The sequence below is a fragment of the Aptenodytes patagonicus genome, chromosome 3 (genome assembly GCF_965638725.1).
Source record: "Aptenodytes patagonicus chromosome 3, bAptPat1.pri.cur, whole genome shotgun sequence".
NCBI lineage: Eukaryota > Metazoa > Chordata > Aves > Sphenisciformes > Spheniscidae > Aptenodytes > Aptenodytes patagonicus.
Window position 1 is genome coordinate 72,780,448 of NC_134951.1, and position 134,238 is coordinate 72,914,685.

Consider the following 134,238-nt stretch of genomic DNA (forward strand, 5'->3'; position numbering starts at 1 on the left):
AGGTTTCAAAGGTCAGGGATGCTCTGTTGACATGAACTCAGATGTTTGCTATAAGCTAACTAACTGTAGTGTCAGCGGGACAAAACCCTGCCTATAATGCAGCATGGCTACGGTAGCCTTGTCAGGACCACGTTAATTTTTGAAATGCAATGTGCAGTCTTTGCTCACACAAACTTAATTGCTACATGAAGAACATTTTTATAGTTTAAAATTTTGTCTTCGAAGAAGAAAATAAGAAGGGGGAAGGAAAAAGAGTCTAACTGGTTTTTAAACTCTGATGTACGTATGTTCAGCACAGTCTATCAATCACACACACAGCGAATCAAAGCCAGCTTAGACTCAGCTTTTCTGCAGCTTTTTCCTCCCATACCTTTCCAGGATTACTAATTAATAGAGACCAGATGTCAAATACTTTAGTATGGCCTTAAATCCAGGATGCAAAGAGCCTAATCTTATTGCCCTGGGGCCTCGTGTGCAAATTGAATTTAAGCATCACTATTGATTTGCTAACATTTTGTATCCCTCTGCCCTTTAACCTGTTGTAAATAATGATACGAAGGAGAACAAGGTCCAACCATATAAATACCTTCCTCTCTAACATTTTTTGCCAAATCTTCTTCTAAACAGCGATCAGCAATAAGCAGGATTCCAATCAAAGACTTGCAAATACAACATGAAAGTAGAGAAAATGATGAGAAACAAAATTTTGAATTTAGATCTTTATTATACAGGCCCAAAGCTGTGGTCACCATGCAGTTACACCGTAATGGGAATGATCTTGCTGAAAGGATCTCACTAAACAAACGTAAAGAGACCACAGACTACAGCATTCCAAATAACTGGCACTTTAATTTTTGAAAGAGCAAAAATAAATAGAGGAATGGCAAGTATGTCCTTTTCACATATGGTGGGGCATATACATATTCCTTCTTTTCTGCAGCTAGTCAAGAGACAAAATTAGCAAATACTGCCTGAAAACGCAGACCTTTCATGTGAGGGCTCAGCTAACTTAGCTGTTTCTCTCCCCTTGGCTATTAGATCAAACACACATTCGGATAGGTGCATATGCCAAAAAAGAAATGCAATGTATTTTTTTGTATTTCATTTCTACTTCCTGCCCTTTCCTCCTCCTTTCAGGACACTAACAGGAAGTAATTGGAGACGTCTAGTCAAATAAAAGCCCTGGGACTTTTCCCTTCTAGTTTTTCATGATACTCTCGTAATTTAAGGATTCATCACAAATCTAAAAAGGTTCAGGTGTCTCAGAAGGAATTCATCATCTCTGGAATATAGATAGCCACAGTGAAGGGCTGCACATAGACTGCACACATAGTGTTATGTAAAAGTGGTTATCTTTAAAAAAACAAAACATTTTTTAAAATTTGTAGATCAAAACAAAGCATGTCTTACTCCCTACAGGATTTTCTCGCAACCTGTTCTTCAATTATTTGCACTAGGAGATGCTACAAATGGTATTAGTTACAATATACAGTCCACTGTCATCTTCTGGTCCAGCAGAAGAACCTGTCTCTCCGATGGACGCAAAACTGTTCATCTGAGCAGATCATCCTCAACAGCACAAATATGGTCTAGAAACTCATAGAGTTTATGGTTTTAATTTATAAAATTAAACCTGCCCCAGACAGGTAATACTGGTATGTAAGTTTGCCATCCCTGGGTTCTGTCAGAAACGGGGTACTGAGGTGCTCAGAGCCGTCTCAGTCTGCAGCGCTGGGATCCTTCTGGCACTTCAGACCCAAGATGCGATGTGATGCACGCTCGAACATGGGCGCACTTCTCACTTAACTCTGCAGAGCCCGGGACATGGTAAGCTGCCAGAACCTCCTTCATCTTGCCTGTTGACAAAAGGAACAATAACTAGTCATCACTGGTTGCTGGAGCGTAATTCCAATTTTTAAAAAGCCCTATAAATGAGACTTTTTTTTTTTACCAGGCAATAGCAAATGTTTCATAAATAACAGATTTGGGATAAAGTTTACAGCCTCTCTGTTAGCCACAGGATGCTTATGAGGGAGAAAGGTGTCTTATACTGCACGGTTCCTAAAATATTATCCAGGATTAAACATACCGTTATTTTAAAAATAGTTAATTTTCCCTTTCAGTGTCCAGTAGCTTAGTACTTTAAAATCTTCATTAAAATATTATCTCGGTAAAGAATAATTTCTTATAGCAGATTTTCTTGCTAGAAGTGCTGTATTGTCTCTCACACACACTGTACACAAGATACAGTGTAAACAATTTAAAGGATTAATAAACAATTAACGAGTAAGAATTCAACAGATTAATAAGTGGCTTATGTAAGTTTGGTGTAGAACTATCTCTAACACATATTGGTCATGTCCATTATGTACTGATAAGAACTATTAATCATAACAACTAAAAATCCTTCATAAATTACTCCTTGAACAGGCTTCACAGGACCGAGGGTCAGAAAAGACCACTAGATTATCTACTCTGATTTCCTGCCAATTATAATTTTTCCAGATAGTCCTCTGTGAAGTCCAGGCACTTCGGTTCTCAGAAAACCAAACTTTTAGTATCGCAGACCGAGAAAAGGAAAGACCAAGAATATGCCTCCAATATATATTTGCTGCAGAATAGGTAGAAGGAGAGGTTGAGGTACCTCTGCAGGGCGATTCACCCACTCCTTAGGTAATCTCTAAAATGTGTCCATCTTTTTTCCATGGACTATAAGCAGACTAAAGACCAAACTTTCTTATGGCTAGAATTGAGTGCTTGGTACCCTACCACAGGTATCTGACTATGTTCACCTATTTATTTCACAAAGACCATTCACAAAGCCATCAGACCCTAGTAATTTTCAATCAATACTGACATGGGCAAAATTAGAAAAAGTGTAATTGCTTCAATCTAATGTAAATATAGGTCATGCAATAAATTCCAGAACTAATATTAAGTTTTTGTTACATACCCTGAAATTTTGTGGAGATATCCAAAGTACTTTTTGCATGTCTAATTATTATCCTTATCATTATCACATAGATAGAAATCACTAAAGGAATAGGGCTAGCAGGTAATTTGAGAGATCGCTTCGCCCATCCCTGACCTATGCCATGCCTGCTGATGTTAGTCTACCCTATTTTTAAACATCTGCAAGGCTGAAGTTTCCATGAATTCCCCCTAAACAACGTATTCCAGGGCTCCACTTTTCCTTGCTACTTACATTTCTTTCCTGATACTTATACTAAATCATCCTTGTTGAGATCTAAGCCTATTATTGCTTTCCTGTACCGACAGCATATGTGGCAGCTGAATCCCTTCCTCTTTAGAGTCACCCATAGCTATATGAAGGCTGCTATCGTCTTCCTTTCCTCCTCTCATGTCTAGACTAAACAACCCTTCAACCTTTCCTTGAAGGCCCAAGTGTTTTAGATCTCTGAGCCCAGTTTGCTCTCTCGTTGGAGAGAGAGCTCAGCTACCTGAGCTGCCGTTCCCACAAGTGGGTAAAGCTCTTCCGCTGGGGCCTTATCAGTGCTGAGTAGAGCAAAATAATTACATTTTATGCTTTATTACTCCCCTTCCTATAGCACACAATAGCTCTGGCCTTGTTTGCAGTAGCACAACATCACTGGTGCACGTTCAGCTTGGGATCATTATGACAGCAGGTCTTTTCTGCAGAACTGCTGCTTGGCCAGTTGTTTCCCATTTGTATTTACATGCAGCTCATTATGTCGAGCTATATGTACAGTTCTGCATTTGCTCTAATTTAACTGCTGGAAAGCTGATATTTTCTAGGCTACTCCGCTACTTTATCAAGGTAATTTTCAATTGCTTTGCCTCCAACACGCTTGTTTTGCTCTATGAATTTATTAAGCGTACTTTCTAAACTTTCATCCAAGCTGTCAGTGAGAATACTGAATAGTACCAGAACAAGGAAAAACACTTACAGAACTGCACTTAATGGTGTATCATCGAGAACTACTCTTTGTGTATGGTTTCCAAATCATTTAGGCACTCACATAATAATAGAATCATAGAATTGTTTGGGTTGGAAAAGACCTTTAAGATCATCAAGTCCAACTGTTAACCTAGCACTGCCAAGTCCACCACTAAACCATGTCCCTAAGCACCACGTCTACATGTCTTTTAAATACCTCCAGGGATGGGGACTCAACCACTTCCCTGGGCAGCCTGTTCCAATGTTTCACCACTCTTTCAGTAAAGAAATTTTTCCTCACGTCCAATCTAAACCTCCCCTGGCGCAACTTGAGGCCGTTTCCTCTTGTCCTATCACTTGTTACTTGGGAGAAGAGACCGACACCCACCTCGCTACAACCTCCTTTCAGGTAGTTGTAGAGAGCGATGAGGTCTCCCCTCAGCCTCCTTTTCTCCAGGCTAAACAACCCCAGTTCCCTCAGCCGCTCCTCAGAAGACTTGTTCTCCAGACCCCTCACCAGCTTCGTTGCCCTTCTTTGGACACACTCCAGCACCTCAATATCTTTCTTGTAGTGAGGGGCCCAAAACTGAACACAGTATTCGAGGTGCAGCCTCACCAGGGCCGAGTACAGGGGCACGATCACTTCCCTACTCCTGCTGGCCACACTATTTCTGATACAGGCCAGGATGCCATTGGCCTTCTTGGCCGCCTGGGCACACTGCCGGCTCATGTTCAGCCGGCTGTCGACCAACACCCCCAGGTCCTTTTCCGCTGGGCAGCCTTCCAGCCACTCTTCCCCAAGCCTGTAGCACTGCATGGGGTTGTTGTGACCCAAGTGCGGGTCCCGACACTTGGCCTTGTTGAACCTCATCCAGTTGGCCTCGGCCCATCGATCCAGCCTGTCCAGATCCCTCTGTAGGGCCTTCCTACCCTCAACACATCAACACTCCCACCCAACTTGGTGTCGTCTGCAAACTTACTGAGGGTGCACTCGATCCCCTCATCCAGATCATTGATAAAGATATTAAACAGAACTGGCCCCAATACTGAGCCTTGGGGAACACCGCTCGTGACTGGCTGCCAACTGGATGTAACTCCATTCACCACAACTCTCTGGGCCTGGCCATCCAGCCAGTTTTTTACCCAGCGAAGAGCACGCCCGTCCAAGCCATGAGCAGCCAGTTTCTCCAGGAGAATGCTGTGGGGAATGGTGTCAAAGGCTTTACTAAAGTCTAGGTAGACAATATCCACAGCCTTTCCCTCATCCACTAAGCGGGTCACCTTGTCACAGAAGGAGATCAGGCTAGTCAAGCAGGACCTATTCTAGCCCAGTTTCCCTAGCACACATGAGAATAATAACAATTGAAATATTTTGCCATACAGTCTTGTTCAAATAAAGCAGACAATACTAGTAAATATCTTTTAAAATGAAGTATTGTATACACTTTGAAAATGAAAGCATTATGGAGAAAAGATTTCAAGTGAGAATAGAGTCTTGCTGACAACTGATTTTACATCCATATAACTACTTTTATGAAGTATGTGCTCTACTGGAATATTGTTCGATTTAGGCTTAATGGAAGTCTTTCATAGCCTCTTAAAATTGAGTTTTGTTCAATGGAAACCTCCACTGAGAAAGCAACAAAGACATACCACTACAATACCTCCTTTGGAAATAAATCAGTTGCACAGCTTCACAAAACTCCAAGCTGCAAAATTACTGTTTGCTATTTATCTTGCATAAGTTCTTGATCGGAAACATACTGAACGAGGACTGCTAACACCAACAGGACTGATCCTACTGAGCCTTTCAAAGAAAGGATTACCATTTACATTAATCTTTATGGAGATACAAGCCAATTCCACAAATACAGGAGGCACAGATCACTCTTCTTACCTAACTTGGGTTATTTGGCAGACCTTTTCTGCTTCTCACTCTATGATATATTCTGTTTATGCTACCTGAGCTATTCACAAAAGTGAGATAACTTGCTTCCTGAGCCAGAGCCAGAGCCCCCAGTTTCTTCCCAGTGATGTACAATATTGTATATTCAGTTCTGGACTAGAAGAATTGGAGGCCAGCAGAAGTTGAAATACAAACTAGTCAGTAAATACAACACAAAGCCCACCTTCAATTAACAAGAAATTTGATCTGATATTTAGGGATATATCCCATTGGATTTCCAGTGAAAAGAAGAGAGAGACTGACTTTCCTCTGAAAAATCCATGATTACAGAGGGACAGCAGCATAAACAGTACACACAAATACTTTTTACTTTCTCCAGTAGAAAAGAAGGAAACAGGAGAAGGACGGACGGGCGAGCCAGCCTGACCCAGGACTGCTCATGACGTACAGCCCGCTGTCTGACTGCCGAGGCAGAGAAGGATTCCCACAAAAAACTCGCTTGTTATGGGAAGTCAAAAGTCCTGAGGCTGAGATAAACCAGATGTCTGCACCTCTCTGAGAACAGCTCTAGGGATTTTAAATTATAAGGATTTAAGAGACTTCACCGAGAACTGTAGACATCCAGATATGAAAATTACCTTCGTCTTTTTGTCAGAGTCAGGGCTAGGGTTTCCGACCTTTCCTGGGATCAAGACTTTTGCTAACAGTGAAAGGGAAACACAGAAAAACTGCTCAGTCAGTAACACAGCTGAGGGAAAACCCAGGCAGCAGCTCACTCAGGAGCAGAAGAGCTGATACCCTCTTGACATGGAAAGATGTACGTGTCATGGTGACTTCTCTCTTAAAAGATCATCATTGTTCTCTTTGCGATTCAGAAATGAAATCTGCTCAGCTTGTCTGATTTGCAGGCAAGGAAAGGTGAGCTGCTAAGGGGTGAACCCTGCTTTCTGTGCACCGGCATCCTGACACCGTCATCTCCTGGCAGAGAAAGGAGGACAAGGGGGACTGCACTGTCCCGCTCGGTGGTTGAACTGTCCCCTCTCTGTGTGGATGTGCAGATCTTGCCTATGATACAGGAATGGGCTGCATGTGCTTTGAAGAGCCCTGAGCTCTAACACGTGGATAGCAAGCTGCTCCGTTCCTCCAAGGCCAATGAAACCTGCATATGAGATCACCTGAGTGAGTTTCCCAACCCAGAAACACAGATCTGATGATACCTCTCTGGGGAAAAGGGAGGAAGAAGAGAGGCACGTGCCTGTTGGCAGCGGGTGGGTCCTGCCACCACAGCAGGATGTGTCTCACAGGCCCATGGGCAGGCCAGGCTGAGTGCAGCCAAAGCCTGCAATGCATGAGGCGAAGCTGGACACATGATATCAGAGGTGCACCCCATCCACGGGCAAAAGAGACAAAGAGGATGGGTTGATATTACTGTGACCTGAAACCATTTAGGCTGGAAATAAAGACAATTCTTCTGCAGTAGTTCTACAGTGGTCCAAACCCCTTGTACAATACTGCTGCATGTTTTTGAAACATCCAGTGCATTTTTTTCCTGAGTGCCTGCTGCTTTTCCACGGTGGCTGAAGTTGCACACAGAGATGCAGTTCCAATGCACACAAAATCTCTTCTTATGCCTCAAACAACATGTAGGGGAGCCGCTCCAGTCATGTGGAACGGGGTAGGGGGCCACTCACCTCACCTGGGTTGGGTACCCAAGGATGGGACTCAGTCACCTACGCTTAGGTGTCTTAGTGCCTTTTCAGATGCCCTAAAGGTTTCCTGCCTCATTAGCATGGGAACCATCAGGACATCTTTAATGGCACTAGACACTACTGTTTAGGCAAGCAAACCCATGCTAAATGTCATGTACCCAGCCAGAGTTATCTAGAGCCAGTCAATGACGGGAGGAGAATTTGTCCCACGCTTGCCTAAGTGTCTGACACACGCGGCAGGAGCAGCCGTGAGAGGTGTGTGGGTGTCCCACCCCCACTATTTAGCGCTCGCTCTATACTACAGAGACAAAACAGTCAGCTTTGCAGTGTAAATGTTTTGCAAGGGTAAAGTTAAGTGAGATGAGTCCCACGCATTTTTTTCAAAAGCAGAAATAGGAGTCTGTATATAAAAGAGTGTAACGCTAGCGTGTTGATTGACAGAGGGAAAATTAGTAACGTTCAGTGTAATTAAGACTGAAGTTACCGAATAGAGATGAATAGCAAATGCAAAACTTTTCCTGATGTTAGCAAGCAGCATAAAACCTACATAATTTAACTGACTTTAAATTTCAGTGTAAGTTTATGGGTAGAGAGTAGACTACTGATAATGAAATACCTCGATCTCTTTGCTCCTTGAAGTCAAATGTCTTAGCCTTTACAGTAAGGAAATGCTGATGATTGTATACACTTGAATTAAATTATGAAGCCCCTGTCCCTGATGTTAGAGAAGACTCTATCAAGGTAATGATAATATTTGGAACATCATGTGATGTTGTATATTTTGATGTCATATCTAAACAGGCAGTAGGAAACTTGAAAATTATGGTGTTTTACATGACTCAATCTAAGGGGTTTTTTTTTGAAAAAAATGAGTAGTGATGTTCAATATCTGAATTGCTGCATTATTTCTGTACCTGTATTACAAAAATATTCTCATAGTTGATTTTTTTTAACAAATTAACAGGCAAACATTAAGCAGAAGTATTAGTATATATATCTAAGAGTCTTGATATCATAAGGGGAAGCTACAATGTGCTAAATTCAAATTACACTTAATTACAATGGATAACAAAATCTGTAAGCTTTTAAAGAATTTATTTAGATAGGTATTTTAAAACTAACAAGAATCTGCCAGTTTAACAATCTCACAAAACAGTTTAAAATACGAGAAAATTCTCACCTAGACAGAAATAGTAGTATATACCATTCTTTAAAACAATTTAAAATCATTAGAAAGAATCCTATATAACATGTTAAAAAAAACTGTTTAATTTTAAAAGCTTTTCTGCATTGAATGTGGTGGTGTATGTGATATCAGTTAGAAATGAACAGAATGCAGTGGCATACTGCATTCTGTAGTCCAGAGCCGATTAGGGGACCAAGAGATAATGCAGTTGCCAGTCCTCGAAAATACAGCCTGGGACCCAGTAACGTTTTATGGGAGTGGGTGAGTTCTGCGCTGGAGGGGGAATTTCACAGCCTTGCAGCTTGGTGTGTGACTGAAAATGCATGTACTGCACTGCACAAGCCAACAACTGTAGCCACCTCTGACCTCTTCACTTTCTTCCCCTCCTTTCAGGCAATCTATGCCTGTTTTTTTTCACCCCATACGTATCTTCCTTCAGCAATAACTCTGTAATCCAAACTATATCCTCATTGCAGCTGTGCAAACTCTGGCCAAACTCAGTCCTTGGCTTTATCAAATCCAGTGTTGTCAACTCTGGACAATTTCTTGTGAGCTCCATGACGTGATGTTTTTCTGTAAAGCTTCTCCTTCTGAAGAGAGCTGCTCATGTCGCAATGTGAGTTTTCATCTTTTAGTTTATTTTTGTATGCTCATAGATGCAAAGAAAAGGTGCAAAATGTGATTTTAAGTGCCGATAGGCTCAGAAGAGGCTGAGAAAAACAGAAGGCAAAATAAAAGCGATTTCCAGAGCCTTAATTCTAAGATTTCAAGATTTTAAAGCCAGTCTCATAATTTTTGAAACCACGATTTTTGAGTGTTTGACATTTGCAAGATAAGAAACATCCAAATCTGCTGTCTGCCAGCTTTGCAGGCTGAAGCAGTTACCCTGCTCTGCATTGCCATGAGGGAGACAGAGATTTATGTTCGTTTGGGGGTATGTCTACACAGTTACGTGACTGAATCTTGACCACGAGCCAACTCTTGACATACTTGCTAGAACACTCTATCTACATTCAAGCCAAACAGTGCTCATCGGGGTGGCTGCAGTACGGCAGAGGGTGTGAGCTGGAAACTGCAAACACCACTTCAAGGTGTTAATGAAGAGCAGCCTTAATCTCCCCTCGGCTGGGCTTGACTGCAGGAATGCTTCTGGTTGGCTTCAAGCAAAGGCATATCCATGAACACAGCAGGGGCAGTTCAAGTGAACCCTTTTGTGCTGTGCTGAAGCAGTGAGGACAGGCTCATAGAGTCTGGCAGCGCCGAGAGCCGGTACACATGGCGAGAGCATCCCCACCACACAGTCACATGTCCCATGGGAAAGCTGGGAGCCGACAGCATGACTGCTCCCGTGCTGCGTCAGTCCTGCGGGATAAACCTTAAACTAACCTGGACCTCTTCGCCTCACAGGAGCTGGGGCAGCCTACGGATGGCTGTGACTGATTTAGGGAGCTCTTTGCTGCCAGGGTCCAGGTGAATGTAATTTGTCCCAAATTGCTGCTTTCCCCTGGCGTGAACCAGCAGGGAGGGGGAGCACTCACCGCCGGCACCTCTCTCGCCCGACAGGGAGGTCGGGTGCCGCTGCCTCCCACTAGTGGGGCTGTTGCGTGCCCATAACTGGTCGCACTGGGACAAAGTAGATAAAAAGTCATCGCACAATCACTGAGTATCAGCTGGAATCAGCTAACAAATTGCTTGCCAGCAGCACAGAGCAGCTCCTTGTACTCTCTCAAAGCAGTAACTGATGGTTGGGCTTCCAACAATGTCGAGGAAGCAGGCTGAAACCCAAATCAGCATCCCTACCCTGAAATGGACTTGAAGCTCTTACACCTCTCTGAGCGTTTGTCAGGGCTGTATCACACCGATGGCTCGCGGAGATCCCGAGACAACCAACAAACCTAGATTGTTCTTCTCTCTCACAGCTGAAGTGTCGTCTTGCTTTTTTCCTCCTGCGTCCCACCTCACTGAATACCTGCGAGCGTCTGGTTCCTGAAGGCAATCTCAGGAGCATACAGAACTGTCCATAGTCCTTTGCTATGTGGAATAGGAGGGGTACAAAGTAGGGGAACAGGAGACAGAAAGGTCTCAATGTGCAGGCTCCTCCTATTAATTTCCATTAACTGGCCAAGCTTTATCTTAAAAGTTGGGGGTTTTTTTCTGTTTTAACATCTTTTTGCTTACTGTTCCAGAAATTCATTGCTCTGACGGCTAGAATCTTTTTTTCTAATTTGCAGCTTACATTTATTCACAACCAATTTATATCCCTGAGGTTTGTGTCTACAATAAGCAGATTTTCTGTTTTTTCGGTGTGCACTACTTGAAGGCAGTTAGGGAGACTGTGATCACAGTTTCTTTCCCAGGCTTCCTTTTACTAGGTGAAGTCAACATCTGTTAGCATCCTCTTGCCTCTTAGTTTTCCTATTCTTTCCCTAGCTTGCCTCTGAGTCTCTTCCAGTTCGATTTAATCTTTCCTGAACATCGGTGATGAGACTTAGATACTGTATACTACAAAGGCCTTCTACAAAGGCACTGATAACTTCACTATCTCTACTGGAGGATACCTTGCTTGGTATGTCCTAAGATAGCATTTTACCTTCTTTTTTTACACAGCTGTATTACACCAATGGCTCAGAGACATCTCACAACTAATAAACATACTTTGTTTTTCCCTCGTTTTACTGTCTCCAAAAAGTAATTGCAGAAACTGTGTTTATTTCTTTAAATGCCTGACTTTATATTTGTACTATTAAATTTCATCCCAGTCTTTCAGCATCTCCTTTGGATGAAAGGTACCCATCTGCACTTTTCCGCTAGGGTTCTACCAGTCTGCAGGATGAATGTGTTTGCTGTGTCTGCATGCTCCTCTGCTGCCTAAGAATTGTGTCTTCCCCCTGGCTTTAGCCACGCAGTGGAGACCATCAGCTTCCTTCCCACGTGCCCTTCGCAGTTCCACTCTGCAGTGGAAATACCATTTCCAATAGCTGCAGTGCAGGAATTGTCTCCCTGGTGAATTAGAAAAGTAAGAATAGCCATGAAAGGTGAACCTTGCAACCTAGAGCTTCTCTTAAAGATCCTGAAAATTGCTTGAAAATATCAGTCTACACCTAAATGTATTTATTTATGTTTAGCTTTAATTAATGCCTTAAATAACTTTATTTTAGGTATAAGTTATCTGTCATTACTTGTGGTTTCTCTGTGACCTTAGCTGCTATTGATCAGAAAGCCAATAATTCCAGTGCTGATTCTGTCTTGTCGGGCCTAGCACTAAAAATATTTTGGCACCTTTAATTCAAATTTATAAATTATGTAAACAGAATGCCTCTTACTCCCATACTCTTGTTATTCTATAAATGTCTCTGTATTGATAGTAGATCTGTCCAGCATTAAATAAGCAGAAGATACTCTTCCTGTAGGTCATTTTCTTTCAGATCATTAACTCCATTTTCTAGTCAGCTCTCTCTCTGCAAATTCTAAAATATTGATTGAATCTATATTGGTGTGACCACGCATCCATTTCAGTTATTCCAATCAAATACCACAACATATAAAAAATGCTTCAGATAATCATTATGGGATGACAGAGCTTCAGGGGATAGGCAAAGCTCTTGCACCTATTGAAGACTATTGGCCGCTATTATGCCAGCTATGGTCTCTGAGCGACTTACTATTAAACCCACACTGGAGGTTTAACTGGATGAACTGTTCAATAGATTTTGTTTCTACATTCACTCATAATACATTTTAGAATGCCTAAATCTAGCTCTTTACAAAAAAAAAAAAAAAAAAAAGAGTAATCCTTAATATCCTTCTTAATAAAAAACAACTGAAATAGTTCTGTATAAATAATTATGATAATTAGCAAAATACTTAAGTAAGCAGTGTTATTCACACTACTGCAAGAACCAAAAGAAATCTTAATGGAGAAGACAAGGGAATTTATCATTTTACCAGCTACTGAGCCCACCTTTCTCTTCTAAAATACAGACCCAGGCACTCTTCATGTCAACACAGAAACATCTCCATCACCGCTATTCTTCTCCATTAAGTCTGACAAACAGACACTCGATCTGTTTTTAAACAATGGTAGTTGCATTTGCTTGATACCACTGCTTTTAAAATGATCCCTTTTGCACATGCCCACTTCTAAAATCTTGTGGAGTTTCAAGTTGTTGGGCATTCAACATTAGATGCTTATAGCTTTTTCAAACATACTATTGTCAGTAGACATCATTTTTTTCAGAAATGGGAAAATTAAAGTCAAATTCAACTTCAGTTGTGCAGAGACAATAATTTTTTTCTAAAAAACTCTCACTAGAACTACAGTCTTTGTTCCTCAGCTCCATTACAGACCACCCAATCTACAGAAAGTTGTCCATTAGCTCCAGTCAGCGCAGGAACGCAGCCTGCTATAGACGCCAAGGGTCTCCTGAGAGCAACATAGCCAAATTCATGTCATTCCTGTTCACCAAAGGACTTAAACCAGAAATATTCTTGCTAATTACTATAATCTTTTCCTACTGTAACTACCACCAGCATTTCTGAAGAGATGTGACATTATGCAAAGCACGAAAATATATTAACAAGTTGTTTGAGGCAGAGAAAGATAAAGAAACTTCAGAGGATAGTTGGTTTCCAATCAGAGTAATATGTCAAGAATACTAAATTAAAAAATGATCCGAAGACCCTTATATTACCTTGAAGACATATTCTGTTTCTTCTTTTGAACAAAAATGCAGCACAAATGAAAATTCCTTTACTGTAAGCAAAGCTTTTAGTAAATAAAACAAGGCAGTGCAATAGAAGGTGTTTAAGATGTACTAAAAAGAACAATCTATCTCAATGCCAAAATAGCATTTTTTTAAAAAAACAGAAGTAAAAAAATGGTAATTAACTTATTAACTGTTAGGTCATGCTCTTCAGCTCATATCACTAATAGAAAAATCTTGCTATCAGTATTTCATTAGTAATTCTGCTATTATAAAATGATCCAGTATATATTTTTTCTTTAATTGTAAAACATGCTTCTGCAGTGACATAAATAGTTTGAAAAACATAGGTACTGCAGAGAAAAAACACATCTGACCAGAAGTAAATACGTACAATATAGTGGAGATAATTGAGTGAGAAGGCTGAATAAATCCAAAGAAAACTTTATCACCATAGCTACTTTCATTATTGAATTCCTACATATGTGGGCATAAGATTGGTGAAATATAACATTCACCTAAAAGATATACTACTTATATTTCTTGAACAGTTTCAGCCTAGTAAAATTGAGTCTGGTGCCTTTAAATACAACTTCTTTGGAGATTCCTAAGAATGTAGAGGACTTTCCAAAAATGTCATTTCTAAAGGTTTTTTTTGCAAGTACAGTGCTGCCAAATATTTTTCCCACTAAAGAAATGCTATTTCAGCTGCATTTGAGCAGAGTAATAGTGGTAGCTAATGGCCTATTCAGTTAATCATAGTTATTCACTCTCTGGAAATGCCTCAGAATATAATAAATGTTTTGTTTTCTTTGTGGACTCTTAAATTACAGGCATTATATAATACACATGATATATAACCTATCAGTACGAATACAAACTGAATCCAAAACCACTCCCCTAAAATAATTCTAATATTTGGAGCCTCTGAAGAAAGAAAAATGCTGCTGTTACCCACAGAGCTACTGAAATAGCACTGATAGCAGGGTAAGAAATGGCTATAAAGAAAGTTCTGGTTTAACTAAAATGCAGCTATTTGTCATCCATTTACAGAGGTCTGAAATAACTATTACAGAACATTTTTTAAACAAAGAAAACAAGAAACATGCTCAAATAGCTGAACCGCATACATCCTTTCCTAAAGGAAAAAAAGGCTGCAGATGTAGGGTTGCAGTTGGCCCATAAGAGACAGATCAACCATAAAGTTTCCACTCCGAGACCAATACTCTCATTGGGTGTTCTACCAATATAGGATTTATCTTGTTCACCTCTTATTTTACATTCATATAGGTTGTAGAAGTCCCTGTCAGACTTAGCTCTGTTTTATTCTCTGCTCGGGGAAGATTATCTTTATTATGCTGCGTGTCGACTACCTGTCACAAGGGTAAGGCCGTAGCTGGTTATGCTTCATCTCCTTGTGGTTGCCGTTATACTGATGAGGCACAGCACCCCTCGTAGTTTCTTCAGGAAGTTTCTTCCAGACATATTTTAAAAAGCTGCAGAATACGCTTTAAAACAACCTTTGGCTTCCGAGGTCAGAGCAGGCTGTGTTTTTTAGTTGCAATTGCTTTGCAGAAAGGATTAAATTAGTAGCTCATAAAAATATTCCCCTGGCTCCTTCAAGGAGTGAAGACAACCTCCAAAACAGTCTTCCATTGGCTCCCTGGATGGAAGAACTCCTCCATGAAAGCATGCAAAAACTCAAAAGGCTTTCAAAATTAGAACAGGGACGAAGTTTGGTATTAAACATCTCTTTTATTTCTCCTGGAGAAAAAGATACTCAGGTATTTGCTGAAGTAGTAATCTGGCAGGCCATAAAGTGGTAAAAGACATTGCACAGGTGGTGGTGTTCTAGCTTTAACTTTGCTTTTGTAGAAGAACTCTAAGAATTTAGTGATGAAAAGAAAATCGAATGAAAGTGATTATAAACCGAGAGTTTTCATGATTCCTATGAAAGGAAGAGCAGACAAATGCTGGGGGAGTGCAGGGAATGCAGCCGCAGCCAGCTCCAGAGACTAATCCAGGACGCCCCCAGGCAAAGGCGATCCAAGAGGGAAAGAGTTCAGATGAGAGGACAAGTTTACAGAAGGGCAGTGCTAAAGGCACAGCAGCAAATTAACCCAGTGCAGATTAAGCGAGCAGTACACTATACCAGGAGATATTTAATTACCTTAAAGCCCCAAAGGAGTAAGTTAAAAGGTATTGGTAAGTACACACGGCTTAGCATGCTGGGAGAACTGCAAAGAATTCACCATCCAAAGATACAGGGACAAGCAAGAATATGAAATATAAGAAAAAAGCCTGCAAATGTGTTAGAAAAAGAAATGCAACATAGAACAACCTTGCCAGTTCAAAATAAGCTCTGCCTGAGAGAATACTGGTACCGTCACCTGGAGCTCCACACAAGCTAATTTAGCATCTGAGTGTTGCCTTTGGTGGCTGAAATGTCAGTTACCTTGGGTCGTTGCACATCAGCACAGTGATGAGCAGGGCAACATAACTGCTGCTTGCTCACCAGAGAGGTGGGCACAACCAAAGACCTTCCATCAAGTTTCTCAAAACAAGCTAGTTGTAATTCTGATGCCTCATGTATTTAAGGATCTGGTGCTTTGGTGATAAAAAAAGAGATTTGTAAAATCTGATGTGATATAAAACTGGGTGAGGTTGCAAGCAGTTTACAAGATTGGATTTGAATTCACCATGATCGCAGTAATTTGGATAAATGTTCTGAAATTAATGCATTAGATTCACAAAGAGAAGTGCAAATTACCATAGAAGGATAATTCAAGTGCACAAGCATAGAAAGGAGACTTGCTATGCAACTGTACTGCAAAAAGGATCTGCAGGGGAATTATAGCGGTCTATAAGCAAATTATAAATCAGGATGATATCCAGTTGCAGAAAAAGGCAGCCTGATATATATTCATAGTAATACTGTAAACAAATCAAGTAATTATTCTTCCCCTACCAGCAGTGGCAAGGCCCTGACTGCGTTACTGTGTCCAGCTCTGCCTACTGGGCTGTCGGAGGAAGGAGACAGTTGGAGGGAGTCCAGGTAAAAGCCACAAAAAATGCTAACAGCTGTAGAACAAGGGAAGGTTGAAAGAATTAGATTGTTTAGTCTAGAAAAAGCAAAGACTAAGAGAAGACATGATAACATATTTAAAATATGTAAAAGTTTGTTATGAGAAGAAGATGGTGACTAATTGTTCTCCATGTCCATCACGCGTTAAGACAAGACTTATTATGCAGTTGCGGAGAAAAGCTTTCTAACACAAGGACGATGAGCCTGGCAGCAGGTTATCTTTAGGTATTACATGTAATGCTGTCACAGGAAGTGACGGGAGCAGTTGAGACAAACACCTGTCAAGATGAGGAGAGGTATGCTTGATCCTCCCTGAAAGCAGGTGAACAGCCCAGGTGATCCTGCGTGAGATCCCGTCCAGCCTTACGCCTCATGGTCGCCCACAGAAACAAGGCATAGATCAAAGCTTTTCATCAAAGAGACTAAATACCACGATGCGCACAACTGTCATTTGTCTCGAGATGCTTGCCAGGAAGGACAGGGCCTGCAGGACAAGGGATGGATCACCCAAATCCATTTAGCTAATTAATTCAATTGGCTAGAAGTAACAGAGAGCACCCACTCAGTCACTGCTGCGTGCTCTTTTACTTGTTTAACATGCTCATGCCCAGTCAGACCTTCGTTTACTCCACCTTTGCTGACAAGGGCCCTTTTCACTGGTTTATAGGGACTGGTACAGAGTAATTGGGTATACACTGCTGGGCGGCCATTGGAGAAATGAGTCGACCAGGCTTTAAAAGAAATGGGCAGGGCCGAGGCTGTAGCGATGTCTGGCAGGGACCAGGCTGGTCATGAAGGCGGTAGCCTAGAGATGGCAAATAGCGTTCAGAGGAAAAGGGGTGATGTGCCAAGAGCTTGTGCCGTGGAGATTCCCACTACAGGGGCACAGCCGGCAGCTGCCGGTGCCGAACCTCCGCCTGGGTGGTCGAGCTGCTCTGCCACGCCAGGCCAGTGCGCCACCAGGGGACAGCTGCCCCAGCCACCAGCGGGGTTGTGGTTCGCAGCTGGTTGGGAAAATAGGATCAGAAACCCCAGTACGACAAGGAGAGGGGAGGACAGCCTTCACTGGGAGAACGTAGGGGGCGAGGCCCTCGAGTTTTGCTGCCTTTAGAAGAGTCTGAGGAGTAAAGATCAGGGGAAAAGGGTGTGAAAGGTTCTATCCCCTCACAGAGGGGCGAGCCCGAGCGTGCAGACCCTCAGAGCGGCTTCGCCCTGTACGCTGCTGGACTCACAACAGGTCTCTTACTACTAACATTACTTATTTGGTTGTTAAGAAGCGTAGAATTTAACTGAAGTTAACAGGGATTTTCCAAAATGAATCCGTGTGTAAGCTGGCGAGGAGCAGGGCTCATCGATTCACAGAGGAAGACCAGAAGGTGCTGTTGGGGTACATGTGTGGGGGTACTGCGCGGTGCTGCCAGGCCCCTCCACGGGTTTTTCCCTGTACTACAGTCACACACCCTGTGCCTGACTACAGCGCATCTGGCGTAAAGCGCCCTGCCTCGATTTGAGGCCTTCCCAGTGGACCAAATCCACTTTCCAAACCACAGCGTGTGCAGAGTGCAGAGTGAAACATTGCCACTTTTCTTGTTTTAACCTTAAACAAAATTATCTATAAAAACAAACTACTCTCCATTAAAAAAAAAAAAAAATGGAGAGCAATGCAAACATAGCCAAAAGTCTGCTCTTACGTTTGATCGCTTGTAAAGACTGGATAACTGGAAACTTCCTCCTCGCATGACAACGTAGACTATAGCTCTTGCCCTGGGATAATCAAATTCATGGATAAATGGGATTAAACGGATGCTGTCAATTACTCAGTTGGTCTTTCTACTTTCCTGTCAAGCTTTCTGAAAAACTTCCTCAGGTTAGAATAAAAAAATAAGTTCATACTTCAACCATTTTTAATGATGATTTACATGATTTTCCTGGTATGTCAAAATTACTGTAATTACATTAGTTTTTACTTACAAATGTAGACAACTAAGGAGACTCTACAGTTTATAGAAATTCAGATTTGAATGTTTTAATGGTCCCTCCAGGGAAAAAAAAACAATATAAAAGAAATAGTACCATACTGATACAGAAACGTTTGTAATGCAACATCCTGATTACCCTCTGTTCCCTTTCAAGTGTACTGAGGTAATATTAACATTTGATTGCCTAATGCCCTTTAAAATTCATTTAAATTTAACAGTTGTTTTCACCCTTAACCACTTCTGGGGGGTGCACCTGTAATTCTAGAAACGACCAACAAAGCAACACTCATAAGAATTACTCCCTCTTTTGATTCCTCAGTCACTCTAGAGCCTCTGCAGACCCTCATTGGCATGGGTAATGATGACTCATAAAGAAGAATAATTCTGAAGGTACGTTCTTTATAAAATGATGTAGCTAAGTGGAACATCGTTGATTTCCAGAAAATGACTGCTTCTCTTAATTTTGTAAGATTGCCCTGTTGGGCATCTACTTTAGTCTCTCTCCATTGAATGCTGGCACCAGCTAAATGCTATGAATGTAGTAAATATTTCTCTTTCTGCTATGTATCATGTCATCTTCAGATTGCTGTAAGTTGAACAGTTATTACAGACATTTATGGTGGCATAAACACTGAAGAAACTACGCTAACTAGGGACTGAGGATACAGAAAAGAAACATGGGATTCCAAGGACAGAAAAGTTGCCCGTGACGTCCCAAATTACATGAAAGCATCCTTGTCTTTCTTAAACAGTTCAGTCAAAATCCCCCTGAAAGCATACAGGATGTTAAATGAGAAGGCATCACAAAACTTCCCATTACCGGTAATGTGGCAGTAGGGCCCAAGTCTGTTCCTAGCACTTCTGTTATGAAACCTAACACACACATGCAAAAAAGTTCTTCAGCTAAAAGATCACACTCAAAACAGCTAAGAGAAAGAATTGGAAAAAGGAAATACTGCCATCATCCCTTTATCATGAGTGGAAAACCAAGACACTGAGACATGAAGCAATTCATTCAGTATCACACTGAAAGTCCACAGTAAGCCACATGAGATCTTAACTTTAGAGCACTCAATCCAGCTCCCATTAAACTATAATTCATATAATGGATAATATTCCTATGAATTGGTGATATATATGACAGGGTATCAACACAGACAGAAATGCCTGATTCCCCTGACTTTTCTGAAATCATATCGTTGATGTATTTAAATGAGAGCCCCAGATCCCTTCCAACAAGAAATAAAGCGGGGATGCTTCTCATCTGGAATGGGGAGTGCATAGCATGGAAACAGGAGTGTGTTAGTCAAAATGCTCAGGTGATGAGATACAATAAGAAGGAGAAAAATAAAGATGCAATGAGGGATCAAGGTTTATGAAAGTTAATATTGTACTTTCCTCTGATCTCTGCAAAACAAGGAGAAGGGAGAAGGAATTAACAGAAAATCAACAGGCACAATACTCTAACCATCACCATAAAATTCCATATTTTGTGACTTTACTGGTTTATTTTACAAATATCTTAGCCTGAGAGCTTGAAAGATAAAATAGCACATTTGTATAACTGGCCGTGACTCAAAAAGAATATAGCCTTTTTCAGCATTGTACTTCCAACTATTTCAAGTTAAAATCTTTGGACACAAAGTTAAGTACTGGCTTAAGTGCCTTGAGAAATGAAGCGATGGTATGTACAAGAGCTGGGCGGTTCTAGAACACAAGGGAAGCTTGAACATAAGAGACATTATACTTTGTGAGAAGAGACAGGAAAATCCAACATGAAAGACTATGTACGTGCATATTTATAAGCGTGCACAGAATGCTTATTCTGTGATAATCTAATCCGAGATAGACTGATTTCAGCACAACTACCAGGAACTATCAAACATTTTGATTCAAAATCTGCTTTACTTCCCAGGTGCAATTCCATCAGGATTTACACCCATCTGCTGGGAACAAAATTTGTGTCTTTGAAAACTTGTGCTCTTATACTGTGCTCTGTATCACACTCAGGAGGAGCAGATGCCTCAAAGGAAGGGAACGATGGACTTGCGTAACCTCTGAGACTGAAATTATTATTTTATCTTTAGTACTGAAGGCCAGATTGCCGTGTTTTGTAATTGATTACTTTTCATAGTTATACAATTATAAGCTAAAGAAACCTGATAACGGTAGAAGCATTTGTTTCCTGTGCTGAAAAAAAGATTTTTCAAGAGCAAAGAATAAAATGGCATTTTCATATCCTGCAAAGCAAAAATCATCTATTATGGCAGAGGACTCCTTTTTTTAATGTGATGACACATTGATTTTTGGAGGCAACTACAATGCAGCTTTATTTTGTATAGCAACTTCCATACAAATCATGTCTTTCTTTGAGTCTTCTTTTGTTTAAACAGTGCAGTAATGCAATAATACAAAGTTCATATAAAATAAAAGCAGATAAAAGACAAATTAAGGATGTGTAGCTATTTACATCTATATCCTGACTGTCCAATAGGGACTTAAAAGTGCTGTAAATTTTAGTCTGTTTAAAAGAGTCAAGCTAAATATCATACTGGACTAAAAGCAGTCAGACACCAGGAAGACCGTAATTAAAACTTCAAGGATCCTGGTGACAAGATATTTACTCAGACAATACCCAGGCTTATGGGCACTCATTTGTAGGTATTAAAATATGGTTTAATACACATAAATAAAACATCACTAAAGTTTGCCTCAGTTAAAAATCTTGCAGCCTGGAAAACATACTTGCTTTACGAAAACCTAATTAAAAGCCAAGGAAGGTATCGTATCTCACAGTGCTAATGAAAAATCTGCCTTCTGCTTCTATCAAAAAAGCAGAGGAAGGAGAATCTCAAGGAATGATTTGTGAAAGATAACACACAGAGTATTTCAGAGGATTAAACTCCTTCATGTGCAATATATTTTGAAATTCGCCAAAGGTAACTCCATCAACTAAGAGCTTGCTGGTGGGAGGGTAGTTTCTGTATAATATTTTCCTAACTTTTAATATGAAACTTAGGGAAATCAACACAGTTTCATGAAATGTCATTTTCTTTTTTAAATTTGAATAGCATTGCACATTCTAGCATAGAAAAAATAGTTTCATTAGAAGAACAAAAGAAAACAAAAATCTCACAAGCTCATCTACATTGAACCACAATGTCAGGAAAACTGAAACCTGGGAAACAGAAACATGAACTGAACAAAAGGACAAACTAGTGGTGTGTTTTAATGTATTAGACTTTAAAACTTGTCACTGCTTTATCAATCATGCTTACACCAAGTAAGCAAATGATCAAGTTTATATAAGTCCTGTTTTTAAACTCATCTTTCATTTTTTACAAGTGTTGTTTACATTATTTTCTGTTTCTCCATATTTGCCTTATTTATCCCTTTTTATGTAGGCACCACTGCAACTATGCACTGACATGTGCTTAAATTTAAGCACATAAGAAATTCCAGTTATTCTAATCAGACTAGTGACATTTTATGTGCTTTGCTGGATTAGTATCTAGATTCTTAAATTTCATATTAATCATAGAACGGAGTGTTTAAAACAAACAGCACAATCAATCGGGGAAGCAGTTCAATCCACTTTTCAAAGTATTAATGAGAAATCAAAGGCATTTATTATTATAACAGTTAAAGCACTGCTGAACGTCTAAATGAGCACTCTCACAGCTGATCACATCTCCAATGGACATATTCCAATGGATTATTTTTATGCTATCTCTTTTTGTCAGCGTTGCCCTTCAACCTCTTCAAATGTGGTTTGATCCTGAAAACTGTCAAGGATGAAATAAAAGTGTACAAAAGAAGGCAGGAGAGCTTTAAATTACATACCATATTTAAGTAATGTTTACTTATTGCTTTCAGATGGTCACTATTGAAACCTTAGATGCACAAAGCAACTGTGCAATCAATAGCTACCAAAACACCACCCATCCTATCCACCATCAGCTTACACATAAGGTAAAAGGAAAAAAACATGCTATCTGCTCTATAATAGTAGCATAATTTGAACTGGCAGGAACTGGTCATAACTTTTCTTAAATTCATCAACCTGCCCCCTGACAAGGAATAGTCTAATAACTTTCAAGCCATCTTTACTAGAGGAGAATCTAATCTAACCGTAAATACTTCATTTTGACTAAATTCTACCACAAGATTATTTTCCTATCTACCTGTTTATATACTTGGGCAGTATATTTTCTTGCTATTATTAAAACTAACTTCATACTCTCTTGAAATGAGTATGGATGGGTACTGATCATGAGGCAGAGGTGACAGATTGGACTCAGCTCCCTGGCCGGTTTGAGGGGTGCCTTCCTCACCCTCTCAGGGGGCTGGCTGAGCAGGACGAGCATCTGCTCCCGACACCAGAGCTGACAGCCCCATGCGTCACAGGAAATTACCGGGTGCTTCATTTGACATCAAGTGGGAATCTGGGAAACAGGTGAGGTAGACATCTCGCCAGTCCGGGAACAATTTCTATCATAACTAAGCCTTGCTCTCCATAGTGATCTCTGAGTTAATGTAAGTCAGCGTCTCTAGTTGTGTTTGTGTTGAATATTTAAGATATGCTTTAGAATAACAAATTTTTGTTAGAGATATAGAACATGCCTGTAGCAACGATGGGGAACCGCGATGCCCTGATAACCACGAAACCCCCAGTAACGCAGACCCTTTTCTGTGTCGGTTCCCTTCATACTTTCACATGCAAGCTCAAATTTGCAGAATAACCATGTAAAATACAAACGTCTTATAGAAGACGTACATAGTTCCTGTTCTCAAAATCTCATCCCTTTTCTAGGCAGTAAAAAGTTTGCCATGTTGGAGACTGAGAATTGGATATAACAATAAGTAATTTTGTTGACTCCTTCCACATGGTACTATGATTTCTCCTGGGTCTCTCATATTTTTATAAGCATCTTAAATGAAAGATAGGAGGGCTGTAAAATAAAATGAGAAGCAGCAGTTTTTTCAAGGTTTGTCAAGTTGCCAGGAGAGCCGTTTCTCAGCAGGACGAGCCTGAGATTTTGTGTTTCAAAGAAACTCCTTTGGGAAACATCACCTTGCTGGGGCTTTGTTACAGGCATGCCCGCTAGCGGAAGAGCAACAGTAGGGTGGGTGGCTCATAACTTAATGACAGGAGCATGTGAAAAAGAAGTATTTTCTTGATACTTGAAATTATCTTTAAGAAAGCTGACCTTTGGAAACTGATACTATTCACTGAGCAGTATACCTTCCCCTGGAAAACCCCAGGGAAAGCTTGCACTTTGCTCTGACAGGAACGAGAACCTTCCGCACCCGCATTTACTTGACCAGCGAAGAGGTGGACAGATGACTTCCTCGTTCCTTCCCACCCCACCGCTCTGGCAACTTGTGCTTTCCCAGGACAGCCCACGTATCAAACACGGGTGACAGAGCTGCTGAGCAGCCATATCCACAGCACAGGCACATGGAGCAGGGTAGCAGCCACCAGGCTGCAGGTGCCCCTCCTGGTGCTGTGGCCTGACATGGGGGCCAAAAAACCTCAGGTCTAGCATTTACAGTGGCAGTGCAAAACACAGAAAAGTAAAATTACCTTTAGAAAGACTGTTTAAGTTGAAATTATTTTAATATTTGTTTTTAAGTTATCTAAATCAGCAAAAAAGAAGACTATTTTGATAATTTATTTAATCTTGTTTTCCATTTCTATTTTTTCTAGGTTTTTTTTCCCTGTAGCTAGGTTTACTCTTACTAAAATAACCACCTAAACATACTGATTTGGAATTAAATAGAACCATTGTACTTTTTGCTGAGAGGTTATAGTATATCAACATAAATTTGTTTAGCGATGATATAGTTCAATACATATTCAGATCTTGATTTCTTGTATCTAAGAGAATTATATTATGTATCTTATTTTCAAGATGATAATTTTTAGTTATCTTCAATTCTCACCCTTTGAATCTATGTACAGTCATTATTTGTAAACAATATTTGAAGACCTAATCAAATTTCCATTTGCTTTGTAGTCACCTATGCAGTGAAGTTTGTCTTTTGCTTTACACAGGCAACAGTTTTCTTTGGTACATCCATAAGTATTCCTTCATCTGCCACGTGAACAAAGCGACTGTACAAAAGGCCATCCACCTCCTCGCTCCACCGTGGAGAGCGGCCTTTATGCTCTCCTGTTACGCATGTTGCCGCTGTGCTTCTCCACCCAAGCTGTCTTTGAAGCCATCCCACTTGCCACCTCTCCAGTTACTATTCACTAAACATTCAAATGCTGCTTCTCTTCTGTCTCAACAGGAGCTGGATAGCCTGATCTAGAAAATCTGGAACCTGGGAGACTTCTCCTTCTCTCTGCTACAAGAGGAGTGCGGAAGCGGAGCTCTTGACAGGAGGAAGGGACCACGTGAGATTTTACCGTATTGACATGCCCTCAGTAACATGGTGGCCAGATGCTAAAGGAGTAGAAGAATCCAAGACGGACAAGCGACAATATGAGGTTATGAATGACACAGCTGCTACCCTTGGCTCCACACACAGGGAGACCTGTCCGGATGTGCATGCTGGACCTACTGCACCACCCTGATAAAGGTAATTCAAGCAAGCAACCAAACAGCATAACCTCTACTGGCTCAAATCTGGGTATGGCTGCGTGGAAAGCACTCTTTGCACTCCCTACATACAACTGATTCTAGCAAGAGGAAAAGGACTTACAGAAGTTTGTTTCTTTGCTGATAGAAATAAAACTGCAAAAATGCCTCTTTCCTACTGTTTGGGACAAATTAGGATTTCTCTTAATAGACTCAATGAAAAAAATCTACTAGCTTGGTTTTTTTAAGCAAAACACCTTATTGAATCTGTATGTGACAGGAGCTCATGCCCATGTAAAAACTGAAAGTGTATTTATACTCTAAAAATACTCTAAAATAAAATACTAAAAAAATAAAATAAAATAAAAAATAAAATAAAGTAAAATACTCTAAAAAGCCCAAAGAGGTGTAAAACCAGATTCTCCTTTACTTTCTTCCTTTAATTCACAGTAAAGAACATAATTTAATCCATATTCTGTAGCTGCAGAGAATACTACAATCACATTGTTCTTGAACAGTGAGAAGATATTCACTGTAGTATGGGGGAAAAAATCAGAAAGAACTAGAACTTCAAAGAACCGCGAAAGTTCTTAATAAAGAGATGAATAAGAAATTAGTCACTCACAATGAAGGTTATCACATGAAAATCTCTAGTTTTCTGGCATTTCCTTTCACGTTTCAACATTGTAAGAGTAAACCTGTGAGTTGCTCTCAATGCATTAAGTACAAAGCACTGTGAAAAAACTGAAATACAAAATCCAACTAGCATTCCAATGTATTGAAGGTAACACTCGACTAAGGAAACCAACGTAGATACAACACCCTCATGAAGGCAAGTCTCAACTAACCCAAACTGTACTCAAACCAATTTTATTACAAATGAGATTAAGATTTTAGTAAAGCAAAGCAGTCCTCAAAACACTTGCTCCTTTAGATGCAAACCTCCTTTCATCACCCCTCCTCCCAACCATTGCAAGCCGGTAAAAAGGAGACTAACGGTAAGTTGGCACAAATAATGCTACGCTTCAAACCTATTGTACTAGCAACTAGACGTTGCATTTCCCTGCAGAAGCCATGTTGTTCTGTAAGAACAGCCCCCAGAGTCAGAGACGTCACAGGCTTTAGCTACCTTACCGGCATCTGAGCATTCTTTGAGGCAGAAATGGTGTTTATCTGGAAAAGAAAGAACTGCCGGCATTATATACATAATGAGCTGCCTAAGTCATTGGTTTCCAGCCTGTGCATCCCAGACACCAATGGACTATGGTTTAGAGTGAGGAAAGAAGTACCTAAGGAAAGCAAACCCTACCACAAGTAGGCTGAAATTTGCTGTTTGACATTAAAGTGACCAATTGACTTTAAAACATTTTGAGGGATCTCAGCAGGCTGAAGAAGCTCAAAACTGGAGTCTACACCAGCTACCTAAATCAATGTTCTCTAGGGCTGGTTTGACATTCTCCTACCTCTACAGGGACAATCACCTGGTGGGTGAGAGGAAGAGCATAGGACGATGTCTGTAAATCCACAAAAAAAGGTTTTTAGGACAACTGCAGTTTTGGGTTTCTGTTTTCACCTAAGAGCTACAAAAATAAGACTCAATTGGAATGATGAAAGATTTTTCTTACAAGCAATAATACAAAGAAATTTTTTTTAAGTCTTTGAGATCCAAAGTAAGACATTTAATTACAGTGTAACTCAGCTAGAAATGAGCTTGGCCTGCTAGAAATAAGCAAAAATCGAGTTGTATTTGATACAATGATCTTGATTCCAACAAGATGCTGGAAAAACAAGATGTTTTTGAAAAAGTTACAAATAGAAGAAATTACAAAGCAGAAACATTTTAACAGAAAATTGAGCTAACGAGTGTACTTCAGTGATTTATGGCAGGCTAATTCACAGAATTAGGCACTTATTCTACCAACCAAGCATTAGAAACTCAGATAGCCAGTCATAAGGGTAAAATTAAACACAGGATGAAAGTGCTTCACCGTGGGAGAAAGAAATCCTTCAAAGTGGTATTATGCAACTGTATCACACTGATGAGAAATATATATTAATGTTTACATTGTAAAACTAAACTACAGATTGTTTTTTCCCTCCTTAAGATAATTCTTACAGAAATTAAATTAGGGCCGCGCTTAGGTGCCACAGCTGTATGGTCCTACATGTTAAACTTACAAAGACTCCTTTTATGTCTCAGAAAATAGTACCTGTGATGTACATTAAGCTACTGAAACTATATATGAAATGTGCTCGTGTTTTCAATATACCCAAAATATTGAATGTTATTATTAAATACTAATATATATCTAGATATAATTTTCATGTACGATACGTTCACTATCGCAATACATTCATTGTTAAAACGGAGTACATAAAGGCAAGGATTTCATTAAGAACTCTTTCAGATGAGCGTAGTAAAATAAATACTATGCATTTTGAGCAAATTTGCAAGTGATTAAAGCCAAAGGACTGTCTTATTCATTAGACTTCATCGTAAGAATGACCAAACACTATGCAAAAAAATTTTTAAAGCATTCATAGTATTTCTCACAGGACTGATGTTAGAGACCAGTTTATAGCTGAAAATGGAAGATTACAGCTACTTTCCCATTTCTGAACTGTTGCAATTGGTAGGATATGCAGATAGACATCAAAACCGAGACATAAATGGGACTGCACAGACAAGCGCTGCAACAACTCTCGAGGAATGGCGAGACTCCTGCAGCCCTGCCAGGAGGCAGGAGATGGCTGCCAGGGGAAGGGGAATCCCTGCCAGAGGGACAGGATTTAAAGGGGGGGCTGTTACTGAGAGCTGCTGATCTCCTCTGGAGTAGGACCTGATTACCTGTCAGCACACCAACTTCCTACACAGCTGATAATAAAACAACACGAGCAGTCTAAAAATGATGGAAGTACCCATCTGCTGAAACGTATCACTCACCAGAGTCACATCATCCAGAAATATCAGAAACGTATGAACATATTTACAACATTCCTAGTCTGGAAACAAGTTTTATCAATATTTTACTGGGTTAGAACACTCCTATAATCGTGTCTGGAGAAGGATCAGATATATTAATCTAAATACATGCAAGCCCATGAACGTTACTCTACAAAGAAAACTGATCTCACTGAGGCTCTATGTAAATATAGGGGAATAATATACAAAAGATGATAGGATCAAAATCATCCTACTAAAACCTGTGACAAATTTACAAAGCACCTCAAATCCTAACCCCCAGCACTAAAGCTGACAGTTTTAGGTAAAAGCTCTTTACCCAGTTCTTTCCAGAAGCGTACTTGGCTGGTCCCCTTCCAGACGTGATACATTACGTGGTTAAAAAAAAAAAAAAAAAAGAGTACTCAAATAAAACTTACTAAACAGTAGTTAAATAGAGCATTTCTACATGCAAAAAAAAATATTCTAAAGATAATGAAAAGCAGATTCCCTCAGCTACATTTCTTAACTGAGCTCTCCTGACGATGTTTCTCTGATGAATAAAATAAAAAGGGTATCAGGATCAAGCAGAGCAGAAGCACTCTGACAAAAAGGAGCCCAGGACCTGTAAAAGGAAACAAACTTTTAAAAGTTATGCGAGTCCTTTAACTATTTTGTAATGGGCCAGATAAGATAGAAACTGGGAGTTAGTAGGCAACGCTAGCTGGTGGGAGTGGGGAGGGAGGGTGGCAGCCATCAGCAGAGCCTTCGTGCTAACGCAGGTTAGTGTCAGGAGTGTTTTTGTTATGGTCAGTCAAAAAAGCAGAGATATCTCTAACCAGCCACTTTCATAGCCCTTTCTCATAAAATATCATGGTGATAAACAACTAAGATTCACAACATTTTTTAAAGTAGGCTTTGATCTGTGAAAATGACAACTGTGTAATCCCTGTTAATTATAGCAGGTGTTTAAAGCCCAGGTGTGTAGGAACTTGTACATTACCCTGAGCCTGGCATACAACACAGGGGAAAAATTACCCCGTTAGCATGTACATGCACGAACTGGATGGAAAACAGTGCACTGAAGCACAACAGGGAATTATTTTGAGAATTGTGTTCAAGTCGTATGGTACCTCACCTGAATAGGGCGTAAAAGGGCAGCTATCTGGTTTCCATATATCAACACCACAGTGGACTGTGAAGAAACAGCTACAACTAAGTATGTTCTGTGCACCCTCTGCTGGTTTCACAGCAGCAAGCAACCACAGCTCAGGAAATAAATTTAATAAGGTAGAAGCAAAATCCGGGGAAGAAAAGCCATCTTAACTGCGAGCAATGTTAAAAAGAGATACCAAAATTACTTTTAAAAATTAACAGAAATGAATATTTGCAAAAACTTTTTATTTTGAAATTACAAAAAGAAAATTAATTATTGGGTAGCGTTCCTTGCTCAAAGATATTTGTTACAGGTTGCAAATTACTGGCCCTATGTTTCTACTGTAGCTTCTTAACAGTTGCTTAAGTCTACTTGCATTTTTCAAAAAGACTTTAAAATATGCATTTGGTTAGATTTCAGTATTCTGTTCTTTTTCAAGAGAACAAGTCGAATAGACTGATCTGAAAGATCTTAGCAAAGAAACTGAAGTCAGTGATTACTTTTTTTTTTAAAGTAAGCCAGATATTTTCCTACCAGCTATTTCAGCTGTTTTTCATTACGGTTTCTATCAGACTAAGACAGACACCCTACTCTCATAAACACAGGATTCAGTATTTCCTGTTTTCAGAATCACTTTTTTCCCTTTAACATAGCTTTTACAAACATCATGGCTTGCAGTGATCATTTCTCCTTAGTTTACAAGACTCCTCTTGACTGTTCACAGGGTTACACATGAACCTCCATGGTCTGTAAAGCTGACATAACCCAAACTCTTGCATGTTTGAAATTACCAAAACCTAAAGCAAAACAAAATGCCAAAGTATAGCAGTGTTAACCCTCAACAGCAGCCAGCTAGTGAGGCACCAATTCTACTTTATAACCGAGTGAAAACACACATAAACACCAGTAACTTCACTTAATATCCCTCACAAATCCTTTAATTTCACAGTTCAAAACCAAAACCCTTGTCACTGCTGACACTTCTAAAAACATATTTAATCAGTACTAAAACACTAAAGAAAGGAATATCAAATCTCAAGCTCATTGCATCACTAACAAAATCAGCAAATGCTTAGAAAATGTTTTAGCATATGCAACATTTTGCATCTTTGTGAGGGGAGCTTCGATACCATTTAATTTTAAATTTTCACAAAACCAGGATCTCTTGAAAGAAAAATCCCATGATACTCTGTCACGTGACAGCTTGCTACTGCCTATGGATTTGATTATGAAAGCATTCATTTTAGAGTGCAGAATAAAATATTACATCGTTAACCACGGGTAAGGTGATTGAGCTTCAAAGATCTCTCCTGTTCCTGCGCACAACTCGCTCTCCAGTCCTGCTAGAACAGATTTCCCAGTTCCTGTGCTATTCTGCTGTTGCTTGGCCACTCGTTTTTGCATCCTCCTCTCACTCCATTATGTTGCGATACACACAGATGGAAATAAATGCAGAAAACATAATTTTTGAGAGAAGAAAGTTAATAAACTACTAATAAATTTTTTCAAGGAGCACACTGTACACAGAACCAATGTACAAGGACACAGGATGCAAAGAATAAAGGATAAAAGGTAAGACTAAAAAGAAACTAATTCACATTTCTTATACTGCAGTCTGTACAGCCAGAACATACGTGGTTGTTTATAGAAATACTGTGATCCAAGAAAGATTTAACCACCACCTGAAAACAAATTTAATGGCACTAGTGTAGAGTATAGGATGCTCACTGTATCAATTACTTCTGTGAGCAGGGGACATGCAACTCCTCTCACCACTATTGTATTCAACTAGCTCTATTTTACGCAGAAGAGAATTAAATAGTGAAAGAGCAATAGTGTTTTGTTTTTAAAGAAGAGAGAAAAAGGCGCATGTAGAAGGGAGAGTTTGCCTCATGTCGCAGACAAGACCCAGCAATACCCAGTATCTGCGTACTTCACGGGTAATAGTAGGGTTTAGAGCTTTGCTCGGCATTTCCAGTGTTCAGAACAAATACGTCAGAACTGGCCACACTTCACGAAAGGGGTAGCCAGCTGCTGGCCTTGTAGTTCATATAAGGTCCCTGAGCCCCAGTACACATGATAGTTAACTAGGGGAGCAACTCATCCAGCTGCCATTCTCATCTTCCTATATCCAGGGGCTTGCTGCAAAGAGAGGTTCAAAAACCGGGTAAGGTGTCCTGGCAAGGCAGGCTCACTCTTTTCACATGCTCCTCTCACCGCACATACCCTGAGGTGCTGCTCTTCACAGAAGTTGCAAATATCTTTCGGGGACACACTAGACCTTCCCTCTTAAGAAGATGAGAAAGTAGGCTGCAGCGGCTGGCTGGACACCACTGCTTTATATCTAGGTGGGGAAAGCATAAGGAATAGCAAGAGTATATGGAAACTGTTCCTTCAAAACCCATCAGAACTTCACTTTCAGACTGAAGACACTGGAAACCATGCTATAATAATCAGCTTTGAAACGCTCATCGCAAAGAGCTTTTGCCAAAGAAAAGAAATGAGCGTGAAAATAAAAATTGGGGAACTACTTTTACAAATTGGGGAAGTATTTTTCACTCCAGTAGAGATTTTGTGCCAAAAGAAAACATCAAATTTCCTATTTCAAAGTCTTTAGAAATGGAGAACAATGGCATCAGAAGGATTCAAAAGGCCTCTGGAGGAGACCTAAATACATCTTGGTTAGGAACAGTGATGATGATGGGATGTAGCACTTTTGTGCCAGCTGCTACGAAGCATGGTCAAGACCACACGAGAAATGGGAAAGGAAATGCAAGTGAATGGTACATTTGAGGTATCCACCTACTGCTAGTATTTCAGGAGGTCAGAACCCTGAAAAGTTTCAGAATTTAACTCTTAGCCTTTTCCCAGAAAGTGAGACCTAGAAGTAGGAATCACAGGCCTATAATACCTTCAGATACAATTCTGTTTCAGAATAATCCAAACAAGTGCCTACAGTGGTTTAATCATCTCTCATCTTTCTCGCTTGTAGCAGGGTTCCTTTCAAGTAGAGCACCCGGTTCACAAATCTGACTTGCCAGCAATGATTAACTTGAAAAATGTTAGTTAACTTCAAATACTTCTCCTGTTTATAAATATTAACCATGTGACAAAGTTCAGTATAGAAAGATTATTCTGCTGCCTGTCGTAGTAATACTATTATTGTGGCTCAGGCAGAAAAGAAAACCTTGATCCCCAGCTGAGTGGGAGCCTTGTGTCTATATGGCTCAAGACTAGCCCACCCTCGAGGCATCTGCCTGTGCACGTGTAAGGCACAGCAGTTTGCCTGGACCCGTTTGCAGTCCCTGCGTTACCTCATAGCCTGAGATGAAAAGTTGTGGTAGGTGGTTTTTCCAGCCAAGTGCCAGAGTAATTAAGGCTTTGTCTGTCACAGTCCACCAGAGCACCATTTTCTATAGTGTAAGTCTGGGAACTTCATACTCTTGCGTAACAAGATCCATCACCAACAAGACCGAACCTTTCCTACGTATGCAGCAACATTTTGTTTCATTTTACTTAAAAAAGTAAGATCCTAACCACCAAATGGTGTAAAAATCTGGTGTAACCAACCAAATGTTTCATAGCAAGCTAAATTTAGAACCCTAACTTAATATTTAGATTTTTAAATATTCGCCTGATTTTCAGAGATGATGTGCACTTAAATATATACGTGAACACACCCATGTCTAACTTGACTCCTTTGACACAGGAGGAGTGGAAGACGAAACAAAGATGCATCAGCTGCAGGAACACCATGAGTGTAACATGTACAGCAAGAGGAGAGTTCATACTGTACTTTGTGTTTCCTTTCACATGGTCTAGACTGTAAATACTGTGGCTAAGCTTTCTGCAAGCTTCTATAAAATGGATACATACACATACATCAATCGTTCAACAATAATAAATTCTAATGTATTGTGTATCTTGTGGTATGTAGCTCAAGTCAATGCTAGACAATTACTGTAAGACAAGATGTATAATTTCAAAGTTGTATTATAAGATGCTTAATAGGTCCCAGTTTTGAAAAAAAAAATTGAGACAAAAGAACAACAGTGAAATTTCTTGGGAAGGACCTCTAAGAAAATATGATTTTCAAATAGATGGCTTTCAGAGAAAGCCAATCAGATGGTAAAACAAACCACAAATTAAAACCTTTCCGGTTCTCTAGCAGACCTTCCTTGGGTCTTATTTTCTTACCCATAAAATGATAGAAATGTTTAGAAAATTGCTTTCACATATTTGTTCCTTTTGGATTTATGTTTGCTTGCTTTTCTGTATCAAGATGAGAGACATTTAGAACAAACTAATTCTCCAAGTTGGGAAAAGTGAAATTCTTCATCATTTTCAGACAATTTGTTCGTTAAATTTCTTCACTGTGCATAAGAAAGACTAAAATAGCTGGTGACAAGGTAAGGAATGGAGAAGAGAAATGCAAGACCTTGGCATTCACTACAGCGTGCAAGTGTTGCATGGGACAACTCCTGAGGTCGCTCTAACTCGTGCATTCACTTTTCAAGTTGCGTATCAGAGACAACATAAACTGCTATGTTTATGTGTGAAAAATGCCATTTTAGTTATGTTCTTCAACATGCTGCAACCAGACTATCATGACAAAAAATATGCAATTTTGGATAAAAATTTTATTTCTTTTTTTACATGTCATCCATTCTTATTTCTATTCTAGTTAATACAGAAATGTAAGAACTTTTCATTGGAGAAGGAAATTTATTGAGAAGAGTTAGGCAGCGCATTCTAAAATGAAATAAGAAAACTTTATTAACCTAGCGCATTCATTTTTCTTTAAATCAGTTGAAGAAAAAATGCTATTTAAATAAAACACAACCTTTCAAAAAAGCAGTAAGCAGACGGGGAAGAGAAAGCTGGAGGACATAATGGATTCTAAACAAAAGAACAGTGACTGTGTATTACAGGGCTGCTTCATGTGCTGCAGTGAAAAGATCTACTTAGAAGTACGATCATTTTGGGAGGGCCAGAAGGTAAGACCAATGCGTTTTAACTAGCTTTAATTTGCTTGCTTTCTTTCACTCCATGAATTTCCTAGCACAGGACTAGACAAGCATAGCGCTTGCAATTTTTCTCAGTACAATCTACTTCACCATACTCTCAGAATCTCGAAACAATCTTTATTAGGGCTCCCTGCTCATAAATACTTACACAGGGAAACAGGATTTGAAAGAAAAAAATCATCCCTATTGAGCTTAAAAACAGTAGAAAAATCAATGAAACTAGAACCAGATCATCTTCTACCACCTGCTTTTCTAAAGGCCACTGAAGAAACTGAGAGACACAAGACAAAGCGTTGAAATTCTGGACACAATGAAGCCAGTAGCAATGTCCCACTGGTAAACAAGTGAGGCCGTATATCACATACTGGTTTAGTACTAAGACTGAAGCAGTGTTATTTTAAAGTCTCTAGAAGTAACATGGAAGATAATGTAATAATTTTCATCAAGAAAACTGTATTTTCTACAGATAGCAGAAAGCAAATGATACTGTAGCTAGGACTTTCCAAACCGGGATACTACGGTGAAATGCACCCTTTTAACTACCGAGATACTCAAAAGTAATCAGTAATTATCTCTGTACTAAGTAGACATGCCTCAACAGCCATGCTTCAGTTTGGTGGTTCACACAATTCAGTAATCTCCTCTTTTGATTTCTCTGATGGTTTTGCCCCAAACGTCATCACTCCCAACTTCTCACTAGCTGTCTGTGTCTGTATTACAGTGATGTAATACATATGATGTATTACATATTAGACAAAATACATATGCATTCATCAGAATATCCTCTAATCAGTGTTCAGAGTGGAACCTTGAACAAGGTCAGTATCTGGACTGGGAGATAACACAAACAAGGAACAAAAAAAATCTTGGATTTTACAGACACCTCAGTTCAGCACATTCCTTGCAAGTGAGATAGTTCTTTATCATGCTTTTACCTGGGTTCTGCAGTATCTACTACTTAAAAATACCCAAATAGGTACATTAACATTTGTATCAAGTTATTTCTCCAAGAACCTTGTAATCTTACAAATATTTACACCTTCCTGGGTTTTGTGGGGTTTGTTTTTTTGTTTGTTTGTTTTGTTGGGGTTTTTTTGTTTGTTTGTTTTTAATTAAGGTACAAGCAACATTAAGAAAAATGCTCAGGACTACTTAAATTCTTTGGATGCTTGCTTGTTAATTAGTGAATATTTAATCAGAACGTGTGCATTAACTTCTATTAAATCTAAAAGAAAGAAAGGTTTATTCATGCTTTGTAACTGAGGTTTTACCTGATTTCAAACTAGGCTAACAAGCTATTGACTCCGAAACATTATCTATCTACTGATTTACATATAGATCCAATCTGTACAGCATTTTTGGTGTCTGCTAGAATTTGCCATTTCATGCCACTTTCCTGTTTTCATAGTGGTTCTGATCATGCAATGAGGACTGCAGGTTTAAAGCATGTATAAAGTGTACACACAGAAACTGCAGACAGTATGCACACAAAACTTAAAGACTACATTTCAGTATTTTGTATAAGTAACATTTATCCAAATCATGTCAAGATTTTACATTCTAATAAAAACAATGGGTGCCTCATTCATTTTATCAATTCATAGAACTACAGCCCATCAAGTTCATATATTTAATACGGTGAATTTTTTAATCAACATGAAATTTGAGCAGATGCCATTATTTTGCTTTTAATAAGTAACAAAATTCCAAGTTAATCAGCAAGCATTTCAATTTGTTTTCAGTATTTTACTTTTAATCACAGGTAGCTTGAACAATAAGGTTCTCAATAGTGAGTTACCTATATTGGTACTCATACTGTACAAGAAATCCATGAGTTTCAAGAGAAAGACTTATGATGGTCCTAGCTTTAAATAACTCAATTATGCAACTGAATTACATAATTCAAAGGTATTTCTAATTTGTGGTAAGAGGAATTCTGTGATGGCACCACTTGACAAAATAACGTATTGCAAGCATGTGAAAATAAATGAAAAATTAACTGGACAGATTAGTATACCTTTCAGTAAACATTTTTAAAGTTGAGTGTCCATTTAGTATTTATGTATTTACGCTACTGAAATGACAAAGATTTTCTTGAAAAAAAATCACTGAACCCAAAATTACATTTCAAATTCTACAGACAAAAATTTATTGATTTTATCCACATTTTTGTCTAAAGTTTGAAATATATGCTCTTTTTCCAGAGGGAAAAACTCAAGGCACACTTAAAACTGCATTTCACTGCATTGCTGAATGAGATCTGATTACCTCAGAAACAACATAAATCTGAAGTAATTTTTTTCCCTTGATCGACTAAAGGGACAATGATAGAGCTTCCTTGGACTAGACGAAGGTGGGTGGATTTTTATAAAGGACTTTAAACACTAAGATTATTTCTACTTAATTCCTGCTGTTATCAAGAAAAAGCTACATTTCTCATTTTCCCAGATGTAATTGTAATACGATCTCTCCTTTAGTGTGGAAGTGACATTCAGATCCAAAGTCCCTGCATCTATGGCCTATGTGGATCCTACCAATCTACATCTGAGTTAACAATTCTATATCCATTTAATACTCTTCACCTATTAAGGATTTTTTGCACTGGCTTGCACACAATTATAACGCTCCAACACAATTATAATGCTCCAGTATACAAATCAATATGGCTGTGAAGTTTACCCTAGTTTTAGAAACACACATCAAGCCATCTACCTTAAAGAAACTCACAATTTTTCTGCATTTCAGCAGAAAGCTTGATACATGCTAATGTGAACACATATGCGTTATAACAGATACACAGACAGGAAATCATTCAAGAGGAAAATTGCAGCATTAAAGCATTAAATCAGGAAAGAAAAAAATGTTCAGCTAACCTATCTACAGGTTAAAATACTCTCTGACCAGATTTTTTTTTTTGTAAAGCACAAAATAGTCCCTTGTCTGAGGGCATTAGTATGATTTCATCTGATAGGAAGAAGAGAAAATTTAAAATTAGCATTAGTGAGTTAACTTTAAAAGAAAAATGACGAAGTACAGAATAAGATTAGTAAACCAGTGACACCACTAATATCACTGTTACTATGCAAGTGCTGAAATGTGCATTTTAAACTTTTTAAAAAGAGAAAATACATTCATCTTCAACTGCACAACGTATCTTAACAATCTCTTGATTTTTACAAGTGCACAGACCACTAGTCCTTCCCCTCCTCTAATCTTTGGTAGCAGAGCATCTAAAAGGTACTAAAAGTAGGATATTCAATGAGACTACCCTTTTTCATCAAGTTTGTGCAAGATAGAAAGGAATACAACAATTATGGCAAATACAATTTTGCAGCTTACCAACTTCAAGAAAAACCCTATAAACAGACTTTCATACCATCCCATCACTGACAAGAATCACTCTTCAGATCCTACACGCGTTTTCTGGAAGTTATTACTCTTAACGAGATGTCATGAATTTTCTTTTTAGTAGCTCTACTTGACTTTTCTTGACTATGAAATATCATGTACATACATTAATAAAATTCAAAATGTTTATTGAGTACCCAAAGAACTTGTACAGACTAAGTGGAGTGAATAACGTGACTAAGATGACCCTTCAAGGAGAAACATAAGGCTAGTTACAATTAAGAGAGTCTTGCAATATGATATTCTCTTTGCCACTGCAAAGTTTCTGCTAATGCGAATGAATACAGTAAAGCAACATGGCGGAAAGATGCTTTTGCCATTCTTGTTCAAATAAACAGCTTCAAGTTTATAAAGAATATCCTGCCTTTATGCCTTTTAAATCAATCTCTCATCTACACAAGTAGATGGCTTCACAGTACACGCTTACTTGTGAAAGCTCAGCACTTGAAAGGAAAATGCGACTAATGTAAAATTCAAAGACTCGGCAATAGCCGTCAACAGGGAAAAAAAGATCCTTTCACTACCTGAATTAACAATAACAAAAAATTGTCCTAGTTACTCTTGGTGACTCCTGATACTCTGAATAGGTTTTAAAATTATATCTGCTCAGCTCCCATTATCAAGAGACAGAAGAAGTCACCCTTATTATTATGTTATTTTTAAAATACGTTACTGAAATACAAAGAATGACATTTGGGATCCATTTTTACCAGTTTCAAATCAAATGACCCAAAGATTTGAGTTAGGGGAACACGAATCAAGAAAATGAGTACTTTAAGCGTTGACTGGCATAACGTATCCTTGCACAAGTTCAAAACTGCTGACACTGTATTTTGAGAGAATCCTGCAATAAATTGGCTTATTTTATAAATACCTTCTATAGACAGTTATTTGATAATTTTCCAACTATCCTTAAGGCATCCTTAAGTAATGCCTGCACATGCCACACTACAGGCTTGATTACAGTATTCCTGTCTTGCCTTATTCAGGGTAAGGAGTACCTTAACTTCATAAATAAAGCCATTTAAATCACTGAAATGGCTTGAAGAATGGTATAGTACTCTACTGAAGCAAAGGAATCTAACAGAATCTATTCCCTTGAGTTTGTAGTAACAATGTGAAGCACTACATATAAAAATGAAAGTGTACCAATATTTCACAGAAAAAGGCTTCAGCAAAGAAATCATGTCCTTATAGCAAATGAAGGCTGTTTCATCTTTGTAATCTTTATGGACGTAGCATTCTGCTCAAATACAGTACAGTGAAAGATCAGAATCATGGGCTGTTTAAAAACGTAATAAATACATCGAACAACTTATTAATGCATAGGGTTTTCAAGTAAATGTGCATGCCTAAATACACTGTGTTGCCCGCAAAGCTACCTGAAATATTTTTCAATAAGTATGTTACTTATGTAAATAGTAGATCAGCTTCTTCAGTTGCTAGAATCGACACCTTTCATCACTAGAGCAAGCTTTAAACAGGCATAAGCCAGAACTGCTGCCCAAATGCCTGGCTCACGTCTTCTTTCTGTCCCATTCTCACTCCTTCCTTTGCATCAGCAAAAATTACATGTCACTACTGTGAACCACATCAAAGAACTGGTCTGGATCTCAGGACAGCTCCTTTCAGTGCACGTGTTGGCTTACGATGGCTTAATCTACAGTGAGAAAGGAAAGTCTTCACTCAAACTCTGAAAGATTTAAAAATTCCTACTGGCAAGATAAAAGAAACCATATTGTTTTGGTAACATTAAGTCCCTTCTGAGTTTCTGAATATGGCTATTTTGGTAATATTTGTCTGCACGCTACATTAATAAAATAAGAAATGGAACAGTTCTAGCTGTAAACATGATGCAACTGAAGACTGTACAACAAACTTTTATTCTACAAAAAATAAAATAGTTGTTAGAAATTGATCGTATAACACATATGTACAGTAGCCAATTTATTAATGCTTGAAAGATATTAACAAAGATAAAAATCATTAAATAATACATTGTTTTATACCACTACCAACCAAATTAACATCTCTCACTTGGTAATTTACCTAAACCATCCTACTACGAGCAATTTAGTGTACTGCCAGTCCCAGTTTAGAAAAAGAAAAACAGATTAACTTCCAGTTTTAAAGAGGCATTTAACAAAATGTTTGAAAAGTAAAGCTACTGCCAATATGTGTTTGATTCTGAGTACTTATGTGGTCTATGACTGAAGCCTTTTCAAACTGCACATATTAAAATGAAATAAAGAAAATCCCTTAAGTTCATAAAGTACCTTACAGCTACTATTTTGTGCGTTTGGACTTTCACACAACCATATCCGCCTGACCAGAATACTACTAGCAGGTGGTGCAGCAGCATCAGTCAAGTTCTTTGAGCCAGAGTCTGCCCTTGAAGGTACTTTTACCTTAAACATTGTTCATCTCAACTCCCGAGACACGTTCTGGTAATAAACACATCAGCAAGGTCTATTACAAAGCAATAGTTATTTAATGCATACCTCACTACATCCTAATGACTACTACTTGCACAGTAGATAAAGAATCATTCATTCAAGTCCACTCTTTCAAAGGGCTACCTTCATTAAGCTGACAGTTTGTTTACTATCCAGAATAAAAGTCCCTGTGATTGAAAAACTGAACCATGACACAGCATGAAAAAATACCCCACCTCCCAGAGGGAGAGGGCAACACACACATGCGTAACTTGCTTCTACGTTCAAAGGCATGCTTATGCTTTACACTCACGTGACATTCTCATACTTTCATCCCTTTGGGGGAAGCAGAAAGGGAATTAAAACTTGCATGTTGACGCTTGATCAAAATTCTAATCTGAGCTAAAAATGTTTCTTCTACCAAAGGGGCATTCATGTAACAGAATCTACCCTTGGATCCTATTATGCAAGAGAAAACCAACTTTCTCAAAACTGAGTGAAAGGATGCTTTCAGACACAGAATTTTAACAAAAGTTATGTTGAAAGAAGTTGGTGAAATGCACTTGAGTGGAACAAATTGAAAATCTGACATTACCCTACAGCCAAATCTTTCACCACCAATTTTAAGGATACACAAGCAGCAAAGCAGGTGAAACAGGAGAGAATAGCGCTACTAATTTACCTAAGCAGCCAATTCATCTCAACAATTTAACACGAGGTTCTACTTCAATTTAAGCCATCAAAACACAAAGCCCCCCTTATTTCTGTTAAAAACATGTAGGGTTTTTTAGACCAACAACAGCTTTTTACTTTTTGTGCAACATTTCTGGACTTTGAGTCACTAAAAACAAATAACCACAAAGTACTTGAACACTACCCACTATCTATCCAGAATACCAAATATATTACAAAATAAGACAATGCAAATATTTGCTTAAGTTTTGGTTTCATGCATATCCACATTTTAAAAAGTAAGCTAAAATCCTACTGTATATTCTTACAGTATATCATGTTCCACCTTCTAAAAGTAGTAAGAACATCGTAACAATGAGCATGAGAAGGTAAATATAAGCTTGACAGTATTGCAGTGAAGTAAGTTTTGTTATCTTACTACCTCAAGAAGGTGAAAGGCAAATTTTTTACAGCCTAGTTTCATTTCAATTTTATTGAACTGTCTACAATATTCTGTGAGTGCGTGCACATACACAGGCACGCACAGAAAAAGTGGTATCTACAAACAGTTTACACAAATATTTACATACATATGTTATTTACATAAACTAATATGACTGCATGATTTTTGATGTAAAAACCATATGCTTCTTGCACATATAACTGTTGCATTGGTCTTACAAAAGTAATAGAAACCTTTTGCAACAACTAGCTAAGCACATATCATAGCTGAGTCCAAGTTTTTAGAGCTTGCAGGTTTTTAAAAAAATACAATACCTAGAACACTGTTATCAAACAAATATGCTTTATTGGCATCTAAAAACAAAATGCACCCAACATTAAAATGTACTTTTTCATTTTTTTAAACCCACTGCAGTACGAGGAACAAATGACAAACACTTACTTTAGAGAAAACAGAGACTATAGTGTAGATTTTACAAAATCACTTTTAATCTCTGTGTTATGCTCCTTAAATAACATGGGCCGTTTCTTTTTCTGCCGAATTGTAGGAACATAAAATATCACAGCTTTGTCTATACTTTAAAATTCTCCAGCAGCCTAAAAACACGGACAAGATACACCAGCACCTGTTTTCAAGTATAACAATTTTGATAGCCAACCTAAGGGTAGTATCTAAAAAATTCCATTTTCTTCCATAGGAAGTCTTTGTTTGACAAGCTGTTATTTTATCTTTGTGAAATTAAAAGCAAGTGGGGGAAAGTTTATGCTTTACCAGAGAAATAAAAAAAATGTTTACCTACCATGTTCAAATTAAGAACAGTGTTCTATACAAGTCAGTTGTACAGTTATTTAAGTGAAAGATGAACATGAACATCAGATTAACTTAATTCTGGCAGACAAAAGTGAACTGCTACGGTCCAGTCAGCCATTTATCTATTACAGAGAGATGACAACTTTACAAAAGGTATCTTTTACCTACTGAGTGATGATTATGTCCCCTCAGTTTCTGTGCTTTCTACCACTGGTTCACTTTCTATATCAGCTTCTGTGTCACTCTTCTCTTTGTTTATCTCGACGGAAGATGTCAGTTTTTCATAAAGTTCTGGATCGTCCTGCACCTGTGCAGTTGGTGGCTGACTTTCTGTCTCTGTATTTTCACCGTTTACCTGGGGCATATTATCGGCTTTGCGTTGGGAAGTGGCCCCATCAAAATACTCAAAAACCCGTGGATGTGGAGGGGGGATCCAGTTGTTTGACATTCTGTCTCTTCCAAACCTGTTCCCATTAATTTCTCTGCAAAAATTAAAATCTCTGTCATCCCTATCCCTCTGTCTTTCCCAGGGTCTTCTGCGGTCATCAAAATCTCTATGAGCATCTTGTTCAAATCCTCTATTCCAATTGGGACCACTTCTACTATCAAACCTATAGTTTACATGCCGAAACCTCTCTCTGTCTTCATGGAAGCCTTTAGGGCCGCCATAAATAGGGAAGGCATGGTGCTCTCTTTCATCATAATCTCCTCTCTGTCCCCAGTGCTTGTCTGAATTGAAACCAAAATGCTCTCTTCGACCAAGGTTATCTATACCCGGTCTTCCAAAATTTTCTCTCATGTCTACATGTGGTCTCGCAAAGTGTTCTCTTCCATCTACTGGAGGCCTTCCTATACTCTCTCTTGGATCAACGGGTGGACGTCCAACAGAATCTCTGACATCCACTGGAGATGGTCTGTTAAGATTATCTCGGTTTTCCACTGGAGGAAAGCGATAATCTCTGTCTCCTTCCTGCTGAATGTTATCGCCTCCAAGTGGTAGTCTTTTCTCTGGATTAGAAATGCTATCGATGTTTTGTCTTCCTGGTGTTCCAAAAGGTCTTTCTGTTTGATTAAAAATATCTCCTGGAGGAAAAGGACCTCGAGGTGGCGGGTGAAGAGATGGATCAAGGATTGCTGGAGGGGGAATACTACGCTGCGGTGGCATTCCTGGCTGCATTAATGGAAACCTTGGTCCAGGCGAATGGGGCATTAGGCCTGGACGGATATCTATGAGAGGCATTCCCGGCATCCTTTGACTACTAATATTTAAATGAGGCATGTTTTGAACCCCAGCTGGATGCTGCATTGCCAGAAGTCCAGAACTACTTGAAATATTTGGTGGCGGCACTCCCATAAGTCCAGAACTACTTGAAACATTGGGTGGTGGCATTATGAGAAGCCCAGAGTTGCTTGAGACACTCGGTGGCTGTACTCCTGCCAGAACTCCTGAGCTGCTTGAGACACTGGGTGGCTGCATTCCTGTCAGAAGGCCAGGGCTGCTTGAGACACTGGGTGGATGCACTCCAGCTAGAAGCCCTGAGCTACTTGAGACATTTGGTGGTTGCACTCCAGCCATAAGTCCAGAGCTACTTGAGACGCTGGCTGGCTGAACTCCGCCAGCAAGAGAAGAGCTACTGGAGACAGTAGGTAGCTGCACCCCTCCTGCAAGACCAGAACTGCTTGAAACAGTTGGTGGTTGCACTCCTCCTCCAAGTCCAGAGCTGCTTGAAACACTGGGTGGCTGTACTCCCCCTGCAAGTCCAGAGCTACTTGAGACACTGGGTGGTTGCCCTTCTCCAGTAAGCCCAGAACTGCTTGAGACGCTGGGTGGCTGCACTCCTCCAAGTCCAGAACTACTCGAGACATCACTTTGCACTAAAATGCAGCAACAAGAAGAACAGTTAACAGAAAATGCCAGTGTAACACATAGCATTCAAAACAAAATGCAGCTTCATCCATATTCAGTTAATGCATTCAGTGATGATACTGCTGACAAGGTCTGTCTCAGTTTCTATAATGAACGTACATTATTTTAATCACATTGGTGATAAACAGACATTATGCCACAGAAATTAATGTCTCTACATAGTAAAGAACGAATAGCAGCTTAAAATTGACAAACCCCAAAGCCATCACCCAATTTATGCAAGGGAAGTATTAAAATCTTTGATGTAATTCTGTAAACGCTGTACTATCCTACCCTCTCCTGCTCCTTTCCATTGCCACTTGTGTAGTAAGAATGCACTTTTAAGAAGTTTCCTAAAGGGCTCCCAGTCTCAGCTTTACTTCTGGAGTCTACAAAGAAAACATCTCTGAGCATAAGCTGCTAGAAATCAATGATCAGATGATGACAAAGATGGTTCCCACCACTCCTCCAACTTAAACTGAAAATGATACCCAGCCTAGAACTTCCTACTCTGTAGTTATTACTGCAGTGGACTACGATCTGCAAAAAAACCCTCAGAAGTATGATGTTTCCTGTTTGCGATCGTATCAGACGATAAAGACATTTCTTACCAGATCTATTGTTTTCGCTGGAAGAAATCTGAAGGTCTGGAAGATGTGATCCCTTTTCATCTGATTCTGGTTTGTTGATTGGCAGAGGATTAAAAACGCTTCCAGCAGATAACGTTGGAGTAGCTAGATTGCTAGTAACTGTGCCAACTGGTAGAACAAGGCTAGTAAAAGGAACATCCTTCATCGTCTCTTGTGCAATTGGTAATGGAGGCTGTACTAAAGCTGTAGAGAAATAACAGAAGTGTATCACAGTAATCATATATTCAAGCCTTCAAGATTAGTTTGGCAGAGGTCAGCTGATAAATCAAAGTAAGTGGAATTAATTACTCTAAATGTTACATTTTTGGATAATAATTTCTTATCCTCAATCAGCACTGTAATATTTATATTTTTGTAGAGACCATGAACTGCAGGCAACCTAAGCAATCAGTACTCTTTAACAGATATTTTTAAACGTTGAATGAAAACAGTTAAAAGGCTAAACAAAAATAAATTATTATAAATTATTCAGTCACTAACACCAAACAGCTCAAGTAACAGATACATCTGTTACAGACAGGTTCAAATGTTGAACTATGCATACAAATAATAAATAATTAATTTGTCATAATTTTTTTTTTAGTAACTCCACAGTAAGTATCATTTTTCAGTCAACTTGAAAAGCTCTGTAAATCTTTTTCTCAATACCTGCTTAAACCAGCTAAACAATAACTTCTGTTTTGCTGTTTTCCATTACATAGGATTAACTTGCTTTTGATTAAATAAGAAGTAATATATCAAACAATTAAACTTTTCACAACACACAAACACAAGAAGAATCAAACTTACGTGTTGGAACAACTGGTGGGACAACAGGTGGCGGGACAACAGGTGGTGGGACCACAGGTGGAACTGGGGGAGGCATATAACCTATATGGAAAAAAAAAAGACAAATTATTACAACGGAAGCAAATAAAGTTTTGCAGTAAAAGCTTGCCTACATTATTCATCCTGAAAAGCTGCACCACTGAAGACTAGCAAACAACAAATGTATGGGAAGAGGCAACAGTGGTTTCTGTTTTCAAAAACAACCCCATCTTTACTGTAGATGATCTGCATGTGCATGTTTAAAAGTGATTTCTGCCAGCAATATCCAAAGAAGAAAACTAAGAGTTTCAAAATTTTCCACAGAAAGGAGATTAATCTTAAGGATTTTTAAATTTTCATTTTTATTAAAGTTCAAAAAAATTTCTGCTTACTATTATTTCTGCTAATAAATTCTTATTCTCGACAGAATACACTGGTAAAAATAGTATTAAGTTAGACATAAGAAATTTCATACTAGATTAAAATTAAAGATTCAAAGGTCAACTGGCTCAAACAGTAACAGTAGCTGATGGAAAACTATACAAAGCATGATGTACATAGAAGCACACAAACTGAGTATACTCATTACATACTCAACTTCATTTTTACTAACTTACCTGGAGGTGGTTGTGAAGGGTTGAAACTCGCTCGCAAGAAGGGTGGAGGAGGAATTGCGCTATAACCAGGAGGAGGGACAGACATTGTGACAGGAAATGCAGGTGGAACCAAGCTAACAGCAGGCACAGCTGGAGCTACCGGAATCTGTTTTCATGGAAAGAAAAAACAAGCAACTTCAATACTTAACAGTATTCAATGACATTAAAAGAGGGATAAACCGATTTGACTGCAATTCATGTTAAGCACTAAATGTACCAAAGGCTTTGCATATATTCTGAACACCCTGAAGAATTAGATTGCATTCTGAAATGGTACCTACACTACAGGTAAGCAAGGACACTGGAAGAATCCTATGCTATGTTTTGTTTATTCTAAAAAGAACAGAAAAATACATGGTTAAACACTATACTTATTCAAGAATAAAAATTTACCTATGGGAGAAAGGTGAATGCAGAAAGGGAGAGAAAAGGAAGGAAAATGTAGATAGTGTGGCAATTTGAGAGCACTTAGAAAACTGATTCTATTCTCATTAGAAAAATTTACGTATTTTAGAACAGTACTGGAAAGTTGAGTTCAGTGTATGTAATTATAAGGCTAATAATCCTGATGAAGTCCTGAAAATTACTTAGTATTTCTCAAACTTCTGTTTGAGCTACGTTTTTTGATACAGTGCAGCATAATTACAAGTAATTAGCAGCAGAATAAAAGCAATATATATATGTATATTTAAATACATACTGATCACAGCGTACACTAGGAGATAGTTGAAATAAGACTGAAGACAATTTTTGTGAAAAAAGCGCAAAATTCAATGTAAGTAAATGTGATTGTTAACTTTCACAGCAATTTTACGTCAGCTGTCAATAAAATTTTATTTTATTGGAAATATCTATACACGTTAGGAAAGATAAAACAGTAATAATACAAAAAATTTTGTATTAAGCAACTGCTTCTCATTTTACAATTTCATATGGTCATTATTAAAAGGATTTAAAGAGTTTGACAAAAAGCATTTGTATTTATACTCGATAAACATGTGTAGTGTAGAATACTCAAGAAAAATTTCTAGCCTTCCACAATATCTTGTTACTGATTGGATGTTAATAAAAATTCTCTGTTTTAGCGGAACGAAAAAAAAATACAACAGAGAATCAAAGACTCTCATGAATTACTGCATAAAGAGTGCAACAGCACACTACTTGAATAATCAGATCTTTTAAATATGAGACCGTCTCTATGAAACCCTGCCCCAAATTACTGAGAAAATAATTAAACTATATTAAAAACTGATATGGGGAAAAGCACATAGGTAGAGAAGAAACAAGCACAAGTGAAAAAAAGTTTATTGCATTGCTTAGCTTACAGAAAGATGCTTTGCTCTGTAAACAAAATACTTTCTGTAAGCTCATTTTAATTTCTCTTTAAAAAACTAATGTGCCAGTATTATTTTTTTTTTTTACAATTGCTCTGTCTTCAACATTTAAGCCTTCATTTGAGATTGTACACAAGTTTGCAATATGTTGTGCATGAAACTGAAGATTTTGCTCAACCATGGCAACTGATTCTACTCTAAAATATTTCAGAGATAAACACACATGGACACAGGACTTAAGTATTTTTGATTTAAGTACTTTAACTCAGCATTAAAATTTATCTGTATTGAATAAAAAGTTTGCCCTCCAGTTCTGTGGGGTATTTACACACTCAGACCAATACAAACCTGCAGCATAGTGACTGGTTGTGTGTAAGCTTCTGTCTGTGTTGTAATAACTGTACTCTTATCAACTGCAGCACTCTGCGTAGTTTGAATATTTTCTTTAGCAGCTTCTGAGCTTCTGGCTGTTTCCCATTCTTTAAAAAAAAGGTATAATTTTAATATAAAAAGAAAATTAATGTGTTATTTTTGTTTAAATACTAAAAAGCCCTCTTCCTTCTTAAACAATAAATTTTAATCTGGTATCTATATAGAGTCATTACAAATAACTCCCAAACATTATGAAAAGAAGCAAGTGCAATTATTTCTTACATTTTAAAGAAGGTAAAATATCTTTAATCACCTGCAATACTCTGTTTCATTATGACTCTATGCAAACTGATTTTTCAAAACTTGCCTAGTTTTTTCACCAATCATTCTGTTAATAATTTGTAATATAGAGTATGCTCCAGTTTTCTAGAAACTGCTGTTGTCAACATATCTGTGTTATCAGCTGGCTACTGTACAATGACAGAGAATCCTCATGTTAAACAAACCTCACACCAACCCCCACTTCTTCCTTCTGCCACTTCCTCAAAAAGTTTTGAAGTATAACGTAGTGAACATGCTTCGGTAATGTTTCATGTTTTAATTTTTCTGTCATTTATATTCAATTTTTACTCAAAGCAAGACCGCATTTTGACCTGAAAAATTATTGTCACTATTATGTAACAGTCTTAATAGTCCAGTCATTTGGTGCTAGATCCGTTTCAAGAAAACACAGTACTCATGAATCTTTCACAAATCTAACAAACCTCTCAATTAACTGGGCTTCAGAGTAAGGTCTAACATTACTTGCTTTCCTGTCTCTTCGACTTTATGGAGAAATACCTTAAGGTTCAGCTAAGCTGTGCCTATTTGGACAAGTTCCAACTCCAACTTAAGTCTTACACCTGAATATAAGACTCTTCACAATCACAAGCAGATCATAATTTCTACACAAATTAATATTTTACATACTTGGAAATGAGTACACAGCAAATTCGTAACTGTTTTTAAAAATGCTAACCTTTATTAACTTGCTTAGATTAATTCCCCTTTGTCACTAATTCCTCATTGTCATGCCAATCAATTACTCAGCTACAAAGACAATCTAGATTTCATGATTACAGTGCCACTTATGTTGTAACAAGTAGCTTATAAAATTTATGTAAATTGAGAAAGAGTATGTATTACCTAAAACAATAAACTTTCTGAGGATGTGCAATTACCAAGACAAACATATTTTCCTACCAGGAGAATCATTGTTGATGTCCGTACCTGTATTTACTGTCTCCTGGTCAATCATGCCACCTTCAGCAAAGCCCTCCAAATCATCCAATTTTACTTTCTCCCAAGGAATATATGAAACTCCCAGATCCACATCCCAGAATTGCTTGTATTCTGTTTTCACACCTTTATTCAAAGCCCAGGCAATCTGAAAATAAAACCCAACCAGACAATCTGGTTAAATCATATAACTTGTGAACAGAATATTTCAGATCGTTTCCTTCATGTTCCTGTCACTGCAGATCAATCTTCAGTATCTATTTATTAAAGTTTTAACAAGTTTTTAATTTTAAACGAACCTGTAGGAAGTTTACTTGGCCTCTGCAACAACAGGTATGTGGAAGATTAATTACAACAAAAAGCTTAAATTTGTTCTGCATTAATTCTAACATATATGTTGGGAAATTAAAAATACAGTATTTCAAGGACTCATCCTAAAGCATCAAAGAAAGTAGAAAAAAACACAGCATTTAATCATATAGTTAACTCCGTAAGAATACTACCAAATTTAATATCAAGTGATCCACATGGTCAGGTACAGGATTTAAGTTGTTTACAGTCTTGTACTCATCACTAGCATGTACATAAAGTGTTCTCCAAGCATTTCCTAAGTATCAAGTCGTAATTTCATTTTACTATCTTCCATATCACCTGTTAAAAGCTGCATTTTACACAGAGAGGAAAGAAACAATTTACACCGTATTGCTTCATTCTTCTTCTCCATATTGTACGTTTGAATGAACAGCTGCTAAATGACAAATCGTCATATTACAACTGTATTGTATTTGAAATGGACAGCATCCTTAGATTAAAAGCAACTTACCTTAATAATTTTAGACCCAATTTTATAGGACCCAGAACTAAGTTTCTGAAGAGCACGATACGCATCTTGTCTATGAACCATACAGACATAAGCACAACCTCTTGGGGGAATCATCTATGGAAAAAAAGCAATGATCTTAAAAAGCAGGAAAACCAGTACTTCAGATTACATAACTACACTAAGTGAATACTAATACTAAAAAAGGAAAGGCTTACACTGTAAACAATCGTTACCTTAATCAGCAATATTAACAATTTTGAGCATCAGCAAAACTTAAGAGTGATATTGGCATGGTACTTCAGTTATAACATTTTCAAGAAGCAGCAGTAAGCTTAAGAATGGGTACTAAAAATGACATGAAAGATTTGAACAACATGGAGCAGGCAAGAACTGGGAGCTATACTATTACAGCTTCAGAAAAGCAGAGGTTGCTACCTCTTATTAAGCTCCAAACTCACCATGAGCTGAGCACCAACCTTTCACAGAGGTGCAAACTAGTGATTAAAAGTATCTTGCATTTTTGAAGGGTGAAATTCCTCATTCCTGAAGTGTGATTTCCACTAGCTTTAGTGTTTTATTTAGTAAAGAAAAGTATGAAGTGGCATGTAATCTGTGAAAGTTTGCAAATCATGTATGACAACTGCTTGTTTTAGTTTTAGTCAAGTTATAAAATATAGGTGCGCTTTTATGTTGTTTAGGAGCACACAGTAACATAACCAACAAAAATATTTAAGATGACAGATTTTAATGCAGTTGTTACAAAAATATGTTTAAGATATAAAACAACATTATCCTAGGTACTTAAAGCTTTGTGGAATGCGTAGGATGAACTATTTACAATGTGGTTTGCCTCTGAAATGCAACAGGCACTGGGACGTTATGGTTGTTACATTACTCTCCTTTGAACTTTCTTAATTGCTAGTCCCTGGAAATTACTTAAGGCTTAACTGTCAGACTATAGGGTTTTTTTGACTTGTGAAGCCTTTTAAAAGATTCTGTAATGCCACAAAAACTGTTCCTTATTAATTATATAGCTGAATACATTAACATGATAAGAAAAATAGTAAAAATATTATCTGAAATGAATGAAATTGCATGAGAAGCACTTTAAAACTGCTGGAGCAAGAGACAAAAATCCAAATTTCTCTCATGTAGATGTTATTTTAGGAGAAAAATACTTTCTCTTGAAGCTGAATTACAGGCAACACTGAAGTACTACTCTAAACGTCTACATCTAAATGACTCTAAATCATGAGAAACTATCTCCTAATTATAAGCATCTTTTTAATTGTCACATTTTAGAATAAACACTTGTTTACAGTACAATTTCTTTTCTTCTAAATGTTTTATCCACATTGATTCCACTTAACGAATCCTCTGTATGGAACATAACCAAGAGCAATGTGGATACACATCAGTTTGTGTCCATTAGTCCAAGGAAAAGTGATACCTGCACCATGCCACGTCACAAAAAGAGAAAAGACATAACTTTTTGTTTGTTAAGACCCTGGTTTAAAAAATTGTGCAAATTGTTAGTGCCCAGGAAAAGCCATTTCAGTACCATGAAGTGCACTGTCTTTAGTGCTTCAAAAGACAGTACATGGAAACCAACAAGCAAATATCATAGCCACAGTTTTTAAACAGTAATAAAAAAAGTCTCCTAAATACAAGCTTAAGCCGCTTAAAAGGAGTTCAGAGGCATAAGCATGTTTAAGTTGCTAGTCTGTAATCCCAGAAAATGCATGGTAACTTGCTTACTTACATTAATAGACTCTATTTGTCCAAATTCTTCAAACAAGTTAGTTAAATCTTGCTGTGTAGCCTTCTTGTCTACTTGACCTACCCAAAGAGTAGTACTGCAAACTGTCAAGAGACACATTCATGTCAATCAAAATACTAGAATGTTAGCTTATAAAATACTCTATAGCATGGATATAAAAGTCTTTACATTTGTACAGAAATCACCGATCAAAAAGCAAGAATAGTAAATCTATTACTGACTATATAGAGATTAAGTACATTAACAAAAATATTAAAAGGTTAAAAGACACCAAACAGATACTCAGTACAAGTGTTCATTCTTCTTGTTTCATTTTCTTTCAAACAAAATAGTTGTTTTAAAAGAAATGAAAAAATAAAATTCTGTAGATTATTAGCTAAGGTAAACTGCAGTAGAAATTACTACTAATAATTTTTATTCCATGTTCCATAAAAACGATGCCTGTAGGATTTAAAGTCAGTGTTAACAAAGTAAGATTAAGTTCTAACTGGCTAGAAGTGTATTAGAGAAGGAACTAACTGCAGTATTATGCGCTGCATTTTCACCTGAAAGAAATGGAAACTGTACTTTTACTTTACCTTGAGGAACATCCCAGAAAGACAAACTTGGCTGAAGTCCATCACTGAGCTGAAGATGTCCATGATACTTCTGACTCTTGTCAATTCCACAAGCCCAGATCCCCTACCCCTGTCCCCCTCACCACTGACATGTGAGCTTGAACGTCCTTCTCCCATATGTACATGGTTCCAATTCTTTTGTCTTCCAAATATTACCCAGTTTATGTGTGCAAGCCTTGACAAACTCATAGCAGTTACTTCCACTTAACACAGGGTGATCTACATCAGCAAGAGATTAGGCCAATATTGGTAGTTTTCCTCAAATATCTTACTACCCTGAGTAATCCACCCAGGATCTTAAAGGATCTAAGGCAGAACAAAACCAGACAACCTGGATCTCTTGCGCTTGCCCCATCCTGGACCAAGGAAACATTCTTTCTTCATCATTATCTTGATACATCACACATCCTTCCTGTATCAATCTTGGCGCACCAAACTGGAAACCAGCGTTGTGCGTTCCTCTGTCAACTGACAGCAGTACTCAGTAGTACTGAGAATGACTAGCCTTAAGATTTCTCTTGGACAAAACTTGTTCCTCACATGCTTGTAGATGGCCCTATTGTTTCTCATGGTGTTAAGCTCTATGAAACAATTCTTCAGACCTCCGTAAGTGACAACGGTGGCTGTCACTGAACAAATTTCATGAAGTAAAACGCGTGTCAGTTGAATTACCTATTTATTTACCGCCCCCCAAAGTTTCCACACTTCACTTAGCCTTCTTAATATCTCCTTTCCATGAGCCGGGTCACTTCACAGGACCTCAATTGCTGCTGTTGTTCATCAGGTTACTTAACATCCCTGCCTCCCAGTTCCCATCCATTCTGATTATAGCTCCCTGCTTTGTGGACTACTGGGACAAATCTACACCATAAAACTGATTTGCCTCTTTTCCCGTGAAAAGCCAGAGAGGAAAAAAATATACATCTGAGTTTAAAGCCACCCTGGAATAATGTAAAATATCAATGTGAAGAGAACAGAACACTCTTTCTTTTGCAAAAATGAATTTTGAACTGCTTGTCAGATAAACGATACAGTTTTAAAACACAAAATAAATGCAAAACTACATCAGAAACTGCGTATAAACTATCTAAACAAAGTTAAATTTGGGAACACAAGTTCATTACAAAAGTAAATTCAGTACAATTATGCATCCCAAGAATCCAGAGTCCTGCTAACACAGCAGCAGTGGGATATACAGATACAGTAGCAGATGACTACACCCAATTTCACTGTTTCTAGCACTCATCTCAAAATACATTCCCTTTGATTTAAGCAACTGTGTGGAGAAAGTTCTTCTCCCTGCTACCTTCCTTCTTTTTAGTATGTAAATTCTCTGTAGAAACGACTGCAGTGCACAGCAGCACACTGCAAAAGCTGAAATCCAGTTGGTTTTTGGATACTTTCTTAAGATACAACCATTACGGTCTGTCTTATGATAGCAAATTACTTGTTTCCCATTTCCACCTGCTTTGGCTCTATGTTCCTGTGAAAAGTTATTTAAAAAAAAACTCTAAAAGTTTAACAAAACAGGCCTCTACTTAAGATATTCAGCTAAGTGTCCAAAGTGTGTACCACATACTTAAATGTCTTATCAGCATACCAATTTTCAGATCAAGCGCTGATCATCTCAAATGCCCCATAGAAGACAGCATTAAAGAGAAAGCAGATTCTAACTTAGGGACCGCCCTTGCTACTCTCTATTCAGAAGTAAAATCATTGGTGCAACAGTATGAGTAAAATCATCAGTAGAACAGTATGATACTTTCTTTCCTCTAAGATGAAATGATGTACCTAAGTTGTAAGAAACATCAGAAATGAAACTTAAAAAAGATTATGGTTACCGTATTTTGTAACAGTACTCAAGCCAAATCTTGTTCTTTCAATGAAAAACAAAGCCTTTTTTCCCTTTAATACTACATTATTAAAACAGTAAGCAGCTGCCACTTACCACTTAGTGTTTTTGACCGTATAGGCGGCAATCCCTTTTTCTGACGTTCTTTTTCCCTTTCCCTAGCCCTTCTTTCACTGGAATATGACCGAGATGACTTTCTTTTCCTTTCTCTTGATCTTGAGCGTGAACGTTTTCTGTGTTTACGCTTACGAGAACCAGACCGTGATCTAGACCTTCGTTTTCTTGGTGACCTACAAAATACTTTATTTCAGTATGCTGAGTTTAAAAAAAAAAAAAAAAAAATCTAATTTAGTCATCTTTTAACTACAAACTTTAAGCATGATACAGACATTTCTGTCATATTCACTCAAACTGCTTCAGGAAATAAACTTAATGTCATTAGTGTGAGGAATAGAACATAAACCTTGAGCTTAAAACAAAACAAAACACAACACATGAAAAGAGTTCCATAACAGTATCTACTTTTCTGGCATAGAAAACCTGACCAGGTGCTAGCGTTAGTTATTTTTGTTACCTGAACAGGTCTTAAAAATTTTAAAGTAGACCACAGATATGCAAAATGAACTGTGATACAGAAAGTCTGCATCTAACACACAAATATTAAATGAACACTTTTTTTTATTGCCGAAAACTGCTCATGACAATTTTGGAAAATACAGAATTGAGAATGATAATCACAAACTGCAACTTCATTTCAGAAAACCTTCATTTACTTAATACAAGTTAATTATGAAACCTTGAACGAGATCTTGAACGAGTTCTTGATCTTGAACGAACAGCTGTTTTCTTTTCTTCTTGTTCAAAAATCTCTTCTTCAGCAACATCCTGTCCTTCATCTATATCCATGTCCTGAGGTCAGACATAACAGATGTTCAATAACATTTAATAAACATACTCACAATATATATGACTACAGGAAAGCATACATCCATATTACCCATTTTGAAATCATCTTAGTATGTGTTTTCCTTTCAAGTTCTGTAATCAAATTTAAAATAGTTTTACCTGTTGTTGAATATCCATTGAATCATCTACATTTGTTTCCACTTCTAAAAACTGCTGCTGACTACTCCCTTGTGATGGTGAGGCAGAGTGCTCTGAACCAAAATTTCCTTCTTGATTCTCCTCAGGGCTTGCCTAAATAACAAATAGTAATATATCATAAAAAGCCTCATAATTCAAAATGCTTACTGTGTCAAAATGTAATACTACATGAAACAATTGTTCAAATATCTCTGAAAAACTATTTATCAATTTTCTCTTATTTTCCACTTCCCATTAATGTGAAAGCTGAACCAGATGTCACTCCATTCCATTCCTTTTTTTGTATCATCCTTAAATACAAAACTTTGAAATAATTAATATTCCTGACTATAAAAAAATTACTATTTGCTGAATCAAAACCCCAAAGTACACGATTTGTTGCTTAATTTGGCTGGCTTGAAAACAAAAACTTAGAGGACAAACAATAGTGATGGCAGCCCTATGTACAGTGACACTGAAAGATACCCATTGGTCACCCATGCACATGCATTAATAAATTATATTTTGTTATTAATATAATGAAAATATTTGCAACACCAATTGAACTAGTTTAAAAAATTTACATTTAACTCCAAACTTTCTTACAGTGTGTGATTTAAGACAAGTAATTACACAAGATAAGGGAGGGTGTTGTGTCATTTATGTCAGCATGTCAATTACGAGACCTAACAAAACAAGCAGTTCTGAAAAAACACCAAAATTAAAAAATGTAAAATACTAAATGCACTGTTGATTTGCTAGAGAAAAAACTATAATGGGCTGCACATTGGATTGAAAGTACAGATTTGGAATAAATATCTGTAAGATATGAAAGAAATTCAAGAAATACAGGAAATGCAATGAAAATACTCAGAAATGCCATCAGGACGATTTTGAAAAGTAATTTTAAACCTATAATCCAATATTGCAGGTAAACATTTCAGTGATTCTCATTACATTTTCACTTTAATTAAACAAATGCTAGATATTCTATCTGCCAGGATAACGGCAGAAAGTTAGCAGAATGACATGTAGTACCAAGGGGTTTTTTGTTTTGTCTTTGTATTTTTAAACAGCTTATAATGACAGTTTGCAGAAAACTAAAAAATTCTACTATAATTCAGTTAACGCGTTTTCCTTGTAACATTATGTTTCATCTCATTTTCCTTTTAATTATTCTTCAACGATCCATTTCTTGATATTAATTCCTACATTTCTTGTTGTTCCTTCTGTCTCTGTCTTCTATCCTTTCCTCCTCTCCCTCTGCTCCTAATCAGATGCTTAATAATTTTGTTTTGTGTTTTATCTTTCCTTCTCTTTCCCTTAATCTTTCTCACTGATGCTTAAACATGGAATTAAAGAAAATCTTCCTTATAACATGCTGCAGTCGTTACAGACTAGTTCCAGCAGAAGTTTGTATCTTTTATGTGCTGTCAAGGTGAAAATAAATCTTCCTCAGTACTGACTAGAAAAGAAGCTGAGTGCACCTGAAGGGAAACAACTTCTGAAAGAACACTTGGAATAGAAGATCAAATAATAAGGGGTGAGTCATATGAACATTCTACCCATAAATGTACCGTAACTTGATTTCATAGATAAAATTAATTTAAACTCTAATTCTACTTATTTTACAATAAGGTAGGCATTCAGCATTTTTATTTTCAAATTAGAGAGTTACTTTTAGATACGTCACATCAAAAGCTCCCGAAACAGATGCACTCTTCAAAGTTATATTCCTTTACAACATTTTTTAGTGTTTAAAGCCAGAAACTGCTAGATATCCACCAACATCAAAAGCTATTTAGTCTGTAGCTATGTTGTACAAACTTTCTCAGTTACTGCACTTACATGAGAAATAAAAATAAAACATAGTAAAATAAAGAAGTAGAATAAGAAAACAATATCTAGTAAAAATTTAATTACTATTTTTCTAAACAATTAAAAACACAAAGTCACAAATTCAGAACTCAAATGACATTCTTGATTGAAAACTGAGCGACTGCATCTTTGCACAGGTTAAACTAAAATCCCCAACAGATGTTTGTTAAGTTTGTGGTCCCTTAGACTTTCTTTCAGTCTAAGACTTCTATTTTACTGTGAAGCTAGATCCAAATACTTCACAGAAAGTCCACTTTACATCTGGTCAGTATCAAGACAGAATAAACTTTCGGGTTTTTTTCCTAATGGGATCAGAAATTGGAATCAGGAGGGGAAAAGAGCAGCTAGATACTGAGGAGTAACCTCAGAAGAAATAAGCCAATTTACTTCAATGTAGAGCAGAAAGGACCCAATTCACGTAATTAAGAAAGAATCTTGGGTTGTCTCAAGCATCAGTTCTTAATTAATCATTTCTCAGGAAATACGTGACTCTATTCTTTAGCTCAGATTCTTCAACAGAATGAGACATTTAGTAGCCAAGACTTAAAGCTTGGTAGGGGAAATTAGTTATCTGCAATCTCTATTCTGTCCTCTTGACAGTTCTGCAGCAGCAGCTTACACGCTGCTCTCCCTTCACAGACAGGAGCATAATCACTTCAGTGCTTACCACCACCTTTGTGACAGCAGGGAAAAAGCTTTTTTCCCCCCATATAAAGAGCTGAACAACCAAAGCACAGTCAGTCTGTAACTCAGCTAAAGGGTACTCTTTCCTCAGAGAAGCAAAATGTACACCCCACACATTTGGTCATATTTTTTTTTTCCTGCTTTAAGCACTTTCTTCCGCTTACTCCACTTTGCAAGCTTCTGTTAGATGATCAGCTAGCGACAAAGACTTTCATTATAAGAGAAGTGTCAGTAACAAGACAATTTTTTTGTCCTGAAGTAGAGTATGAATTTTTTATCAGCGGAGAACAAAATTATTACAACAGCCACAAGATGGAGTTCTTACCTTTTGAGGCTGCTGTTGCTCCAGAAGCTGTTGTCTGAGATGTTCTAAATTTTGTTGCTGTAGCTGTTCAGCTAGTTGGTGAAAAAGCGAGTTGTTCATAGATTCTGGTACTAAAGGCCTAAAATGAAATAATTTAAATAAAAAACCACAACAGTTTTTCTCTCGGTTTAAACAGTTGGTAACAGGTCTTCGCAACTGAGTTTCAAGTTTAACTAAAAAGGTAAAATAATTAAGACAATGTAGCTAGTTCCACCTTCTGTTATCATCATTATCACATTAACGCTATGAATATAACTAACAAAGCAAAGAACGTGCTAACTTTAAGATGAAGTCAACAAAACTTCTGGCACACAGACTTACATTAAATATTTTAAAAATGTATATGTTTCATTAATTTAGTAAACTGTCTTTTCTCTTCCTACTGTTTTAGTATTCTTATGCTCTGAAAGAAACAACATTTTCCTTACTATTTAATCCTAATGTTCAACTAGTGTCAGGCAAATTGTAACATTTTCCATAATAAACATAGCTTGATCTTACAGTTGGGAAGTGGGAGTTTCCTTTTTAGGCTCTTCATTTTGTTCAGATTCTTCCCCAAAGTCAAACCTGTCCATCAGCTTCTAGGAGAAAGCAAAATAAGCATTACTGAGTACTCCTTGTATGTCCCTTTATGTATATTTACTTTTCAAAATAAAAATGCCCTTATTTCTCAACTTAAAAAAAAAAAAGTTTGGCAAATGACCTGAATAGAAAATTAAATGTCATACTGCTATTGCTACCAAGCTCTTGAATGCATCAAATACCAAATTTTGTCCATGGCTTTCTTGAGTTCTGGCTGCTGTTACAAGTACAACCACATGTTCTTTTCATAGTAAATAACAGCTAGTTTGCAGGAAGGCTTAAATAAAGATTAATTTTACGTAATGGTACCTTTAATTAGAAGAAATTACTACGAAGAGGCCAACTATTCAATCCTTTGGCAATCAGCAAACTGCTCTGCTCATATCAAGAGAAGACCTACAGCTTGATTACTTCGCAAAGAATTACTGTATTTTCACACACACGTGTCATTTAGACAACCTGAATTCCTTCAAATATACTGCTCCTTGAAAACAACTTCTCACATAGTCTGCAAAAAATCAAAGCAAGCAGTTATCATGTAAGAGGAATAAGCCTCCAGAGGGATAAAAAGAAAGGTATCTGACAGGGAAAAAGAAAAACTTGGATAGACTTCCTGTTTTATCTGTAAAGATGTCTACGCTGTAGTTCTGCTGAACAAAAGAAGTCTGTTTTATTTATTAATTTTTAAACAGCCCAGAAGCATTTCAGTAGCATTTTACTTTCTTGAAGACAAAACTAAAGAACAAGCATGAAGAAATACAACAAATGTTATTTGTCACTGAGACTGTCTTTTTTCAGTAACTATGCATTGATAGAGCAGTGCTATCAAACCCACGTCGATGCATCTTTACACCTTGGAAGTTTTCTGAAAAGCAGAGCGAATGCTGTACTACAAACCGCCATAACTTCTTCTCAAACCCTGGTCTCAGAAGAAAAAACCAAGAGGATGAGAACATAGGGCAGTCATTTTGAAATACCAAGGCAAAAACGTCTCCAGTAACAAGCCATGATGATTCAGTAGCTCATTTTCTTTCTCAGGATGTTTTATTTATTCTCCATTACTGGAGTCCAGCAAGAAGAACAAAGCATAAGCTAAGAGACTGATCAATCAAGAATTATTAGAACTATTTTCCCAATGAAATAATCTAATATATATGAAAGCAGGACTGAGTATCTTTCTGAGAAAACACAGCAGAAACATAGACCATCAAGCTTATGTGACACGGGATGCTAAAATCCAGAGTAACTTTCACCATATACATCTAATCCATTTAAAGCAAGCTACCCGCTTTCATTTTTTTATACTGTTAGAATATTTTCAAGTAAAGCATTTGCAAAATGCTGCTGCTCCGAAAAAAATACGCATTTTAGAAAAAACACCAGTCTCCTCTTTAAAATATTAATCATCACGTATATTCCATCATGACAAAGTAGACAGGAAGATAACAGAGGATGTACTATTTAATCGTCTGAGAAAATGAACAAATGGAAAGTAGTCAACAATTTATGATATGCAAAACAATTATTTAGTTAAACTGGGGCCAGAGAAAACCAAAGAACTTCCAGCCAACATAGGCAAATGCGCAGCATGATTTTTGTTTAAATTTGTTTTAAATAATATAGTAGATATTAAAGGCAAAAATCTGAACTGAACTATCTTGATTTCTAAATAAATTGTAACAGAATACTCTCTACAATAAAGCAATAGAAATTAAAACAAATTAAATCTTAGGATACCTAGGTTAACCCACCACACAGGCAAATAAAAGTATAGAACTTTCCATGAATACTACATCTGTTACTTTAATTACCTAAGAAAAGAATATGTTCAGAAAAAGCAATGGGAATGATTAAAGACATGAAAACAACTTTTTATTCCAAAGGAAACAAAATTCTTCTTAAGGATCAGGATATTCTCTTTAGAAATTAAAATAAAAGGAATAGGACATAAATGTATAGGGAATGTTGATCAAAAAAATCTTTCTGTACCATAACACAAGGATATGGTCATGTAGCAAGATTATAAAACACACAGATTTGATATTGACAAAAGAAAGGAATTTTTCACGTAATGCATGTTAATTTGCGCTACTTATTACTACAAGATACTATGGAGACTGAAGAGCTTGAAAACAAAGACCTGGAAGAACTGCCGAATTTATTAAAAATAGGGATTTTTAAAAAAGATGGGATACTTACGTATTCATCAGAAATAATTTCCTGCACTATTTATATTTGTTTTCCAATTCAGCATCATCATATCATGGAATGAGAACTAAGCTTCACAGTTTTCTTTGGATCACAATGCTTACTGCTTATATATGATAAAAGCTGTCTTTTTTTTATGTTGGCCAACTCAGAACGTTTGCCTTTTAGACACTGCCTTCAACCATCTAAGTATTTCTATATCCACATCATGGCTCCATCCTCCATTCTCTAAACTCCATCACAAGTCTGTTCAGTATCTTCTACAGAAACTATTCAATGTTTCTTATGATTGCTTTCAGGAATTGCTAGATTGTCTAATTTTGCTGCTGCAGCTTAAGATGTTCAGGATTGGTCACTGTACCTCAGGTAAGAATACTTCATCAATTTCCACTAGATGACACTCTCTTCTACCCCGTTCTTCATAAATCTTAGAATCACAGGACAGTCCAGGCTGAAAGGGACCTCAGTAGCTCTCGGTCCAACTTTCTGCTCATAGCAAGCTCAGCTGTGAGCTCAGGTCAGGTTACTCAGGGCTTTATCCAGTTGAGTTTTGGAAACATCTTAGTTTCCAACAATGGAGACTGCACAATCTTTCCAAGCAACCTATTCCAGTGCTTGACTGTCCTCATGGGAAAAAAGGTTTTCCTTATACCCACCCTGAACCCTTTCGTTTCAACTTCTGTCTGTTGTCTGTAATTCTGGCACTATGCCGTGCTGTGAAGAGCCTGGCTTCATCTTCTTGCTGACCTTCCCATAGGTGCCGGGGGGCTGCTGTTAGGTTTCCCCCAAAGCTGCCTCTGTCCCAGGCTGAACCAGCTCCAGTGCTCAAGCCCTGACCATTTTGGTGGTCCTCCACTAAATTCACTCCAGTTTGTCAATGTCTTTTCCTGTATGGGGGTGGGGATGGCAAAACTGGATGTGATACTCTAGATGCAGTCTAGAGTAGATGGGATGTCTAGATGGGATGATCATTTCCATCAATCACCTGGCTATACTCCTGTTCACACAGCCCAGGATGTTGTTGGCCCTCTTTGCTGCCAGGGCACTCTGCTGGCTCATGCTCTGTTAAGTATACTTGTTAGCAACTTGTTTACTTATAAAGACTAGAACCCCAGAGAATAAGCAACTGTATGTCTGGTACTCAAACAAAGGCTGTTAACAGTCTAGCGTTGCTGTTCATTGTACTGTTCTGACACCTTGGGTTTTGATACTTGTATCTCTGACAGTATCGTCACCTGCAATTGAGGCATTTTGTGTTAAATATAAAACTATTGCAAGCTCTCTAAAATGCATACAAAAACTTTAGAAATTCAGCGCATCCTGGAAGATCACTAACAAAGATCTAGATTTGTTGTCAGGAAGCAAGGCATTCCTAAAACTTTTCCTCTTAAAAAAGCTGTTTTATAGTTTTTACTTCATTTGGGCATGCTATTTGGACTCTGTTACTAGTTACTTTGAAGCAGCTCTAGTCTGGCCCTGTCAACTGAGTGCTCATTAGCAGTTGCAGTGTATCTTTTGCTTTAGCTTAATCCAAATGAAGCTACTTTATGCATTCAAGATTGCTCTGCAATGTGAAACCATGTGTGGTACATGTAAACAATCAAAAGTTTCACCTCAAAAGCATGCTCCTGATTCAAACTAAAACACTGATGTAGATGCTTCCCAACAAAGAGGAAGTCAGGCAAAAACACCAGGAGGCCTGCATGGATGAACAAGGAACTCCTGGACAAACTCAAACACAAAAAGGAAGCCTACAGAGGGTGGAAGCAAGGACAGGCAGCCTGGGAGAAATACAGAGACATTGTCCGAGCAGCCAGGGATCAGGTCAGGAAAGCTAAAGCCCTGACAGAATTAAATCTAGCCAGGGATGTCAAAGGCAACAAGAAAAGCTTCTATAGGCACATTGGGGATAAAAGGAAGATGAGGGAAAATGTGGGCCCTCTCCGAAACGAAATGGGAGACCTGGTTACCCGGGATATGGAGAAGGCAGAGGTATTCAATGACTTTTTTGCCTGGGTCTTCACCAGCAAGTGCTTGAGCCTCACTGCCAAAGCCGCAGAAGGTAACGGCAGGGACTGGGAGAATGAGGAGCCACCCACTGTGGGAGAAGATCAGGTTCGAGACCATCTAAGGCACTTGAAGGTGCACAAGTCCATGGGACCCGATGAGATCCATCTGTGGGTCCTGAGGGAACTGGCGGATGAAGTTGCTAAGCCACTATCCATCGTATTTGAGAAGTCGTGGCAGTCTGGAGAAGCTCCCACTGACTGGAAAAGGGGAAACATAACCCCCATTTTTAAAAAGGGAAAAGAGGAAGACCTGGGGAACTACAGGCCAGTCAGTCTCAGGTCTGTGCCTGGCAAGATCATGGAACAGATCCTCCTGGAAGCTGTGCTAAGGCACATGGAGGACAGGGAGGTGATTTGAGACAGCCAGCATGGCTTCACCAAGGGCAAACTGTGCCTGACAAATGTGGTGGCCTTCTACGACGGGGTTATAGCATTGGTGGATAAGGGAAGAGCAACTAATGTCATCTACCTGGACTTGTGCAAAGCATCTGACAGTGTCCTGCATGACATCCTTGTCTCTAAATTTGAGAGACATGGATTTGACGGTTGGACCACTCGGTGGATAAGGAATTGGCTGGATGGTCACACTCAGAGTTGCAGTCAACGGCTCGATGTTCAAGTGGAGACCAGTGACAAGTGGTGTTCCTCAGGGGTTGGTATTGGGACCGGCGCTGTTTAACATCTCTGTTGGCGACATGGACAGTGGGATTGAGTGCACCCTCAGCAAGTTTGCAGATGACACCAAGCTGTGTGGTGCAGTCAGAATGCTGGAGGGAAGGGATGCCATCCAGAGGGACCCTGACAGGCTTGAGAGGCGGGCCCATGTGAACCTCATGAAGTTCAACAAAGCCAAGTGCAAGGTCCTGCACATGGGTCAGGGCAATCCCAAGCACAAATACAGGCTGGGCAGAGAATGGATTGAGAGCAGCCCTGATGAGAAGGACTTGGGCGTGTTGGTTGATGAGAAGTTCAGCATGACCCGGCAATGTGCGCTCGCAGCCCAGAAAGCCAACTGTATCCTGGGCTGCATCAAAAGAAGTGTGACCAGCAGGTCAAGGGAGGTGATTCTCCCCCTCTACTCTGCTCTTGTGAGACCCCAGCTGGAGTACGGCGTCCAGCTCATGGACCTGTTGGAGCGAGTCCAGAGCAGGGCCACGAAGATGATCAGAGGGCTGGAGCACCTCTCCTACGAGGACAGGCTGAGAGAGGTGGGGTTGTTCAGCCTGGAGAAGAGAAGGCTCCGGGGAGACCTTATAGCAGCCTTCCAGTACCTGAAGGGAGCCTACAGAAAGCTGGAGAGGGACTTTTTACAAGGGCATGAAGTGATAGGACAAGGGGTAATGGCTTTAAACTGAAAGAGGGTAGATTTAGATTAGATATAAGGAAGAAATTCTTCACTGTGAGGGTGGTGAGGCACTGGAACAGGTTGCCCAGAGAAGTTGTGGGTGCCCCATCCCTGGAAGTGTTCAAGACCAGGTTGGATGGGGCTTTGAGCAACCTGCTCTAGTGGAAGGTGGCCCTGCCCATGGCAGGGGGGTTGGAACTAGATGATCTTTAAGGTCCCTTCCAACCCAAACCATTCTATGATTCTATGCTTCCTTTAAAGTAAATATTGCCTTTTTAACACTTTGTTTGTTAAAGCTGCCATGTCCAGTAAAAAAATTATACAAATTATATAATAAAATGGAAGTAAAGAGTCTAATAAATAGAATTATATCATTATGACTCATGGTCTTCAGCTATTGAGAAGTGGGATTTGGGTGGCAGGTGATATTGGTGCTGAAAAACCATTAAAAAAAGCAAGGAAAATTATCCCCAAAACTTATCATTGCAAAAGTAAGATTGCCCATTAATACATGTATATTAATATGTACTCTTCTCTAATACCTAGATTCAGAAATCCTCAAACCTCAGAAAAAGGAGAAAATAGGTATGGTAGCACCAACATTAAAAAAAAAAAAAAATTCTAAAATGACATGCTGTTTCAGCAAAGCAGCCTCGATAACCTTTGAGTAAAAGCCTCAATGGACTAACAAGACACACATTATCAGTTCATTCATAGAGATGCTATAGAACACTGAACAAGAAATTTGAGATGTATTATAATCTAACACTACTTGTATAATGAAGAACTGAGGTACAGATCACATACTATAAACACAACTCTTCCACAGCTTACAAGAACAAATCAACACTATATACCTTACTGAAAGCTTGTAAATTATCACATTGCCACAAGAATTTCTTCCACAACACTTACCTTCAAGGTCTCAGAAATCACAATCTTGTACATTTACTCTGCTGACAGCTTTCATGACAGCAAGACTCCTGCATACTATTACTGGCATAAACTAACTGAAAAGTATCAGGCTGCACTCACTCAAGTTATGTAAACATCTCATCAGAATGCCAATTCCTTCAATTTGCTCCAGTTAAGCTGTCCAACGTTCAAGACAGCCACACCTATGAGTACACCTATCCATATAAATGCTGGAATTGAATTCTGTGGGATAAACCATAATACAATGCCGTATTCTTAATTACTTTTTGTATCTAAATATTAAGGCAGTCCCTATTACTGATGCATTCATTCCCTGTGATTATACCCTACTCTAGTTGATTGTTACAGCTGTGATACAGCATGAGTACGGGCTATTTTTTTCCTGACTTATTCTTACAGCTGCATTACTTTCATTAGTAATGACAACTCTCTATTATTTCAGAGATCTGAGTTTAGCTGAACAAATTCTAGAAATATAAGATAAATTGTCCTAAAACTTTAAACTCAGCACTTGTCAAGTTCTGAGCAGCTAATTGCCTGAAAAAGAGATTATCTGGGTTAGGAGAAAAAGTTTTTTTGCTTCTCTGACTTCCTTATTATTTATTCACTCCAGGACAATCCTACAGAGATTATCTACTCACAAGCTGTTTCTTCCAAAGATAAAGGAACAAGATTTATTTATTATTTCATCTTTGAGTGGAAGTTCTTCCTTTTTCATTCTGCTGATATTATACTATTACTACTGTAATTGCCAGCATGGTTCTTGCTACTTGGCATTCAACTACATTAGTCGTCTTAAATTCCTGCATTCGGTATTTATTCAATTTTTTTTTCAGATACGCACATATGTTGCAACACACAGAGTTTCTTTACCTACAGGGTTTGTTTGTTTTCTACATTTTGACATCCTTTAAAAAGTGTCACATGACTGGTTTTAACTACAGTCATAAACTTATTTCTTCACTTATCGCTTTGTGGGCAAGATTAGAAGTTTTCTTGGCATTTATAACGTAAGAAAATTACAAGTACAATCACGTTTTACTCTTCTGGGAAAACAGCTTATATAAATTTCTGCATGTTTCCTTTTCATTGCCTTGTAAGAAATAATTTCTACCTCAGATCATAAACACAGGAAGGGCAAATACAAGACATGCTCAATTCTCATCGCTGTGTTACAAAGGGTGAAAAAAAAACGTGTAACAATGGCTTAACTTTGCTAAATCAAATCCATCTTCATACTCGATGACCCTCATGGGTCCCTTCCAACTTGAGATATTCTATGAAATGCCATTTAGCCTTAAACTCATACAAAACTAATATTTTCATTTATACTACTCTCTCTAGACATTTTTTTAAATTTTCGAGATAGAGCACTTTATAGTATATTCATGTATTTTTAGAATCTCTAAAGTCAAAATCTTTCACTTACATATATTTTAACAATGAATATTTCTTCAAACCTCTATTATTCTACTTCTACCTTATTAAAAGAGACACTCTGTTCCAGTGGATTAAGTGTGTTAGCAGCTGCAGCTGCAGCTGTAAGTTGTGCTGTGAGGGCCTGTAACTGAACGACAAGACCAGCATCCAGAGCTTGAAGTAGTGAAGGCTGGGGTTTCTGCTGCTGTATCTGCAGTGTCTGTATCAACTGCTGAAGCTAAAAGAGAAAAGATAACAAATGCATTAAACAATAAATTTTTTTAAAAAAGCAAAAAACAAACTAGTCTTTTCCCCTTCCAATTAGGAAAAAAAAACCTCAGGAATGCAGTATCATCTAACCTATGGCTATTATTTCATCTTAATTTGTTTTCATTTACGGCAAATTTTATTCCCACTTACTGGCTAATTTGTTTTCTGTGGCTGATAAGACATGCAGATGCTTCTTCCTCCTAACTTGCTCTGACAGGTTGCATGATGACCAATCACCACTCAGGATTTCCTGCTTTCTAGGGTTCCCCCTCTTCTGTTTCTCCAGTTTGATTCCTTCTGACCTGAAAAAAATCTGTTAGCCTACTCCAGCTTTCTAAGGGCCCACCTATATTAGGAAAATCTGTATGCTCTAACAACATTTGTGTAGAGAAAATAACTGCATTGTTGCAAGCTCCACTTTAAGCTGATGCAACATGTCTATATGAAGAGCTTGCACTAGGTGTCTCTGGATTAGTCACAAGGAAAATCTCATGCTGAAACTCAGGTTTGCACTGATAGAATGCAATTCCCTCGCTATGTTAACAAGACATAAAAAGCAAATTAACCAGGAACTGGGAATATAATTTGACTTCCTGCAATGGCACAGACTCTGGGCTCTGTATAGCACTATCTTAGGATAAAAATTGCCTAGATGCAATGTTGAACCAGAAGCAGCAGCTCTGGGGCAACAAACGTACAGTAATAACAAAGTATGTTACAGTAAAAACAAAGTATGGGTAATGTCAAAAGACAGATGTTAAAAAATATTATTTAAAAATAGCATTGGGTGTTTCAAATATTATTTAAAAATAGTTTTGGGGGTGGTGCAGTGGTTGGGGTGGTTTGTTTGTTTGTTTAAACAACTCCACTCGCAACCCAGGAGAGGTCTAGGATTATACTGGAATGAGTACTAAATATTATCAGAGAAGGAACTTTCAGAAGTGTAGTGAATGGACCTAAGACATTTCATCAGAGTATATAAGGATACCCCAAGAGTCTATTCCTTCAAATCTAGAGGAGGAAAATAAAGAAAAATAGAATATCTTCCACAGGGTTTTTTTAGAACAAATGTACAATCCAATCGCCTGGTGTATCTTGATTTCCTTACTCCAACTTCCTATTTGTATGTAATTTTTTAAAAGGAGCTGTCCCAATGAGGAAATAAAAGGCTTTTTAACGTGCAGATCTATTCATCTGTTGAACAGAGATGCTCCCATAAAATTGTACAGATTTACCTTAACACAGAAGGAAAAAAACACTATCCCAAAGGAAAGAAACCCTCCTAAAGTACCATGGAATTACAGGAAGCAGTCCTTTGACCTTCCATGAGGTAAACCCCTGGAGCCTTTCCTTTGGGTATTTCTGGAAAAAAGGTTGAGCAAATCCAGGTAGTTCAAACTATGCTGACATTAAGTCCCTGATTATCTTCACGTTCATATTCCACCTCCTCATAGGGTTCATCACTGAACTCTTACAGGGTTCAGTCCCTCCCTTCTTACTACGGCTCACTAGAACCTCTGCATAAGCTGATTAGGTTGATCTTTTCCACAATGCATCAAAAGTGTACGATCCTTTTTCAAGATTGTTTTAGAGCTACCTTCTGATAATGTGAAACAACTCTTCCTAGTCTTTAAAAACAGTTATACAGACTCCTTATACAGCAGAGCCTCTGAAAATTCTTCAATTATTGTTCTACCTCACCAAGAGCTTTCACTGATTACTGCAATAGGCAAAGCTGAAGAGCTCTCCCCTCCCTTCCTGGCCGACCCACGAAAGATGAGCAAATATGGCTGGTCCACCTTGTGTGTTGCTCTGAGCAGGAAGGAATCAAACTGAAGAAGCAGAGATGGAAGCCCTAGAGTGGGAAAATCCTGGGTGGTCACCGTTCTAGCTGTTTTCACATTCTTGTTGGTTACATCTTTCTTACTCTTACCCTCTCCTGTCTAGACTCTCAATTTACCTGCATGCATTCTCACCCATAAAACACAATCTTAAGATGAAATCAAGGACTTTGGAGCTTGGGGGGGAGGAGGGGGGGAGGGGGGGAAGGGGTAGCGGGTGGAGTGGCTTGGAGAACAGGAAGAAAAGAGATGAACAGGATGGAAGCAAATGTTGCAGTTGATCTACCAACCCTAGAGATCTGCATGTACATATTTATTGCATACCCAGTCTGTCTCCACATTTCTGCTTAAGACCATCTTTTCCCTCTCCCAAAATCCATTCTCTTCCACATTTTACCATTTTGAGCTAAATATCCCAATGTTATTTCTTTGTGATCTGCTGTCTTTGAAACTCTAATTCCCTTCTCATCTTCATAATCTTTTTTTTTGCGTTGTCCTTTTTTTTTTTTTGGTCCTTTTTTTTTTTTTTTTTTTAAAGAATACTCTCCAGGTAATAAACTTTAAAATTACCTTACTGACTTTCCATATATTTCCCATTCTCACTTCACATCCCTTCCTTGTTTAAGAGCTATTCCACTATCTTTCCTCCACATTTCACAAAGTATCCCACAAACTCATTTTGCTCTGCTTCTCAATGACCCATCAATTTCTTTCAGTGTAATCAGATGAAAATACTCCCTTCGCTTGACTTATGAACAATTACAGATGACTCTGCTTAGCTGAACACTGTAAAACAATCTCACTAAGTAAAGTTGTTGTTATTGTTAGCATCAGTGCTTCATAACAGCTCACTGGTGACCGCTTCTCATTCATATGCATGGGATTTTTGTTTAGTACCCCAGCAGGTAAAACATCCTATTCCTTAGTCCAAATAAAAATCGTAATACCAAAGTTATGCTGGTGCCAGAGTTCTGGCATAAAATGAAAAACGATGATCTACATTTTTACAGAAAGCCGATTGTGTGCACTCAACTTATGTGGCTGTGGCTTAAGAGGACAAGCAGTTCAATGCATGCTGCACATCAAGCCACTTTTTTGGAGTTGAGCATTTAGAAACTGAGGAACACAGTCACTTCTAAGACCTTATTTTTGAATGCTGCAAAATAAAAACTGTATTTAGCTGATGGAAAGATAAAGAAAAGAATCAACACACAGTGCACTTCCAGAATGAGTACATTCCCATTACATAATTCTGTACAATGTTTAGCTTCTTGGGGCATCCAGCAGAGAAATATGCTTAAACTGGCATTCTGTTTTATACCTATATCCATGAAATCTTAATGCTACTCTTGATTTAGTCATCTGCAATACTATATAGAGAAGTATGTATTACAGACCATCTTATCTGAAGTCACATTCTGTGATATTTTTAAGGAACAAACAGGGTTGGTTACAAAAGGTAACAGGAAGTTTTAGTTTACCTGGAACTTACTTGTGATGAACAACATCATGGGATAGTTAACATGGATACCGGACACAAAACTAAGAGATACTCATGAAAGCAGTATTCCTTAAGCGCACCTTAAAGACACAAAGTATCAAACAGTGTACAGTCTAATTGCCTACAAAATATTTACCTGTTGGCCTTGAGGACTCTGTAAAATCTGTGCAACAGCAGCAAGGGTATCTGTATTAGCAATCTGAGATACCCAAGGATCAGGTAAACTCTGCACCACATTGGCTGGAGTAACTGGAGTCACAGGTGTTCCTAAAAAAGAGAAAATCCAATACGCCAAAATATTTTAACATAGAGACTTAGAAATAGTGTTAGAGAAGGAAAAAAAAAAACCTGCTGTAAAAAGAAATTATAAACCAGACATTAACCTTCCTATTTTCTACAGCAAAGATTTCTGGTTTGCAAGAAATCAAATTATAAAGATACTATAATCTTCCTAGGACATCAAAACCACTTAATAAATACTGAGAAAGCACTGTATTAACATCAATTTAAACTATTTTTCTGACAGACACATAGAGTGCACAGAAATAACACAGACTCACATCAACATTCCTCAAGCAGCAGGATTACTTTGTGTAAGTGTAGTTCACAGCTCTTTCCGCTATTGACCTATGGGAACTACTAACAAAAACACTGACAAATGCAAAATAAATAGGTTTCACACAGTAATCCAAACCATTTAGTGGAAACAATATATACGAAATGATAATTGTTAGCAATCTACTCAGAAACGTCTGCTAGTCCAGAACTTACTGGACTTGCACTTTATCCCCAGGAGGAGCCTTAAGGATTCTACTAAAAATTTCAACCTGCAGCAGCTGGACTCATGAGGACTGCCTGCTTTGTAATTTTTTTTTCCAAGAGGAACATTGAGACTAAATCAGCAATCTGATAATTAGGTTCATGCCATAATCCAGAAGAATCCTCCAACCCTGAAAATACTCCTACTTTTAGCTCAGAAGTAGAGATACGTTGATGAACATTAAATGTAAATGACTAGATTACTGTTTTAAAAGACAATTAGCATCAGGATTTAAAAAAAGCATTAGAGTAAAACTATGATTTTAACAATTTAAAGTAATCAAACTAATGAAAATAAAAAATATTGCACTAGAATATGCGGTAAGTCCAATCCAAGAGCTGGAACTTTTACGTGTTTACCGACACCAATGAAAAATAAGGTGGGTTTGTCCACCTCACTCCTTTTCAGCATGGGATCAGCAAAAGGTGGGTGCCAAAAACCAATTTCTATATGCAAAATTTCCCATACATCCCAATCTTGAATGAAAAAACCTCTACAAAACGAAAAAAGTCGAAAAGCCGGTTCCCCGCCATCTACCTACTTAAGTAAGGAAGATGCTTTAGAGCACAAAATGATCAAGTCTGCATGTATAATAACGTTAGTGTTAACTTGGGACATACTTCATGAGCAGTTTTTTTGTCCACATGATTCTCCAGCATGATTTCTGGCCCACATACTTCGGATTTGAGGGAGAGGGAAGTATGTCACTGGCTGCAGTTTATATTGTCAATATGTTTTTTCCCCTCAAAATCATTGGCTGTCAGCCAGCAAAAGTAAAGGAACACTGTCTGACATGATCCAGCAAGCTCAACCCTATGGATAGCAAAAAGATACTGATGTATAATTTCTTTCAGTTGTGGCACCACTATTAACAAAGACTGCATTAAGTGCTGTGTTGGGTTTTTAACTCTGTCAGTGATCTACTGTTTTGACTTTCGAGTGCAAAACTAGGTCTTATTGCAGTTACTCAATCTAAATATAATATACAGTTGGAAAGTAAACACAACAGGCTGCCTCTTGGTTTTGCTATTTCGCTGATCTGGACACTGGCTATAATATATTTCTTTCTAGCATTCATTTGATTTGGCTAAAGGAAACCAGTGAGATTTTTCAGCATACTAACAGCCAACATACCAAAGCTGACGTAAGTGTTTTGATTCAAAGCATGATTTTAACCTGTTTTTGCTTACCTGGTGTATTGTTGCTCATAGCAGCTGTAGTGCTGGGCAAGACAGGGGTCACAACTGGAGGAGGAATTCCTGCTGCCATATCCAAGAGAGGCTGAATAATTTCACTCTTGAACACATTATTCTTCTGCCATAAATTTAGCACTCTAACAATTTTACTCTAAAATGAAGAAACGATAACAAAAGACCCGAGTCATGCTTATCCTTCTTGTTATTTTCAATTATGGAATTCTTAACAAGCAACGTCAATCTGTCTAGATTGAAGCACCTTTAGGTTTACAAACAGTAAGATCCATAAGATCAGTTATACTGGATCACACCAAAGATGTCTAACCTATGAACCTGAGGCTGTCCTATAGAAGATGCCTAGGCAATAGTAAAGCCACACTATGCACATGTGACAGTCTTCTTCTCAACAGAAAATGAAATATAGTAAAACAAAACAAAACTAAACAAATGTATGTGACACTTTTATACCTTTACTCTTCAAAGACAGTATGGAAGGAAAATTATTTTAAGGAAACACTTTAAAGCATTACTAATAATTAAAGCAAGGAATTATTAGTCTCCAAAACTTTTATAGTCAACATACATGAATGCAATTCTGATCTACCTATGAACCAATATTACTTACGTCCACTGAAAAATGGGCATATACTAATAAGACTGCTAAATACTTTTCTTAGGAAAGTAGCTCAATATTTTGCAAGCTCTCTTTATGAAGTGAGGAATTTAAACTGGAACACAATTCCCTGCCTATTGAAATTACACAGTAATATTAAAAATGTGGATCACTGGAAAGGGAAAAAAAATTAAGACTTCATACAATTCCATCAGATGTAACTAATTGTTCAGCTTGCAAATACATTTCTATTCCACTGTTTTGATCTGCTCCCAAATCTTTTCTTTTGTAAGCTTCACTTCTACCCAGAGGCAAGATTTTGCTTGATCTTGAGAAGTTGGGTAGTAATGTATGTGATGGAAAAAGACATCTGGCTTATTTGGAAATAAAAAAAAAAGTTAGTTGTATTAAGAACAGAAAGTTCTTCATAGGATCTTGTGTTTGCTGTCACAAAGATGGTTTAATTATTTAAATTCTATAAAACATGAACGTAAGAGTACTTAATCACACAGTGTTTAAACCAAAGAAAAAAAAGTCTGCTTGCCCAGAATTCCAAGAGGATACTTAAATTTAATAGAGGGAAGTGCTGAATTTTCACTGCATGGAAGATGTAATTTAGTGCTCCTTTAAAGAAATCTCTGAAGGCTTCCATTCAGCATTACAATATGCGAGCCTTTCTTCTCTGAAAGTTTGTTTTGTAAGGCAGTCCCCGACAAGTCCATCAGAGGGTCTAACTTCCCTCTTCTATCCAGAACATTAATATAAAACTATTTCTGCGCCCCAGTATCTGTCTCCCCCTTGCATTTTCCATGGCTGAGCCAGATGAAGGAATCAGTGGGGGTTTTCTTGCTACTTTAAATGAAATGCTACTATACTTCTGCTTGATTTTTAAAAAAACCAACCAACCAACCAACCTGTTGTGTTTCTCTGTTATGCCTGTTAATCAGATTAAACATCAAGATGCGAGAAAACAGGTACATAAGCTTGGTATCTTTGACAGCACAATTTTTTGCTGGGTCAGATATATGGTAACTACTTTCACAGCACAAAGACTTTCCTATAATACCGAATCCATATGCAACATAGCAGCAAGACATCTGCAGCAAAGACACATGTAGCAAAATACATTTTCCCTAACTGAGGTGAAAAATATCCTAGAAATGAACCTGATAGGAGCTTTACAGACCATAAACAGACTACATTGTACTACTCCTCTTCACATCTGTGCTAGTTTTGGCTGAGACAGAGTTAATTTTCTTCATAGTAGCTAGTATGGGACTGTGTTTTGGATCTGCGCTGGAAACAGTGTTGATAACATGGGGATGTTTTAGTTACTGCTGAGCAGTGCTTACACAGAGTCAAGGTCTTTTCTGCCTCTCACACCACCCCACCAGCGAGGAGGCTGGGGGTGCACAAGAAGCTGGGAAGGGACACAGCTGGGACAGCTGACCCCAGCTGACCACAGGGATACCCTACACCACATGACGTCATGCTCAGCATATAACGCTGGGGGAAGGAGGAGGAAGGGGGGGACATTCGGAGTGATGGCGTTTGTCTTCCCAAGTAACTGCTAGGCATGATGGAGCCCTGCTTTCCTGGAGATGGCTGAACACCTGCCTGCCCATGGGACATAGCGAATGAATTCCTTGTTTTGCTTTGCTTGTGTGCGCGGCTTTTGCTTTACCTATTAAACTGTCTTTATCTCAACCCATGAGTTTTATCACTTTTACCTTTCCAATTCTCTCCCCCATCCCACCGGGGGGAAGAGAGTGAACGGCTGTGTGGGGCTTAGTTGCCGGCTGGGGTTAAATCACGACAACAAACACCTCTAATGTGACACATCAGTTGCCATGCATTGAAACGTCACAGAATAAGTGGCACTATTTCTTACCATATAATACATTTACTATATTTTTTTTAAAGCCAGACACAAACTGAATACTTGCGCCCATCCTTGCGCCAGCCCTCCTCCTTCAACAAGTCAGACTATTTCCATGTTAATATATTTCCCAGAGTAGTCAGCTAAATGATTATACAAAACAAACTAATACTGCTTAAGGAATACAGTTAAATGAAGAAAAATGTAAGTTAACTATCATGCCTCTATATATGTAAAACACTGTGAAGCAGCACAAGTTGATCACACAGATAACCTAAAACCAGACTGGAAAAACGTCATTTAACTTAAATAACCTGTTCAGCAGCACCTCAGAATTCAGTTGCAGAAGAGAAGACAGACATCCATAGCAGAGTTTTTCAACCACTTAGAATTTGCAGGTCCTGACGTTATTTTCCTGCAGAGGTCCTAACTCCTCTAAAAAGGCAAGAATCCTAAGACAACTACAGGATACACGCAATGGCTGAACTCGCCTTAGTCACCTTCCATGGATGCCTTGGGTTTTCAGATCTTTGGTTGAAAAATACAGCTGTAGGATGGTATGTGACTATTCAAAGAATAACCTGTCATTCTCTTCCTGCAGTGTCCTGCCTCACTTTCTACCTGACTTAATGATTCTTACACAAAATTATGTGGAGATAAAGCCCTTAGCATTTCACATCTTTTTGTAATTTTTCAATTCAATAATAAGAAACTCCAGCTATTGTAAGATCAGTAACAAGTATGAAGGAAATTAAACTGCCTGCACCCTCTGCTATTTCCAGCCAACCTATCATAATTTGGTAGCGATCTTGACTACTACGGTCCAAGGTAACAGCTGAACTATTGGGTCAAACTGTTCAAGTTAGGCCTTATTCAGCTGTTGGTTAATTCAGTACCAAGGAAAAGTAACTTTTAAGATACTTTGCTGTTTTTCTATTGCTCCTTCAGTCCAAAACACACTAGTTTGCACTGAAGTTACTGCTACCAAGAAAGATTATTTATTCCTTGACACAATACAAAACCTGTTCATTCATTTTCCCACTGAAGAGGGGAAGAAGACAATAAAAGACTGACTACAACTCCCTATCCTACCAAATGCCTGCTTAATTTTTTTTCCCCCCATCAAAATACATTAACTCAAATCCATCCAGTCTTCCTGAAAACCTTTTCGAAATTCTAATTAATCTAATTGGATGTGTCTTCCCCTATTACCTACACTCACACAAGCAAAATTAAAAGAAATACATATAAATGTGTAAATCTATAATTAGATCCACTCTAGCAAGCAAAAAGTGAGATCAGAATCTTTATTCTTTATAGATAACATACTAAAGATTGTTTTAATTAGAAAAAAAAACAAACTATAAGAAGTGGTTTACCTTGTCATCCCCAGGACAACGGTACAAGTTCTGGAAAGTGCTGATGATGTTATTGCTGAATCTGGGAGCAAATACATCCTTTTCTTGTCCAAACTGATGCCGGGACTGTCTTACAATGGAGTCAATGACATATAGACCAGGTACCTTGTATTCTGGTTTGCACTACAAAGAATAATAATTTAAAATGTGCATATGTGAAAAATACCAAAAACCATTAATGGCAGAGTAAGCATGAATAGTCCTCTCTAATCTTCAAATGGGTCAAAGTATTACCAAGATGTTCTCTATTTAACAAATTGTCCTGAAAAAGTAAACACTCTCAAAAATAGCTAACCTTTAATGTTCGAATTGCCACATCTATATGTATTCTGCAAGTATGTAAATGGTTTAAAATCAATTTACTACCACTAAAAAAGCTTTTTAGAATAGAGCTATTAAAACTCAGCAGATGAACAAGATATCCTTTTTAAATGCACACACCTATTTTAAGAGAACAGCGTAAAGCATGACCAAATTCTTAATAGTACATTTGGACTAGCTGTAAATATAATTCAAAATATTTTTGTCCTTCTTTATGATCAAAGTAAACACTAAAGTTAACATTTGTTTACTGTAATTTACATTGTTGTAAGTAGTGTGTGGTATATCCTGCTCCTGCCAGAACAAGAACATATTTATGTGGACATCTGTTTGGTTAAGAATATACCAGTGATACTTATTTTAAAAATGTGGAAAACTTGCATAATTTACAAACAGCATTGTATTTATAAAGCATGTCTGCTAACTACAATACTAATTACTTAGGTAATTTTACTTACTTAACAGTTAAAGCTAAATTTGTTGCCTTTTAATTGCAAAGTAATTGCACCAGACTAGTGCAACCAGTTTTAAGACAGAATGAAAAGTGGTACAAAAATATAAAAAAAGTCATCACCAGAACATACTATGACATGGGTTCACTTCATGAATGTTGGTTGTACACATTTATCACACAAGGTACTATGGAAAACATGAGAAAGTACACCCATTCCCTCTCTGTCCTAGATAGTCTATAAACATACTATGTAACACACTGAATTCATCATCTCTAATACAGTGCCAGACAAACTCTTCAGACTACTAATTTTATCACAGCCTAGATACAAACTTCCTGTTTTGAAAAGTGCTGATTTACTAACATTTGCAACCTTGATAAAGCATTTATTTAGGCTCTAAACATGGTCCAGTGTTTTTAAGTATGGCATTCTTTATTTTTAAGAATGTGTGTGGCATCCTTTTAAGAATAAATGTGCATTACAAAATTAAAATCTAATTTCATATAATACACTGTCTTCAGAGAATCACTTCAATGTATTGTAGCTACTCAAATTTTAGCTAAATTATTACCAAAAATAAGAGTATTCTGCATACAGAACAGACAGGTATATGACTTTTCACAATACTGAAATTAATACAAAACACAGATATTTAATAAGAAAACTCAGCAAATATGCCAGGTGGAGTATTTAAAAACATGGCACATACAGAAAGCAAGAAAAGATTATAATTAATATAATAATACAGATTATAAAAAAGACCATAAAACACAAATAAAAAATTAAATAAAGAAGAATGACAGCTGGGGCAGTGAGCCTGCGTATCCCCAGTCTGAGATGAGACAAGTTTTTACACGACAAATGTTCACTTATTCCCTAGTGAGTCTAAGCAATAAGATAATTTGATTACTCAAAGATACTATTCAAGTCTTGCTCTCACAATGGAATATCCTTACATATATGAAATGTGGTCACCTGATCCCTGAAGTGATGTTTTGCCAGAGAATAAAACAGTCAACCAAAATGACAATAGACCAGTGAGTTAAGTTGCACAAAAAGAGCATCATGGACAATTATTTCACCTGAAGTTTCAGTAACCTCATGAGATTAATTTTGAAGAAAGAAAATATTGGAGTAGGAAAGAATCAACAGTAAACTAATTGAGACGGCACTGACATCACTCTGGACAAGTCCATGGCACATTTTAATGGAAGAATCAGTAGTTTTGAGCTTTAACTTGAAGTGATTTCTTCCAGAAAAACAATCCAATTATCTTCCAAACATATAACTTAAGTCCATAAATATCAAATGGCTAGACAAGAGCTTTCATCTGCTTATCTCCGATTCTACTAAAATAAGAACTTACTATTTGATGTTATTAGTAATTCGCATGTTTCACTAAATCGTTCATGAAATACTGAAAAAAAACCAAACCCATCAAGCCCACCAAAGGGAAACATCTAATCCAGAGTGATCATTAACAAGGTTATCAATAACATCATACATCTGCCTTCTCTAACCAGCGATGAACAGTGCAGCACTCCCTTATCAAGTAGCACTGGACACCGAACACAAGTGTGCGAAGATAACCCCATACTCTTAGTAGCTTGTGGAAGGGTCACGAACAACCAGTCCAACTCCTGACAAATTACCACTCTTTCATTCAGAGGATAAATCTTCTCTTATGCCTCTGAATACAGAACTGCCAATCACAGCCACTGCAACTAAAAAGCAGTATTTGGAACTCGGGCAATTCAGGATTAATTTTGGGACATAAAACTGCAAATTGCTACTGATCAGAGATGGATAAGATGTACACCTGCTCATCCTCCTGTGACCACCTGTAGTATCAAACAGGGATCAGAGGATATTGATCCCTTTTCTTAAAGGTGGAAAGAAATCAGAGGCGATGCCCCAAAAGACAACTACCTGACAAAACACTAGCAGTGATGGTAAAGTATACTACTAGCCTTTACTAGTGCCCCGAAACATACACGACACCTTTTCCACATCGGACTGACATTCTAGTATCTAAATAGTTCATTCATTAACTGTTCAGGGACAGTTAAAAACACCAGGCTGAAGCTGAACCCCTTTTACACTGTCCAACCACTGCCAAAAGGCAATGCAGCATACATCAGGCACCAAGGAATAAAAGGAAATGAGGAAGACAGGTTACTGACACAGAGCAATCTAGACTGCTTCGTAACATGGACAACAGAAGAAAAACTGCCTTCAACATTAACAGACTAACTTCTCTAGCTTGTTTGTCAAAATAAAAAGGCAATTTGATCGTAATTTACTCCTGTTTACAAGAGTACCAAAATGATCAACTGAACAATCAAGTACAATGCAGACAAGGAGGAAAGATGCACAAATTGGGATCCACGCATTTCCAACTGGAGATAAAATGCAGTTTTACCCAAGAACAATTAACTGTTGCAAGAAAACAAAATGCAATAAAATTCTTTGTTATTCAGAATCTTTAAATTAATACTGCATCTTCCCAAAAAGTAATTCCAGTCTAGCCATATAAATATTTTTTGTCTTAAATTACTAGCAGGAACCACCGACTGAAATGCTACATCTCATGCTTCACAAAAGATGAGGTTGAATGGTCATCTTCCCTTCAGCTTTAAAATCTATGGGAAAACCTGACAGAAAGCAAAAGTAACTGTCACTCACCAAACCACTGTTAATTCTTTTGCTGTTAGCTGTTCACATGGGCTACACTGACAGCCTCTTTTAACATTAAATGAATACATACAGAGAAGTAGTCCTAAGACAGTATCCACAGTCATTCAGATCTAAGTATATCACAGCTACAAAATGGGGGCAAAGTATTTGTCTTTCTGTCTCATGGGTTACGATCAGCTACTGATTACTAGCAGAAATTAAGTATGTCTAAAAACTGAAATAAACTAACGTGTGATAAAAATTTTAATCTATATGTGCACCTAAAACCCGATGGTCTTCAATACTCTGTAATCCAAAATGAGGACATTTTTCTCAGTGCTAACACAAAATACCCGTGACTGACTTACCTTTTGAATGAATTTCTCAACACTCTGTACAACGTGCTTGTAGAACTGGAAAATAAAATAATATTTCAATAGAGAAAAAAATCTGAAGATGCATATACTTGTTCAAGTCATGCAATATTGATAGTAAAACCAGAATTAGAAACTTTGGTTGATTAACCAGCAATCCAATACCTACAGCTGAGTATGCTGTCTTCCTTAGAACATTTAACAGCATATAAAAAAGCTAATCTCGCTTTTTCTTGCCTTCTGAATGTTTTTTACACTGGATTTTTTTAAATAACATGCGCTTATTTAGTGAGAGCTAAGAGAATAATATAATTGTTCCTTCAAAAACATATCATTATTTCAGTGTACACAACTGAAGATGTTAGCCTAATGTTACTAAGCATAGCACTTCTCTGTATTTAATTTATTTTCCAAGTGTTCACTTTAATAACCTAAAAACATGAGTATAGGAAGATCTTATAACATCTACTAAATACTTTTTCTTTAAAATTAGCCTGTTTTGGTTTTTTTTAAACCTCTCATATCATCACAATGGCTCTACGTCATCTCAGTAACTGCTCTACACAATTAAATGTTGTTATTGAAATGATAAGAGTGGAAGCAGGATTTCCAAGTTAAATACATGATAAAACATTTTGGTAACATTTGTTTCATTTATAGAACCATTTACTATCATTTACTACTTGCTTATGTTCAATACAAGTTTTTAGCATTTTCATTATACTGCAACACTTAGACTAATTTACATAGACTTCTCATATTTAAGAAAGCCAGTGAATTTCACTCTTCTGTCATCAAATTGCTCTCTCTCCAAATTACACAAAATCCCAATACGGATTTCATTATCTGAAAATGTATCTGCATTCTCAGCAGAGGAATGTAGATAGGAAGAGCATAAGTTCATGGCTTTTTAGCTTCTATCCTATCCTCTCTTTCACCTCTCCAGCTTTCACTGAGTTTCCATTTGTTTTAATGCTTAACATTAATGGCATACTTCTTTCCTTCATCATTTTTCAGTGCTGTTTTCTGCTGTTCCATTGCTGTTTGGCAAGGAACATCAAAAATAATATCTATGAACAACACCCATGAAAAGGTATGCTAGGAATTTATAAAAATGAAATAAAACAATTGTATTGATCCAAAGGCACAGATATCTTACATTTTGGGGGGGGGGGGGGGGGGGCGGGCAGGGAGATTGTAGTTTTATATTTATTCATCTGTTCTCAGGCAATGTCAGTGTTTCCTTTTTCAACTGAGAAAAAAACCCCTGTCTTTCAGATCTGACTGAAGAGTCAAGTTGGTATAATTCTTTCTCACATATGACAACCAGCAAATGAGTGTCACAGAACAAATTACGCCTTCTGTTGCACTCCTGAAAATCCCATCACCATCACATTTGATCATAACTTGGAAATTGTACAAGGGAGGTGGAAAGTTCTGCAGCAAGTTCTTTAAGCTATTTAGTTATTTTGACACAGATGAGAAATGGAAAGGAAGTCAAAAGAAGTTAGCCAATTTCTTACCTTTATAGCCTTGATTGCTGCCTTGGTGATCTGTGTCATTTTAGCTTTAGAAATCGGTGGCTTATAATCATTTAATGAGTACAACTGCCAAAAAAAAAAAGTTATCAGAAATATATTCTGCAGTTTTAAGCAGTAAAAAAATACATTATTTTTCCACAAGAAAATGCCACTTTTAATTTTCATCAGGTTTTAAGTATATATTACACCAGAAAAGGCATCCCCATTTAAGAAAAAAATAAGAAGGCCCAATAAAATATAACGTAAGATCCAAAATGCTTAAAAGGTAACAGTTTTTTCTTTGCAATGGTCACTATATACCTAGTTTTACTAGCACGACATACAGCAAACACCTGCAGATGAAGTTACAAAGGAAATATATACAATATGTAAATACGGTAGCTCTCATGAGGTCTTTCTTTCTAGGGCAAAAAATTTAATATACTTGACTACCTTTATGGAAGCATAACAGATGCTTAACCAAATACTTACTACATTCATCGTCATATGCCTGCTGAATCAAATATTTTTATTTTCCATTAAACAAAACCAAAACATTTCCAGCCCAGTGAGAAAGAGCATGTAGCAATTTTGCCACTTAAAATAGCAGTTTTGGAAAAAGTATAGACATCCTCCATTCACTGTCTTAACTCAGAGAAATAATGTATCAGAAGTATTACAAGTGCTTAAGCAAAAATCCAGCTGGGTTCTTATTTTAACACAGCTTTGTAACTTCATTAATATCTAACCACCAAAACAGCCACAGTACACAAGTAGCGGAGTTTTGCAACAATTTTCTCCCAGGATGCAGTAATAACTCTATTCTTTTTACTTGTACATACATCTCCTAGCAGAAGCAATCCAGCATGACAGATATTCATCAGAAGTTTGCTACACAGTGAGAACTGTACATTAACTAACTTCATAGCTATGACTGGTAAGTTGTAATTGGAAACGACTCCCTCCTTCACACTGAGTCAGGACTCCATCATCCAAGACTATTTACTTCCTGTGAAAACCTCTGATTATTCACAATATGTGGCTTTGAACAAAATGCTGCTCTTTTCTCCTTCAACCCTAGGTGTTAACAGACAAGGGACTGTCTAGTATTTGCTGCTTTCATACATAAAAAGACCAGATACAAAATGCCAAACCAGTTTTAAAGATATTCTTGTCTTAACTTATATTGTGTTTTCATTTACAACACACGTTTAGAAGCATGTTAGCTCAAAATAGAGCCCTGATAATAGGAATGACCATCCATAGACAATTTTTTATTTCCTTCCTAAAGACAGGAAGAATGGGAGTTTTTCCATAAAATGGTCATTGAAACAAAAACAAAGCCAAAAGACCCCTCTCCTCTCCTACTACACACCCTGAGCAATGCAATACATTGAACTAGATTAACATCCATGAAGATATTAACAATATCTTTAACTTCCTAAGATTCATTCAACTTTTAGCAAACCGCTAGCTCAGAAAACATAATTCAGAATTGTTTACATTTAACAAAGTAAAATGCAACAGTAAACAGGATCACACAGTGGAAAGGATTAGACAATCTCAAATATAGGTCATGCTCCCCAAGTTGCTCATAACATCGCTCTGAAGCTAGCATGTAGATATTCTTCAGTCGTATTTGAATTTCCAGGAGACAAGGATTTCTTCTCCCTGCAAACATGAGATGCTTTTTTTCCTATCCTTTCCTGTCAAAACCAGTTTTAACTAAAACTTCACATAGCTGTCAAAAGACAAGCTGAAAAAAAATTGGTTTGTCCAAGCATAAGTATCAGTCTTCTCAGCTTGAAAGGATTTCCATTAAAACAGTGGAATTATAACCAGTTCACAGCTAGTCATCCACTTTTAAAAACAACTGTTACTACTTCTCACTAATGTTAATTGCTGTTGCAAAACATGCTGAACTATTTACGTGCTTCTTATATAACAAAAAGCAATACGCTTCTAGAATTCAAATACATAAATGCTCTTCACCAGCACGGGGGAAAGGGAGAGAAGAGGCAGAAAAATCAAGAGCCTCCAATCAGTTTCTTCTCTGTTTTATACTTATAGTTCAGTGCTCAACTTCCAGTTACTCACAGGTGATTTACCAGACTGTGGGTCACTCATCCTGGCTACTGGCTTGGCTGGATGATGTGCAACTACAGCTAAACTACTTCTGGGGCCACTACAGTGCCAGAAACATTTTGCTTACGTTCAGGCAGTGCCTTAGCAGAGTCAGTTTGGGTATTCCTCGTCAGCACTCTCAAAGCCCAAAATACTAGTAAAAGCAATTCACAGATATGTGAGCAAATGTGAAATCAGCCTAGATTCAAGAAGCCACCTTGCCAATCCGAAAACAGTCCCAGAAGAGATAGGAACAGTAGCTCCTTCACCTACGACACACACAGCTATGATGAGGCAGAACTGCTGACTCGCATAGATATGCTAGGACCACACCTGACCAGTCCATCAGCTTTGAAATGATCAGGAAAAAAAAAGGGGACAGAGCGGTTCAAAGCATCAAGAAAGCTACAACACAGTGCTGGGTAACACGGAAGAGTTGCACACAACTTGATTCTGAAGCATGAGCTGCGTGCAGTCAGGTATCTTAGTACCACACACCCGGAACATGCCAAAAACCAACAGGATAATATGGGTTGTTGCTAGCATCCCATTACTTTATTCCAGGTAGCAGAGTGCTAAATTTAGCATTAAGTTTAAGAACAGATAATTCAAGTTAGAAAAAGAAAAAATGAACCAAAAGAAACAGCAAAATTAAGAACATGCTTCTGTAGAGATAGGCTTTTTGGTCAATGGATACACCTGTTCCAGGTTTTAACAGCTGTTTAAAGTAAAACACAAATCCCAAATTTAGTACCCGGAAGAAGCCAAGAAAAAAATCATTCCTCTGAATTATTTTTCCTTAATTATCTTTAAGAAGCTTTTAATTTCCTATAAATACATTTTGTTTTGAAAAGTACATTCATTTAGAAAACTGGTGATTTAGGTCTGTCAGTGCACGGCAGAAGTCCGAAGCAGCAGCATTTGTACTAGGGACAAAGTGAGGGCCCAGTGTGAAATACCTACTTGCAATTTTGCAACATCTAATGCAACACTTGCATTTGAAAAAATTAAGTTTCACTTACAAAATTAAGAAATGTGGCATTTCTTAAAATTTCTTAACTCAATCTTTTAGTATTAATCAGAATTTAAGTACATAAAACATAGACATCCCCAGCATAGTTTAATCCAAATGAAAGAGAGCCAAAAAAAATCCCCCACTTTTCTGAATACAAATATTCTAACATGCACAAACATCTTCCTGAATACCTACTGACAGCACACATGTTCTTCACTCTATCTTCACCAAATTCATACCTTACGTTTATTAATAGTCAACCAGGAATCCCTCTCCACTTAGAATCATAAAATGGTTTGGGTCAGAAGGGACCTTTAAAGACCACCTAGTTCCAATCCCCCTGCCACAGGCAAGGACATCTTTCAGCAGATCAGGTTGCTCAAAGCCCCATCCAACCTGACCTTGAACAATTCCAGGGAGGGGGTACCCACAATTTCTCTGGCAACCTGTTCCAGTGCCTCACCACCAACTCGTAAAGAATTTCTTCCTTATATCTAATCTAAACCTACTCCCTTTCAGTTTAAAACTGTTACCCCTTGTCCTATTCACTACAGACCCTGGTAAAAAGTATCTCTCCATCTTTCTCATAGGTCCCCTTTAAGTATTGAAAGGCTACAATAAGGTCTCCCTGAAGCCTTCTCCAGGCTTAACAACCCCAACTCTCTCAGCTTTTCTTCGTAGGAAACATGCTCCAGGCCTCTGATCATTTTTGTGGCCCTCCTCTGGACCTGCTCCAATAGGTCTGTGTCTTTCTTGTGCTGGGGATCCCAGAACTGGATGCGGTATCCAGCTGGGGTCTCACAAGAGCAGAACAGACGGGAAGAATCACCTCCCTCGGCCTGCTGGCCACGCTTCTTTTTATGCAGCCCAGGATACAATTGGCCTTCTGGGCTGCGAGCGCACATTGCCAGCTCACGCCCGATTTTTCATCTACCAACATCCCCAAAGTCCTTCTCTGCAGGACTGCTCTCAATTCATTCATACTCCAGCCTGTACTGATGCTGCTGATTGCCCTGACCGAGCTGCAGGAGGCCTTGTTGAACTTCATGCAGTTCATGTGGACCCTCTTCTCAAGCCTGTAAAGGTCACTCCGGATGGCATCCCTTCCCTCAAGCATATGAACTGCACCAGTCAGCTTGGTGTCATCTGCAAACCTGTTGAGGGCGCATTCAATCCCACTGTCTATGTCATTAATAAAGATATTAAATAGTATCGGTGACCCCTGAGGGACAGCACTTGTTACTGATCTCCATTTAGATATTGAGCCATTGACTGCAACTCTTTGGATGATGCCATCCAGCCAACTCCTTATCCATCCAACAGTCCATCCATCAAACCCATTTGCTCTACTGCTAGGCTGGCTAGAGAAGCAAGACTTGGTTGCCTCTCTAGTAATGAAAACTTTGGTTTTTCATCTAGCATAGATGATTTTTAAGACAGTAGGCATTTAAAGAAATCAGATATTCTTCAAATCTAGTTAAAGCAAAATAACTGCAATTTATTCAGGATTATAAAATATGAAAATAAAGACTTAAAAATATATGTATTATTTTTGTTTTTAAAACTTGGGCTTATATTCTGGCTCATTTTTTCCTGTACGCCCTTTTGTACAAATGCTTAGCCAAAACAGTTTGCTATAATTATTTCCTGATCGTGCTTCTGTAAGGCATTCATGCTCATTGGCAGAAGATAACTGCTTGCCCTCACATAAAAGAAGCCTTTACACAAACTAGGAAAAAATAGCAACATTCTAAATAGTAAAGTCAGGGAAACTATCTGAAGTAAAATGATATATTTCAGAAAATCGAAAGTAGTATCCAAAAGGGGAGGGGGAAAAAAGTGACCATAAGCTCTAACAGGTAATGTACATGTAAAAAATACAGCAATCAAGTTTGAGAAACAAACAGGAAAAAGCATAAAAATAAGCCCTTTTCAGAAGAGAGAAGGAATAGCAGATCTATTGAAGTGCTCCTCCAGGGCCAGAAGACAATCAGCACATAAAGAAGGACTCATAGGAGATAAAGCCCTACAGAAAAAGAACTCTCCCCTTCTCTTTTTAGATCTACACACTGAGGAAAAACTGTGGAGACTTCCCATACCAGAATCCCCTCAAGTGTGTTTGTAAGAAGGTAAAGAACAAGCTCACAATGTGAAAAATAATGAAGTGCTAGAACGGAACTCAAGAATGAAGGACCTACTAGCCGTGATTCGTGAATTCTCACTTGAAACAGTCTCAATCTTGTAGCTCTAAGAGACAGGAAAAGCAACATGAATTTCTAACAAGGGTTCAAGGGGAGAATTAGGAAACAACAGACCAGTTAGGTTCAACGTTTGTAGCAGAAAAATTTGTATAAATTACTCGAAAGAAAAGAATTAGTGGTTGCACAGATAATTCCATGCAGCTATTATAAGGAATAGCCACATCTCAGCCTATTGTCCTTCTCTGAAAGACTCAACGAGCACACTGAGAAATCACTGATATAGTCCACCTGGACTACCAAAAGACATTTACCAAAGATCTCTCACAAACGGCTCCAAAGAAACTAAGGTCTCCTAAACAGGCCCTTGCATGACAAATAACCTGACCAATTACTCCTTAAAGATAGCCAGCAATTTGAATAAACAGTCATTTTGTTTGTAGTAGAGGGAAGTCCCAATGGAGCCCCACTTATGCTGGGGACTGTGCCTGTGCCATCACATATATTCTGGATAGGACAGACAAAGTCAGACTATCAAAAACTGCACAGGAACATCAGTAACACTAATGAGTAATAAAAAGGCAGACAAATTAAGCATGACTACACATGAAGTAGTGGACACTGGCTTTGAAGCTAACTATTGCCATTCAGGAATGGGATCTGCTGATACATGAGACATTTCTTTGAAAGCATCAACTCAACAGTAAAACAGAAAAATCTCACTAGTAAATGCAGCAAACGGACTTTTAGAACCACAACATTATTTAGGCAACTGTACTAACCTACAGGGCACTCTCAGCCTCTCAATACTTCTGGAATTTCTGCCCCCCCCTCTAATCTCCAAGGCTGGCATGAAATCATTAGGGATAATGAAAACTATGGAGAAGCTTTTAAGTGAAGAACAAAGCTGGCTAGGACTCTTCAGCCTGCAAACAGGATTACTAAGGGGATGGCAGATGTCAATACAATCTGAGTAGTGGAGATCAAGTGGGAAGGATGGGACTGGAGGAGTGCACCAAATGAGACGTGCAGGCAGCAAGTAAGAGCCAGGCTGGTGGATGTGGCTCCAGACTGCCCGACGTGGTTTTCCTCAGCCTGGGAGGGCATCTCTGGTGTGCCCCAGAGGAACCCAACTCACTCCTGAACTGTTATCACCAACTTGCTAAGTCTGTGCCCAGATACCATAATGAAACGCACCCACTCTTTTAAATAACTGTATAAAATCCAGTTAGCTACCTGTATGCTAGTATAAAATGCAGCTCTCAGTTTCAAAGAACTTATTCAAATGAAGTTTGAGCCTTATCACATCAGGCAGCTGCATTTCTTCCACAACAGAAATACAGTTCATTTAAGAGGGTCAAAAGTGAAACACTAATCTTCAAGTGGCAGACAGAAGAAGTTTCAGAGGTTTTGGAGCATGCTAGTCATACGAGCCGGAGGAAGAAAGCAAAGGAGCAAGACACACAAACCATTATGCAAACTTCAAACAACATGCTTTAATGCTGAGCTACCATATGATTCTGTGAATTATGAAGAAAGTCTGCCTAATTCCATTCACTAGCCATTTACCTGCTTTTCTGGATAAACATCAACTCACATGAAACACTTGCCCAAAAACTGATCAGTATTTCTTTAAGCATCTGATCACTATTGATAGGTATCCGACCACCAACGAAACTTGTCTTCTCTAGTTATTTTCGTAAGCTCACAGTTGGAAGGACTTGCATAGTGAAAGTATTTGCATCATTTCTTATGTGAAAAACCAGTAACTTCCTGCTGAAATCTGAGGCACTGCTGTAGTGAGCACCACAGTTTGGAGTCTCTTTTTAAAACGTACTCTAAAAGAATAAAAATTTCTTTCCAAACACTGCACACCTATCACCAGCTGATGATATACATACATATCAAAATCCAATTCAAAAACCACCTCACATGTTGTTGGATCAATTTGTTTTTCACATTCATTAATTGATTTTGCACCAGAAGCTAAAAAGAATATGCTAATCTAAACAAAACCAACATTCATCTCCCAGCTATCCTAATATCTAAGGGGGAGAAAGAGTCTCCTGATATTTGCCCAGAAAAGAGCACTGCTGCGAAGAGCTGTGTATTCACCCAAGAGTCATTCTGACACAAAGGCTCTCCTGAGCAAAGTCAACACAACACAAATACAACATCTGGGAGAATACTGCTTCAGTAAGACCAGCTGACTTCAATAAATTGAAAGGTTAAAGCCTGATAAAAAAACTGTAAAAATCCATTACAAAATTATACAAAGCTTTGCTTTGTACCGTCCATTCTTGAACTATGGCACATCACTCAGAAAACTAAAGGTGAGACATTCCCTCTCTGAAGGTAGATGGCATTATCACACACAAAATTAACTGAGCAACAGAAAGAAATCACATGTCTGATGCTAAAGAAAACAAAATTAATGACTTCCAAAGAACACAAATGTTAAGAAGGAACAAAGACTAAACTTGGGGGGGGGAGAGGGGGCAGTCTAACACAATCAGAGGCAAGTCATGAGGACTCTGACTGTATTGGTAGAAGAAACCATTTCCAAACTGTTGGCTCAGTTTTTGAAAAAACAAGTGTTAAATAATCAAGTTAGAAAGAAAATTAAGTGCAGGCTTTCCATATGACCTTTTGGGAATAATTTATTTTCCTCTGTGAGAAAAAGTGTAGCAAAAGTAAAGAGAATACTTTCAAGTTACTGTAAAAAGTGCCAGTGATTTTTCAACTCAGCGCACTTAACAGTAGTATACATTTGATTGCAATGTCAATGAAAAATTAACCTTCTACAAGTTTATTCTAGAAAGCTGTGGACAAGACTCTGAACTGCCTATCTCAAGTATTCTAGATGATTGAACATGCTCAGCTCCAAACACATTGCAAACAATACTGGAAACTACAAAATACAAATGAACGTTAATCTTCCCAAGCCATTTATAGCTAAAGAAAACACCAGATCAATTTGCAGTGAATTTGTGTGTGGGGAAGTTGTTCTACTGCTTTGCTGTGTGATGATTCCATCCAGCCATGCCCCACGCACATCACCATTTTGATAATTACGTGGGGGACAATCAATAAACTTTTGATAGAAGTATGCATGTTTAATTAAACACCAAATATAAATCACAAGAAATCCTTAAAGGGAAGGCTTGAATCTGAATGGCACTTCAGGGACAAAATGAGTTCACAAAGATACACTTATCACCAAATCCTAATCTGTCTCAATGAAAGCAATTCCCAGGGTAATGATCTTGCAAAGTAAGAATGAGATAGCAGCCAAATGGCCACGTAAGCAAGTAACAGCTTATTAGACAGACAGCACTGAAATTCTTCAAGTTGATCAAAGTAATTGGTAGTTTTAAGGGTGGATTTTTGTTCTGATTTTATAAGACTACCTCTAAACCTGTTTTGTTACTGTCTGAATTGTAAAAATAAATTTTGCTATTTTATAAGTTCTTATCCTAACACAACTATACAGAAATATGAGACACACACAGAGGGTCAAACCTGTATCACGTCTCCAAAACTATCAGTAATTCCTCTCCACGACTCTTTAGTAGAGTGTATAACAGCTAACCAATTCACCTTGAAATCATGCCTCAAAAAACTTCCCTATCCAACTCGTTGGCCTTGTGTCACACCAAAACATTCAGTAGCATGACTTACTGCCACAGGAAGGTGAAAACCCCAGTGTGGTAGCTTACATTGTTAACCAAGTCTATTGCTTAACAGGAATGCAAGTTGGAAAAATTCTCAGTGGAGGACTTGAGACACAGAGACTCAGGTGTGCTTGTGGGATCCTGACTCATGCCCACTCCATGGTGAGAGAAAGACCCTCTCACCCTGTAGATACCAAATACGCCACGTTCCTTTTCCAGTTCCTCCAGAATCTCCTGAAATTGTATATACACTCGCTTTTTCATTTACCCTCCACATTCAAAGCCTCACCAAGCCTTGGGATGTTCTTGTCAAACTTCACCCAGCCCTAGTCAGCTTGGCCATTTCAAGTGCCAGGAGGAGCAGGAAGTTTAACAACAGACACCTGGCAACTGTTCCAAGCTCCCTGTCTAATCGTGCCTCTGGGCTGAGCATCACCAAGGAGCACCCACTCCTACTTGGACCCCACCAAGATGTGATGGTTGCTATCAGGACCACTTTTCTCTGTCCCTCTCTGGTTCCCTCTTTTAAAATTGTTTTTATTCTTAACACCTTTCTACCTTCTCGTAATAATTTATTTTTACCTCCTCTTTTTTTCTTTTTTTTTTTTTTTTTTGCTTTACCTCTCCTCCTTTTCTTTGAGCTAGGGTGTGGTAGAAAATGTGTTATTTACTGATGCATACCACTAGGTCAGAGAAAACTAATAGAAACAGCATTCAATAGTTGATGTTTATGGAAGGTAACATACAGTTGCCCTTTTAGAGATACTTTCTCTGCATATTATTTTAGCCACCAGCAATGCACAGCTCAGTGACTCCTGAGCCAGCACCAACCGATCTTTTTCATGAAATCTCTGAATTCCCTCCACATAGCGAATTCAAATTTTTATATTTTTTAACTCATGTAAATCTTTAGCATGCCCAACATCTTTTGACAAAGGCACATAGTTGAATCAAAACCTGTGTAAAGAAACTCCTTTTTCTTGATTTGAATCTGTGCTCATCAGTGACACTGGGTTTACCTAGCTTCTGCATTGGAAAAAAGTGATTTACCTCTTCTGTACTACCAGTACTATAGAACTCTATCTCATCATCTTCTAGTTACCTTTGTTCTAGCCTGAAAAGAGTATTACTATTTAGTAATTTCTCATACAGACCTGTTCCATTCCTTTGACTGTCCTTTCTGCCCTTCTCTGTACATGCAGTTCTGCCAACATGGTCCTGTGGGGTGCAAACTAGACTGCACATGGCATAAGATAAAGATGTAACGGCAGTATAACAAGTCTCTATTTCTTTCCTAATTTCCAGGATTCTGATTGCTATTGTGACTACTGCTGAACTTTGAACAGGCATTTTCATTTCAGTTGCAAGATCTTATTAATTACCAAATGATATAATTTCAGTGCCCATCACTGTGTACATAAAGCAAGGGTTGCCTTTTTCATACTATCTCCCCAGGCTGCATTACCACATTCAACTTGATGAAATTGCAGGGTGCCATCTAACAGTACAACAATGTCCTTTTGCAATCCTTCATGGCTAGCCCTTCAGTATCAACATCCTGAATAACTTAATACTGTCAACAAACTTTTTTGCCTCATTATTCTACCCCTTTTCCACAGCATTTATGAATACATTGAAATGCATGGATTCCCAGCACAAACCCACATAAGATTCCATCATGAAAAAAGACAATTTATTTCTACACGTGAACTTTTCCCCCATATCCCCTTTCAGCAGTCATCTATCAATGTAAGGATTCATTCTCCATGGCAATTCAACTTCTTTTCAAATTTTTGGGGATGGATCTTCTCAACTACTTTTTGGAAATCCAAGTAACATCACCTGTTTCTTCCCTGTCCATGTGCTTGCTAATTCTCTCCAAGAACTCTCATACATACATGACATATTACTTTCCTTCATAAATCACACCAGTTTTTCCTCATTTTATGATATTCACCTGTGTATTGTTTCAAACAAATTCAAATTCTGCTACTTCTCATCACTTCCAATCGAGATATCTTTTCTGTTCTTACATTAATTAAAAAAAAAAAAAGAAAAAAGAAAAAAAAAAGCCTTAAGACTCAGTTTTTAGTATCATATCCCAAAACAAGCATTTCTTCCATACCACCCTCTCCATTGCAGTCAAGCAATATTATCTGGAAATAGATGGGAAATTGTCCTCACAGGGATTTTGTATGCATTTGTTAGACAATGGAAAAAGTGTCATTTCCTCATGCATCTCCTTCAGAAGTAATAGGTTCCAAATGCAACAAGTTACATAGATTTACTACATAAATGTCATTTAAGTATCATATCCAAGAAAGGACCAGGCTGGCAAATAAAGCCAACTATAGTCACAATTTTGTATTTTCCTCTATCTGATGTAAGAATGTCATGACTTGTGCAGCAAAAAGCAATGGTGTTGAGAGCTATGAAAATAGGTAAAAGGCAATATTCCAGTGTACATAAAAGTTAGGCTTAACAGCATTATTTATAGTCCCTTTCCCCAACATCATTTTAAATAAACTAAGTCCTATTTCCAAACTTTGGGGAAAAAAACATGGGCTTGCTCAAAGATTTAATGAGCTATATAACTTATACATTGGGAATAGGGGAAAGGTCAGGTTGATGCTATAGATAAAGCACTGAATTTCTGCGCTGTATTTTTTCTTTAATTCTGTTAAGAAAAGTAGTCTTCAGGAGAAGAATTACTGAAAGTCTGCGAATTCATCAGCATATTTCAAATTTTGATTGTTCAGTAATGCAAACAATATTTTTATCATTACAACTGTAATTCAAAAAGTGCTTAAAAAGTTAATTATATTGTAAATGTCTGTAAAAAGTTAATTCTATTGTAAACAGCTGTAATTTACAAGGCAATATACTACACAATGCTAAAGTTTCTCAAGTGAAGACCAGGCAGCATGCACATGAACTACATCCTCTGTGGATGGTCAATCACTTATGGAGCAAGTTACTGCATCTCCATGGAAGGTAATGGCACACTATACTTCTACAAAGCCCAGCACTTAATTCCAAGATCTTTCACCACTCTTATTCAACAGGCAAGAGAGCCAGACAACTGTTTCCCTACCAAAATTTTGAATAAAAATTAGAACAAAGAATTAACTTTATTAAAATACAGCTTCATAAGTAGTATATCCTTTTTCGTACCTCTGGCCACATCTTACAAAGGCAAGAGAAGAGTGGCTAGGAAATTATTTTTTATATAAGACTAATTTTGCCACTAGAAGGCTTGAAAGCTATGAACACCTCTGGTGTCATGTAATCCAAAGGAACAGACATTCATATAGATGAGTATCTGTCACACTGTTACAGCAACTAAGGGAATAAACATTTTGATCCTGATACTCTAGGACTCAGACCAATCTGTAAGTATGAGTTTACAACCAGAAGCGGTGTCAGGGATATCAGTTACACGTATCTCTAGTGAAATATTTTTACAGTTTTCTCTGGCTGCTACCAGGACACAACACTAACCAGACATTGTATATAATAATAAATGTCTGCAATTTCGATGTGCAAAAGACAAAATAAATACTTAGAAGTCAAGCCTAATACATATGACCTTAACAAATCAGGTTAATTTCTTTCACATTTCAATAGCATTAAAATAAATAGTCACTGAATTGCTTACCAAATATTTATATCACCACACTGCAAAGAACAAGAAAAGAGTATTGTCAGTCATTGTTTTAAAAAAAGGACAGAATCAACAAATTTCTATTATGTTGCATTTTACACACTCTCCTGAAATTTAATCTCTAGGAAAAGTTACTTAAATTACATGAGCCCATCCCTCAGTGAACAGGATTTTTCCTTGATGCTGACTAGGACCTACCAGTGAGAATTGTTATTTAAACCCAATCAGCACCTTGTTGCTCTCTGTGCTCCACAGAAATGTTAAAATATATACCAAAGATGTGTATGTAGGATGACCAGAATGGCAGATGCTCCATTCTGCATAAGGTATTTCAATTTGGAGGGAAAACAATGAAAAGTTCTTGTCTTCCAGTAATCAACCAAGACAATACGAGTTGCCAAAATCCAACATTAAAAAAATACAGAACCTTAATACAACTGTTTTCAAACACTTATAGTGCATGACGTGGTTTAAATTAACAAACACAAAATAATAGTCAATATGCTTGATATCCCAGTGTGTCTTCCTTTTACTGTTGCACTTAATTGATTAATAAAATATTTAAAAGCAACCAAGAACACTCACATGAAAAGCTTACTCCCTACACATCAGTTGTATTATACACCACTCTTTGCATATGCTTATTTTTAAAGAGGACATCTGAATATTCATCCTAACTGAGTGTATAAGCAATTAAGTGAAATAAAATGCAAAGGTAATACAGCAGTCCCTCCAGCCCATCACTTCAGCGCATGAAAAAGTCAGGTGTTACCATCACTGCCTTTGCTCAGTCCTTCTCCTACCCCTTTCATTTTAAGGAAGCACAATTATGACTTTCAAACTTACTGAACCTGAACAATTTGAGATGGAATGACAAAATTCCATTTTTGTTTTCATATATTTGAGCCAAAAGGCATTATTACAGCCTATTTACAATTTCCTCTAAACCCTCTTCATTGCTACTTTCAAAGAAAGCTTCTGAGTTCTGTTGGTACAGCCTGCTTTGTACAAACAGACTATGAACGTAAAACTGGAACTTAAAGAAACCACCTGAATTCAACTCTAGTCTCCTGAATTGCATGCAACTAAGAAACAGATGTTTAGTTCAGAATAGCCTCTAGAACATACTTCATTTGCTTCTAGCCCTTTACAAGCCATAAAATACAATTCCCCTTTTTCTCTTCATAGTAACTTAGGATGTTTACTGCCTGGGAACAAAAAGCCTAGAAAAAACTAAATGGACCACATAAAATAGCTAGGCAAGACTGAGTGCTTTACCAAAGCCCAAACTCCCAACAACAGAAAGGAAAGATTGATCAAAAAGTCCAGATGATCTTTGAAAGCATATCACAGAAGGAAACAAGGAATATAACAGGGGTATTTCACTTTCTGCAATTTGCTCATCGTTCCTGCCATATGGCTAATTTCCATCATTAACATTTTCTCATGATTTTATAGCTAATTCTAGATCATCAACAGGAAAATCGATCCGCTTCAGGCACAATGTCAGTCTCTGTAGATTTCCAGAGGCGAGCTTGTGGGCTGCCCACAGTGGAGAAGTACCCTTTGTTCTTGTTGCAACGCACTGATTTGGTAAGGTGTGGCGCAGCATGGAGTTAAATACCTTAGAAAAGTCTAAATATTAGTCTAAATAACACCTCTACAATTCTGAGATATGAAATATAGGGACAGACCCTAAATATTACGAAAATTGAAGACTCACAGATTTTCTCTGTCAACTGTTTTTAGGGCTCACAACAAAAGCTGTCCTGTCTTATTAATTTCAAAATGTTTTCTCCTTAGATATGGTTTTAAATCCCCTGATTCACAATGAAACTTCATGATTTAAACTTCATGATTTAAAATTTTTAAAAAATCATGGTTTATAGTGGGTTGGATTTCTCTAACCAATATATTTGTTATAGAAATGTTTCTCCTTTCCCGTTAAGTGTTCCACTTCACGTTTCTGAAAATTAAGATGCAGTGGCTACTACTGCATATCTGGTAACCAAGCTATGAAGATCAACATGTTATCTGAAGCTGTAATTTAGAGCAGATTCAGAGAATAACCTATTCCTTTTCATGTGAACCAGTTTTGTTTTCTTAATATGTACAGGAGATTCGGTATTCTGAGAAACTTCAGTCTGATCAGATCTTTCCATAGGCTTCCAACAATCTGGTTAATACTTTATAACCTCTTTGGACTTAACCTCTGGAAAGTCCAAAGACATTTATAAGTATGATTATTTCTCTTTTTAAAACTGCAATCACATCAATATCAAAATATTAGAATTGTATTTTTATCTATTGTACTAATTTCTAAATTATCCATCAAGAGAGCTCCATAAAGTCATGCCATGAGGCCAAGATTTTTAAACCAACAGTTTTATAGTGAGCAGCATTCAATTTACATTATTTTGTACTTCTTTAAAGAAAAAATGAGCTATGGAATAATAGCGATGGAAAGCAAAGGATGCACATAATTAATTCTACTTCAGTTTTTGAAAGTAACTAATAAATACTAAAAACAGAAAAGCAAAACACAAGGAAACCCTTACCACTCAACTCCAAATGAATGAGTATTTGGAAACACCGAACCCTAGGCCAAACAACACACGAAGATGGATCTTCTGAAATATCTTTCCCCAAAATGCATGCTATTTCAATTATAAATTCCAATTCAAACGTGTAAGACAGCTGTTGCATTATAGAATCATAGAATCATTGAGGTTGGAAAAGACCTCTAAGATCATCGAGTCCAACCGTCAACCCAACACCACCATGCCCACTAAACCATGTCCCTAAGCGCCTCATCTACACGTCTTTTAAATACCTCCAGGGATGGGGACTCAACCACTTCCCTGGGCAGCCTGTTCCAATGTTGAACCACTCTTTCAGTACAGAAATTTTTCCTTACATCCAATCTAAACCTCCCCTGCCGCAACTTGAGGCCATTTCCTCTCGTCCTATCACTTGTTACTTCGGAGAAAAGACCAACACCCACCTCGCTACAACCTCCTTTCAGGTAGTTGTAGAGAGCGATGAGGTCTCCCCTCAGCCTCCTTTTCTCCAGGCTAAACAGTCCCATAAAACACCGTGTGCAGCTGTCATCAGTGTTTATAAAAGAATATTTACTCCAATCTTTCAAAACTAATGTTACAGACAGAACTTCACAATAAACAAGCTCAAGGCTACCAAAACAGGTGCCTTCATGTTGCTATGCTACACTCTCTTAGTGCTCAGCCACCATCCACCCAAACCACGATTCCTTGCTACTACTGCTTCCTGGATCTCAGCTCTGCCCCTCTGCTTTTACACATCTTCTTTTGTGCATTCACTGTAACCAGTGCACTCTCTGCCAACCCTCAAAAAACATCAACAGCAAACACAATAACAAAGCTGCCAAGCCTTACCTTCCACATATGTATTTTATTATGTTAAACACGTGCATTATATTTCTGAACGCCAAAGCATCAGAAAAATGCCCATCAGCTACCTGCTCGTGTAGTCACAAAGCTAGGAGAAAAGATAGCAAGCCAGTATTACTCATTTGGAACTTTAAAAAAAACAAAGCCTCATACAATCAAAAACTGTACCCAGTAAAACCAGGTACACTCTGTAGGCAAACTCTTGAAAAAAAGTGGAAAGAAAATGATAAATTGTTGTATATCCGTAGTTGCTATTTTTGTGCAAATGGTAGCTCACTTGCCAACAGCACAAAGAGCAGGCTATTACAAGAAATACACGTTTATGGTGGGGATAAATCTGACAGAGGGTCATGGTGGCAATGCACTCATTTCCTCTTACTTCCTCTAAATTTTAACAATTCCTCTTTAAATTCTGTTTAAAAAAACGTCTCCTTCTGGTCAGTACAACTGGCAAGGACAGGTGAAGACAAGAACTAGTACAGCAGTAGCTGAAGATCCTCTTTTTCTCTTAAAGAACACGTACCCTACAGTGTAGAAGCAGCTGCTGAATAAGGTTAATAAAATTACCTAGCTGACTGCTGCTGCTGTCGGTGCTCCCACAGAAACACTGCAGAAACATAGCTCAGAAGAAGCAAAGAAAGGGAAGGAAAGAAATGCACATGCAGTTCATGAAAAGTTCTGATACAGGAACAAGGATTAATATTGTTTACTGAGTTCAAAGCCAAGCTCGCTGAACTCTGGATACACGTGAACAGACAATTACACACCATCGTCCCAGGCCTCTCAATGGAGTTACACCAGTGGTTGCTGAGGCCAGGAATGTGGGCTCTAACCAAGGCTGAATCAGCCACTCGGGATAAATTTCTTGATGGCTGTCTGGAGATAGAATGATGGACCAATTTTACAGACAAGAAAAAAAGTGGGCCTCTCCTAAGTGAAAAAAATCCTCGTGAAAGTTATCAGGTGTCTAGACCGTATTTTAAGACCTGCTTTATCAAATACTTTTGTTCTGATTTTTTTTTCCTGTAAGAAAGCCGTTTGGATTTCTAGACTCCACTCTTACAACTGCCACAGGAAAACAGACTGCTGATGGCAAACTCAAATAAGACTTGTTAAGACAATTTCAAGTACTTTGCCAAAGATTGTAGCCCCGGGGATGGTCTTAGTGAGTAGGTGAAAATCAAAGGATCTGAAGTCATGAGAGTTCAGAAGTGCATTTGTTTTAAACTACAAAATGGTTCACTGCTCTCTAAATGAGTAGCAAACAGGATCGATACTCATACATCAAACTATCCAGTTACAAGTCAAGAGTGTTAGCAGAATCGAGATCTACATTACCCTCCCAGGCTCATGGGGATCTAATCTAGACCACAGTTTAAGAAGAAGTTTAAAGTGTATGTATCGAAGGCAGAAAAATAATCAATGTCTGTCCTATACTACTTCATGAAAGAAATGAGGTCCTTGAGCAAGATATGCACAAAAAACCCGTAACATTTTGGGCCTTTAACACAGCCTTGCATGATCATGTCTTTACAAGGCCAAAAGTCAAGATTCTGTGGCTGGTGAAAGTCTAAGGTCAGATCAGTCTTTGAAAATGTGATATTAAAACTGTAAATATTTATTCGGCACACATGGAGACATTTAATCAGGTGAATATCAATTTAGTATTTACTGTATCTTGAAGAGAAAAGGGCTTTCTTTCCCCATGCCCTTTTAACAAAAAGCAAATAGTTGAGAGTCAGCAAAGTTCAACTCTTGCTGGGATGGAACAGAGTGAAATATTTACAGTTCACTGATATTGCTCTTAATGTTCTTGACAGCAAAAGGGAAATTAACAAATTCTTACATACTTCGCTGTATCTTAAGGGAATTCATATAGTTTATAAAGATTCAGCGTGTTTTCTCTGAGGAGCACTATGGGATTATAAAGCAAAATAAAACTGAAGACCTTTTTCACATCCACCCCAGAGGTTAAGAACGAAAAACAGAGACAACTTTTCAGATGTATGTGTGTCCACATGCACACACAAATATCACTGAGTTAACTTTTTCTTCAGAAAAATAAGAACAGAGGTAAACCAAAAGCTTTCATCCCAATTTGCTACAACAAAATTTATTAATATCAGACCATAAATGGCAGTATCAGATAAACAAAAAAGAAAGCTTTAGATGTATCAGTTGCAGAATCCTTCGGAACAGCAGGATAGGAAAGAAAGTTGCACTTTTTATATGACTGGTAAAATATTAATGTGGGAGAAGAAGAAACAGACCCAAGTTTTCTCATTTTCTCAGCAGCTAGGAAGAAAGCTCTGCAGATGTTTCAGGTACTTCAGCCAATGTGAAATGTGCAGCAGAATCTAAGAAAAATATCTTGCCAGGGAGTAGCTTACATGCCCTTTCACCGTTCCTCGTACGTAACTGCTAGCATCAGTACTTGCACTAATCAAAGCCCTGGCTCCTCATTTCAAAGAGCATCCTTTTTTTCCACTCTCCCCAGCTATCCAGCATCACTATTTAGCATCTCCATGAGGCATACCATTTAGCTTTTTTTAGCATCAACTGGCATTCTTTCATGAAAAAGCCGCCTCGGTGACTTAGAGTATGCCATTTAAATAGTCTAAAACAGAATTATTTGATTTACACTTCTGTACTTTTGTGCAGCTATACTCCAATGCTCAGTAATTAAAATGTGGGTTATTTCCAAGGGTCACATTTCTGAAATTGTAGTCAACTGAACCGTTCCCCACTGCCACTTAAAACATGCCTTCTGAAGAAATATCACGATAAAGGTGACCAACAGACAACGAAGTGCAAACAGAGTATATAGACAACAGTATTGCCAGCAAATGATCAGTGACTGTTATGTCCCTACCACTGACAAATTTCAGAAGAACCAGTTAACCCAAAAGTAGCAATGCTCACTTTATGTATCGCTTCTTATCATCTTACACGGCGCTCTCAGCCATTCTGCACACCAAAAGCTCACTGCGACTTTGCTTTATGATGAGCTATATGAGGACAACCATTTTCATTGTTAGTAACAGCTGAACCCCAGCCTAGCAATGCTGTGGAAGTTTTAATTGAGACTCTCACAGCCTAGAAGACATTTAGATTAACAAGAGAAAAAGCATAGGAACCGACATCACTCTTTCAGCAAACTGTAATCACTACCCTAATCTTACAGCGCTTTATGTGCATCCTCATCTTGACACACTTTAAGACAGAGCATATTCCACATCTCCATGATGACACTGAGTTTTCTATTGAATTCCCTTGTATATTAAAAGATCAGCACCCAATCATACAGAGAAGAGGAATTAAACTTTTTATACAAAACATACTCAAATGAACACGGCATTTCTGAAAGGAGTCAGAAGACAGGTGACGTTCTCATTCCTGGGCTTCAAGGGAGAAGCTTTGCCTTATTCTTTCTTCTCTTTTTTGAAATACAGGATTGCCCTTTTCACAATTGCCTCTCCAATATCATAATATATTGTGTTGCCCCACAAATACAAAACCTCTAATTTTTCCACTACATTTCAGCTCAAATTTGTAGCACTGGATGCTAATAACTATTGTTCACTGGATTCAACAATGTAAATTCTACAACTAGGCATGTTTTTGGATTTTTTTAAGCTATCAAACTGCCCTAAGTAGGTTTTATCATTGTTAACCTTCTAAATGGCTGTAGTTCAAAACTGCAGGTGCCAGTCTCGGCAACTTACAAAGTACAAGTAATTTTCAATGATTTGACCAAAGTGTGCACAGCTTATGCATCAGGTATTTTTGTTTTGTTTTTAAATAAAGAGCATGCAAAAAAAAGGGTAAGGGCAGCATCGTGGACAGCAAGACTTAATGAAGCTCATACATGAAGATGTGTGCCTGTATGTGACTAAAGATATTGAGAAACTTTAAATGAATACAATGCTATGTTTAGTTGAACTAGATCAGTGAATTACTATTGCAGTTTTTAAAGACATACGCATCTAAACTGAATTTGCCCTTAAAATTTAAATAAATGTCCTGTCAAGATTGTTACTCAATACTTAAAGATGCAGTTAACATGGCTAAACAAAGCATTACTTCAAATAGCCAGTTTATGTTGTATTTAAAACTAATTTGTGATCTCCATTTCCCCTAAAATAAATTCTAGTCCTACGACAATTTACATGTCTGTAAAACTATTTACATTTATTCTACAGATTCATATCGAAATAAATTAAAAGAGAATTAAATGTGTTTCAGAATTAAAGCATCCGTCGGTCTCCTTTCACACTTGTCTGCAACATTCTTCACATCGTAAAGTGAAAAACAGTTTGGAAATACAAAGCTTGCCACTGCAAAAAGGACAAGTATTGCAAGAAAACTCTGGGGAGTATAGCACCCAAAACCAACTTCAGGTACAGTACCTGAAACCAATGTGAGAATGGCTAGATTTGAAGCTGACAGCAAGACTTTAACACTGAACTGACTACATAGCAAATATTGAGTTTTAATTATGTAGTCTGTAATTAAACCATTACCATCTGAGTGCTGGAACTGTGACGGTATGCGTGCTTGCCTCTAGTCCATTTCAATTCCTTTTTAACAAAACACATTTTATAGAACGTATTAAGAATTTGAAACATTTCGGTCATTTTCTTCTGTCAAGACCTGTTCTTGACTTTGATGTTGTGCTTTTTTGAAAAAACTCAGGGCCTGAACTGAGACCTGGAAGAAAATGATTCTGCGATGGTTAGCCTTCATGATGTCAACTGTAGCAAATGATAAACTGTGTGGTATAAAACATTGCCAATTACCTCAACGGTATACTAAGTCAGTTGTATAATACTGTATTTTTCAGTTGCCAAGCAGTTTTAATCAAATAGTAAAGCATCAACCATTACATGAAAACAACACTGAGCATGTTTTATTTAGGAGTGTGGTTATTTCTCATCTTTAAATTTATCTTTCCCAAGACTTTAAATGTTAGGGCTAATTTTATATATACGATTAGGTACAGCACTGACAACACCACGTATCATCGCTAGACATGGAACAGCTTTCCACAATAGCTGGCATTATTTCCAGTAGTCAGAGTTCAAATAAACTTGAGATATTTCTTTCTAATCAAATTAATGACAAGCCTATGTTAATCACTTCAATTTTGACTGTCATACAGGATAGCTATAACACAGGATATTGCTCAGCTCACACACACATTTGCAATAAGCTACACTACCTAGATGGACAGCTGCCTTTATTTTAGCTTCACTGCAGAATCCAAACACAACTCCTTCCTTTAAAAAACAAACACAAACAAAAAAAAACCCCAACCCCAGAAGTACCCAACCTGCAGACTTAAGTGTTTAAATGTATTTGGAATGTTCTTTCTAAAGCGTCATCTGGATTTCGCCAGTAAGTTACATAAACTATTGTAGAATTACTAATTGAATGCAAACTGTATAAGAGAAAGTATGGTAGAAGTTTTTCTACAATTTAGTCTATCCCGTCTGCCGCTAAATTTAATTTACATCTATTTTAAGCCAAAAATCTCTAGAACAGAACTCTGACATCATTTCTGGAGTATAACATGACCTTAAAACATAATATAAACAAAGAAAAGGATTTTTAGAAATTAAGTACAAATATTTTGTAAGTTAATCAAAAGCATTTAGGTACAGCAAAACCTACATTCTACGGCTTCATACACTTCAGCTACTTTAAATATTTATTAATCATTTCACAGTTCTAAAATGCAAAATATGTATAGGTCAGACCAGAGACAACGATGGAAAGTTAAGTTAAAGTCAAGTTCTGCACTGGGTACAGAGGTGTTAAGAGTGGCTAGCAGTGACACTCGGGATTTCCCAAATGTAGCAAGTTTTGTACCATTTACTTCCAGGAGCAGGGGTTTAGTCATAGCACCTTTAAAACCCTCCTATCAGTGCAGCAGAGCATTCAAATACAGAGACATAGGTTAAAACAAAATTGAAAGAGAAGTCATAAAAACAAGTCTATCCATAGGTGCTGCCTATTTATACCACAGGAGATGTTTGTTAAAATGTCATTGCCTGATCTTCTGCCTTTTCTTTTCCGACAACCCAAAGTTTACTGTTTTTGAAGCATTTAGAGGATTTAAGGCATATTCTAAAGCTCTCCTCTTCAGTACAGTTCTCGCCTTAAGTCTTCAGTTATTTTTACAGTACTTATACCTGAGTGCTCAGCAAGTCAGCCAGTTGTTTTTCAATATTAAAGTGAAGACTTTTGCTCACACTGGTAGGTATGAGAAAAAGGCTCTAATCTACTTATGTTCTTCTGTTCTTGTGACTAGACTCCTCCTTTTCCCCACTTAACAATACAGCACATAAGCCAATCAAAAAATAAAATAGGGGGAAAAAAAATACTTTCTAGTATTTATTTTTCTTCTAGCGCCCACAATGTGATTTCTTCCACTTAAGAATTCAAACTGCATAACGTTCAACACCTAGAATTGCACATCAGTTACGGCTGTTCAACTGCTCCTGAAAGTTGAAAGCTCCTGCTTAGAAAGTACCTGCCCATTTTAAAAACCTATCTTAATGTGGCTTGTAGAAACAACGTGGTTGGCACATTGTTCCACTACAAATCAAATTAACATTTTAAAAACCCAAACCAGCACTGTATTACTTAAAATCATTAAAACCATACTACATCCCCACTGGGGGTAGTGAGAGGGCAACCCAAAGCTCCAATATGTGAGCAGTCTGTAGAAGTATACATTGTTAACCAGAGCTGATACTTTCTACAGTTAATATAAGTAAAAATCTATTTTTTTAAGACGTATGACTCCCTATAAAGGAAATACGTATTTATTTCCCTTGTTCTCACGTTAACTTCAAAATACAGACGATACAAACTCTCGAAATGAAGAGGAACAAAGTGGAGTTGCCACAAGAACAATCTTGCAATAAAATAAACATTAACTACCGGCACAAAAGAGAAGCCAGATGCCGTATCAATACCTGAGCCTGTAAGCGTGTGTTTGTGGGTGCTACAGCCCACTCTCAGCACAGTGCTTTGGTGCAGCACCTGAGCTGCACACCTGTGCAGCATGTAGGGAATGTCTGCTTCCATCCTGACCACAGCGAATATACTTATTCTCAAACGCGGAGACAAGCCTCCAGGCCTTTGTATTCCCATCCCCAGGTTTAAAAAATGCCGCTACGAGGTGTTAAAGTGCGCACTGGTGGGGTGCGGGCACACATTTAACAAGCGAGGAGGAAGAGGGAGGCAGAAGAGGCGAGGGACGCGGGGAAGAGCACAGACCCGGCGCCTGGCGGTCCAGGAGCCTCCCCCGCCGCCCCGCGCAGCCTCCTCCGGCCGCTGCGTGAAGTTGGCCGGGCATCACCCGCTCCACCGCACGCCAGGCGCAGGAAAGAGGCCTCCTCCACCCCGGCCTCCTCCCGCTCCCTCCTCTTCCCTCAGCCCGCCGCCAGATCTATTCTTCTCCGTTCAGTCTCCCCCAGCCTCGCGGCGGAAGGAGTGTGCGTGGGGGGGTGTCTCCACTACCCTCTCCCCCCTCCCGCTTCCCAGGGACACTGACAACGACCCGCTCACGCCCGACACGGGGGGGCGGGGGGGGGGGAAGCCCCCGGGGCTGCCTGCGGGGGCGCTCCCCCGCCCCCCGCCGCGCCGAGGCCCCCCCGGTTCCCGCCCCCTCCCCGCGGCGAGGCGCGCGCAGCGGGAGGGGGCAGGGAAGGCGCCGGGCCCCGGGGCCCCGCCCGCTCCCCGACCCCGAGGGGAAGGAGCGGGGAGGGGGTTACACACCTCGCTGTTAAAGGCTTTCACGGCCTCCATGTCGCGGCGGAGGCGGGAGCCGGGCGGCTTCTCTCCGCTGATGGCGGCCGGGGCGGGCCGCAGCCGGGAGGGGGCTAGTCTCGGTCTGTGTGTGCGTGTGCGCCTCGCTCAGGGGCCGCCGGGCCTCCTCGCCATGGCGGGTGGCGCAGGGGGCGGGCGCGGAGGGACGCGGGCCCCGCTCGTTTCCGTCTCCTCCCGGCAGCGCGCGGCCTCCTCGCCCCGCTTCCCGCCCGGCAGCGCCGACGTCCCCTCCCCCGCTCGGCCGCGCCGGCAGGAGATGGAGGAACAACGCGCAGCGTCTGCGGCGCGGGCGCCAATATGGCGGACACACGGGGACTCCTGGCAGCGCAGCTCCGAGAGGAGCCGAGAGCGGCGCAGGCGGCTACAGCGCCGCCTGCCGGGCAGCGCCCGCCCGCCGGACCGCGCCACAGAGGCGCTGCCGCGATGGCGGCCCGCCCTCCTCCGCGGCCGCCCCGGCGCAGCGCCCCCCGCCCGGCCCTGGGAGGAGGCGTAAGTGAAGGGTTACGGGAACGAGGTGTTAAACGCCGCTGTGTTTCGTCACGGGGGGCAAGTCCAGGAGTTCTCGGGACACCGTTTGGGCTGTTTCCAGCTGAAGGCCTGATCCCCGGAGGGAGGTGACCGTTTGTCTCCTCACACCTTGCCCCGCAGAGCCTCACCTCCCAGCAAGGCCTGCCCGGGAAACGGGGAAGAGCATACAGGCTTGAAGAAAAACAGCAGGAAAGAGAATCAGCGGGACATAGAAAGGCAAAAAAAATCGTAATAAAAGAAAAAATCACAAGCCATTAACAAAGAATATTATTTATCAAGAGGATAGGAGAAAACCAACAAAATTGTAATGCAAGTCAACCACAAGTGCCAGTGCGCTTACTACATGATATTATAACTTGACCATCTGACACCAAAAAGGCTCCAAATCCAGCACCAGGTGTTGAGGCATTACTGTTTCATTACCCAGGGCATATTCCCAGGTTTAAGTTTCTGACAGGGTGTGCTTCCCTGTGAAGAGCAGTGGCTACCTGCATCCCCTGCCACCATGCCAGCCTGGCAGAGCACCTGCCTCTCCCTGAAGAACAAACAACTCAGCTGAGAAATCCCAGCAGCAGCGGCTGTATCAAACAGCAGGACTTGCTTCCAGGGCATAGATTTTTGTTCCCTCAAACACAAAGGCTCCATGTGACTCACCTTCATCAGGGAGAGCCTCAAGGAGCTCAGAAGCATTGAGGATGAAACCTTAGATTTGTCTTCAGCTGTTGTTTTTCCAGAGCTCAGTCGTGTTCTTTGGACTCTACCAACACAGCAGAGCTATGACAGTGTGAATTAGGCTCTGATCTGGATTGCCTCTCATTGTTTTCCAGCCAAGACTCTAGGCCACGCTCTGGATAGACTGTACCCTCCTGTCCTCAGACCTGAGCCACCAGGGCTCTTCACAGACAGTGAATGCTCCTGCTACGGGCCAAAACCAGGGACTCTCAAACTGAAGCATGCTTTACTTGACAAACAAGGTAACTTATAAATTAAGACAAGCTCAGCATTTGAGGCAGACCTGGAATCCTACAGCTCCATTCTTACAGAAACACAAGAGAGATTAAGTCTTGTTACAAACAGAATTGGAAGTTTCCCCCTATCCCGCAACAGGCTTACTTAGAGAAAAAGCCCATCTCTAGCAATCACTGCTGTTGCAGTATCAGGCCACCAAGAGGGTCAGGAGGCTAGAGCAAATGCCCTGTTAGGAGAGGATGAGAGGACTGGGTCTGTTCAGACTGAAGAGAAGACAGCCATGGGATAGGGAGGGCACCCAGTAGCAGCCAATACCTGCAACGTAAAATGGCTGAGTAAGGCTCCTTAACATTTTTGATCATTCTGAAACAATTGAATAAGGCACTTTAACAGAGGTACACAGCAGGAGGTCAAGAGGCAGGGGTCTTAAATTAAAGCAGGGGAGGTTCTGACACAACCTAAGGAAAACCATTTCCATCATGAAGATGGCCAAGCAGTATAGCAGGTTCCCCAGAGAAGCTGTGCAGTCACCATCCCTTTCCAAGGTCCTATGGGATAAAGACCTTAGTAACCCACTCAGAGCTCACAGCTGATCCTGCTTTGAGACTGAGGTTGGACTACAGAGCTCCCAAGGTCCCTTACAGTAACACTGTTACTCAGCTTGAATGAACTGCATAGCTCAGTGCAACCTTCTGGCAGTCTTCTGCCAGAACCAGTCCCCCTTCACAGATGATTTAAGAGAAGCACACTATGCTTACCAGGAGGGACAAGGCCTCTGTTCCTCTTTTGTTCTTTCTTTTCCTGTAGGAATTAAGGGTAAATAAAATGTGAAGAAACAACTCTGTTAAAATTGTTGTGGAGGCTGTACATGGGATTCATTGTATTACAAGAGTAACTGGTAAAACTATTGGCTTTGTACTTCTTTGGAAAACTTACTGAAATACTGTCATTACAAACAATCCTCCAGGATCTGGTAACTTTCCTTTTAGGTGAAACCGAAGCAAGTCTAGTTTTCCTTATTAAAATGGGTGGAATACCACACTGCACAAGAAAAAGCTTTGGAAAAACTATTTTGAAGTTGGCCTGGAAGCGACCACAAAACTCCCACGCAGTTGCTTTTCCAGAAGCATAAGTTATTCCGGTGAAGGAAGGGGAAGAGTGAATAAAGGAGAAACCAGAGAAGGAGGGGTAGGATTTACACTTAGAGATATATGCACAAAGCCTTGACCTCAAAAGCATAGAGCCTGAATTTGAAACTAAGTGGTTCCCTTCCCCTATATTTAACCTGTTTGCTGTAGGTCTGTAATAAACATTTAAACAAATATATTTACCACTTAAAGAGTTTAGGCAAAGCCTTTTAACAACCCTATTTAATTCCAGCAGTAGAAAAAAGCATAGGAGCACAGTACATCCCTGATCTCCTAAGGAGCTAGCTATATCCAAGAATAAGAAATAGGCTACAGAATAAATACTGTAATACATCTCTGATAACTAAATGTTCTAAATTAAGCAAGCCTACAAATAAAGTAATATCAAAACGGTATTAGTGCAGAAACACTGGCTCATTCTGGGGCAAGGCCACCTTGCCCCACCAGACTGTCTAATTCAATGACTTACACTATTACTCATAGCATACCAAAGCTGTGACATTTCTCATGTTGTGGAGCAGAATGAGTGACAGCTTGCTGCACAACACAAGCTTCCTGTGGTTCCAATGCTCTGCACAACTGCTGAAACTCATGCCAGAAACTTCAGTTTTGAAAATAAGATCCCACTTGCTTTCCAACATGTCAATGAAATATGTAGGATTTGCAACGATGAGGCACACCTCCTGTGTGGATGCAAACACCTAGCTTTGCAATTCTGGGAGAAAAGCAAGACTGAATAGACCTTTAATCTGCTATTTAGTGAGTTTTTTTCCATAAGAGAAGGTAAAATAGGTATGCCTGCCCTTTCCCTACTTCTGAAAAGTCCAAATATAAACTCAGTAGATCAAACAAGTGTCATGCTGGCAAATGCCCTTAAGAAATCCTCCATCCAAGTGAGCAATTCTGTTTTTTCCTCTCAGCAGAAGAAACCACATGCAAGTGTCAGGAGGGAGAGCTGGTGTTCCAGTAGGCACAGAGAACAGAGGAAAGCAGATCTGTTATTTGCCACTTGTAGCTTCAGGTAAGAGGATGTCACTAAGTTTTCTTCACAATAACTCTGTCCACACTTTTTTGAATTAACAGCTACAAGTCATCCTCCATGCACGCTGCCAGACTCTACTTAATTTTTCAGTGCATATTCGAAGAGCTGCTTACATTTTTGACTGAACTTTAGTACATTTCTCTCCTCTTTCCTTCTTCACTAACTCTACCTCATCTTTTTTCATTTGCGTTTTCAGTTGCCATTCCTCCTTCACCATAACCATTATAAAAGCTCTTAATTTGTAACTAAAAGTATAGAAATAAATTTTTTATTGAACTTACCCTGAATTTGTTACAGATGTATGTTCACATACAGAGCTCTTCTTTTCAAGTACTTAAGAATTTCAGAGATTATAAAAGAAATTTTGTACCATTATATTTGTAACCACATGTTGCATATGATAGCCTGATAATTGGGAACCCCAGTTAGTTTACTACACAGTTCCTTCCGGTCAAGCTTGACTTACTCTGAATGTCTTGCACTTGTCCTAGCATGATGGTGTCAGACTCTCTCAGCACACCACCACAGAAATCACCTGAAGACTACTTTATTGGAAAAACACATTCAACAGCAATTGAAGCTTTAATTTACAGGCCAGCTTCTGCTCTCAGATGCACACTCTGTAAGTCTGTGTTGATTTCAACAGGAACTGCTTTTATCAGGAAAGCGGAAGAAAGACTTAGAAATTACCTTCAAGTAACATTTCTCAGACTTGCATCAGGTTATCCAAACCTTCTGCAAGCAAGTGCACTGGCAATACAAGTCACACCTACTGTGGCATTTCCAACATCACTAAAATAAGCTCAGACAGGAAGCATTTCCTGATGTTTTCTTATTCTGTATGGGGTTCTAGTCTTGAAGTTTGAACTTTGTGCCATCCTGTTTGATTTTTAGTGTACAATTACAAGGTAGAGTGATCGTTTCCTATAGCTGCATAGTCACCATTTAGTTCTGCTCCTAACAAGACAGTTCTTTTAAAATAAAGGTCAGAATGGTTTTGCAGCAGCAATTACAGCATGCTTATCTCATTTTAATGTAACAGCAGAACTACAAGGTTAGAACATCCTTATGATCTTAGCTTGCAAATACCATAAAAGACATAACAAATGTTTTATAGCCAATTCCAACTACAAGTATATCCATTTTTTGCTTGAGGGAAGCTCAAACTAAAACAAAGTTATAAACAGTTTTTCAGTAGATATATGTAAAAAATATATGTACTGAAATCTTCTTGAAGAATTCAATTCCAGTACTAAAAAACAAAACTTTCAAAAATATACTTAAATATTTCAAGGAAAATTCAAGGAGGATTCATAGATAAGTTTCAGATATTATAAACGGCAAAAGACTTTTGGGGTGGTGCTGTTGGTAAAACAACAGGCAAACCTAGGGTCAAAAAGCCCAAAGTGAGAACATTAGAGATGATGGACTGAAAATACTTTTTAATTTAAAAAAAAAAAAAGGAAAAGTATTTACCAGCTGGCTCATGTTCCTTTTGACATACAGGCTGACAGCAAGGAGAGCAGACCTTGACCAGCAATTTGGATCATTCCTTCACATTATGTTACTTTCTCTATCCTGCCCATACATACCAAATTTCCAACTTGCAATGAGAGGGCTGTAAAACCAGAGTTCTTTCTCCCAGTCTGCTAAGACAATCTCATTACAGAGCATAACAAAAATCAGCACAATACCCTAAGAGTAATTTCCATCATTTCTCTCTTTACTGTCTCAAGCAAATAACATAGGAAAATGAGAAATTTTAGTTCAAGCTTTTTTTTATTTGCTTCAAGTTTAACGAATGAGACCAAGACTATCACATTCATTATCTTAAAAACAACGTACATAGACATGAAATAAAAGTTTTAGCCAACTCTTAAGATCACTTTTTCTAATCAAAAGTAAGAATGCAAAATACCACAATAAACAGAATAAAATCAGTAGGCAGATGTCCTAGGCATAGGTCTTTGCCACAGGTATATATGGAACTAGACAAGTTTTTCTGCAGTGGTTGGTCCAGGCTCACCACATGCGTCTGTATTCTGATAGCTACCAAAGTCACAATCTGTAGAAGACCAGAAATGAAGGAATAGCCAAGGTTTATTTCATACTGATTAAACCTGACTGTCTGCAATGCCTAATTGACTACTGACAAAAAAAAAAAACTTTTGAGGAAGAAAGTCCCCAGAGATGAAATGTGCCTTCTTATCACAGTGACAGTTTTCTCATCATGTTCAGCTGTTAAGCCTGATTTTTCCAGTTTCAGAACTTCTCTGACAAGCTATGACCTCATTACAGTCATATCAATTGCACTTTTTTGTCTAAAAAATGGAATTCTTATCTCTTCCATTACCTTTCAGTAAACAGTAATTCCAGTTAGCGAAGTAAATGATTTCCTTTCACTTACTTCCTCTGTTAGCTTGGACAGTGAGGCTCAGCTCATTAGCAATTCACACAGCAATAGGAGAGACACCAGAAGTCCACGGTGGCACAGACTATACAGAAAATCTGTTTTCTTCCCAAAAACATGCTTATGCTTTAGAAGAGTACAGGTTAGTCTGAATGAAAGCCTTGCACTGGAAAGTTTAAATGGAAACAAGCAGAACAGAGGTGATTACACATAGACACACAGGGTCTTGGTCAGCATAAAAGTCCAAGGAATTTTAAATAGCCACCACCTTACCTGGGGTGATAAGGAAAATCCCGGAAAATAAATCACTGGCTACTTACAACTTCTGCAGAAGAAACTTACATAGCTATACTTTCTTTATCCTTTTATATTCCCATTCAACATGTTTACTGAAAACAGGTACTAGAATGACAATATTTGCTATTTACACTATTGTGTTTTGAAATAGTATATGCTCCTGGCATGGCAGTTAGCTTTTTGCATCAACACTCACATTTCTCTCTAGATGCCCTAATAAGAGTTACTTCATTCAGTTAAAGCATATATGATTGGGATAAAACAAGCAAAAAAAAGGGACCCCTTGAGTGTAATGCTCGAGTTCTGCATGAGGAAACAATCAACCTTCCTGAATGTTATTAGCCAACACTATCAGTATGCTTCAAGCAAGGCATGAGCACATGCTTACTAGTTTTTGCCATTAGTTAGACCACCTGTAAGGCCGGTAGGTCAGAACTAAACCAAAGGAATGTCGGCAAATCCCATTCTTCCTCCTCCAAGAATAAGACTTACCTGTCCAAGCTCACAAAGACAATATAAACATTTAATAAACAAAATTGCACAGCAGATACTTTAAAAAAAAATCACTGCGTATGCAGGTCAACCAGGTATCCTCCTCTTTTGAAGTGTAGGTAGAAGAGAGTAAGCAGAGTCCCTGATGTAGCAGGAGATGGTAATGTGGCACACATGGAGCTTGACAGGAAGAAATACAGACACCTCCACTGTGTGCAGAATCCTTTGTCCATTAAAGTCAAGTGGTTAATAACATCCAGAAATACCTCATAATCCTTCACCTATCCAAAAGATTCAAAAGTCCGCAGACACACCCTCCTTACACATCTTTGTTATCTCTTGGCCAATAACTATCACAAGACAGTAACTAACAAAAATTATTTGTAAACTCCATCCAGGGAGGGAAATGCTTGCCACTTGAATACAGTTACTTTTAACACTCTGAACTTGATGCTTATTTGACTCTCATTAGCTACATATGTGTGTGTTAATATGTTTATAGCTCTTCATTATGAAGGATAATGAGAAACTGGGCAAACTACAAGTACTGTTTGGCTCTGCAAGGCACCACCTGACCAGTAGCACAGGCAGTGCTCAGTCAGAGCTACTAAACTCAGCTGGGTTGAGCTGACACACACAGTTACTCAGATGCGCCAGCACTGCACTTCCCAAACTCTTGCTAACACCAGGAGGAAGTTCGCTCCTCCCATGCATCCAAACTACTCAACTCTCCAGACGCAGATCCCTGCATTCAGAATTCAGCTCAGGAGGATGACAGGCTCAGGAGCTGGCTGGCCCACGTCCAGCAGAGCTTAGCAGTAACATTCCTAAGTGTGTCTTTACATTCGTCAAGCACAAAAGCAAGAAGATGCCTTCTAGATCTGAGTGGTCCCCAAAACAGTGTAGTTAAACCAGCACAATGCTTTAGTTCATTTCCTTCTCTGGCTCACTTGAAGCTCTGATCTCAGACCAGGGAAGAGGCTGTTACCAGAAAATATGTGCAAAGTATTCTGCAAAGTTCAGGGAAGTTTTTATTCTTTAGTTTTAAAGCCAAAATACAGGAGCAACCTTTTTTTTTTGTTGATACCTTGAAACAGGTACAAAGTGGCATTTTCCCATGGTAATCTATCAATCATTTGGAGGAAAAAACACTCCAATATAGTTTAATACATAACTCATTTTGAAAACAACTCACTTTAACAAAAACATCACACAAAAAACCTTATGCAATTGCTACAGTTTCCCAGTCCAAGGCTGCGCTTGCCCAAACACAAGCCCTACAGAAGTCACCCTTGTGGTTAAGCCTGGCAACCAGCCTCTTGTAAGCATTAAACCCAGGACTGCATAAAATAATATTGGGAACAGCACGTTGGCTGCTGGTACCTGAACTAGTGGAATTGGGTACATTGCAGGGGATAGAGAGCAAAAGTTCATACTGCCTCTGCAGGAACACTGATACCTACTTCACAATATAGTCCAAACCACGCTGTTTGCTTTAGCTTTCATACAGGACAACTTGTAATCCACCTAGCCTTTTTAAGTAAATACCTTTTGCTAACAAGGTATGCTTCGCCATGCTTGATATCCCTAAGTACGCTCTACCTTCAACTCTCAGGCTCTTAAAACTTAGACTTCTTAAGGGCATTTATAGCCTTAATGTAAGATAATGAGAGGTATACGGCCTACATAGCCTTTCAATTCCATATAAAACTACAAATGCACAGGTGAAAAATATTACTGCTACAAGGATGTAAACACTGAGAAACTTTATATTCACTTGTTATAAGACTTGTTCTTAGTGTAATCAAATAATTGTGTTTTTTCTTAGTAATAACAGGTAGATCTTACATTGGTCAGAACTTATGGAATAAGGTATTCAAAAGCTCTTTGTCAGCTTTTTTACGACTTTTAAGATCTGGACTGATGACTCTCAAAGTTTTTTGAAAAGCAACACAGCAGAAATCATCTTGTCAAGCCTGATGTATTTTTATAGTGGTCACTCTCTTTAAGGGCAAGCCTTAAGGAACTAGCAGTGGTATATTCTTCCTGTCTTAATTGAAAGATTATTTTGCCTAGGTAGTAGTACTACTACCTAGAACGTGAACATTCAAGAACATTTTGTATCATCAGATCTGTTCTTGATGTGAATGCATTAGTCGAAGAATTACTCTCATTAAGCAGTGACGGAGCTAGCCCAAATCACTCGGAAGTTGCTAAAAATGATACATTCAGCAGCACAGTAGGGCATAGCAGAGGCAAGGTTTGGATATGCTGACGGAGCTTTTCAGCTTAACAGCAGAGGAATGTTACAATAATGCTTCAAAGACACACCTCCCCAAATTCCCCCCAGAACAAGATGTAAAAAGGAAAAATAAAGCTTCTCTCTCCAGACCAGAGCCCAGCCACTGGTGGAATGAACTGTTATGAGCCAGGTGATCCTTCTTTGTCTTATGCTTACTTCGCAAAATTCACAAAACAAGATTGTATCATTTAAACTCTTGCACAACCAGAAATGTGCCCTACTGGCCAAAAACCTGCATTCACTCATGACCAAATTCAGTGTTTCAGCTTCACATGAATCTATTCAGGTATAATTAAACTGACAAGAAGCTAACCTACAATCTGCAAAAATATCAATCTCCTGAATGTCTGATCTAAAACCACTCTGGTGATAGTACAGAGATAAGCGAAATGCAAAGAGTTGACAAACAGCATAAATAATTAAAAAAAGCATAATGTATTAATAACTTTTGCCTGAGTTGAAAAGTTTTCAAATGCAATCTTGCCTGTTTTTGCTGTATTAAAATCCATATACAGAGAAGTACTAAGATTTATTCCTCTGTCCTTCAGATAAGAGATACTGAGGGAGTTGTTTCCAAGAAAAGCCTTCCTGAGCCTCAGTTTTTCTGGCATGCTGACAGTGTTTACTAAACACCCCAAAGGTAAATTTGCACCAGCAGTTCCACCTCACAGGTTAAATGGCTTACAAAACCCTACACTCCTGGCTCCTGACTTTTTTGGGCCACAGCCTGTAGTCTCTTCTCAACTTTGTGTCATGCTTCTTCACCATCAAAACTTTTGCCAAAAGCCTCATGAAGGAGATACAGTTCTGTGGAGCCTGATCAAGGTGTTGTGAGCTATCGGTAAGCCAGCCTGCACCCAGCCTTGGACATCCAGCCCCAAACTTGGAGCTGAGTAACTGATGGCAGTTTTAAAGTGGAAAAGCTGCTGGTAAAAGGCATTACTGTGTTTTAGCTCTGGGCTTAGCCTGCATTTAGAGCCCCGCAGGCTTTTTTTTTTTTCCTCTGAGAGACCAGAAGTCAGCCCCAGTTCTCCACGGAGGCAGCCCTACTGCCCCGAGAGCGAGCTCAGCGCTTGGCGTCCCCATAAGCAGCAGACGTCGGGCCGTCCCGTTGCTCATCGTTCAAGACGGGGCTTACAGCGGGCTGCCTGACCCCGGCCCTTTCCCTCGGAGACACAGCATTTTTCCACGCCTTCCTCAGAGAAGACTATCCCCCCCCCCGCCCCCCAACCTCAGAGGTACCAGCTTCGCTTCGCCCCTGCGAACCCCCGCAGGGCCGACCGACCGCCCCGCCCCCGCCGCTACAGGGCCCGCTCCGGCGCGGCGCAATGGCGCCACCTGGCGGCCGCGCGGGGGAGCAGGCCCCGCGGGCGGCTGGCGGGCCAGGAGCGGCCCGGCCCGGGGAGCGAGGCTTTCCCCGGGGGAGCGCCGCCCCTGGCGCGGGGGGTGGAAACGGGAAAGAGCGTTCCCCCGGGCAGCCAGCGTCTTCACGCTTCTCTTTTCTGGAGGGAAATGCGGTTCCCTGCCTCTCCGCGTACCTGCCCTTGGTGCTCCTTCTCTCCCCGCCCAAATAAACCCCAGACAAATACCTCTCCCCATGCCACTCTAAGGGCGCTTTTGCCTGCAGTCAGGGACCAGCAGCTCCCCGCCATGCTTGCCCGAAGTACTTTGCAGTAAAAGCCTGGCAGACTGTACCTGCCTGCTTGTCCACAGGTGTTGGCCATCCTTCAGTCCCAACTCTCCCAAAAACCAGTACATCCTCTCCAATAGCACGGCTTTAACAATGCAGCTGAAAAAAGGTGGTTCAACATTAGCAGGCCAGCTAAGCATGTTTATTTTTCAGAAAGCCCTCCTATCCCCCCCTTCCATTTCCCACAGATGGCAGTGATTTAAAGGAGAAAAAAAAATCATTATTCTTCTAAAGATCTGTTAGGCTAATAAAGGATTGCCTTTAATTGTATACTGCTCTGCTAACTATATATGCCGTATCAAAACACAAGCCAGATTATTAGCAACAGATTTGCATTCCAGCTACAGTTTTTACTTATTTTTATTCAGTTTAGGTATTCCAGCACCCCTGAAGTCTACATGCATTTGCTTTGGTTTAATAACAAGATTACAACTGGTGTGCTTTGCATGCTGAGGACCAGAACTTGTGAACTCAGCTTTTGTCCATCAATCACTGTGTTTATACAGAGCTCTGCTGAAATAAATGCCAGTTGTGAACCACCTCTGCTAGAGATATCCCGCATTATCTCCTCCTAGTTATACTTTGTATCATTTCTCCATAAATAAGTAGATACAAAATGAGAACCTAACAGTCCATTAGTGCCTTTATAAACCCATTCTCTTTCTTAATTTTAATTCCTTGGTTTCCTCCTCTTTAATTTTTCCTCACATTCTGAGCTCTCCGGTTTAGTCACAGGCTACCTAAGGACTAGGATAATGACTGCTTCTCACTTGGCATACAGAGACAGGACTCCAGTCTTAATTTTGGCCTCTCAAGGCTCCTAGTCATTACCACTGGTGAATTTTCAGCCTTCTTTATACAACTCTGAACCCCTTGATTTAGCATTAGGTAGGGCTGAACCTGTAATGTAATGGAACCAGGCTGAGGCTATACATGGATAAAGGGCATGATAACCACAGGCATAAAGGTCTGTCAGCTGTAGCACCTGTATTTGCTTAATAAGGTCTGCCAATACTGTAATTAAAGCACTAAATCTAATAAAGGGAACCCAGGCACTGGTCATTTCTGCCTGATGGTATCTCATGGCAGTGTGGCAAATGATGACCTGAGTACAACAAGAAAGAAAAACCCAATTTCTGTGTATGTTAAAAACCCAACATGTTTTAGTTGGTGCTAGAAAACTAGCAACAGTAATAAAAATTACAAAAGGAGAATCATTAATAACAAATGCTATGGTAGGCAACCATAAATGGAAACAAGCCTATGCTACTGTCCAAAAATACTCCCAAAATAATTAAATTCACAGTTGCATATTTATCAGCTAGTAAAAGGTAATATATGGTAATCAGATCTGCTAGGCATGCTGTATTACCTGTAAGTGATAATTACTATCAAGCTGATTTCTGAATCTTTAGTTGAATAAACTTCTGAAAGAGAAAAGGAAGTACAATATGTCTCTAACTCAACGTGTTCGCCTTATTCCAGAATGCTCTCTGGACAAAGAAAAAAAATCAAAGAAAAAGCATTTAATACAAAATTTGGTCCTAATAAGTCAGTACAGTAATTCTTCTCAAATCTAACATCAAATTGTCTGCTTGAGTTCATGGACCTGAGCAATCCTCTGAAGTTTTACATAAAGGAACAAAGTGGCATCCAATTATAGGATCAGACTCCGCATGACTGTAACTGATGTTGACAATTCCCCAGGACTTCTCTTCAAATCTATTTGAGAAAAGACTGGCTGAACTTGGAACACAAGGAATCCGTCACAGGCAAAGCTAAATTTCATGCTTCTGTTGCTAGTGAGACAAACAAGCAACGACTGTTCCTCTAATAGGGAAGGTACAATAAATGCTACTGTACACAGTTTCTTTATCACAAGTTACATGTAGTCCTTAAAATTTTGACAATTTGCCGGTGCAATCCTTCACGCAGAATTTACCTACCAAGAAATTAGGACTGAGTTTTCATCTGCTGTGACTTATTACATATTGCTCTTTCTGTAATACCTGAACTAGATGTGGACTTTCAGGTTTGAGGGAGACCTGGAGAAGAGTGGAAAGAAGAATATGCTACAGTAGAACAACTTCAGAAAGCAGGTCAATACTAATTAGACTAAGCTTAAAAACAAACAAACTAAACCTATTAAAAAAACCCCATAGTATTCAGATCACTAATTCTGCATCATTTCCCTCCAAAGACCACTTCTGTATAAACTTAACTGCACCAAGTAAGGGAATAAAGATGGCTTGCATTCATTTTACAATTATTATTAACATGGCTAAATTGCATAATCTTGAAAGAGTCCTGCACATTTATTTTAAGCATCATTACTAGCTATATAGTTCCTCTTCCAAAACATGACTCCCAAACCCACAATGTAACACCTTATGTTTCCAGGCTAGCAAAAGCCCTAATTACACTTCAAACTATACTGTTAATGCTAGGGTTTGAATTTGGTTTTGAGGAGAAGAGAAATACAGCATCAGTTTTTCCATGGAGGTACATATGATAATTACACAGGGAAAGAAGAGAGATGGATTTAGTCTGTTCATATGCAAGGAACATAATGAAGAGTTCTTCCTCCTGAGCAGGAAGCCTGACTTAAAATCGAGCTATACAGTAAATATTGCTTTTAAAAAAAGCATTGTTGTTTTAACAAAAGCCTTACTTGAAAGCTACACCTAAGATGTTAAGAACACGCTACAGGATGATCACTGTGTTCCTGCTAGGTATTTATCCTTTTTCTTTCCTATTCTTTTCTCTAGCAGTTCCCTAAAAAGGCTGAGCACTTACCTGAAAGAAAAGTCTCTCCTTGAATAAGTAAGACAATGAATACCCAATACTAGCAGATGAACACCACTCTACAAGGAGTGGTATTTATGCTCTCACACAGCATTTCCCTCTGCCACAGGCACAGCAATATTTACCATGAAGTATGGGAAACCAGGGGAGGGTGCTCTGGTTGATCCAGAACAGAGTAACTGTAGCACCTGAGTTCTAGAGAGGTAGGCACCAGAAAAATTGCAATATAGCCATCATGTAATCATAAATACAGCTTACATTGAAAAGAAAGTAACATGTAGAAAAACTCTCCCAGAACTATTTTTCTGTTCAAATGCTTTGGTTTTGATACCTGCAGTAAGGGCCTTTTTTTTTCCTCTCCTTTTGAGTACAGTTTCACATATATCTTTCTCCTCCCAGTCTATCGAGGTGGTACAATAGCTTCCTTAGTAGAAGGTAGAATAAGGAAGTGAATCACAGCTTCCCTATCCATGAGAAACAAACAGGGATCTTGCACTCTACCTGAGTTCCTATGAGAAAAAGTTCCTTCTTTTTTCACTCTATATAATTTACGTACACAGCAGCGTCTATGGAAAACAAAAGTTTGTGTGCTGCTATTTCTCAGAAGAGAACTAAAACCCCACCTGGGTCACCACCTTGACACCCAGAGCAGATGAAGCATTTTCCTCACCTCAGACACATGGATTACTAACAACTCCTGCTTCATGGAAAGCACCTGAGATACTTTAATCACTTCAGTAATGTCCATCAACCACCTCATTGACTCATGAGCATGGGTAGACTTAACTCAGCAGAAATAATTGCACCCCAATTATTTGTCCCAGCCTTAGGAAAAGTACTACCAAGCCACAAATAAGCATCTTCTGGCCTAATACAGTTTGTAACACTATATATTAAGTGCTGGTTGACCTTAGTATGGCAGGCTGTAAGCTACAGCTCTTGGAGACTGGCTTTTCACAAAGTTCAGCTTTCTCTGCTACGGGGTAGCAACCACTAGGAGAGGGCAAAGAGCAGAATTAAGTTGTTTTTCCATTTTGGTTCCACTTGTATTCTTGAGCACCATTGGACAGTACACTAGCAAAGTGCAATATGAATTCTGTAGCAGTGATAGAACTCATAATAAAAATATCAGGGCTTTAAAAGTTCTTTAAACTTGAAGCACTTTAAGCCATTAACATACTTACACAGGAACTATTACAGTAATGAAAACAGCAACTCTTTTTTCATCACAACCAAAAAACATACCATATATTTCACAGGTGTATTCTAATCTACATTACCAATTTAGTATAGAAGCATCTAAACAGCAGATAAGTACAACAGCTACCCCATTTTCCTGCTTCTCTTGTCTTCTAAGTGGTATTGTGAAAAAAACTCACCTTAAATAGGTAACTTAATCTGCTTGATGAGAATAAAAGAGACAGGTGACAGAAACCAAGAGCCTGAATTTCAGCTGTGCCTACTTAGGGAAGGCAGGGATGGGATGTAGTTTATTAAAAGGTGGTTGTTACTTATTTCAAATGGTAAGCTATTAGAAAAAGGTATTGTTACCTAATGTAAGGAGGTTAGAGGGTTTTGTTTATTTTATGCAGGTTTTGTTTGTTTGTAAACTTGCTCTTTTCTCTTGAATGCTGAAAATCAAAAGCCTGATTCTGAGGTTTTGCAGCTGAGGGGTTCTGATATGTGTCCTCCTGCTAATAAAAGGTATAGCTTGTCTACTAATACCTGAAAGAACACCTGAAAGGGGTAGTTAGCTCTGAGGATGGAGGAAATTATGTTGTGGTTGTACTTAGGAATATGTTAGTCTGTAAGTCTTGTGCAGAGAAAAGACAGTAATGCTTGTAGCTAATGTATTATTGGTACTCTTCCATACTGTGCTGCTAGGTAGCCTTCCTGTTTGTCACTGATCAAGATGAATGCTCCGTCTCAGACTCACATAAATGAAGAAAGTGGCTTAATGGGTTATGAAAATAGAACTATGCTAGAAAAATGAGCAAAGAAAGGGAAGTACTAAGATTATCTAGGGAAAGAATTCATATTAAAGGTACAAAAAGATAAAAACTTGTGCTATTTAGCTAACTTAGGCTTTCTTATGGTGTAGTTTAATCAGTCTGTGGCTTGTGTAGTAAGTAAAAAAAAAAAAATCTATTTAGTACTTTCAGTTTAGATGCTTAAAGTGACTTGATATGGCGTAGCAGACTTCTACTAGAATCATAGAATTGTTTGGGTTGGAAAAGACCTTTAAGATCATCAAGTCCAACTGTTAACCTAGCACTACCAAGTCTACCGCTAAACCATGTCCCTAAGCACCACATCTACATGTCTTTTAAATACCTCCAGGGATGGTGAACTCAACCACTTCCCTGGGCAGCCTGTTCCAATGCTTGACAACCCTTTCGGTGAAGAAATTTTTCCTCATGTCCAATCTAAACCTCCCCTGGCGCAACTTGAGGCCATTTCCTCTCGTCCTATTGCTTGTTACTTGGGAGAAGAGACCGACACCCACCTCGCTACAACCTCCTTTCAGGTAGTTGTAGAGAGCGACAAGGTCTCCCCTCAGCCTCCTTTTCTCCAGGCTAAACAACCCCAGTTCCCTCAGCCGCTCCTCAGAAGACTTGTTCTCCAGACCCCTCACCAGCCTCGTTGCCCTTCTCTGGACACACTCCAGCACCTCGACATCCTTCTTGTAGTGAGGGGCCCAAAACTGAACACAGTATTTGAGGTGCGGCCTCACCAGTGCCGAGTACAGGGGCACGATCACTTCCCTACTCCTGCTGGCCACACTATTTCTGATACAGGCCAGGATGCCATTGGCCTTCTTGGCCGCCTGGGCACACTGCCGGCTCATGTTCAGCCAGCTGTTGACCAGCACCCCCAGGTCCTTTTCTGCCAGGCAGCTTTCCAGCCACTCTTCCCCAAGCCTGTAGCGCTGCATGGGGTTGTTGTGGCCGAAGTGCAGGACCCGGCACTTGGCCTTGTTGATGTAACATTCAGGGTTTTTTTATTAGTTTGCTTTGTTCAAGCTGTCTGTGCACACTGTGTACTTGTCATGTTCCATTATCTCTAAAAGCTGAGATGGGACTGTCTGAAGTTGCAAGTAAGGAAACTTTAAAGCCTGAAGTTTATGGTAACTTATGTGTTAAGAGGGGTACAAATTAACTCAGAAACCTATCCCTCCCTGATGTAAAATACAGCTTTTCACATGAAAGTATTGACTTATCTTCAAAGGCAGGGCTATCTTTAACCTAATTGAATGCTCCTGAACTCCATTACCTGGGAGATTAGACTTGCTGGGAGCCTTGTGTTGTTTTTCCTTTTTCTTCCAAATCTCGATGAAAATACTGAAAGTGTGATGTAGGACATAGTTAATATTCCCACAGAGATATTTAGCTCATTAGAACACAGGAGAAGTTTAGAGAAACTAGCTTAATTCAAGCAAAAACTGATAACTGAACTAGAACTGTATTTAAACAGATATCAAATGTAATCTTGGTAATAAAAGAAATGAAGCTATATAGTCCTTGTTTCAGTTACCTCCTTTTGGAATACAGCTACAACTATAACATGAATTACATGGACAAATTCCTTATAGAGTTTGAGCTTCGGATACAGGCATGTTTAAAAGCAGTGTTACTTCCTTTTCACTGCAGATTTTATATACATAGCTTTATATAAAACATTGCCAATGTTTTTTTTTTGGTGCATTTTATTGTTCAGTTCCAGTTTATGCAGACTCAGTAGTTCATAAAATCACTGAAAGATTTTTGCCAGCACAGGTGGGTTTTCTTTGTTGTTATTAATTGAGAATGGAAGTCCTCTGTTCCTGGATGCATCATTTGAAATAAGATGCATGCTTTGGAACAGGCAGGAAGAGATTAATAAAATGTGTATTCTATTCACCATCATCTGGTCTTCTAATGTAGCATAGTAAGTAAGCCCTGGGGAGTTATTACAGCCTGGCAGGGTTTATCGCTGGGTGGTACATGGATTGAGCAGAAGAGATCATAGCCCAGCACAAGAAAGAAATTGGAGTATTATGGGCGATAGCTATGCAACCTCCCAAATAAAATAATAGGTCACCTTGCAAGTACCAATCTGCAGTAAAAACCTGTCAGAGCCTTAACTTGTCACATTATGATGTCTTCTCCGTTGAAGTTGAAAGGGTTCCCTGCAAAACAAATCCTGGGTGTATCTTCCTTTAATTCTTTTTCCCTTAACAAAAAAAAAAAATCTCTCACTTCCCAGTACTTCTCTGGGACTACTGAGCATGGTGGGGGTGGATATCTTTTGCTTGAGGCCCTTGTTTTAAGGATGGAAAGTGCTTTTGCTGTCTTCATTCTTCATTTTTAACACATAATTATGCTGGAGGTTTGTCATCTTGAGAGCTGGTTTCTTCTTCTCATGGCAAAGAAAAAATGAGAGTAAGCTGCCATCAAAAGTCATTGTAGGAACAGTAAGAGTTGGTCGTTTAGCTACAAATCTGCACTTTTCCTTTGGTGTGTGGCTGTCTCTGATGGGGAGCAGGCTGCCCCCGAGGACAGCGTGGGGTGCAGGTGTCAGACCTCTGCTGCTGGAGGCTTCAGGTTGCCCTGGGGTAGGGACCTGTGCTCAGGTAAGAGGCAGAGGTGGCTGCTCTGGTTAGTTAGCCCTGTGTAACTGAGTCTTTCTGCCAAAGTCCAGCTGTCAGTGAAAAACTGCATGTAATGCCTGCCTAATTTTCTCAGTAGCCCTAAAGGCAGAGCACCTACCCATCTTTTTCTCTGCCTGTGCAGCTGGGGGGGAATTCAGGCAGCTTACACAGAGTAGGTCAGAATGGGTTTTCAGTCTTGGTTATCTGGAGCTCCTCATCCAATAACCCGAACGACAGGGTGGCTGTTACACTTGTGAATTCAGTCCATTTTACTCTCAGTAAAACTTGTGTATTCATTCCCTTAAAGGACCTGGATGTAATTTATGTTCTGTTTCTTTAAAATAAAAACAATGAGAAAATCCTGTTGAGTAATGCTTATCTGATGGAGGAAAAGGGAAGAACAGAACGAATCTTGGTATGCACACTGTATAAATCTATTATAGCCCCAAAAAGTGGTACATGGGCATGCTCCAGTTTGCTTTCACTGCTTCACCTTTGGAAGTGGATAACCTTTATTCTGGTACAATGTTACTGTGTTAGATGTGAAAAGGTCCCCTGACATCACACGGCTAATTGGGGCTCCTCAGTGAATAGGATCTGGCCTTTTAGCGGTGTCCTGAATGCACTATTGACTTGCTGACAGGAAGCCCTGTAGCGATAACAAAGGAAGAAATGATTCAGCAGTCACCGGAAAGCCTCCCTTGATTTCACATCTGCTAGTCCATCTATTTCCATGCCGGCTGAGCTGCCTTCACATGAGGGCAAAGTCTCTATTCTTCAGTACTTGGTGGTTCTCTTTTTTCTTCTTTCCTTCTTTTTACTTTAAAATGTCACATTTTCCACAGGCAGTATCAAAACCAAAATAAAACAACTGCTAGGGTGATGGAGTGCCAAAAAGTATTAACTACTGCTAGCTGCAGCAGAAAATGGATATGGGAAGACAAAGTGCTGCATTATGAATGGCAGGGCGATTTCCAAAATTAGCTTAAGAAAGTCCAAGGGATTAGGGTATTGTCTTACCGAACTGTGGCAGACCATTACTGTCTCTAGGGTGACTCCGCTGCACCCCTTTAATAGCAAAATCCCAAATCCTGCTTTAGATAAGTTGTTTTTGGTTTATTACTGTAACAAAGAGGCACTATTCAAAGTTTAAAATGCTTTTGCTTTGTATTACAGTACCCAGTGTGCTTGAGCAGCCAAGGAAATATTAGGAAATTATTTTCTTTAAAAAAGAAAGCAATAAAGCCAGTCTTTCTGTTGATCCATGCTTCTTGTGAGAGTACAGTGTATGCCAGCATGCTTAGCATGACTAGGAAAATTCTTTTGCTGTATTTGGGCAACACGTACACCAGGGCATTTTTATACTTATCTGGATGAACTCAAAACATAAAAAGTTCTGGTCTGGATATCAGAACACAGTCAAAATTAAAAAATATACTAGGAAGCGCATAAATAATAACAGCTGTCTAACCCTGATATGTTTATTTTAAAATGTGTAACAACATAAAGGTTACATATCCTTATTTTAATGCAGTTCATGATGTAGGAACATACAAATTACCACATGAAATCAAAGCAGTTGTCCATATACTTTGTCATTTTGTCTCCTAATTAAACAACAAGTCTGAGGTAACCCTGAAGTTGTGTTCTTTGCCCTAATTAAATCAAAAGGAAAGTACCATTTGCTCTGCCTGTTCACAGAGAACGCTGTCCTCTTTCTGAAGCAGCTTAGCTGTTCCACATTACGGCTTGAGTAACTCCTTGAGCTACTCCTTCTCTTCCAGCTCTTTTATTTTTTCGGAGTGTCTGTTTTCTGTGACGCTATATTGCTGTATGGTTTCTGCAGTTTTTATCTTCTTAATTTAGGCCTCTGGATTAGTTTCCTTTTTGTGAGGGGGTGTAAGAGAGGTAAGGATTGTTCGCTGAGTCATCCTTAAGATCTGGTGTGAGAGCTTTCTGAAGGCCCAGGGAAAATTTTGGCAGACTAACTCTCCTGCGGAGGTGGCAGGGATGCAGTTCTGTGTCGGAGGCAGTGGAGCCCAGCCAAGGCATGTCAAATCTCAGGTTAATCCTGTCTGGGGAGAGCATGAGATGATTATATTTAAACTAGTGAAGGTAAGTCCCAACTTTAGGTCATATCTTTAGAAAATGGTAGTACTCACTCACCACTGTAGGACTCTGCAGGATGGGGGTGACCTGGGGGAGGGCAGATGGCAAAACATACTTTCCTCTGTGGCCTTAACAAGGTGGCAGTGTCTGTAAATTTTGGCAGGGTCGATATGGAATGAAGTGTTAAACTGGCATTAATCTACAAGTGAAAACTTCACCCGTATACTCCAAAATGACTGTGTTTCCAGCAGCGTGACATCTAGTTGTGATTACCAATGGGATTTTTCTGGAGGGTGGCTATGGCCCTGGAAGGCACGAGGCATTTCCTAGCAGTGCACTTTTGCTGCTCCCAACAGAAGTCGCACAATTATTTGTTGGGAAGCATTGCAGGACCATATCAGAAGTCTTCCCAGCATTTTATAGAGGAAAACATGACTCAGGAACACAAGCCCCTAGCTGAAGGGAATGCCAAGCTTTAATTATGGCTTTCTTGCTGTGCATAAAAGGTCAATCCCTATGTTATGGAAAGTTGGGAATAAAAATATTCATAAAACCTTAGGAGAAGAGCACCGGGGATGGGGAGAAGAGAGCATATATTTACAGAGCAGGATGTTCCCGGTTGATATGGAATTCAGCTGTGAAAGTGAAATGAGAATATAAAGCACCATCTTGATTGCTTAGGGAGCTTCATTTGTCACATCTACCAGAATTGTTTGAACTATCAGTGTTTCTTCATCAAGCCTGACACTTTACCCTCATATTTACTGTTGTATTGTCTGTCCCTTGTGCTGATATCAATACAAACAAGGATAAAGTACCAATGGATTGTGTGTGCGAAAAGGTGCTTTTCTATGGGATAACTGTAAATATTTACTTGAGCAGTTGAGTCTTTTATATATAAATACAGACACACGTGCACACATATATTAACGTAGAAATATAAAAATAAGTATTTCTGTAGATATAGTCATAGAATAAATACCTAGATCTATGAGCATACAGACCTCTCTATATAGAGACATATATAGGATCCCAGGAAAGACGTGGTATGATTTCAGAGCTGCCCTCGGTCGAGGCAGGCAGGCAGGTAGGTCGGCCAGCCGGCAGGCAGGCCAGCCGGCAGGCAGGCACGTAGGTCGGCAGGCAGGCAGGCCGGCCGGCAGGCAGGCAGGCGGCGGTGGCCGGGCGGGCGGGGGGGCTGTGCGCAGGCGGGCGCCCAGCGCTGGGGGGCAGCGCTGTCCCGCAACCCGCCGCCGCCCGCCCAGGCTCCGCCGCCCGGCAGAAACCTTCCACGCTGGGAAAACACTCGAAGTTTGAGAATGCTAAGGGTGCTCTAAGGGGCCCCCTGCAGCTGCAGAGCAGGCGAACGCAGGCCTGGACGGATGCCTTGCAGGCCTCACCCTTTGTTTTTTTTTTCAAATGAGAAATCCTATTTTCCTTTTGCATCCCTCACGCGCTCGAACCTGTCAGAGGACGGGAGCTCGCTCGCAAGCTCTGGACTGGGCTCTGAGCAGTTAACGTGCTGAACCGTCCTCACAGTCCATTTTTGCAGAGTTATGCCTCTGCCAGAAGATGATGGGACACGTGGAGGCACAGCGGTTGAGTCCCTGAGGCTCCTTAGAAGGCCTGGAGCGTGCGGATTGCATCCGCGCCACAGAAGAGGCAAAGTCAGGGGATCGGTCCGGTTGCCTCAGGTGGCACAAGTATTGTCTATGTCCAGTTCTCTATAGGAAGTATGTAATAATACAATGATTAATTTTGTGCTTCTGCATACTTCGTCTTTACATTTCTAGCAGCCTAATGAATGCTGGAGAGAGCCGCTACCTTATGCTGCATTTCAAAGAGCGGTCTATTGCAGGAAGTTGCACATTAAGCTTTCTCATGGAAACACTACTTTTTTCCTCATATGCTGATATTTTTTCTATGACTTCAAAGTAACTTGAAACTTATGGCTGTTCTCTGATTATGTGAAGTGAAGTCTTAGCCAATGTGACAGAAGAAGTATCCCATATAAAGGAAATTCTTGATCACTGAAAGTCCATTCTAAAAAAAGCTAAATATTTACTGAATATTAACATGAACCTTTTAGCTGCCCTGGGGCAAGAGGATAGTAAACAGTGGTAGATACAGTCTAGAAAACTGTATATGGCATCCAGCTTTTTTCTGGCTCTGAGGAGGCTCACATTCTTCAGGAAGCATCTTCTTATTTCTCTCTCTTTTTTTTTTTTTTTTTTTAATTGCCAGATTAGTAAAGTGACTTATCTGTTGTTTCCATCACTGGATTTTTTTTGTTAGTGACTTTAGTTTGCGTCACTGGGAAATAATAATTTTCTCTTAGCTACTGTTGATGCTTTCTTTCTCCAGAGTTCCCCAGGGAAGCAGATTCCCCCAGCCCCTATCCATGTTACAAAGCACAGCGATTACTTAGGGACTTCATTTGTGTATGTAAAGATTGCTCACGGTGTTAGGGATTGCTGTGATCAAGCCATCTCTGCTGGGATTTCTTACATTGTGATAAATAACGTGTCTTGCGCCTTTCAGTTTATAAATGCAGTTCTTATTCCCATGGGTAAAAATGCTGCTGTGGATGAAGTGCATTTACATGTTTTATTTTCTGATGGAAGAGGTATATATTCCTTGTTTATTTTTAGGGGGTTAGAACCACAAAAATAAATTGTGAATGTTTTCTTTGGTTTACCAATAATGATAATTTCTGGTTCCTATATCATGCTGTTGGATAATGTTATTTCCATTTCATACATGGGGAACTGAGGCACAGCAAAGTCAAATGAATTTCTGGAAAACACCCAAGAAGCACATGGCAGAAGCTGGAAAACAATCAAGTATTCTCAGTACTAGTCATCTGCTTTGTGCACAATGGTTCTCCTTCATTAAAACTGGAAGGGTTTTCTTTTCTCAGGGATGAGGAGGTCAAGCATTGTGTGAGAGGCATTTAAACTCTAATTTAGCTCCAACTAGCTGAAAAAAAGAATGTAACAATCTGCATTTTTTGAAACATAAATAACTTTAAATGTTTTACTAAAATGTAATTTCATGTAATGGGGGGAAAGAAGGACCAGAAAATGAAAAGTTAAGGGAAGGGAAGAAGGAAATATCAGTAAAGAAGTGAAATAACTGTTATTTCTATTGCTATATTAACTAACCCGTTCTAAGGGTTTGTAAACTTAGTACAACTAACCTGACAAGGCTTCCTTGGCCTATTGAAAGAACACAAAACTCGGGCTAAAATATATTTTTTAGGTACCTGCAGTTACAGATTCCCATTATTCTTTATTTCCATAGTAAACAGGGAGGTGGCCTGTCCCACCTCTCTCTGCTGTAGGTGGTCCCACAGCTACAATGTGCTGTGAAAGGCGAAGGACCCTATTTACAGGACAGGTGCCATAAAGCACATGCTTATCAGCCATGACTGAATAAAGCTTTTGATCCTGACCAGTCACATTTTTCCTTTGAACCTACAAGCCAGAGAAAGTGCCTTGTGATGTTGAAACTCTTTTTTACAAAACACCAAACCTCCCACTTTGGACATCAGAAAACAGACTTGCTCTGTCGGACTGAAATTAGAAATTCCTCTTCTTCCATCACTTGCTTCTCTGATCTTATGCCAACAGGTCACGGCAAGGGTGGTTGTCATTATGGTACTGATGCATCCCACTTTTCTTGTCCTTCTTCTCTTGTGACTCAAGGGTAGCGTATTCCCCAGGACCACTAGCACATCCTTCTTGTAGCCCTGCAAGGATTTTTTGGGAGGATGGCACTCCCTATGATACTTTCCCTAGGGCACACTAGGTTCATACCCATGATAGCTTGGGCCAGGCTAATCTGCCTTTTTGTCTACACAGAGCAGTCATGTACATCATGAGGTGCTTGCTCTGAGCACCCAGTGATCCCCATACCGCTGCAGGAGTAGATAGCAAGCTTCCAGCAAATGGAATTTTTAGCTATCTGTGGGCTGATATTTTGGTATGAGCAACCTGACTGAAAGATTAGTAAGAGACTGCAAAGAGATTCATATTATGGTTTAGTCTTACTCTTTTTGAGAAAGAAATGCATCTCCAAAGAAGCACTCACTTTAACGCAACCAAGGTTCAAGATTGCTCTGGGACTACCAGAAAATATTGGTACTTCCATCTCATGGTCCTTCAGAAAGTGAAAAAATACGCCAATCCTGGTGTGATTCAACAAGCGACTGGTTAATAACTATCACCTTGAAGAACACACGATGTCTGTTCACTGAGAGACTATGAGAAGCTGAAATCTTATTTCCTTCTCATTGCTGTGATTAAAGTTGGGAGGGATCATCTGTTATATTAAGAGCCTCCAGTCCTTTGCTGTAATGGATCATGGGATACAGATTTTGGTAAGTGGAAACTCTCCAGTATTCCAGGAAGTCGCAAGATGATACCCAAACGTGTATGAAACCCTGAAGGCAAGAGGATGCCATTTCTAAAACTATTTCCTTGTGTGGCAGGTCTTATCTCTGCTGTTATGGCCCATGTGTGACACTGGCAAGACTAAAGACAAATATTTTCAAAGGGACTCAGTTTGGGACATAGCTGTTTGGCTGGCTGTGCTCAGGCAACCAGAAAGTGTACTGGTTAATACTGGTGTGCCTTAGAGAGAAAGGGAAGGGAGAGAAGGGCTGCCCTGTGGTCTTGCACACGGGAAACACAGGGTGACATTCATGAGTTACTGATTGGAAAGGTATGTGCTGCTTTCCCAGTCAAATTGAGCTAGAGACCTATTATAGTTAGTTCCGGCGATCACACGAGTTTGCTGGCAATACACTATTATTTAAGAATGTAAAAGAATGGCTGTTCTGGTCATTTTAGGAATAATTTATTCTTTGCAATTTCAGTGTTGCATTTCCTATAAGCCTTTATTTTGACTATAAAAATGTAGTTGGAAAGTTTATTTTAGTCGATTTTTTTAAAAACATCTGTTTTGGGTTTTGAGTTAAAAAAAGTCACAAACCTTTTGTTTTCCGATTATTCAAGCATTATTCACCTCTAATAAAAACCTTCAAATATGTATATATTTTTAACTTATAAATATTTTTGAACAACCACTACTACATGGGAGAAAATCCTCAAGTTCTTTAAGATACAGTTAAGGGAGGGGTGTGAAGGTTTGACAGACTAGCTGTCTGTTAACAGCTTGAATGTGTTTTTTGAAAGTATAAACCGGTGTAAATGAGAGCGTACTTGTTTTTAATCAGTCAGTGTACATACAAAACGCCCAAAACTAGCAGTCTTAACTAAACTAAATCAAAACATTGCAAACAGAGTTGTTAACTTAGGAAGGAGGGTTTTAAACCAGGTTTGATGGGGGAAGAGGGACTGAGGGCTAGAGGTCATAGAGTCATAGAATCATTAAGGTTGGAAAAGACCTCTAAGATCATCGAGTCCAACCGTCAACCCAACACCACCATGCCCACTAAACCATGTCCCTAAGCGCCTCATCTACACGTCTTTTAAATACCTCCAGGGATGGGGACTCCACCACTTCCCTGGGCAGCCTGTTCCAATGTTTAATCACTCTTTCAGTACAGAAATTTTTCCTCACGTCCAATCTAAACCTCCCCTGGCGCAACTTGAGGCCATTTCCTCTCGTCCTATCACTAGTTACTTGGGAGAAGAGACCGACACCCACCTCGCTACAACCTCCTTTCAGGTAGTTGTAGAGAGCGATGAGGTCTCCCCTCAGCCTCCTTTTCTCCAGGCTAAACAACCCCAGTTCCGTCAGCCGCTCCTCAGAAGACTTGTTCTCCAGACCCTTCACCAGCTTTGTTGCCCTTCTCTGGACACGCTCCAGCACCTCAACGTCCTTCTTGTAGTGAGGGGCCCAAAACTGAACACAGTATTCGAGGTGCGGCCTCACCAGTGCCGAGTACAGGGGCACGATCACTTCCCTACTCCTGCTGGCCACACTATTTCTGATACAGGCCAGGATGCCATTGGCCTTCTTGGCCGCCTGGGCACACTGCCGGCTCATGTTCAGCCGGCTGTCGACCAGCACCCCCAGGTCCTTTTCCGACAGGCAGCTTTCCAGCCACTCTTCCCCAAGCCTGTAGCACTGCATGGGGTTGTTGTGGCCGAAGTGCAGGACCCGGCACTTGGCCTTCTTGAACCTCATCCAGTTGGCCTCGGCCCATCGATCCAGCCTGTCCAGGTCCCTCTGCAGAGCCTTCCTACCCTCGAGCAGATCAACACTCCCGCCCAACTTGGTGTCGTCTGCAAACTTACTGAGGGTGCACTCAATCCCCTCATCCAGATCATCGATAAAGACGTTGAACAAGACCGGCCCCAAAACTGAGCCCTGGGGAACACTGCTCGTGACCGGCTGCCAACTGGATTTGACTCCATTCACCACAACTCTCTGGGCCCGGCCGTCCAGCCAATTTTTGACCCAGCACAGAGTCCACCTGTCTAAGCCGTGAGCCGTCAGCTTTCCTAGGAGAATGCTGTGGGAGATGGTGTCAAAGGCCTTACTGAAGTCCAGGTAGACCACATCCACAGCCTTTCCCTCGTCCACTAGGCGGGTCACCTGGTCATAGAAGGAGATCAGGTTGGTCAAGCAGGACCTGCCTCTCATGAACCCGTGCTGGCTGGGCCTGATGCCCTGGTTGTCCCGCTCATGCCTTGTGAGCGCCCTCAAGATGATCTGCTCCATAACCTTCCCCGGCACCGAGGTCAGGCTGACAGGCCTGTAGTTCCCCGGATCCTCCTTCTGGCCCTTCTTGTAGATGGGCGTCACATTGGCAAGCCTCCAGTTGTCCGGGACCTCCCCATTAACCAGGACTGCTGATAAATGATGGAGAGTGGCTTGGCAAGCTCCTCCACCAGCTCTCTCAGCACTCTCGGGTGGATCCCATCTGGCCCCATAGACTTGTGAGCATCCAGGTGACGTAGCAGGTCGTTGACTGCTTCCTCTTGGATTACGGGGGGTTCATCCTGCTCGCCGTCCCTGTCTTCCAGCTCAGGGGGCTGAGTACCCTGAGGATAACTGGTCTGCCTGTTAAAGACTGAGGCAAAGAAGGCATTGAGTACCTCAGCCTTTTCCTCATCCTCAGTGACAATGTTTCCCCCTGCATCCAATAAAGAATGGAGATTCTCCTTGGCTCTCTTCTTGTCATTAATATATTTGTAAAAACATTTTTTGTTGTCTCTAATGACAGCGGCCAGATTGCGTTCTAGCTGGGCTTTTGCCTTTCTCATTTCCTCTCTGCACGACCTAACGAGATCCCTGTACTCTTCCTGAGTTGCCTGCCCCTTCTTCCACAAGTGGTCAACTCTCCTTTTTTTCCTGAGTCCCAGCAAGAGCTCCCTGTTCAGCCAGGCCGCTTGTCTTCCCCACCCATCCTTCTTTCAGCACATGGGGACAGCCTGCTCCTGCGCCTTTAAGCCTTCCTTCTTGAAGAACGTCCAGCCTTCCTGGACCCCTTTGCCCTTCAGGACCGTCTCCCAAGGGACTCTCTCAACCAGTGTCCTGAACAGGCCAAAGTCTGCCCTCCGGAAGTCCATGGTTGCGGTTTTGCTGGCCCCCCTCCTTACTTCACCAAGAACGGAGAATTCTATCATTTCATGGTCGCTAAGCCCAAGACGGCCTCTGACCACCACATCTCCCACCAGTCCTTCTCTGTTAGTAAACAGCAGGTCAAGAGAGGCACCTCCCCTGGTAGGCTCACTCACCAGCTGTGTCAGGAAGTTGTCTTCCACACACTCCAGGAACCTCCTAGACTGCTTCCTCTCTGCCGTGTTGTATTTCCAGCAGACGTCTGGGAAGTTGAAGTCCCCCACGAGAACAAGGGCTAGCGATTGAGAGACTTCTGCCAGCCGCTTGTAGAACGCTTCATCTGCCCCTTCATCCTGGTTGGGTGGTCTATAACAGACTCCCAGCAGGATATCTGCCTCGTTGGCCTTCCCCCTCATCCTTACCCATAAACACTCGACCGTATCATCATCACAATCGTTGAGCTCTATACAATCAAAACACTCCCTAACATACAGAGCCACCCCACCGCCCCTCCTTCCTTGCCTGTCCCTTCTGAAGAGTTTATAGCCATCCATTGCAGCACTCCAATCATGAGAGTCACCCCACCATGTTTCTGTGATGGCGACTAAGTCATATCTCTCCCGCTGCACAATGGCTTCCAGCTCCTCCTGTTTGCTGCCCATGCTGTGTGCATTGGTGTAGAGGCACTTGAGCTGGGCTATCGATTTCGCCCCCAGCATTGGCATGCCACCCCTAGGCTCATCTCTAGTGAGCCTGGTTTTATCCCCTTCCCCCTTCGAACCTAGTTTAAAGCCCTCTCGATGAGCCCTGCCAATTCATGAGCGA

At 39.2% G+C, this 134,238-nt stretch overlaps 1 protein-coding gene across 5 annotated transcripts; it reads right to left on the reverse strand.

The window, feature by feature from the left end:
- Positions 1 to 704: 704 nt before the first annotated feature.
- SCAF8 (SR-related CTD associated factor 8) lies at positions 705 to 105,714 on the reverse strand. Of its 5 annotated transcripts, none has more exons than XM_076333803.1 (21): positions 105,405 to 105,714; positions 81,517 to 81,600; positions 79,988 to 80,032; positions 76,129 to 76,290; positions 72,252 to 72,408; positions 70,378 to 70,508; positions 66,691 to 66,867; positions 58,572 to 58,651; positions 58,032 to 58,149; positions 55,127 to 55,258; positions 54,858 to 54,970; positions 54,158 to 54,351; positions 51,575 to 51,675; positions 49,813 to 49,926; positions 48,981 to 49,137; positions 47,688 to 47,818; positions 45,967 to 46,111; positions 45,332 to 45,412; positions 44,504 to 44,725; positions 42,151 to 43,861; positions 705 to 1,856 (listed from the first exon to the last, which is right to left on the reverse strand). In XM_076333803.1, exons 1-20 carry the CDS (start codon positions 105,432 to 105,434, stop codon positions 42,165 to 42,167), a joined length of 4,071 nt encoding a protein of 1,356 aa, XP_076189918.1. In that variant the 5' UTR covers positions 105,435 to 105,714; the 3' UTR covers positions 705 to 1,856; positions 42,151 to 42,164. The 5 variants fall into 5 exon arrangements, with proteins under 5 accessions (XP_076189918.1, XP_076189919.1, XP_076189921.1 ...); XM_076333804.1 differs by lacking the exon at positions 705 to 1,856 and adding an exon at positions 38,814 to 39,266; XM_076333806.1 differs by lacking the exon at positions 705 to 1,856 and having other exon boundaries at positions 41,502 to 43,861; positions 58,572 to 58,648.
- Between the last annotated feature and the right edge of the window lie 28,524 nt (positions 105,715 to 134,238).

Excerpts from the sequence above, each read along its gene's own strand:
- SCAF8 (XM_076333803.1), bottom strand. The coding sequence starts at position 105,434 with ATGGAGGCCGTGAAAGCCTTTAACAGCGAG. Across the intron at positions 58,652-66,690 it reads AGAGTGTCTCTTTTAATAAG|AAGCTGATGGACAGGTTTGA; the intron begins GTAGAAGTAGAA and ends GCTTTCTCCTAG. Across the intron at positions 46,112-47,687 it reads AACCAGTCACTATGCTGCAG|ATTCCGGTAGCTCCAGCTGT; the intron begins GTTTGTATTGGT and ends CCATGAAAACAG.